Source organism: Podarcis muralis, chromosome 7 (genome assembly GCF_964188315.1).
Source record: "Podarcis muralis chromosome 7, rPodMur119.hap1.1, whole genome shotgun sequence".
NCBI lineage: Eukaryota > Metazoa > Chordata > Lepidosauria > Squamata > Lacertidae > Podarcis > Podarcis muralis.
In genome coordinates this window covers 65,733,011-65,877,189 of record NC_135661.1, presented here as the reverse complement: position 1 = coordinate 65,877,189, position 144,179 = coordinate 65,733,011, and the positions used below count along the sequence as shown (strand labels likewise).

At 44.5% G+C, this 144,179-nt stretch overlaps 1 protein-coding gene and 1 long non-coding RNA gene across 6 annotated transcripts; both read right to left on the bottom strand.

Annotated features, from left to right (window-relative positions):
* Nucleotides 1–38,847: 38,847 nt before the first annotated feature.
* Nucleotides 38,848–124,685, bottom strand: RPS6KA1 (ribosomal protein S6 kinase A1). 5 transcript variants are annotated; one of them, XM_077931993.1, is made up of 24 exons: nt 124,165–124,685; nt 105,802–105,846; nt 86,263–86,356; nt 71,799–71,852; nt 65,835–65,951; nt 63,457–63,538; nt 63,143–63,223; nt 62,414–62,493; nt 58,590–58,696; nt 57,677–57,714; nt 57,373–57,515; nt 55,371–55,441; nt 54,440–54,528; nt 53,396–53,460; nt 52,448–52,550; nt 51,532–51,659; nt 50,791–50,916; nt 50,218–50,307; nt 49,433–49,591; nt 48,984–49,145; nt 47,632–47,708; nt 43,619–43,736; nt 41,282–41,419; nt 38,848–39,959 (listed from the first exon to the last, which is right to left on the bottom strand). In XM_077931993.1, exons 2-24 carry the CDS (start codon nt 105,843–105,845, stop codon nt 39,837–39,839), a joined length of 2,289 nt encoding a protein of 762 aa, XP_077788119.1. In that variant the 5' UTR covers nt 105,846; nt 124,165–124,685; the 3' UTR covers nt 38,848–39,836. The 5 variants fall into 5 exon arrangements, with proteins under 5 accessions (XP_077788119.1, XP_028594584.2, XP_028594586.1 ...); XM_028738751.2 differs by lacking the exon at nt 86,263–86,356 and having other exon boundaries at nt 124,165–124,678; XM_028738753.2 differs by lacking the exons at nt 86,263–86,356; nt 105,802–105,846 and having other exon boundaries at nt 124,165–124,680.
* Nucleotides 124,686–126,740: 2,055 nt separating this feature from the next.
* LOC114601525 (uncharacterized) lies at nt 126,741–130,568 on the bottom strand. The gene is made up of 3 exons (XR_013393717.1): nt 130,104–130,568; nt 127,479–127,629; nt 126,741–127,173 (listed from the first exon to the last, which is right to left on the bottom strand). It is a non-coding gene; the product is annotated as an uncharacterized LOC114601525 (long non-coding RNA).
* Nucleotides 130,569–144,179: the final 13,611 nt, after the last annotated feature.

Below are 144,179 nucleotides of genomic sequence, written 5' to 3'. Positions count from 1 at the left end.
TGAAGCAAAGTTCTTAACCCGAGGTACTATTTCTGGGTTAGCAGAGTCTGTAACCTGAAGCATCTGTAACCTGAAGCGTCTGTAACCCAAGATACCACTGTACTGAATTTTTGCTTCTCAGAATTCCCGAGCAATGCTGAATATGAAGCACTCTCTCTCTCTCTCTCTCTCTCTCTCTCTCTCTCTCTGTGTGTGTGTGTGTGTGTGTGTTAACACACATGGCAAAATCACATGCAAAAATGTGTACATAAAGAGAAATGCACATGGAAATGCTGGTGAATTTCATTAAGACACACAAACACACATATATATATGAATGAGAGAAACTGATGAGGAAATGTGGAGAACCAAACTAAAGATTGGAAAAACAAGAAGGAAAAACAAGAAACAGAGAAAACCTGAAATTGACATTTTCACCCATTCCTAAAACTCCACCAAAAACTCCACTGCCTTCAAATTTGCTGTTCCCATGTTTCAGTGGCTCTTCATAGAAATAAAGGTTACTGACCCCTGACCTAGGCAGATACTGGAACACATGTGGCAGCTGCACACAAGCCCAAAGGCTCACAATTTAAACTGCAACATCTCCCCAGCTCCTTTTACCACCTTTGTTTTGTAAGCCTTAGTGGCCTATACTGGTGAATGGTGACTTGGCTACCATTATACACTCCTTGTTAACCTCTAAGTTAAACTAATATAACACACTGTATGTACAACTGTAGAATCATAGAGTTGGAATAGACCACAAGGGCCATCAAGTCCAACCCCCTGCCAAGCAGGAAACACCATCAGAGCACTCCTGACATATGGTTGTCAAGCCTCTGCTTAAAGACCTCCAAAGAAGGAGACTCCACCACACTCCTTGGCAGCAAATTCCACTGTCGAACAGCTCTTACTGTCAGGAAGTTCTTCCTAATGTTTGGGTGGAATCATCTTTCTTGTAGTTTGGATCCATTGCTCCGTGTCCGCTTCTCTGGAGCAGCAGAAAACAACCTTTCTCCCTCCTCTATATGACATCCTTTTATATATTTGAACATGGCTATCATATCATCCCTTAACCTCCTCTTCTCCAGGCTAAACATGCCCAGCTCCCTTAGCCGTTCCTCATAAGGCATCGTTTCCAGACCTTTGACCATTTTGGTTGCCCTCCTCCTGTCTTTGAAAGCTGTCCAAAAACATCAGTTGGTTAGTAAGTCAGTCAGTCAAAGGAAGTCGATAACATTTGTGGTGAAAGAACTCCACTGGATTCTGGGGTCAACTCACACTACTAGTTTTTATTTTGAGGCCCTAAAATGGATTGGGTTCAGAATATATGAGAAAATGCCCCCTATATGTTAATGTCACTTTATAGGACTCAGATTCCCCCTCTTTAACTGTAATGGGTATAATGAATCAGTTCTTCCGGGTGACGGCACCCTGATTATGGAACTCCCTCTCCCAGGAGGCCAAACAATTTTGCTCCCTGTACTACTTTAAAAAGATGACTGAATATGGTATAGCTTAAAGGCACTGTATTGGACTTATACCACCTGAAGGGCTTTAGGATTTGGTGGAAGCCCCCCTACACTAGCCAGATACACCACCACCATGACAGATGCACCAGCAGAACCAATGGCAGACCTTGGGGTCTCAAATTTCAGTGATGCCCTATGTGATGCCAAAATTCGGCACCAACCCCACCTCTCACCTTCCATTATACATCGTAGTTGTGGCACCCCCAGCAGCGCCCCCGAGGCTCTGTGAATTTCAAAATTAACACTTCTCTAAATTCTGCAATACAGTTTTGTAGCCAAGTACTGGTAACTGAACTTAAGATCAGGAAACCGAGAAACTGAAACAAAACTAACAGATTCACCCATCTCTAGTCAGAACAGAGCACCCCACATAAATAAGCAAGGGAAAGCGGAACACACACTGTAATATACAACTGCTGCAACTGTCTCCTATCTCTCTCTCTCTCTCTCCCCCCCCCCCGACATACCCACCAACCCTTTTTTTCTCATATGTGACTACTGGGTTTTGTTTGCACTCTCTCACTCCCCCCCCCCCCCAGAGTAGAAAGTAGTGTCCCACACAGGAGATGCACTCATCCACACATACAGTTAAGGTCTCTGCAGCAAAGACCAGGTGCTCCACTTCAACCACTGTCACTGCTGGCACTTTTTGCCTTAGAATCAGAGAATTGTAGAGTTGGAAGGCATCCCAAGGGCCATCTAGTCCAACTCCCTGCAATGCAGGAATCCCAGCTAAAGCATCCATTATAGATGGCCATTCAATCTCTGCTTAAAAACCTGCAAGGAAGGAGAGTCCTATGATCCTTGTTGGATCATAGACCAGCATGTAGCAGAACAAATAGTTACTGGACACACAGTGTTTCATTACAAACCCACAAAGGGGGAGAGGGAAAACTCATAGTCACTGCAATGGGGACGCTGAGGCATGAGCACTGGCAGAGTACCCAAGTATCACCATTCAGTTTAAGCTCACTCTCTCAGAATCACCTACTGTGTGTCCAGGTTCAGGACAGCTGCTGATTGCTACTCATTGTTGCCTCTCCCTCTCCCCATAGGTCCCGCTCACTGCTATTTTTCTGGAAAAAGATGTGCCGGAACTCACCATGAACACCTCCCTTGTTTTCTTAGAATGGCAATGGCGCCCACCTAAGAAGTGCCAGAACCGAGTTTCATTGAGTTATGGCTGAAAAAAAGCCCTGGTCCCACTCCTATAGGTAGACAATCCTCCCCAAACCCTGTTCTGTGCAGATATTGAATAAGGATGCTCCTGACTGTTCCTGTGGGGCTAACCTACTTGGTCCAGGAAAAGTGCTGTGCCGCTGCAAGCTCCAGGACAGTTATGATACATGCAAATTCTAAATGAGCTGGTGCCATAAGGGACACAGCACCAGCTGCCCTGCTGTCTATAAAGTCACTGTCCAAAGCACAGGAGCCATGCTGGGGTGATACTGTTGCAACCCCATTTCAGGATCTACTTCATTTTGGGTGCTGATCAGTAAACGCTTTGATTTGGTTTTTTAGGAGCAGTAGATAGGGATCACTTTCCCATATCCTAGTGTGATATTACTTCAGATGAACTCAGGATGGGACTGAGAAGAAGGGGATGTAGGGTGCTTGATGGGTTCAGGACAGGAATAGTGCCCTCTCCTCTCTCTGCTTGCTAAAATTTCTTGGAATATAATAGGTCAGGCCTCTCAAAATACACAAGTAGGGTGGGTACTCCTGCCAGAGCATATTAGGTAGTCAGTTGAGGATGATGGGGAGGGAGAAAGATAAGGAAGGAGAGGCAAGGGAAGCCCCACATGCAGCATAGTGCAGTAATCCTATCATGAAGTAACCAGTACATGAACTACTGTGGCCAAACTTTCCCCAACTGGGAATTGTTGCAGCTGTTGTACCAGTCACAACTGGTACCAGTCACTGAGGCTGCCTGGGTCTCCAGTGACAAAGCTGGACCCAAAAGCACCCCCAGCCTGTGAACCTGCTCCTTCAAGGGCAGTGCAACCCTATCCAGGTTAGGCAATTGACCTATTTATCAGACACAAGAACCACTCTCCCGCATTGCCTCCATCTTGCCAGTATTCAAGCTCAGCTTATTTTTCCCTCATCCATCTCACCATTGTATCCAAGCACTTGTCAAGGGACTTTCCCCAATTCAGATTCTATAGAGCAGGCACTTCCAACTTCCAAGAGACTGTGATCTACTCCCACTGTAAAAAAAACGGGCAGAGATCTACCCATCAAAGTTGTTGAGCTTTTTTGGAGGGAGGGGAGGATGAGCCGAAGTTGTTGAGCTTTTATTGGGGGAGGGGGTCAACCAGTAGATCGCAATCGACCTGTTGGACACCTCTGCTATAGAGAAATAAAGCTGAGGGTTATTGGTTAAAGACAGCACCTTAACCAATCCCAGTGGCTTCATAGATAGCACTGGAGATAAGATAGAATAGCTGCCAAGGGACAAAAAAGCACTCATATAATGCTTTTGTCTGGACATGATCCTGAAGGTACAATTGGAACCAATTTAACACAGTGCCTTCAGTTCCCATTCCCCAGAGCTGATCCAGGTGAATACCACGGCCAATGGTATCAAAAGTCAATGAAAGATCAAGAAGCAGGAGCAAGGTCACACTCTCCCATCCTACTCTCTTCAATGGTAATCAATCAGGGTGACCACGGCTGACTCAGTCTCCCTTTGTTGCCACTCCTGACTCCTCCCTTTGGCTTTTTCTCTAAAGCAGAGGTTTTCAACCTTTTTAAGTCCACGGCTCCCTTAACCAACTACATTCTTTCTGTGGCACTTCTGTGGGGCTCAGGAGTCCAGCTATGTAACCCCTTGCTTGCACAGCTGGCAGCCTCTCACCCTTTTTTGAACACCCTCCCTTGTGGAGTGTTCCCTCAGCCTCCTTTCCTCTCCCCTCTCCTTGGGAGTCCTCCGGACAGCTTCTTCTGCCATCCCTGGTCTCTGAGCTGCCCCAGCTTGGGGAGCTTGTAGCCTGGGCTGCTGCAACAAACAGCCATGTAAGCCTTTGGGAGGCAGAGACACAAGAGAGCATCAGAGGAGGGAGGGAAGGAAAGAGGGACAGAGGCCAGTGTTGCACATGGCACCCCTGACCATTATTCAAGGCACGGTGGCACGGCACACTGGTTGAAAACCAGTGCTCTAAAGAATCTCCCTCCCCCCTTTCTAGATGCACTTTAAACCCTCATTCCAAGAAGACATTGTGTGCTCTGTGCAGATGTCCTGCCCAATGAGCTAGGTGAAAGCTGTGCTGTGTAGGCTCCCTTTCCTCCCCAAAGTATGTGCTGTGTTCCAAAATAAGGACTGTGTGCAACATAAAGGTATTTGAACCTTTACTGAAGGAATGCCTAGGAACCAGCAGAAGAGTTGTTGCTGACTGAGCCACTGGAGCTGATGGAGTGCAAACACTGTGAGTGGTATCCAATGCAGCAAAGTTTGCATGTTGTGTGTGTGGTGGTGCAGGGGCATGTACTGGGAACATCTTCCCTTTGCCATGAGTTCCCTAGATATGGGTGTTGTTAGATATGGGTGTTGTCCTTGATTGAGGGACTCTGGCAGTGGTTCCAAGGATGCTGAGGCATGTCTGTTGTTTTGCTACCACTTTTGTATTTTCTATTTGTGCGTCATCCCATCCCAGGCTGAGCATGTATTGGATATGGCAGCTGATCTGCTAGCATAACAGTAGTATCCCTCCAGTCCAAGCTTAATATGAATATAGGATTGCTATGTCCAGAATTTATCCAGGTTATCAGCTAGAAAGTCAATATTTATTATAGATAGATGTCCGCCTAGTTATTTTGAAGAGTTTTATATTGAGCCTTTCTGACAACCATTTAGATTGGCTTGGATGCAGCTTTGCTGACAGATGGGAGGATGTAAGTTGGACACAATCTAAAGGCCCATTGCTAAACCTTGCCTTCAATTAAGTGTATTTAGTGCCTATACTAGTTCCTTAATCTCAAGCTGAGCATACCACTTTTAGGATCCCAACATGAGAAATTGTCTCTGTTGGTACATGCATTATAGTGCCCATCTTGCATAACCACTTTCTAGGCAACAGTTCAAATCACAATAACTGGACTAGATAGAAAAATAACTGCATCTTCACAGTAATACAACAAAATGACTTCCTTGAGAACAATGCCTGGATATTGTGCCATATTTGTGCTTATAAAGCCAATAGTCTGGAAGTAATAAGAAAAATAATTTATAAAGTACTTTAAAGTGTTCAAAGTTCTTCAACATTCACTACCTTGTTGTAAGCCTCAAACAACCTCAAACAGTCATCATACAGATTGTGGAGCTTACTGAGGCTTACTGATTTATTTCATTTATATTCCACCTTTCTTCCAAAGAGCTCAAGGCACTGTGCATGGCCCTCTCCTATATTTTATCATCACACAAAACTCTGTGATGCACTAGGTTAGGCTGAGATTTTGTGACTGGCCCACAGTGATATGGTTGGGATTTGAACTTGGGTTCTCCAGTTCTACTCCAACATTCAAACCACTGCATCACAGAGTGGGCTTGTGAAAGTGTACACAATGAAAGTGGGTAAAATTTGAAAACCAAGGACTTCCTGGTTCTTAGGGCAGTCACAGTGTTGTGCCAGGAAAGACCTTAGGGTCCCAAAAAGCTATTATCAACATCTTATTCTGTGTTATTTACTGAAACTATGGGTCTTTGCACATTTGATAGGAAAAGCTTGTGAAGGCTGAAGTAAAACTATAACAGAGGAGTGAAATTTGTTATCAGTACCTTATATGTGAAAATTCTCAATTAAGTGCCCCTGAATGATCAATGTTTTCTTTTTCTTTTCTTTTTTTTAAACCCTCTATTCTTCTTTATCGTTTTCTCTTGTATTCGATCAGTTGAATATTATATATTTACTGTCAATAATAAAACCCACTGACTAATGGAGCTTATTCCTAAATATGCGGGAGTAGTACTGGAGTATGAGGTTGCTTTTGCCCACAAGGCTTAATCTGATTTATAACACAAATGCAAACCATAGATTGGCCATGATGTACATTTCAAATTTAAACATGTGGCCTCCTCATACAGTTTCTGTTCTGAATTAATAAGATTAAAACACAGCACAAACAGCAAAAAAGAACAAAGTTATTTACAGTGCAGTTTTCTGCATGTCTACTTGCCCCACTATGTTCAATACAGTATTTACTCCCAGCAAAGTGTGCATGGGATTGCAATGGGTATCATGTTTGAGAATGCCACTCTTGATAACATCTGATGTACAAGAGAATTCATATTCATCTGTATACCACAGTTACGTTTCATTTACATTAAAATAATAAAAAAATAAAATCTGGATATAGCCTTTGTTTCCAGACAAAAGAAAATATCACATATTTTGTTCTGGATCTTAAAATATTCGTTCTATACTTAAAGCATGCAAATGTATACAGAAGCCTCTGTTCGAAGCTGCTTTATTTTTTTTTAAACAGAGCCCAGATGCTGGTCAGGATTAAGGTTACACCAAACACATTCTACCCTGCCATTTTCCAAACAAAATGAAACAGACAGAAAATATGGACAAGGAGCTAATAGGAATGGAGTATTACTAAGAAGAGAAATCCTGCTTTCTTTCACCAATGATACAATCCTAAGAATACTTACTATGATATGAAAGCCAGTAAATTTGGTAGGACTTACTTCTAAGTAAACATGTTTAGACTGTGCAGTAGGAGAGGGCACTTGGATTCAGGAGAAACAATAATAAATGTTATGCAAATTTATCAGCTTTGAGGAATTATGACTGTATTCCCTACCCTTCTTGATCTTTCAAGATATGGCAGTGTATGTTAGCTAAACATCTGCCATTGTTTCAATTTTAAAGCCCATTATTAGGAAGTACCGGTATAAAAATGTTATAAAACTCACTACCTATGCACAAACTGAAGGACAAAATGTTTGAAATTACACATACACAATATACAGAACAATATGGGGAAGGGTTGATAAAAAATTCTAAGCACAAAATAGGTTGCCAGATCTACACCCTGAAAGAGTTCTTGTAGGAAGGTGGAACTACACGCCACCTTGCCAAACGTGTGTTCCCAAAACCACATTTGCTAAGGTGACACAAAGGTGGGGGCATGAGCGTAGGCAAGGTTTTTGTTAGGAGGCGCAGGCGTTTTGTTAGGGGGGCAGAACCTCAGTTAGCTATGTATTTTTATTTATTTAGGGGGGAGCCTGCCCCTTCCTGCTATGCCCATGGATGTGGGGTTTGGTTGGTGAATCAACAGATGGGAGGAGGAGGTGTTTTTACTCATGTACTTCAATCCTGCTGCCAAATAGCCTGAGAGACTGCTTTTACCCTAGTGGGGCTTTATTCTGGGTTATAACAAGAGAACAACAGGCTAAACATTGCTTGTAGGGGGTTTGCAAGGTAAAATCAGCAAGCAAGAGAAAAAGGTTAAGCACTCCTTCCTGCCCATCAATCCTTCCTTTCAAAAATCTCTGCAGCTCTTGCATCATTAGCATTATGGAACAAGACGAGGTCTCTCCTCAACAGCTGTGATATTAGGAGAAATTGTAAAATGCTCCCTTCTATTTATTTTGATTTTAAAATTGCTATATTCAAGGCAGCTTACAATTGAATATAAACAATGCAACTCTGAAAGGAAGTGTGAGCATTCTTAGTGACTTGACATCAGGGCCAGCTCTACCATATGGTATTAAGGCAACTACCACTCAATTGTGGATACAGTTAAATAATTACATACTATGTTTATAACTCTCATCAACCCCAGCCAGCATGGCTTAGGGTCAGGGGTGAAAGGCATTGTAGTCTAGCAACATCTGGAGTGCTACAGGTTAGCTACCTCTCATTTATAAACAAAGTGATGTAAGACTGTATTATTTTGGTATTATAAGCTATCTTTTTGTATTTAAGGTATTAAAATTGATGTGTAAACAAATTTCAATTTGTCACACCAACATTTGGGGTTGTGTGCACCTTCAGTATTAGTTGAGAAATCAGCATAGTACAGAATGCCACATTCTGTATTTTTCACCCAAGAACCGAATGCTATGGTGTATATGGCAGCCCAATGGAAAATTATGAATAATCAAGGTTTATGTTTTGGCTAATTGTATAGCTACTGAAACCAGTAAGGTTCTGCCCTTGATATGTTGCTTATTCCCTGGAGTTCACTAGATTTTTCATAGTTACATTGCCATCAGACAGGTAAATAGAACAAACTTTTCATAGCCTTTGATGGTGGTAAACACTAGCTTTTGCTAAATATATGGTAATAATATTTTGCTTTTTAGAGATAGCTTGTTTTGAGCATTTGTAGTTTTGTGGTAGCAGAAGCATGTAGCTGTGTCAGAATTTTCCTTAGAGAGAAAGTATTTATAACACTGGGGGAAATATTGGGAGTGTACAATAACGTGCAAGAAAAAAATCTTATGTTCTGTATACATCATTAGCTCCTAGCCATATGGGAAAACATTAATCTGAAGTTTACTATTTCTGTGGTACATTAATGCTCTGATATTGTTCTTATACTCCAGGATTGTCCACTCTAAGTCAACAGCTGACATGTAGTATCCATACTGTAAGCTCCATTAGATAATATCTTTGCATAGTGCAAGTGGTTCCAGTTTAAAGTGGGGAAAAGCTTCCTAGAAATCTAGCAAATACAACAATATGCTGCACTGGAAATATTGCTGGCCTCACACTTGCTCAGCCACCATAGCAGAGAAATTATTTTACATTTTGGCCAGGAGTGCTTGTGGCTCTTGAGGTTAGTGTAGGATATTAGATGAGAATTGGTAGCCATGTTTGGCAGAGCCTCTAAGTATGAGGGAGTAGACATAACAATTTACCCATGATTTTACTTAAACCACTTTGTAAGGTTCACTTGAAAAGTGGCATAAATTGTCAACGTAGATGAATAAACTAACAAATATGTCAGCAGGACCTGGGTGGGTAACATTCATCTAACTAAATGTATAGAACTAGTGTGCAGGTCGGAGCAGAAATACTTTATAAACATGGTGACAAGTACACATAAGTGTATTTGACATGTATCAAAATTAATACGTACGGGCCAAACTGATTGCCTTTGAGTCTTTTCCAATTTGTTCCTTCTGTTACATGATGTGGAAGATGACAGTGCATCAATTGGTCTATTTCCACCTGATTTGCTCTTTTAATGCTGTTTTGTTCCTTGTGCAGTTATAAATTTGTGCCACAGTGCTGCTTTAGGACGGTGACGATACCCAAATTGAGCATTTATCCTAAGGCTAAAATATAATATGCCAACCTTCAAGCTTTAGGATTCCTTTAACTTTACTTATTATGTGTGATATCCAACTAAGTCAAACTTAACTAATTGTTAAGTCCAATGATTTCACTGAGCCTACTCTATGACTAAAATCTAGGGTCATTTAAAAGCTAAAATCAAATCAAAATAAAACAATTAACACAAACACAGATAAAAACAGAAAAATCTAAAATCATCAGAAAAAAATCAGCTGAGATAAAACAAACTGAATTTAAAAGTCTAAGAAAATCTTCACCTGGTGCCAGAACAAAAGCAAGGTAGGCATCAAATGATCCCACCATTGAAAAGCCTTTCTCCCCAGTAGTCATTACTGTATTTCAGGTTGTAGCAACAAATGGAATAGGGCCTCTATTGAAGATCTTATGTTACTTCCAGACAACCTGTTTACTAAGCACTCATCCTAATTTGTTTGCAGGGTGATAGACAACTTCAGCTATTTATTGAGCATTTATTTTGATCTGTTTTTGGGGGTGTTAGAGGACTCTGCATTAAGCAAGTATTATCATACACTTTCCAGTGCATTTTTCTGTCATTTTCCTTATATCAAAAAGTTTGATCTTTTAGAGGAGCAGATTTGTTGTGCAAGAGCTCTGAATCAATTTTTCATTGAGCAACCTGAATTTGCCAATACTGTATGTGATTGAATCCCACCCAAAATAGTCACAGTCTGGAAGTGCCCTTAGTGTAAGGGTAGGCTCATATGGAAACTGGTAGTCTATCAGGTACTCTGACTCCAAGCCTTGAAGAGCCATATTTATAAAAATGTCACTTTGAATTGGGCCTGGAAGTAGACTGGAAACCCATGCAATTGACAGCGCACCTGCATTATATGGTCAACAGGCCTTGTCCCTTTAACAGTAGATGAGGGAAGTTTGGCACACACAGTTTTTCAAATTCCTGTAGTACTGAGACATGACAAACTACACCTACTGGAATACCTACATAGTTGTTAAAGATACAGAAGCCCTGATGCTGAAAGGCTGGCCATCCCTGATTTCTGAGAATACTAGACAAGAACCATCCTGGCAAAAACAACCTTCTGATACAGGATAATCCAGGGTTGGTCTGTGTTTATACAGGATAATCTGTTTAAACACTGGTATAATTTCTCATTCAGTAATTATTAAAGAAGTTAATGGTCAGAAACAATGTGGTACAAGCCCTATGAATCAATGGAGTGCACGCTGGAGCTTCAGTAAGCTTCAGTGTGAACAAACAATTTCTCTGCCATGTTCCTTATTTGTATACATCATCTATATTAGGTATTGGCATATCTATCAATTTTGGTCTCTCTCAGGTTCCCATTTTTCCAACCTTAAGTTCAGTACTCCAAATTTGGACATCAGTTTGTGAATAAAAAGTCCTCATGAAAATTCATCAGTGAATTTCTACTAATATACACATTTTTACAAACCAAGTTTCCATACTATAATGCACTTTTGCATCACTAATATATGCATTTAATGCACACTACCCTAGCATATGGATTTTTGTACACATTACATGGCTGGAGAACTGCATTGCAAAATTTAGAGAAGTGTGAATTTTGAAGGATGGCTGTGTTTTGGTTTGCATATTATTTTGGAAAGTGTGAATTAGATAGGTTTGCCTTTAAATGCAAACTGAATCAAATTTCTATCCCATCCCTATTCTACAGACATTCCAAGATGACAGAAATAAAACTGCATATTTATAGTGGAATATATTTCAGTTATTAAATGGTTGAGAAAGACCAGGATTCAGAAGAATGTATAGAATCAGTTTGGCTATTTTCTGGCTGAAGTTAAACACAACCAAGAAACATAGGGTTAAAATGCAGCTGGAAAGGTTTGAACTGGATATTGGGAAGAACAATGGAGCACTGGTATAGCATCATCATTTTTGGATTAAATAAAAATTTTAAAATTTAAATGATATTACTTTTACTTTTAACAAATAAATTTGGTTTAAAAGTACATGCAGTGATTGACAGTCTTCCATTTCAGACATTATGGAAAACAGAGATTTAACAAGTCAGGAAAGAAGCTCCAAAGCTTGGTAAGGGAAGAAGTAATAAGAAAGTCTAGGACCAGGGTATTTGAAGGACTGCCTACTCCCATATGAACTTGCTTGGTTGCTTAGATGAAAATCAGCAGCCACTCACTAGGTACTACCTATACATGTCTACAAAGAAGTAACTTTCACTGAATGCAGTGGTACTTGCTATAAGATAAGCAGGTATAGCAGGGGTGGGGAACCTCAAGCTTTGTGGACAGATATGGCCTTCCAAGCCTCTCTATTCAGTCCTCAAAACTCTTCCAAGGCCACATCCCTCATCAACACTGCTCTGTACTCTCCTTCGTGCTTTTTCCCAGATGGAATGTGTCCTTGTGCTATGATACTACTTCTTGTTTGCATACACAGAGGATGAAGATATGCGAGTTGTGTAGTTTGGCTGGAATATACCCATTGTACAAAAGTTAACATTCACATCTGTTGCTCTGCCCAGCTCTGCTTATGGCCTAACCCACCTCTGGCATGTGGCCCCTAGAAGGCAGCCCAAGAGGGAATAGGTCCTTCTGTCTGAAAAAAGGTTCCCCAACCTCAAGTATTTCAGTGTTAATTATTTTAAATTATGTTGTAAGCTGCCTTGGAAATGTTATTGTGAACAGCAGAGAAAATGTGTTTTTTCAAAACAGAAACCTAACAAACCCTGTTTCAGATGTTTCATTAATAATATTTGATTTTATATCCATCATGGAATTTCAATTATTTGTTCATTAATATCAGTACTAATTTCTGTATATTTAAAGTAAATATATAATTTGCCTTTATTTAGCAGTTACTAAAATGTTCAGTTAATAAGGATATGAAACTGTTTAATTGTGAAACAAATTAATATAGTTAAGGTCTATTGTTTTAAGTCACAACATCATTCCAAGTGCAATGCAGAGGGTCTATTTCTTCATAAATCAACATATTTCAATAGTTATATCTTCTAGAAAGAATGCCTTCCTTCAGAAAGTAAAGAATGTATAAATGGTGAATCTCATTTAAATCAATTATTTAATTTGGTTTGATTTAAATTAATCTACCTTGTAACAAACCAACAATATGAAGTAACATAACAAAAATGAAGGGACCCTGCAAAGGAAAACCAAAATATAAATGATTCTCTCCCTTCCAAAAGCCAATCAGGTCACAAGAGTGCAAAGAAGCATGAAATACACAGTGAGTAGAAGCTAGGCTGACCTATCCCTAGAATACAAGCATGCTCAGCAAATTCTCTGTGTCAGACTGTACTTGGAGAACTACAGTGATCCTTCCTCTAGACAGGTCTGAGGCTGGACAGCTTAAGAAACCTAAGACTTCTTCAGGCTCAGGCAAATGACGCCCAAATTCAGTGTAATGTTATACAGTATTCACTGTTATTTTTTTATTTCCCTTCATACAGAATCAGCTTGCCTGAATAGCCATATGCTGTTCTTCCTATAACATGGAAAAAACGGGCTCGTGCTTATTATGTATATTCATTTGGGTATTTGTTGTGATTGAATGAGAGATTTCTTTTCTTTCTTTCATGCAATATCAGGCATTCTCAAGGCTTCAGCCGTCAGATCTGTGCAACAGGGCTCACTGGAATACTGCAGGGAAAGGGCTCAAGAATTAAGATAATTATGAAGTCAGCCACCCCATCCAGTTCACACGCAATGTTAAACTGTTAGTTTGGTAGTTTGGTGTAATGCACACTGGCATTTTGCTCCCCCCTACCACTTCTGACTGTGCCATATGTGGGAAGAAACAAGCCAATCTGGTTTATTGTGACGTGAACCCAGGTTCATTGTTTGTTTCTCTTCAAACAAACCATGAGTATAAGCCAAGTTTTGTTTTAAACTTACTGCTTGTGGTTTGATTGGAGGAAACAAATCATGAGCCTGTGTTTGCATGTCATGACATGCCAGGCTCTTTCTGACTTGTTTCCTTCCCCACACAGTACAATCAAGAGCAGGAGAAGAGCAAGTAGCTTGCGCATGTTAAACCATACTTTATTTTAAACTATGGTTTAATACTTGTCAACAAGGCCCCTGGCAGGCAATCCATACTTTAGCAGTTACTTCAGATGATCAGGTATCCTCTGACATGAGGTTGCATGCTCTTTAAGCTTGCACACCTATACCTACTTATTTAGGAGTAAGACCCATTGAACTCAATATAACTTACTTCTGAGTAGACGTGTATATTAAAATTTGCCATACCTTTGCTTAATTACATTATTTTTGGCTATTAGTTTTAAAAACATAAATACAAAAATGACTATAATTATAAGCAGAGTTCAAAACACCAACAAAGTATGATAAACACAACTCGAGCAAGAAATAAGGTGTTAAATGTGATTATGTGACAGTACAGGAGCTGTAGTTTCTGTGAGAGAGGCAAGTGATTCTCAACAGATAAATTTTAGTATTGTACTCTCCCCAAATTGCACTCCCAAAATTCTTTGAGGAGGGGGAGCCAACAAACACAGACAAGCAGCTCTACACCATGGTTTGTTTCCTGTAGTCTGGAAACTCAAACTATGGTTTGGCAAACTATCCAACCTGTGCTCATTTATGTTGAAAATAATTGCTATTAATAAGCCATGCATAACATGGTCCTCATACATGTATACAAGTAATTTATAAAATGTAATGTAGTGTTACTTACATTTATTACAGTGGTACCTCAGGTTACATACACTTCAGGTTACATACGCTTCAGGTTACAGACTCCGCTAACCCAGAAATAGTGCTTCAGGTTAAGAACTTTGCTTCAGGATGAGAACAGAAATTGTTCTCCGGCTGTGCGGCAGCAGCAGGAGGCCCCATTAGCTAAAGTGGTGCTTCAGGTTAAGAACAGTTTCAGGTTAAGAACGGACCTCCGGAACGAATTAAGTACTTAACCCAAAGTACCACAGTATTTACTTTGCTTTGCTTTTACTCTTTATTTTCTTTTCATTCCACATAGATTGGTGGATTCCTCCTTCAAACTTTTTCAGAATTGTATCCATTTATGCATACATTGTATCTTCCATTTCCATTTGATTGCTACACTTTTCTAGTCAGCTGGATATTTTTATTCACTCCTCTTTATCCTTTATTCTGTTATCCTCCTGCTTCTCAACTTTCTCCATGTTCATTTGCTTTTATTCAATTCTCACTTTGCTATCTCCTCAAATGAAGCTTTCTTTGAGGAAACCAGAAGGCTCACCTATTTTCTCATTAGCTTATATTTTGCTTTGACTCCTGAGTTCTTTAATCTACTTTCCCTGACCTCTTTTCTAATATTTGCTTCCTCAAACCCTAGACATTTCAACATATTAGGAAATGAAGAACGGTTGTAGAGGGTCAGATATACAGTGGTACCTCAGTTTTTGAACACCTCCATAGTCGAACGCTTCGGAACTCGAACATCGAAAACACGGAAGTGCCTTGGTTTTTGAACATACCTTGGAAGTTGAACAGGAAACACGGCTTCCGTTTTGAGTTTTCCATATTGAGGCTTCCGTTTTGAGGCTTCCACTTTTGGTTTTCAGTTTTCGAGGTACCACTGTAATGACGTGTATATATAAGAAGTGGCCAATTTTAAAAATGTAAAATATAATCAATCTTGATGAAACCAACAGGTCAGTGATTTTGATTTTAGAAGATTCAAGCTGTAGTCCTAAACACACTACGCTGATTCACACAAAACAATCATGGTATTGCGGACAAACCCAAGCAAAGTATCTCACTCATGCACTCCCCACTCCTCCACCTTCTTTAATGTAGCTAGGAGGAAGGCTTCTGCCAATATTACTTTCCATTTCAAATAATCTCAGCTTAGTTATGAACAAACCAGGAATCCTGGTTTAAAACCAACAATGGTTACTCAAACAAACCAGATTCATAACCTATGGTTTAAAGTTGGCTCATCTGCAATTAATTATTATTTGCTTTAACCAAGATTCTTGGCTTCCATATAACTTTAAGCCAAGATGTGTTGATACTGAAAGTAATCACAGATTAAGCCCTCTTGGCTGCATGGGTGGATGAGGAGTGAAGGGCAAACATGTGAGCCTAATGCTTGACTTGGGCTCCATATAGCACTAAACCATACAAAAACCAGTTCATTATATAGGTCGCATTGAGCCCCTTAGAATTATCTCCAAGTAAATATACATAGGATTGTACTGTCAGAAAGTATCCAAAATGTTGTGCTATAAAGCATGGTATATGCATCCTCCATGTGCTCATCCTTTTATTGTACATAATGAATAAATGTATTGTTTGCTAAACAAGCTTAAAACTGAAAGGTGTATATCAGAAAAGGTGGCCAAGAAGTTGATATGGGCCTTAAAAATGTGTAAGAACCACTCAAGCTAAATACGCCTGTAGAATTTTGCATCTATATTAGAAATGTAATGCAGTTTCTAAATATAATATCAAACTCATATAGCCTCAGCAGAATCAATAAGCAATTGGAAAATACCTGCTTTGCCACAGATCTGACAAAAGAACACTACTCACTGTTACACTAGGGGCAATTAATACCCTTTTGGCATCCTTTTATTTTTAACTATGCTCTTAATTCTCCATGGAACTTTTCTGATGTAATGGGCAGTACAGTGGTACCTCGGGTTAAGAACTGAATTTGTTCTGGAGGTCCGTTCTTAACCTGAAACTGTTCTTAACCTGAGGTACCACTTTAGCTAATGGGGCCTCCCGCTGCCACTGCGCGATTTCTGTTCTCATCCTGAAACAAAGTTCTTAACCCGAGGTACTATTTCTGGGTTAGCGGAGTCTGTAACCTGAAGCGTCTGTAACCTGAGGTACCACTGTATAGGGTGGTTATACTGAAATATATATTATATATATATGGCAGAAATTGCCACATCTGATTAAGGTAGCTATGGTCTTGAGTTCATGGAGATGCTAGCAAGAGTTGATAGCTAATTCAAGAAGGTGTATGTAAACATATTAAATTGTGCTTCTGAAATGATACAGGGTTGTTTCATCCTAGCCTTTTATACTTTGAAACATGGTCCCATCCCACCCATCCCTTTACTTGCATTCGCAGTTGGGGTAGTGGATTGAGAGTTTCTGTTGGGTTTTTGTACGTGGAGTCCTGAAGCAGAGGACCTATGAAGATGCTGAGAAGTGTTAGCATCTGTACTTCCTACTTCATTCTCAGTCTTGCTGTTTTTGTAATATGCCCCCTCATTGTGCAAAGCACCCTTTTACTATAACACCTGTCATCAGAGTTCCCTTTGTGTGTACATCATGAGGTGAGAGTTATAGCCTCATGTGGCATGTACAGTCATATGAGTGATGGGCTTCCTGTCAGCAGTTTATTTACCAATATTGGTATGCTGTGATTGGATTTAGTTAGTCCAAATTCTCTATTCCATAGCGGCAGTGTGGGTGGAGTGAGAAGAAGTAAGGCAGGCAGTGTGTGCTGTGTCTCTATTGAGTTCAATACAAGCATATTGTAGACAAGCATTTTGTAGACATAACAATATGATAGTGTACAGGATAGTGTAGGGGATATGTGAGGGATGTCAGGTTTCAAAGTCACCCCTCTCCTAGCATATGCACAGTGCTGCTCCTTTTTTGTTCCCCTGCTTGTTGACTTGTACTGGCAGTGGGGACACACTGGCATCATATCACGCTGGTGTATTCCTAGTAATCTAACAGTGTAGAATTTCTGAGGGAGGAATATCTCCAAGATTTAAACTAAATCATAAGGTGCTAAATTTACAGTAACTGATGGAAATTTAGCATAGTAATTGTGCCCCACGGCATTATTTATTCTATTGTTTAATTGCATAGCAATTTTCAATTTCACTTCAGACTAAAAAGGCCAAAGTCAGACACTATATCTGTGGTCTCCATAATGGCATCCTGATACTGTCAGGCACCCCCATGTCCATCTACCCCTCCCATGTATTTATTGATTTGATTTTTGGGGGGCTTTTTGTTGTTTGGTTGAGGTGGGTTGTCTGGGTTTGGGAATGCTGACAGTTTTGGGTTTTTTTAAGTGTTTTATTTGGTTTTTTTGCAGCTATTTTGCCAATTGTTTTGGCCACAATAGTTTTGTAGATTTTCAGATGTGCTCCTAGCTCCAAAGATTGTGGACACTGCATTAGATTCTAACAAGCATCACAAACATTACCACCATCATCAAATGATAATTTACAGATGCAAACTAGTAGCCTAGGTCCAAATGACCAAGCAACACTGGTCATGCCCTGACTTATACTCACTGCTTACACCTGCTTCACCCCTTCCCTTACACAAACAGATAAAACTAACCAGGAAGAGCTTGTTTATCATACTCTCCAAACCCAGGATCCTGATTTGTTGTTTCCAAAGGAGCCAGAGTTGTTTGGAAGCAACAACTGGGTTCCCTGTTCGGCATATCACAGTAAGCTAGCCCTTCCTTGTTAGTTTCCATGCTTGCAGGAAGAGAGGTGTAAATGGGCTGCATACACCAGCATGCTGCTTGTTGATAGTAAGAGGCAACAGAAAGATTAAGCTTGTTTAATCATTTGGAAAAGACATATCAACAATTGGAAAATATTGATTCTATTATGAATTACCTGAATATGGATGCATTGTAATTGCAACAGTAGTTCAATAAAGATCTATAAAAGTCTATGTTTCCCATGTTATTGTTTCTGCTTTCCTGTTAAGAGAAGGGAAAGTCATGTTTATCACTGCCCTATTTAAAATTTGTTTTTCCTAATAAATTTACATCCCTGATAAAGACTGTCTATTACCATATTCAACTTTCAGTCTTCCATCGCATGCACAAACACATACATACCTGTCACTGACACACTCACTTTCTCCTTCCTGTTTAACTGTTTCCCCAGTGCTGTTATAAGGTCACTCTTCCTCCTAACTTCTTCCTACCACCTCAACATGCAGCTGATGTGTTTCTCCTTTATGTCTCATCTGCAAATTGGGGAGGGTGTCTCCTAATCTGGAGCCCTACACAATCTTCTTAACCTGCTATAACTGGGAGAGAAGATAGGGCACAAGCAACTTTCTATTAAGCCACCTGTTCATATGTGCATGTCTTTGCACTTCTTTAAATTGCCCTTAAAGGAGCACTTCATCCGCATGTGAGCTGCATATAACTCTCAGTTAAGGGTTTTGTCTCTCCTGTCCTAAAAAAATGAAAAAAAAAAATCTAAAATGTTTATTATAGCACACTACTTGTTTTTACAACACATTTCACCTTGACATCTAAGCACAATACTGTAGTAAAAATGTATCAGAATACATTAAAAGTGTGAGTGCCTGCAATAAGCTGAAGGATATTTTGTTTTGCTTGCTCACTTCTCTCTCTCTCTCTCTCTCTCTCTCTCTCTCTCTCTCTCTCTCTCTCTGCAAAGGAACACATTTTTCAAAATACAAGCCTTTGGCCTCCATCCAGCATTACTCTTGACTGGATCTCTTCCAGCAAGAAATGCCATGAATAAGATGTTGTCATGATGGGACACTATAATATAAGCATCTTGGAGTTTGCAAACAATGTATTAATATCAATTAGTTAAAAAATAAAATTGGTATTTTAAAAATCAATTAAAAAACTCTGTACTGCATCATATTTTTATCTGAGGATAAAGACCCTATATATCTTCTCTGATACGCACATTTACTCAGAAGGAAGACACACTGTGTTCAATAAGCTTCCTCCATCAGTGTGTTTCGGCCTTGCCTTGGATTTCTAGACTGCATTTAATGACTGTCTATATTATAGCGATCTTCTACAGTGCCTATTCCCTTAGGCATTTGATAAATACTGCACATGATTATTAACTCAAAGTGCTTCACAAACATTAACTAGCACTCACAAAAGGGTTTTTTGTGGAAAAATGGTAAGTTAAACAAACTCTAAAAGTGCTTATTCATATATTGAGAACCTGCCTTTTCGGAATTGTTAACACTCACGTATAACACTGGTATATAAAAAATATTTGTAAGGAGTGATTATAAATCAGGCTTCATAACACTTTGTTGGGAGTGAGCCTACATATATATGACTAGAGGGTGTGTTATTATCTATTTATTACAGGTGGCATCAACTACTGTAGAGATATAGGACTTTACTTGCGTCTGATTAAGTAGGCTCTGGTCCACAAAAGCTTATTAAATAATACATTTGTTAGTCATTTTTCCTGCAACAAACACAGCTACAGCTCTGGAATAAATTAATATTATGGGTAATCTTTAGCCTGATCTATGAGACTGGCAAATTCATCCCTCTGTCCATTACATGAAGAAGTGTCAGAGACTTATTAGATGCAAAGGAGTAGTGGGAACCCCCAAGGGAAGAAGACTCAGAGCCCAGGGAGTGTTCATAGGACAAGGCTGAGTGGTCAGAGAGAGAAGACTGGGGGCAGGTGTTGGAAGCTAAAGAGGTAACAGGGCTCAGTGAATAGGGAGAGTCTCTGGCAGAGAACAGTCCAGACTCAGAGGCAGAAATGCAAACAGGAGAAGAGGGAAGCCAAGAAGCAGAGAAGAATCAGGCTGGTGAAGAAGCACAGGTATCTCTCTATCCTGTTGAGGCAAGCTCCTCTCACTCCTGGTCTCCCAGGAGAGGCATAAAGTGGGAGGAGCAAAGTCAGGCATGAAGGCACAGTCTCAGATAGTTTGGGGATAACCCTGGAGAGGAGGGGACTTAGGCAGCTATGGGAGGGGGCAGGGACATTAAGTCTCCACAACTGCTTCATAGGGGAAAGGACCCTGCAAAGAGTTGCTGTGCTCATTAGGGCTGGGCACTCCTGCGCAGATTCCTTTTTTCCTAATAAAGAGTTATTTCCACCTCCTTGGTGTGCTTTACTGCTGGCTCGCTCCTGACAATGAGTTTTGGGATGGTTGGAGATAATATGCATCAGATTCTCCAGTCATTTTTTTAATGTAACAAATACAGGGACTTTGCCACAGGCCATTGCTATAATTATTTCTTGCCTTTCTTCAAGCCCCATCATTTTTTCCAAAAGCAGCTGAAGAATCCAATGTAAGGGCATCTCCACCCCAGCTACATCTCCTCTTGTCACACCCTTTTTGGACATTTATGCTGACATCGGTAGCTGAAGGGACACGGGTGGCGCTGTGGGTTAAAGCCTCAGCGCCTAGGACTTGCCGATTGAAAGGTCGGCGGTTCGAATCCCCGCAGCGGGGTGCGCTCCCGTTGCTCAGTCCCAGCGCCTGCCAACCTAGCAGTTCGAAAGCACCCCCGGGTGCAAGTAGATAAATAGGGACCGCTTACTAGCGGGAAGGTAAATGGCGTTCTGTGTGCTGCGCTGGCTCGCCAGATGCAGCTTGTCACGCTGGCCACGTGACCCGGAAGTGTCTGCGGACAGCGCTGGCCCCCGGCCTATAGAGTGAGATGGGCGCACAACCCTAGAGTCTGTCAAGACTGGCCCGTATGGGCAGGGGTACCTTTACCTTTACCTAGGTAGCTGAACCACAAATTTGCCCATCAAGATGTGAGCATCTCAGAGAATGTGTTATCAGAAGCATTTTACAGAGGAGTCTTATACAAGTTTCTTTATAAGGAAGCCCCATTACAGTGGACGCTCGGGTTGCGAACGTGATCCTTGCAGGATGCACGTTCACAACCCACAGTGTTCACAACCCGCAGCGGTGTGTCTGCACACGCGTTGGTTGCAATTCAGCGCATCTGCGTATACGCGGCTGTCGAAACCCGGAAGTAACCCGTTCCGGTACTTCTGGGTTTCGGCGGTCCGTAACCCAAAAAAACAAAACCTGAAGCGTCTGTAATCCAAGGTATGACTGTATGTCAGTACAATGTATTCCCAAAGTCCCAGGTCAGTATTCTGCAACCTTATTCCCAAGTAAGTGGGTAGCCTCAATGATCAACTAGGGGTATAGGGAAAACACATTGGTAACTGTGTGTGTGTGTGTGTGTGTGTGTGTGTGTGTGTGTGAATAAAAATAAGAAGTGTGCAATTAAAATGCTTGCCGTGTGCAATTCCTGCCTGGGAGCTGAATGCCTGGCACTGCTGTTGCCACTACTGCCTCCCAAGTTGAGTTAGGTTCACCTTTGGCCAGTCTCTGTCAGACCACGAAGGCTGGGGGTAGCCTCTTCCCAGGCCCTTGTAGGGTGGTAAAAGGAGGCACTTCTCTTTAGGATGGGGGCCACTCAGAGACCAGTGGTGGCAGCTGCTGCCCAAAGGACTCCCAAAGAGAGAGGAGAGGAGAGGAGAGGAGAGGAGAGGAGAGGAGGCAAAGAATGTAGCTGGTCAGGGGAGCCCTGGACACAAAAAGGTTGAAAACCTCCGGGTTAAAGAGACACTTTGCAATCCAGAAAAAATGACAAAGATTTACCTTTTTTTAAAGGGCGCTAATCAAGCATCTGAAGGACTATGCAGTAACTGAATATTTGAGGATGATAATAATAAGAAAAATAAAGAATTATCAATGCCTATTAAATGTACAGTGGTACCTCAGGTTAAGTACTTAATTCGTTCCGGAGGTCCGTTCTTAACCTGGAACTGTTCTTAACCTGAAGCACCACTTTAGCTAATGGGGCCTCCTTCTGCTGCCACGCCGCTGGAGCACGATTTCTGAAGCAAAGTTCTTAACCCGAGGTACTATTTCTGGGTTAGCGGAGTCTGTAACATGAAGCGTATGGAACCTGAAGCGTATGGAACCCCAGGTAGCACTGTAAATAGAAGTGAAATGCAGGCAGTTCTGTTTTTGTTTTCTGTTGAGCTGAGTAGTTGGGCTGTGTGTGTCAGTCAGATGTGACAACAAAGCTGGCTGTGGGTTTTGTAATTAGACAGGGCTGTGTATATAGGTTTTGACTAGTAGAGAGAATATATATATAAAAAGCTGGGGGGGAACCATCAGAGCTTCTTGTATTCCCCTCTCTTCAGTGTTAACAGGAGAGATGCAAGTTATGGGAGCCTTGAGGGGGGATGGGGTAATGGAGGGGGCGGGGAAACCAGAGCAAGGCCTGAGAATTCTCATCAGTCCTCTGCTCTATTCAGCAGCACTAACAGGAGGATGCGAAGCCTTTGTAGCTACAAATGGGATAAGAAAAACAGCAAGAATAAGCTTGAGAATACTTAGGATTTTGCCCTCTTTCTCAGGGTTAATAGGTACACTGGGTAACTGAGATGTAGAAATTGAATCAGTAGAAAACAAGTCTACAGAATGATCACTGTTTTTGCCCCTGTCTCCCAGCTAGCTTAATTGGAGGATGCGAAGCTCTGGTAGAAATCCAGAGTGAGGATTTGCAGAGTGTACTGCAAAGTAAAATGTGCAAGAAGCCCGGCCAGATTCTGAATTTTCTTTATCTGGGAAAGAGACTCAGGATTATCATTCCATGTGGGTGGGAATAACATACTCAGTGGAAAGGGGTAATGAGAAAACTATTTCCTTTGGAAAGACAGATAATTTAAAACCCCATTTTTAAAAAATAAGCTGGTTTAAACTAAAGGCCGAAAAAATGTGGTATATGCTGTAGTTCTGCCAGAATGTGATTTCCACAAAGGAAGGAACCCATGTAACTGTATACTTACTGTTTGACAAAGCAAGACTTCTCTGGATTTGATTTTGGTGGGGAAAATGCCATAGAAGTAGAGCTCAGAACTTCTCTTTTGCAGAATCAATGGGAATGAAGGTGTATTAGGAACGATTCTGTCAGTTGCCCCATTAACCGCTCTGCGGCCCTGTTTAAAAACAATACTTTTAGAAATTGTAAGCCATGTGTTAACTGACATATATTTTAGGAGAGGAAAGCCTGGGGGGCACAGTCATCCCCTAAAAGTTTTTCATCTGGTCTCCTGCATATCCTCTGATCCCAAGGACACTCACTGCTACTTCCAAGTTGAGTCACAAGCAAAAGGCTTTCTAACCTACTCTCTGTCAGCATATACAGCAAAGAAGGCTTTGGCATGGCCCTCTCCTACCTTGGTGACTCTCTCCTGCGAGCAAGCCAAGATATTGGGAAATGGTAGAGAGCCTCCGAGATGCCTAAGGAAAGGGCTCTGCCAAAGCTGCTGTTGTAGTTTGTACTGTGGAGACATTTTTAAAAGAGCCCTTTGCCTCCATCTAAGCCAGGCCTGTCCGAAGTCCATTTTGGGGGCTTAATCCAGCCCACGGGTCAGTTTAATATGGCCCCTGTGGCAGTTTCTATTTTGGGGTAAAATCCTAAAAAAACCTCAACATCTTCAAGCCTAAAAGAAGCTCAACAACTCCAATCCTTAGAAAAGCTCAACAACTTTGGTCGGCCCCCATGGCCCTTCACTTCATCAAATCTGGCACTCTTTGAAAAAAGTTTGGACACCCCTGATAAGCCCTCGGCCATGAGTCCATCAGCAGAGCCAATGTCACTGGCTCTCTGTTGAAAGCTGGCCCAAGTTTTACAAATCTTGTTGCCTGCCCAAGTTCTAGTTAGCACTTCCTCCTGAAATATCCACCAACTTTTCAAATCCCGCTTTCCCTTCAGCATTTCCTCTTAAATCCTCCACTCTTGTCAGAATGAGAGCTCAGAACCAGATGCAACACAGCGAGAAATGAATGTCTGAATTGGAAGCAGCACCACTAGCTTCTTCCTATGATTCCTGTGTCTTTCCTGTCCATATTTTCTGCAAATTAATCACCAAAGGCTGCTGATTCCTTTGTTCTTAACCCACCCACCCCTATATCATCTACAAGCAGGGTCTTTCCTGCTTTCCAACTTTGCTCCCCATCTCCCTGCTTCACTCCAGTCCTGCTTTCAATTCTGCGACGTCATCACTATTTCAGAGGACAAATTTGCTGCTCTAGTTATATCTGTACACTTGAGGGAAAGATCCACAGAAATGAAGGAATATTTCCCCTAATCCTGAGGGTGTCTACAACGAAACGTTTTCTCTCTCTAAAAAATGTTGTGACCGCAGGCACAGCTTCAGGGCTGTTGTCAGGGCAGGGCTTTGGAGCCAAAGTTTAGGGCAATGTGCAGGAGATGCCCCCCACAAATGGAGCAGGACTGGCTTATCACAGTTTTGAAGGTCTTATAGTCCAGTGTCTGCAGTTATTTATTTAATTTCTATATCACCCTTCATCTGAGGACCACAGGGTAGTTTACAGTATAAAAACCCAAGTGCACAGCTTCCAGGGAGCTCTGTACTTAATAGGATGGTTGTTTCGTAGGTCAGAGAATGCTTTATAAAACATAAAGGGGCAATTCTTAACTGAGTTGGGCTCTTGATATTGCTGAGGTGTTTTATGAAGTGAATTCCAGGATTCACTGTGGAGTATGTGTGTGGGGGTGGGTGGGTGGGTGTTGCCTTATTTTCAAAAGCCACACTTTAAAACTCTTGTAGTGCGGCAATAATTGGGGAAGGGGTGAAAACGTGTGTGTGTTTTTCCCTCCCAGGTATTTATTTCGCCGCAAACGTCCGTCTTAGGTTGGGCAACAGAAATCTGAGGCGGATGCCCCGTGACTGAAAACTGGGGCGCCCTCAGTGTGTGCGTCGGGTGGGGTGGGGGGGTTGTCTGGCTGAAACTGGCACATACACACGGCTTGCGAGGAGGACTAAATGAAAGGCAGGGAGCAGGCGCCCCCTTTACTCTGTGTAAAGAGGACAGGCTCGAAGCTCCCAGGCTCGGCAGAGCTTGGCGCCTCTGAAACTCAGTGAGAAGCGCCCCCGGCTAGGGAGTGGGGGTGGGGGAGGGAAAGGCTGTTCCCAGCTCCGAACCGCGTTTTCCCGCTCACTCCCCTCCCCTCTCGCAAAACGAGATATTCGGCTCTCTCACTCCGTCGTTTGTCGACTGTATGCCGCCGCCGCGGCCGGGACTCGTTCCCCCCGCCTCACACACAGCATATTTACACGCACAACTTCGTTTTTCACGCCGGCCGAAGCGTCCTTCAAATCCCAGAACGCGCCGGGCTTGTTTTTCGCTCGTCCTAACCCTCGCAAGGGGATGAGAAAGCGAGGGCTCGCGGCAGCGAGACCGGGGGGACTACTTGACGTGGTTGCCACAGTCTCGGCGGAGGGGTTTTAGCGAGAGAGAGCGGCTGAGCGATACTGCGGCTCTGCTCAGCGCTTCCTGGAAACTCCCGCTTAGGAGCGGGTGGGGCGGCCAGGAGGGGGGCGGGGAGCACGTCCTACACTGTGAGGGGAATGGGCGGGTAGTCAGTCAGTCAGGTAAAAAGCGAGCCTAAGCCCAGAGGGCAGCGCAAGAGTACAGAACTGAAAAGTAATCGTCACAGGGGCACCACATACAGCGCTCACTGTCTGAACAACAACAAAAAAGACCACAAACCCCGCACATTTTAAAGGGGGTACAGATGTACACTTGACCTAAAAAGAGAGAGAGCAGAGGCGTTTGGTATCTGTCGTCCAAACAGGAACACAAAAGACACCCCCTGCATAAGGGGGGAAAATTGTCATCCGTTTACAGAACACAGCAGGGGGGGGGAAGGGCAGAATGACCCCAATAACACTTTTTTTAAAAGTCAAGGGGCGCAGAAGCACTTCTCCCAAGCGGAACCCCAAACCCCGAAATTGGGGTGGGGCGAAACGAGGAACCTTTGTTGTCCACGGAAGAAAGCCCACTCCTTCCAATCACAATTTAAACACAACAACCCCATGGGCGCGTGTAATTCTCACAACTCAAAAACACGGGGGCGAGTGAGGGAGGGGTGAACCCCGAATCGTGAGATAGTGGAGCGCCTTCTCTGAAGGCGAGGGGGCGCCCAGACCACTAAAATCGAAGGCAGGTCGGCTTTTGCTTACTTCCAAACAAGGAAAATCTAACTTTTCCATGGGTGTATGTGTGTGTGTTTCAGAGTCTGCTGTAGCTTGCGCCACTATCCCAAACGGAGAGTTAATTAACCCCCCCCCCCAAATCTGGAAAGCGCACAGCAGCAGTCATCCCCACCTCTCCATACTCCTACAGATTTAGAAAGGGCTAGAATAAGGGGCAAACCCGGTTCGGTGTGTGTCCCCCCCCCTCCCCGCTTTATCTCCCTTTATTTTTTTTTGCTACTAGTGTGCCTCCCCCCCCAACCCCCCCCCCACTCCTCTTTCTCAGTCTCCTTTCTGAGACCTTCAATTTATCCCATCACCAAGCTGCATGTCAGCTGGGAGGTGGGGAACAGGCTCCATAGCAAGCTGCTGCTACAGCAGCATCGCAGAGGGTTAATGGCAGAGCAGAGCTGGAGGATGGGGGAGGGGAGGCAGGGTTTGTAAATGGAAACATTGGTACATAAGCATTTAGCACAATCAGGAGGAAAAACGGCCCAACTGCAGGGAAGAGAACAAAAACTCTCCCTGTGCTGCCCCCTGGCGCCGGTTCTTGCAAATTTCCCTTAGCAAAAGGGAGAAATACGTATATGCGTGTGCATTACTCCAATTAAACTGCCTTCTTTCTTTCTTTTTGTTTGTTTGGTTACTTTTATTTGCATGTGGAACAGGCCAAGCAAACAGACGAACTCCTAGATTGCAGGCAGGGTTATCTCAAGTTCAGATTCATGTTAATACTATTTATGTGCACATTCCGTAGTCACAACAGGGGCTTATCTGGTCATAGGATCAAGGGTGTAAGTAGGGAAGGAGGAAGCAAGAGTGTGCGCGCTTTGGGAAGAGAGGATTTTTGGGGTGGGAGAGGGTGGTGCTGTTGTGAAAGCAAGAGAGATAAGAGTAGGAACAACTGGTTAATTTATCAATGAAAAACTATGTGTGGCTGGGGTGGGAAAAGCTTGTCTGCACCTTCTCCGGGCACTCCATTATCCATATGTAGCAGAGCACAATTATGGTATTTAAAATAGAAATAAAAAGAAATTGTTGTAGATGGACCATCCATCAGTTCCCATACCAGACCACTGTTTGCCTAAGCAAAGAGACTATTCCACAGGAAATGCTTGCAGAGCAAATTGCTCTGCTACGCTTAGCAAACGATGCCAGCCATATCCTACACTTAGTGGCAAACAATCAAATCAAGAGCTTCCTTAACTTTGTCAGAGTGGACCTCTCCTAGTACTAAAAACAAACACCAACGAGGAGGACTCTTGTGCCACATTAGACTAACAGATTTATTGAGTAATAACAATAGTTTTTCACATTACATGTGTTAATCGACACCAACATGGTTGGCTCTACCATTCAGCAGACAGAGGCACCTGGTTTTGTGTGTTATAAAAGGGCAGCAAATTGTTAGGTTTTTTAAATTTATGATTGTTCTGTTTTTACTGCCTGGGAAGGGAAAGAGGCACGTGTGATTCTCTGCCTTGGGTGCCAAAATATATGCCTTGACTAGGGGAAGCAGTATTTGCTTTCTGCCTCAAGCAGCAAAATGCCTTGGGCAGCTCTGCTTACCAATGACAAGATGTCTGTGTTATCAGCAGCTATTTTTTGTGTGAATGGCCCCTGTTAATTACATAATTATCACCACCTCTGTACTTTTTGCATTCAATTTCCCTCTGACTTCACTGTTTATAATCCCCTTCCCCAAAACTTCAGTCTATGTATGTGTGTGTAATATGTGTGCGTGTGTAAAACTCAAGCTTTGTGCATCTGATAAAGTGGGCTGTAATCTATTAAAGTTTAAACCATAATAAATTTGTTAGCCTTTAAGATGTCACAATAGGCTCTTACTTTTGCTGGAAAAGATTTTTGCAGTTATTGCTATGCAAACCTCTTCAAATGTACGACAGACAAATCAGCTAACAGTATAAACTCAACCCAGGGCCATACATCCAACCTCAACCCTAAAGGAAAGGAAACAGGGTTATACTTTTAATCCTGGACTTCCCTGGCAACTGCCCATGGCTTCCACATTGAGAAACACGGATTAAAAGCACTTTCAAGGGCTTCTTACTTCTGTTACTGAAGGACAAACATGGTACAAGACACTCCCCACCACACAATTGTTTTGTTTTTTTTTGACTTAAAATAGGATCATTATCAACCCTCTTCCATTTCTGCCAATGCTGACAAAGGGAGGCATTAAGCTAACACCAGTGCCAGCAGGGTTCCATGCATTTGCTTCAACAGATTCCTGTTTAATAGAGCCTAGCACACTTTTGGTGCTAAGTAAATGTTAAAATTGTAGAAGTCATTCGTAGGTATGGTGTTTTCAGAGGCTGTAAATTGCTTGCATGTTCTGAATCTTACTAGAGTATATCTACAAGTGGTACCAATTTGTCTGGACATAATATTGCCTCACAAGAATAAGGATCTGCCTTGTATCATGTCAGTCCAACAGTCCATCTGGCTCCTTATTGTTTACGCTGACTAGAGGCAGCCCTCCAGGGTCTTAAGGGAGGGATCTCTCTCAGCCTCCAGAGTTGAGAAAATGTAACTGAAGATGTTGGAGGTTAAAACAGAGCTTTTACACATAGGAAACACATGTTCTGGTACTAAGTTATCACCTCTCCCCTCTCTACTTAAAACCAGACAACTTTAGTAGTACAAAATTTTCCCTGTGGTCAGCGTTCCTTGCTTCTGCCAGGCTTCTCCATGCCATTCTCCCTGGTTTTCTCCTACCCCCGAAAGTCAATTGGCATTCTGTGCCCACTGAGCATATTCAGCCCACATTTTTCTAGTTGGGGTTTTTTGTTTGGTCTCTCTCTTTTTCTTTTTGTAATTTTCCAAACCTTGAAGTTCTCCCAAGCCTGCGAATATCTCCCTTTTATACATGGATGGTGCTGTTTTGGCTACATAAGGATCCAGGGAGAATGAATTTGCTATTAGCATGGTATAATGGATGCAATTTTAAAATTCTGTACCCTTTTCTCATTTTCAAGCAGTCCCTCTCCATACTCTTAAAATGGTTATGGCAATTCTGTAAGCAATAGAAAATGAATCTTGTACATCTCTAGTCCAGCTACTAGACCTTTTTACCCTGGACTCTCAAAACATGGACATGACAGTGACTTAGTACAGCTGCTGAGAGCAAGTAAAGGCATAAATAGGATGGAAATATGGAGTTTCTCTTTCAGATACTTGAAGCGCCCTTAAATCTGGGGAAAGGGGTTCAGGGTAGGGGGAAGGCATGTGTCTGAAAACAGAACAAATCATATTTAAGTCACTTCTCTCTTCACATGTTAACAATTTCCTCTTCTTCCTTTTTTAACTAGACAAAATGAACCCAGAAATGATCAGCTGATAAGATCTCATAAGATGTAAGAAAGATTCTCTACTTTCTTTGTACTCACCCTTGCATTGTTGTATTTCCTTTGAATGTGGAGGGCACCACATAGCCCATGATAATCCATGCTATAAGGAAAATTACTCATGCATTCTGCAGCATTATTTAATAATTCACTATTACTTAATGTATATTAGAAGTTAATGCCTCATAAATGTAGCTACATTTACTTTTTTTAAAAAAATCAGTCTCAATTTTCCTAGATCTTGGGTATGCATGTAGAGGACAAACATTTTAAGGTTTCGACAAGTTTGGAGACTGATGAAAGGGCGGGTGGGGGGAGATGTGTCCTTGTTGTAATTGCAAGGTAAGTGTCTCTTCCTCTCTGCTTTCCTCTTCATGCTTTAATCATCTTGACACCAGGCTGTACAGAAGTAATTTAAAATTAACGTGATTGACACTCTGTGGATAGCAAGGCCCAATGCAGAGCTCCACCTCCTATACAGGATGGCTCCAGTTGAGCTTTCAATTGGCTGCCAAGCTTAAGGCAGCTGACACAACACCTAGCAAAAATACAGCAAACAATTAATTTGCTAATTTCGTTTTCTCTTTAATTTGAAACCAGAAAATTGTCAGCCATCAGGTCAGAAGCGTAGTAGCTGTCTAGTCTCGGGATTCTGCGTTGAGAGAGCACTTGCCGTGTTACTGGTAGTTGAAGCAGGAGAATGGAAGCCAGAAAAGTAGACAGCTCAGATATCCAGACAGATGAAGGGCAAGCTATAAACAGTTTTAATACAAATAAATAACATTCAAGAAGTCTAAACCAGTTATGTACCCAAGTATTGAAAGAAAGGGAAGAGAGACAATTGAGAAGCTTGAAACTGGAGGGTTAGAGGTGGAAAGATGGGAGAGACAGAGAAGATTTTATACCAAAATCCAGAACAGACAAAAGGAAGGACTTCTTCACACAGCACACAGTTAAATTATGGAATGCTGGTTGGCTACTGTGAAAACAGGATGCTGGACTGATGGGCCACTGGTCTGATCCAGCAGGGCTCTGATTATTGTCCTGTGTTCAAAGGGGCTGGCCTGATCTGGCATTGAGGCAGCCTTTCACGGAACAGGAAGCAAACTGATGGCTGTGTGTTTTATCGCAGGGACAAAAACCTTTTATCCTTTTACTTCACATTCCCTCTAAGCCTGGGAATAGGAGATACTCTGGCAGGTCTACCCTCTTCCATGCTAAACTTGGAGGACCTCAAAGTAAGAATTGTGAACACACTAAAACAATGTAGATCGCCCCAACACTACTAATTAAAAAGATACATTGGTAATTTTAGAAGTGGTGTATGGCATGGCTTGTTTATATACTGCCTTTTAGTCCAAAGCCCCAAGAATACTGCTTTCTCAGTGAGCCATGAATGCTGGCTATGTTCTGTCTCTAACGCAGAGGCAGCGTGTCCCTGAATACCAGTTGCAGGGAATCACAGATGGGGAGAGTTCTGTTGCACTCACATCCTGCTTTGGGCATCTCAGAGAAGGCACCTGGTGAGCCACTGAGAGAATAGGATGCTGGACTCTACTGCTATTTGCTCCTGCTCCCCCCCCCCCCAATACAGAATCCTCTGTGAGGTTGCACAACTAACAGCTTCATCACCAATGTAAACATTAAGTCCACGCTTAAACCTTCCCCATTTTTTTTCTCCAAATTCTGTCCGCACATTATTTGCATTCTGCAATTTGTCATTTACTTTGTTGGTAGACTTTATGACAATCAATGGCTGTTTCATAGCCTAGCAGTGAGGCTTGATAGTTAGAATACCAGGGAATATGTTGCGTTGGTTGATGAGGTAGGGTGGGATGCGAAGGCAGCAGGCTCACAGGTGAATAGATAAAAAAAATTAATACACATGATAATACTCACTGAAAACATTGTCTTGTTGTCCATCTAAGCACCAATTTGGAAAAAGACTGGGCAGGAGGCAAGCAGTATTACTGCAACAGATGAATTAATAGTTGCATTAGATGCTAGTGTGTCTGGGTCTTGAAAACCTCAGTGAAACTTCAAATATATTGGGAGCGGGGGAAACCAGTTCGTTATGTTTCAGCAACACTGTTTTCCATTGGGTCCATGGAAACTAATTTTCTAATCAGCAAACATAAAAAAAGCAGCCTGAGTGATTCCCATCCGCAGTTTGGATTCCAATTCTATCAAGGGAGGAAAAGCCAGCTCAATTCAGTAAGGCAGCACTGAACCTCTAATTGACATAATTGAGACAGACCAGCCACTGGATTGATAGGGCAGAGAAAGGGAGCAGGTGTCCTGATCTGAGAAAGAAATGGAAATCCAGGACTGCAGCATGCTTCTTATTCCATACTCTTATAGCAACTGAAAATCCTAAGATGAGTTGATTCACAATGTAATGAAGTCAAAGGCAAACTGGCAAGAGTCACCTAGGCAAGGGTACTCATGTTGTCCCCAAAGCCTATTTCAACATTTGTGGGTGTTGTTGGAATAAATCCATATGCTGTGTGTGAATAATGCAGAGAACTTCCCCTGGCACATCTAAAGCACCAGGCGAATTTCTCACCATGTTTTATTTGCAACTAAGATAGTATTTTTTCCGTATTAGCTTATATTGCCCTTGGCTTGCAATACTTTTCTCATTTGTCTCCCTAACTACCCTGCTATGTAAGTCCAGTGAGTGAATAGTCTTTAATTTTCCTACCCCAAGAGTCCATCTTTTGTCTCTTGCCTTATTTATAAAAATATTTGTACACCACTTTTAATTAAAAGATCAAAGCAGTTTTCAACAATCACATGTATGTATGGTAAATACCACATAAAATTGGAGATCATATAACTATTACAGAAAAATATTTTCTGAATTTCTTAATAAGCTTGGTGGCACAGAAAAGCTTTCAGCATACGTCTGAAGGTTAAAACAGAAGGTGCCTGCTGAATTTCTATTGGCAGAGTGTTCAACGGGATTGGGCTGATTGTACTAATGGCTGTTTCTTGTTGCTGTCATGTGAGCCTCGCCAACTGGGGAAACTACTAACAACACTCTTGCAGATTATCTCAGTGAATGAGCTGGGATATAAAGGTTTAGGTGGTCCATAATGCACCCTGGACCGAAATTGCGTAAAGTTGTAGATTCATATAAGGACCTTGAACTTGGCTTAGTAATAAATGTGCAGCAAGATATTTTAATAATGGCTCCACTCCCTTCCAACTCTACAATTCTATGATTCTATGTTGAAAGCCGTGTGTCCTATCAGTAGTCTGGCCACAACATTCTGCACCAGCCATGCTCCTAAGTCCATCAAGTTAGGGGAAAAAACATATTGTCCAGCTTGTGTCACTCTTACATCACATTAAAGGAATTAGAAAGATGGTAGCGGTGCATTTTTTTGGTAAAACATCCCTGGTTAGTCAGTTGAAGGTGATTTCTTTTCACCAATGACAATTAGATTCCAAGTAAAAAAAAAAAAATCAAGTCAAATTTTGATCGGTTATGAATCAATTAATTACACCATGCAGCTCCTTCATTCATCTAATTGTCCTGGGCTTTGGGTAGAAGGAAGACTAATTTAAATATTTGCATAACATGGAGTGCTATTTACATAAGAGTTTGGGTATAATTTGCAACAAAAAGCTCGCCATTTTACTCAGAAGTAATCCCCAGTGAGGTGAATTATGTTTTGTCAGACCAATGGATCATCATTTCTCCCTTGTAGAAAGATTGAGAAGCAATCACAGTACAGAGATTGCTAGCTTTCAAGAGTTTTATCCAATGTAGCATTAAAATTTAAAACTCAAGGCTATTTTAAACAATTTAAAGTAAGCAAATGATTTAATACACAGCAAACTGAAGGCAGCAGGTAGCTGGGAAAACAGTTCACTTAAAGGTCTACTAAAACAAGCAATGCTTTGTCCACTAAAATAAAACTGTTTCCAGTATATGCTTATATGTGGCAATGAGGGCACCAGACTCCATTTTCTTTAGGTTTTTAAAAAATGTTTGTTTGCAATGCTCAAAGGATAAGAAGTGTGCAGGGAGGTGAAACCTACAAGCTGCAGCCCAATGTTAGCCAAGCCCTGCTCCTTGCATTGCTTTCTAAAAACAGTTACTTAGGGGAACACCCTGAAAGGTATGGTGGTCAAGCCCCTTCTAGGTAAAGGTACCCCTGCCCGTACGGGCCAGTCGTGGCCGACTCTGGGGTTGCGCGCCCATCTCGCTTAAGAGGCCGGGGGCCAGCGCTGTCCGAAGACACTTCCGGGTCACGTGGCCAGCGTGACGAAGATCTGGCGAGCCTGCACAAGCGCAGCACACGGAAACGCCGTTTACCTTCCCGCTATAAAGTGGTACCTATTTATCTACTTGCACTTAAGGGTGCTTTCGAACTGCTAGGTGGGCAGGAGCTGGGACCGAACGACGGGAGCTCACCCCGCCGCGGGGATTCGAACCGCCGACCATACGATCGGCAAGTCCTAGGCGCTGAGGTTTTACCCACAGTGCCACCCGCGTCCCTTCTAGCCCTCCTCTAATTCAAGCACTAAACATGGGTTGATCTAAAGAGACAACTTGAATAAACAAACAGTACTGATGCATACTGCTAAAGAAACACATGAGAGAAAGATCCAGGTAGAGGGGGCATGGAGGTCTTTCACATAGAAAAAGGGGTCAAATCATGCCCCCTTCCAGCTTTCTAAAACTGCAGCAAAGGGAGCCATCCCCAAACGTAGAGAATGATTCCCTCGCCTGCACTTCAAGCACTTGGGAGATGGGATATTCTCATATCTATCTATCCACACACTGCAGAAGTCCACATAGAAGGACATGGTAAAATAATGGGGGAAATTCCTATTCTGGGTTAGCTTTGTTTCCAATGACCTGCACAGAGTCAGGGCACAATCTGGAACATTGTTCTCATGCACCATGCTGATGCACAACCACTACCTTCGCAGGAATGCAGACAGCCAGATCAGACCTAGAAGATGTCAAAACGTACCTGACAACAAGAGATTAGAACTGCAGACCAACTACTTTCCTGGCTGGAAGTTTGGCATTTGCTCAAGCCAATCACAAGAGCTTCACCCAGAGAACAGAGCCACAGGTTTGCAGTTCCTTTTGAGGAACTATTAAAATAGCTTCTCCCACCTGCACCGAAAGCACCCAGAGCCCAAGGTATAATAAACAAATGCGCCAGAACCATGGGTACCAGCAGAGTTTCCTCTGGTGCTCTGTTTACTCAAATGTTATGGATAAGACAAATACCTGGATTTATGTGGATTATGGTAAATTCAAAATAGCACTGTAATCCAAGTAGCACAGCCTCTTCTACTTTTTCTTCTACTATTCCAACTTGGGGTGCCTGGCCTGGTGCATCTTCCATCCATGTCTGAAAGCCCCACATTCATCAGCACAACTCCTCTTGCTGTAGAACAGTGGTGTGGAAGCCTTTGTAGCCTGAGGGCCACATTCCCTTCTGGACTATCTACTAGGGGCCACATTCTGGCAGGGCCAGAAGCAACAGCTGATAGAGCAATGAAGTTAAACTTTGCCTTTGTCCAGTAGGCTAGTTTCTACACACACTTGCACATTCCTCTTAAAGCTCCATCCAGACAAGCAGGAGGCATTAGAATTCAAGAATACGTTTCAACCAAGCAAAAGCAAGGGTGTGATGTGGAGCAAGTGAAGAAAGAGTTCTGAGGACCCGGCAGAGAGGCCGTAGGCTCTCCACCCTTGCTGTGGAGCCTACTACTGTGTGGCATCTTCAACTGGCAAGCGTTAAATGTGGCTTGGCACCCCAACCCCTCAAAAAGAGCAAGACAAACTAATTTTGGCTATCTATGATATATAAGGTAAAGGTAAAGGTACCCCTGCCCGTACGGGCCAGTCTTGCCAGACTCTGGGGTTGTGCGCCCATCTCACTCAAGAGGCCGAGGGCCAGCGCTGTCCGGAGACACTTCCGGGTCACGTGGCCAGCGTGACATCGCTGCTCTGGCGAGCCAGAGCCGCACACAGAAACGCCGTTTACCTTCCCGCTAGAAAGCGGTCCCTATTTATCTACTTGCACCTGGGGGTGCTTTCGAACTGCTAGGTTGGCAGGCGCTGGGACCGAGCAACGGGAGCGCACCCCGCAGCGGGGATTCGAACCGCTGACCTTTCGATCGGCAAGCCCTAGGCGCTGAGGCTTTTACCCACAGCGCCACCCGCGTCCCTCTCTATGATATATACAGAGGGTAAATATGTAAGTACCAGTAAGACAGGAGGATAAACTAGCCCCTAAATGGTGACATGCATTCTAATGAATGGTGTTATCAGATATTTTAGAAACTCTGATGTGCCAAATATGTTAGTTCTTTGATACTGCTGTGGGAAAATAAATCACACACAAAAATGAGATTTTTTGCCATTTTCTCCTCCTTACCCTGACCTCCATTTAGTCAAATCTAGGCCGGAACCATTCTGAACATGGGGATAATTTCGCTGGACTGGCAACTGCTATTACTTCAGAGCCACTGTACACAAAAAGTAGTCTGACTGCTAGCACTGTCCTAGATAACAATAGGAGGAATTAGGGCTTGGGGCTGGGTATAAAACAAGGCACAGTATTCTGACACTGCACTTTGTACGAGTGGAACTGTGGTAAAAGGTTGCAGTGTATCCTTCTCCAAACAAGAGCGCTGCTGTTCAAGATTCCAACCAGCCATTCACTCGGAGGGGAACTTAATTATACTCTTCCACACACCCCTGCTTATTTTCTACTTTGTTTTTAAAATTAATTATACAAAATTCTAGCACTAGAGATATAATACAGAAATACATGTAATTCATATATCAAATATTTATCTATCATAACGTTTACATCTCTAGATCATATATTAATAATTGAACCTCTATTTGACTTCTTTTCTAAGGCAGGCTGTGTACACACCATACAAAGAATCCTGGGAACTGCAGTTTACCCCTCAGAGAGCTACAGTTCCCAGGATTATTTGGGGCAAGTCATGTGCATAGTGTGTACACTTCCCAATACTCAGCATCTATATTGAAGCAGTGTTAGCAGCCACAGTGGCATATAACAGCATACATACAGTACGTTTTTATTATATGACCTCAGTTAGGACCTCAGGGTTAACTGTAAGTAGAGGTTTCTTTTAGTTACAGGGTGTTCAGAACTAATAATAATAATAAAACCTCTCTACCCCTACCAAAAATCTTTTAAAGTGTTCTGACTAATTAAAGAATCCTCACCCATTTCCTAATACCAGCCCTGCTTGAGTTTGATGTCACTGAAGTCTGCTTCTCCATCCACAGTTGTTCCAGGGTAGACTGGTAATGTGGTTAAAGGATCTATACAATTATCAAATGCAGGTTGAGATACTGAACTCATGGACTGACATGAAAGGTCCTCCCATCTGCTGCTCAGTTGTTGCTGGCAGGGACTCCTAGGCTTTTAAATGACTGACACAGGGAAAATTCGAGCAGGTGTTGTTTCCTTGCTGCATCCCAGTTAAAGCTCCATCTGTTGAATTTCTGCTCTGACAGCTGGTAAAAATACAGGAAACGTGGGGTAGGGTCAGGGGGAAGGATGTTAACACTCTCCAGTACATGAAGCTGATTTAGTAGGGTGATCTCAGATCAAGTTCTGCACAGGCCATCTTCAAAGCACAAACTCGAGTCTGGAAGCTCCTAGACACTGCATTGTTTTATTATTTAGATGAGCTCACCAGTCTGTTCTATGGGGAGTTAATCAGGGACAAGAGTGGGGTCCTTCTAATACTGTTATTTACGAGGAAGAGCTGCCAAGAAAAGATGCAAGGTGCAGCAGCAGCATGTTATATATTAGCCCCAGAGGTGAAGAGAAAGCAACAAATGGAAGCATTCAATTCTTATTTGACCAAAAAGCTCTCCTGGGCACCAGTTTGCTCAAGGTGCCGGTTCTTCCCTTGAAAGCTTCAAGTCAAGATAAGGAACCTTTTCCAGCCCAGGGACCACATGACAGTTGTCAGTGTGGCCAGAGGCAATGGTGGCTGGGGAAAATAGATGAGATTCTTACCAGTGTATAGGCGGCTATATTCCAGCTATGCAGAAGTCAAAGGTTTCTATACACACACACACACACACACACACACACACACACACACACTCCATCTCTGTCCAAGCAGAATTCAAGGACACATTCCAGCCAGGCAAAAGCAACTGAGGAGGGTGAGGAGCAGGCCCAGTGAGGGGCTACAGCTTGGGGGAAGAGTTTAGAGATCTGGAAAGGGAGGGCAGTTTTTGGCCTCTGGGACTGAGGTTCCCCATTCCTGCTCTAAAAGGTTTGCATCCAGGATAATAAAGACTATCTCCTCCCATATGAACCTTCTTCCTCTTAAAGATGTGGGGATAGGGGTTCCACATTTCTATTGGTTTTGGAGGCATGAGTATTTGGAACATGGGAGAGGGTCTTCACCTATATTGTGGAACTGATGTGAGAAGTGAACCAGGCGGGAAAAAGCACAAGCAAGCACAGGCAGGCAAGGTATGGGACGGTTCAAGTTCTCCTGTTCTGTGAAGCCCTTTTAATCAAAGTGAATGGAATAGCCAACCTGCTCCATGTTTAGTTTAGACTAAACTGCAAGAGATCTTTGAAACATTCTCCAAGAAATTCTAGGTAGCAACATCAACATGAACATACTACCCTCTCAGGCGTTCTCTGACACATTATGATTACTGGAGATTGAGAGTATGCAAATCATGCATAGGAACAATAAACTGGGATTACAAGAATATTACCAATAAGGAATAAACTAGGTGCAATGTAGAAGAAACCCTACAGCACAAGAAGGATGGACAGGGGAGTATGAAGTCAACCAGTAAAAAAACTTCAACTGCATGGTATGTTTTATTTGAAAATTCGGACAGAAACCCTGAGTTACCAGCCACAGAATCAGTTAAATAATAAAAAAGAAGCTGATTTTTTTGCACTTTGCATCATGAGTCTCTGGATTGTGCTATTTGATAGAGAATTTTTAAAAACCAAAGACAACCCCCCACCTAAAAAATGATATTTTGACAGTGGGAAAAGTTTTCTTACAAGCCCATTGCACGTTCAAAAGCTAGATATAATCCGGCAGAGGTCTAGGAGTCAACTGGATTCAAGGATATAGAAAAAGGAGTAATCCCAGAACCCTGCAAGTGAGAGAGTGTCCATGACATTGTGATGTCCAAATGGGGAAGGGGGGGGGGGGGGACAGAAGAAGAGAGGAAAGTTTGAAATCTTCTTGGATAGCAGCCACGTGGCCTGGAGGATAGGAAGCATGAAGTTCAAAAAGCTCATGCACACAATAACTCATAGATTACGTAAAAGAGAGAGAGAGAGTCTGCACAAACAGAGGGGATCCTAAGAACAAACAAGCCACCCCATTAGAGTGACCTTGGTGAGAGGGGAGGAGCGAATGCTGTTCCAGCTGTACCAGGTTTGCGTTGCAGGGGCATCAACTTGGCCAAGGCGCCTTTTTTTGCAAGTGGAGGAGATTGCCTGTGTCACTAGCATCACGCCACGGACTGCTGCAAGTTCAAATTCTGTCATTCACCTATATAGATCCCTTTACAAATAGTCTCTCTGTACACTTAAAACAACAACAAAAAAAGAAATCCACAGGGGTAGCAAGAGCTAGTCTTCCTGAAGGCACTTGGCATTTGAGGAAGTGCTTCAAAGTGGACTTCTAGCTGGGGTGATATTTTCCGGCTCCTTTCCAGAGCAGCTTGTGCAGAGTAAGGAAGCAGCACTGGCTATGCGTGTATGTGTGTGTGTGTGTGTGTGTGTGTGTGTGAGAGAGAGAGAGAGAGAGAGAGCGCCCAACATTCCCATGTCACAGTGTGGTAGACGGGAGCTTCTTGACTCGCCTCTGAGCCAAGAAGGAAAACTCGATGGGTTTCAGCTGGGGTCCTGGCTTCGAGTTATTCAGTGCCGAGTACGTGGCAGCCATAGCGCCCTAGGAGAGAAGAGCCACAGATGTTTGCTTAAGTGACACACACAGAGGAACCCTTCCCAATACCTCACCAAGAGTCTGAAACAAAGCCAAGCCAGTGCTACTTCGGTAAAGTATGAATGCCCCCAAAATGCTTACAGACACATGCATTGTACCAGGTAGGCTTCCCCGGCAGCTGGAATTAGCTGCAGTCTCCATGTTGAATGTACATTTGAAACAAGCCCATGTAATGTGTGAAACAGCCTCCCGCAAAGGGGTTGCTGTTGTTGCTTCTGAGAGAGTAGTTCACAGTGCCTGTTCTTGTGAATGAGCTCCTTGGAGTGGTGCAACCTACCGCCCATATGCACAACTCCTTGCTCTGCTTGGCTGGCTGCTTCTGCCAGGAGAGACTGGCTATGCCAATTACAATGTATTCCACACCCAGTTCTAGGTGCTGGGATTTGACTTATAAAGCAGGGACAGTGGACCTGTGGCTCTCCCAATGTCATTGGGGCCTACAACTTTCATCAGTTTTGGCCACTGGCTATCTTGCCCAGGGCTGATGGGAGTTGTGGTCCAACATCATGTGAAGGGCATCACATTGGCTAACCTTCACTTAAATGATCTGGGTCAGGAATGTCTCAGGGAACATCGCCTCCCATGTGATTTTGCATTCCTTCTTCCCCAAATTTTGAAATCTGCCAGGGAGTCCCATCCCTTAGTGAGCAGGACCTGCTCACAGTTACTGTAACAATGTGGACTGACTTCCTCTTTGTCTTATTTCCTGGAGGATTTGGAGAGAATTGAGAGCTGCTCAATAGAGATAATAGTGACTGTTGCCATTCCTATTTATGATGCTGCTTTTAACGTAGCATATTTTCGATGCTTTTTCATGTCTAGCAGCTTTTTGGCTCTATTGGTTCCCTCTATTCCTCAGCTGACATCTAGCAGCCGCCATTCCAACAGCCTGCAGCAGACAAAGACGGAAGAAGCTGAGAGAGCAGCTCCATTTGGCTCATCCTCTTCCTGTTTCCATTCCAGCTGGTCATTAAGAACTAATATGTACCTACAGAAATTGGTGCCTGAGTTTGCGTGGTTTCCTTTTCCCTCCTCACCTTCGTTCCTTTTGTGACATGTCTTTTAGATTGTAGGGACTGCTTTGTTTTTATTGTTATTATATAAGCAGCTGTGGGAACATTTTCAGCTAAAGAGCAGATAAACACCCTTCCAATATTTTAAATGAATAAATAAATATCAATATGACCAATGTGTTATATGTAAGGTGACAATGCAGGAAGCACACAAATCCCTCTCCCTCTGCCACCACCTCCCATCCAGATTTGTACCTTTACAAGCTGTACATCCTGGTGATTTAACTGGCTCTGGGGCAACTTGTCCTTCTGGGTTATCCACAAGTGCTGGAGGACTTGCTTGGCTGTCAGGCGCTGATGAGGATCAACGTGGAGCATCTTCGATACCAGGTCCTGCAACAAGCATTCAGAGAATATAGCTGCTGCATGCCTTTTTCACCTGGGTGACCTATAAATTCACAGATTTTTGACTGGCTGATTAGGCCCGCACTGCTATTTCTCAAGTTCCTGGCTATATTTATTTGACGCCTGTTCCCAGAATCTGACTTTGGTTGTTTTATAGAAGAAAGCGTACCCTTGATAGCCAGGTGTAGACCTCTGTCTTCTACAGAGAGTAAACTTTGTTTCTTGTGCATCTGACGACTTTTAAAAGTACTTAGGGACCCCCCCCATCTCTCTCTTTCCTCCTACCCTTCTAATTGTAATAGCTCTTCTATTTAATCTACACTCCTATACCATTCCAAGTACCCATTGGTGGCAAGAGGACTGCACAGATTACTATCAATCCATAGGGGAAATATCTGCATTCCAAAAAAGGCTGATAACAAGATCCCAGTCCATTGTAGGAATAGGTAAGACAGAACTTCCTGAAGTGTGTGTGCTGCTTTGATTCAAGACCCCAGCAGGCAACAACCCAGCCACATTTTTGAGGGTGGACACCGATGACCTTCCCTAGGACCTCTTAACTTCCTGCCCCCATTGATATTGCCTTTGCTGTATTGATTTCAGTGCCTGCAACAAAAAAGCCCCTTCTCTGTTTAGGCAAGCCTATCTGGACATGTAATCTTATTTTATTATATGTATTTTACAATAATGGCTGATTTTACGTGTATTTTCATAAATTTCAAGTGAACTTGCTTTTAACTTTTGATTTTGTGAGTTTTTCTTAATAAACATTAAGCAGTTATGGGTGATTAAGTGGTTTATAAATCCTGTTGATTGAACAAATAATTTTAAAAGCCAAATAATGTCACCCTTTTCTATACCTTTAGAATCTAGCGCTGACTAGATTCCAGCCACCATCTCGCTTCACCCTCCAGTGCCCTGGATGTTCAATTATTCTGGGGCATCGTGAAGGAAAAAATGTCTGCCACCCCACAATGAAACATGGCAGTCACCAGGCCCAATATTTGGGGAAATACCAGAAGTCTAAATTTCTCTTATATGACACACTGAACGTGTAGAAAATTCTTGCCATTACCATGGATGTTGGTGGGGTTATTCATGCTCCAAGCCAAATTATAATAATTGAGGGATAGTCAACTAAGTTCTACTCAAGACTCATTGAAATGAATGAACATAAGTTAGCCATGTCTATCAACTTCAGTGGGTCTGCTCCAAGTAAGACTAGCATTGAATACCACACCCTAAGGTCTGGGCAATGAGGTCAAGAAATTCTGCAACCAGGATTGAACATCCAGCGCCATTTTGGCAGACGTGCCCATTTTATGTAAAAGCACTCCGTATCAACATCTCACACACATCTCTGCCCATTTAAGATCTGCATGTTTTATTCTGAAGGGCAGGGAGAAAAAGATGGAGCTGAAGATGTAGGAATGAGGTCAGGATGTGTTATAGGATGGGGGCAAGAGAAGCAGAAGCCACAGGCAGCATTCAGGGAACAGGCACCACAGCCTTGCAAATGTTGCCTGAAAACCTTCCTAACCACAGAGTTTGAAACTAGAAAACAAAAGTGAGCAAGGAGATGTTCTCAGGAATCCAAGTGCTGCTCCACACAAAAATTCTGCAGAGAACTGAAAGGGACCAATAGCTCTCCAGATACCATGCTAATGACAAGAGCAAGGTGCAGGGGTCACTTCTCTGCAGGACAGGAATTCCTTCCTTTGGAGTCCAGGGATATAGCAAGCCCCTGCCCCAAGACAGAAGAAGGTAAAGGTACCCCTGCCCGTACGGGCCAGTCTTGCCAGACTCTAGGGTTGTGCGCTCATCTCACTCTATAGGCCGGGAGCCAGCGCTGTCCGCAGACACTTCCGGGTCATGTGGCCAGCGTGACAAGCTGCATCTGGCGAGCCAGCGCAGCACACGGAAATGCCGTTTACCTTCCCGCTGGTAAGCGGTCCCTATTTATCTACTTGCACCCAGGGGTGCTTTCGAACTGCTAGGTTGGCAGGCGCTGGGACCGAACGACGGGAGCGCACCCCGCTGCAGGGATTCGAACTGCCGACCATGCGATCGGCAAGTCCTAGGCGCTGAGGTTTTACCCACAGTGCCACCCATGTCCCCAGAAGAAGGATGGCAGAAGAAGGATGGCAACACCCAAACTCCACTTCGAACATTGGCACTCAGGCTTACCTTGGCTGCGTCCGAAACTGTGTCCCAATTCCCCCCTTTGAGAGAGAACTTTCCCCCACCTATTCGCATGAGGATCTCCTCAGGGGTGTCGCCAGGCCCATTTGCAAATGGGGTGTACCTGCAAGAGAGGAAAATAGTTATTTATTTTAAAAACTGCAACACTATGGTAGCAGATGGAAAGGAGGGGGTGGTAAGCCTGGAACAGTGGGAGGAAGGAGGTAAGGTTGGAGATGGGGGTGGGGTGGGGGGTGGAACTAGCTAGGGACAAAGAAGAGGTGCTAAACTCCTAGCAGAGACTTCAGCGGATATAAAGCTTTTCTGCACAAGTTGCTTTTTTGCAAAGAAAGGGGGTAAAAAAATACCTCCATGAAAGCTGGGATTCTCAGGAGAGACAAATAGACAGACACAGTCTCCACACTAGAAGATGTCATAAATCACTGTAATTATGACCATGCAATAAGTCAAAAGTGCCTTATTATAAGCTGAATTATATGCTCTAGTCTGTCAATGATTGGCTGGGTGTTAGAAGATTTTGCCGCAGGGCAAAGGGTTGGCCAGACCGACCTTCAGGTTCATTATTGCTCTACAATCGTTAATAATATGTTCACATCAGTTTTTAAATGTACAATTCATAGTAGTAGTAGTAGTAGTAACAACAACAACAACAACAACAACACTATACAAACAGCAGTTTTTCTAAAGCTTAGAAGTATTGAAAAAGAATGGGTGGCACCATATAAAACTGCTTTAAGAGGTACCCACCAGCTGGAAATAAAGAATAATCTTTTAATGGGAGTGCCTCAAAAACAGTTCCAGGTAGGCCCAGTTCTGTGTCGGGTGATGGGAGCAGCGAAGCCAAGGCTGAGTGGAAGTGTACATGCTTGGAATGCAGAAGGTCCCAGTTCAGTTCCTGACTCTTTGCCAGAAACCCTGAAGACCTAGACGGCCAGTCAATACTGAGCTAGTTTGGCCAATACTCCCACCTGGTATAAGGCACTTTCCTATGATCTATGCAGTTCAACCGATTTATTATGTTACAAAGCAACCCCTTCCTGCACTGGTGGTGGGGCACTCATGGAAGCTCACGAGATCTCACTGGAACCCAGTAGCTGCTGCTGCTGGAGGCAGGTGATCTGTTGTGGGGTGGGGGGGATCTGCCACCCCCATGCATCTTGCCATAGAAACAGATTGCTTCATATTGCCTCATTAAAAGGATGGCACACTGGGAGTCTCCATTGAGCACTGCCCAATCTCCATAGCTGCATCCAGTTGCAGCTACTGAGCCATTATCTCATTTCCTCCAGTGAACCCTGGGTAAAAAGGGTCTTCATGATTTGGGATTCCTCACCCCCACCGCATGTAGTGTATTGCTCCCCCCAGCCCCATGCTCTTTGCCTCTTCCCAAAGTCATTGGGATTTCCATCAGGCCCTACATTCTTCCTTCAACCACTGGGGCTCCTGAGAAACACCAGAAGAGAAGGACACTTTGTTCATTCAAGGAAAACGCTGACACCTAGTGGTTAAGACCAGTTCTGGGACACCCAAGCTAAGGGTGTGGCGCACCTTCCATTATTTTTACAGACAGAAGAGAATATTATTCCACAGAAATCTTGGGGACCGCTTGGGTATCATCAGAAGGCACCTGATGAAGCAGCCTCACTAGGGCTAAACAGATCAGAGTGGTAAGTGCCTGGAGCCCTATCTACGTCATCAAGTCCCTCTGAAAAGAGGCAGGATACAGTCGTTGACGTGCATCTAGTTGTAAGGTTAGGGCCAGCCAATGACATTTCACTGCCTCAGGTGGAGCAGCAAATGACATTCTCTTCCCCCACCCCAATCAAGGTACGTCATACCCAACACTGATCAAGCTGTTTGGCACCTGAAGCAGAAAATCTCACATGCTCCTTTCCCTCCTAGGTGGTAAAACTGCAACAATAAATTAAATAACTAAACAGTTTGCTGCCATTTCATGACACCTGATGGGGGGAGGGGACACCTCACTCTGCAAAAAGGCAGTTTGTTGCTGGAAGTGAAAAAAAGATGGAGTCCCCACACCCCAGTTCCATGCCCAAAAGCTGACCAGACTGGTAACTGATTCTAACTGCAACACAGGTGACAAAGATAACAATCCAAATATCCACATTTGAAAGCAGCAGGCTGCCAGGTGGACCAGGCTGAATGGTTGGTGTGTGCCACTACCGTCCACACTCCACACCCCATACCCAGCCTCTGTTCCACAAGGCAGCTGCCTCTCTTCACCTAATGTCTTACTCTGTAGGCTGGTCCTACTCTGTCCTGCTACTTGCTGGAGATCCAGGACAGTTAATAGGCATCCATCTAGAACCAATAAGAAACTTGGGGCTGCAATGTTTAATGGATCGATTTGATTAGAAACTCTTTAATCATCTGAAAATGTGCATCTGATTAAAACTAAGTAGCATCTTTTAAAAAAATCATTCATACAAATGCTCATAAAAACTGCAGATGGCAAGCACCACCCTAAAATAGGCATTTTATCTTCTTATAGGGGACAGAACAACTCTTATTAAGATGATGTCAGCTACACATGTGTGTATTCATGTAAAAATGAAGAGTATATGCTTCTTGCTTTGGAAATACTGTTTTTACCTAAATCTTTAATGCTTAGCCTCTGACTCCCCTGCCACTTTCCCCAGGGTAACCCTTTCAACCTTCCTCCTTTCACCCAATGCAACTGCAAATCCTCTTTTTCACTTACCCAGCACTATTATGAAGGTGCTCCTCTCTCTTATTTTACCTCCATTTTTCACCTTCAGCCCCATTCCCATGCCTCCTCCTGTTGTTTCCCCCAGCCCTTCCAAGGAACCCGGTGTAATCCTTGCTCCCCACCACCACTTTCACCAGCCATCTCTGTTATCACATTGATCTCTCTCCCCACTTTCCCTCACATACAAGCACAGACTAATATTTGCCTCCCCCAGTCTCCTTTAACCCCCCCCTGCCCTCTTCCAGCAGCCTTATATCGGCTATCAACCCTCCTCCTGGACCTTCCTTCTTCCCTCCTTGCCATATTCCCCCAAATGCTCCCATAGCTTGAAACGCCCCCTTCAACCCCAGGCACTGCCACCTGCCCTCTCCCCAATTCCTCCTCCTTCTCAGCTTTCTTCCCCCCATCATTAGAGCCCTACAATTCTCTCTCACATACAACTTCACTCCTCCCCCCATATTCCCCCTCAGTCCTCCAAATACCACATTGAGCCCCGTGCCAGTTCCACCTGTCTCAGCCTCTGCCCAGGCCTTATTTTGCCACCACCCCACAGTCATTCACCACCACAGACATGGCTCCCTCCTTTTTTCTTCTCCTTCCTGTGCCTCCCCTTCTCCTCCTCCCTGACCTCCACCACCATGGGTGATGCTGTCCTTGCTCTGCCAGGGAGCTTCTCTCAACAGATGGGATCCCAGCATGGCTGCTTACTCAGGCTGCCTACTCTTCTCGGTCCTCCACCTTCTGTCGTGGTGCCTGGCTGTCTCCCGCCTGCTTCTCCCTGCCCTGATATTAACCTGCCCCCACTTGCTTCTTGCTTCTCTTCCCCTGTCAACAGGCTGTTTTCGTAGAGCAACCTCACCCTGCCTTGCCCCTAGAACCTTGGTAAACAGCCAATGAAAACATTGTGATGATGGGACTAGTGCAAATATTATATAGAAATGTGTGTGCATGTGTGTGGTGTAAAAAAAACCATACGATTAAGCAATTAAAATTTTGCAGTGAGCTAGCATGGTGTAATGCTTAAGAGTGATGGGTTAGAAATAGGAAGGACTCAAATCTCTTGCTCAGCCATTAGGTACACTGGGTGATCATGGGCCACTCATTCTCTTCTAGCTCAGGGTGTTGTGAAGGTAAAAGGCAGAGAGAGGACAACCATGTATGTCCCCACCCCCTTCAGCTCCTTGGTGGAAGGGTGGGATAAAACTGTAATAAATAAATAGGGCTGAAAACCTACTGTTAAGCAAGCACAATGGATGCTGGCACCTACCCTGCCAACATTGTGTAGAGGAGGATCCCTAAGCTCCAGATATCACAGGCTTCATCATAACCTTGTCGCTTCAATACCTAAATGAGATAAGGACCAAGAAAAATGAGAGAGAACATCAGGTCACATCCATACCACACATTTAAAGCACTATTATACTACTTAGAATGCTGGTAGCTGTCGCTTGTTAAGGATGCTGAGAGTTCTTAGGAGACCCCTTACAAAGCCACACTTCCAGCGTCACTAACAAGCTACAGTTCCCAGGATTCTTGGGCGAAAGCCAAGTGGTACAGGAGTGCTTTATCTCCCCAATAAGAATGAGAATGAATGCAATAAGAAGTGGGGACAACTTGAGCTGGTAGTCTCTTCCCTGTTCCTTTGGCTCTAAAAAGAAAGTAGTGAAGAGAAGAACACGAGTGGATTTTATCTGTTTTTAGGCCTGTAGCATCATGAAATAAAAAGACATTGCGTCAAACACACAAAAGCCAAAACTCAGAGATGTTTAGGGACATGTGTGTATGGTGTCTCATAGCTGAGTCTCGGAACACATTTTTGCCATACAGCATAGGTGGATCTGAGAAACCCAATTTTGCCTGCCAAAAGTTTAAAAGAAGCTATGGCAAAGCCAACAATTGGCCACCATAATTGCTGTATAAAGAACAAGAAGGTGTTTTTTTCTGGAATAGTAGAGAGATAATCAATTATTGGCTGATGGGTAAAGATTAATACTCTGCATATTAGCTTTCTGTGTTTGCTTTAGCAGCCCAATGGATTAGGCAAAATTTCACTGAACAACATGGGGTCCAGTGTGCTGGAGACAACTGGTGCTAAATTGTACCTCAGTACTGTTTGCATTTTTTGTGATGGCCAATGTTTTTAGCAGATAAATTTGACTGCCTGCCTGATGCATCTGCCAAGCAGAGCATACAACCACCAGGGGTCTATTAATCTACTGAATATAATTCTGTCTATAATCTGCAGCACAGACACCTTGATATCATCTAGTTTGTTCTAGGCCTAAGATGATTTGGTGAAACTGGATGTTTACTGGAAAGGCAATTCTGGTCTGTGTTGAGCAATCAAGCTGTGTGTGAACCTGTTTAGCAACAGTTAGGCCAAGCAGGGAAGGGACAGCTAGCAGGTCAAAATGGAAGTGTCCACGTCAATCAATGTAAATGTCATATTTGTACAATAGCTAGCAAGAGGCACCATCAGTACAAGGACACATTCCAGCTAGGAACAGTGGAAATCTGCTTGTTTGCACCTATATGCTGAAATGGTTGAGAACAGTAGAATGAGTGTATTTTGCAGACTTATGGCAGCAATAGATGCAGCGAGGCTCATGAGCTACTCACCTCTGGAGCCACAAAATTGGCAGTATAGCAAGGGGTCATGAGGAGCCCATTGTCTGCCCTCAGCTGCTTGGCGAAGCCGAAGTCACAAATGCGAATAGACTCTGGGTTGCCAGATTCATCTACATAGAGGATGTTGCTAGGTTTCAAGTCTCTGTGGACCACCTGTGAAGGCAACAGTGGAAACCACAGGTTATTCCCTCCGGTCATGGCTGCCTTCCAATTTACAAACAATAGCTATGTATTCACTTATACCTTGGTTTTTCTGTTCAAACACACTCTAAGTTTCATCCTTCTGACACTAGACAAATACCTTAATATCTACCCGGCGATTTAAGGCCCTAATTGGTTATGTTGCTTCTCCCCCGTTGACACACTTGCTTCTTTGCAACTGGATGAGAGAAGGAGAGATCTCTGCAGCATTGGCAGGCTTCTCCGTATCTCCAACTTACGCCTTGCGAGTGAAGATATTCCACAGTCTTGCAGATCGTGTGCAGGACAGAGCTGGCCTCCCTTTCAGAGAAGCACTTCTGCTTCAGGATCCGATCCAGCAGCTCCCCTCCTCTCATTAAGTCCGTCACCAGGTAAACATGCTTGCCATCGTCATACACCTATCAGATGGACACGTTTTAAAGAAGTTACTATTTAACTACACTCCTGAAACCTTTTATAAGCATACAGAGTGGGATTTATGACCAAGTTATCCAGCTTCGCATAGAGTCCATTAAAGGGTAGGAAACTGCACAAAATTTAGTAACAGGGACAAAATTTGGCTTTGTGGTGGGCTTGGGGGTTGTGATGCCCAGTCCATGAAACTAGAGAAACAGCTGCATCTGATCCAGCAAAGCACAGCTGGAAAAAAGACAGCCTGTATGAGGGCACAGTGACTAGTCTCTCAGGGAAAGTGTCCGTTTCATGCTTGTTCCCAGGCATCCGGAAACACATTGCCATTGCAAGGGCAAGTTCTGTGCTGCAACAAAGGAGATTCAAAGCTATATTGGAGTGAGACATCAGAATTCACTTGCACATGGCTATGTAGAGACTATGAAACTTGCAAGGCTATCGCTTTACAAAAGGTCAGCTGCGTAGCCAAACTGGATGGCACAGAGGGAGAAAAGGGACACAAATTTACATGTTTTTATGGAAGAACTACACTTTTTGTTCCTGAGACACATGCAACCCACCAGCAAGCAAGGCCCTGAGTTTCCAATCAACCCTATTCTATTATTACACTCACATCCTTCAAGGTGATGATATTTGGGTGCTGTCCATACCGTAGGAGTATCTCAATCTCCTCTGAGGGATCCTGCTTACTCTTGTCAATCACCTGCAAGAAGGTACCTCACTTATTGCAAAGCCACATCAATTTAGCATTTATATCACATGAGTGTTCAAAAACACTTTGCACACATTGGCTCAGTAATTGTTCCAACAGTCCCCTAGCATTATCCCCATACTGCAGACTGAGGCTGAAGACATAAGACAGAGACAGAGAGGGCAGCAGCAGCAGCACAAATGCCCGAAGCCACCTGGCAAATCCATGGTGGTACTGAGATTTGAAATCTGAGTTCACTTAACTACTAGGCTGCACCAACTCAGGTCCAAGGTCTTGCTGTGCAAAGAGAAGGTTGGGACTCTGGAGTCTGATGCCACAAGGCTTAGGATTTAAGTGCTGGTTGCCAGCCTTGGCTCCTCCTCTCCACTAGAAAAAAGCATCTGCAAATACAAATTCCCTTCAACGATGTCATTAGATATATTTTTTAAAAAAGCTACAGCTTTTCATGAGCAGGTTGACGAGAGAGGCTCTGACCTTGACAGCGTACTCTGTTCCCGTTGCCTTGTGAATGCAGCGCTTGCACACCGAGTAGGAACCTACGCCAATGGCCTCCTTCACCACGTAGCCGTCACTAAACTGGTGGTTCTTACCATGCAGTTGCTGGAAGTCAGATTGAGTACAAAGAGAAGAGGAGGGGGAGAATTTAGGCTGCTTCAGTGGGCCAAGCTTCCTATGCTGACTGAGGCACACAAAGGGCTTCGGTCTCTTTAATTTTTGTACTTCAAAAAGAGGCTGTAGGCTGTGGGTGTGTGGAGGACCCAGACTGGGCCCTCCAGGTGAGGTTTTTTGTGGGGGGAGGTTTAACCTTTGCTCTCCAGAATGATTTCCCCCATGAACATCCTTCCCCAAAACTGCTACTTTCCTCTGAAAGTCCCTGCTTCAACAGGGCTAGGAAAAGAGCCTGCCTGAAATCCTGGAAAGCCCCTGCCAGTCAGTGTGGACAGTACTAAGCTAGATGGATGGTGACTCCGTATAAGGCAGTTCTGAAGAGACCATTCGCATCTGATGAAAACGACCTCTAGGCTGTGAAATGTCTACCTTATCTTTTGAAATGCATGCTATTTTGTAATGTTATTTGCTTTGGAAATGGGGGGTGGGAGAGACCCAAGGCTATAATTTTGGGAAGGCAGCTTCAATTAAGCCCAGCTCTACTTCAACACACTGCAGGCCCGCCCCACCAGCTCTCACGATGCTTGTCTGCGACCTCCCCCTTACCTGTACCATAGAATGCAAAGGCACTGGTGGGGATTTGGCCTTCTCATCCTCATTCAACCCAGTGGCCACAAAGCTGAACCCTCGGAAGAGCTGATGGGCCCCTGCGCTAGGCGGAATCCCAGGGGAGTCTGGAAAAGGGGAGGGAGGGAGGAAAGAAGAAAACTAACTGTATTGAAACAGCAGCTTTTTGGCAGGTGGCTGTTTTATGCCCCCTCTGAACAATCAAGGCGGCCCCAAGGTAAGGACCATCAAGCAAGAGCAATCCGGGGACAATAAAGTTTTCCTTGATTCTACCCACCATGCTGGAACAGAAACAAATGAGAAGGGCATTGCACATGGTTCCACTTTTGCTAGGCTGTAGCATTTGGGGAGAGGCAGAGGAGAGAGCTAGATGACAGAATACTCCCTTTTAGATAAGGTCTCTCTGTACATCCCAGGATACTAATTTTATTAGACTTTCATTAGCACACAAGGAAGATTTTCATACTGGAAAAGCAAACGGGGAACTTCTGATCCTGCAGATGGGCATGAAACATCAAGCAAAACCCATCCATCAAGCTTCCAAGGGAGAAAACATGCAAAGTTCACTGCAAACAACATCCCAAACTGAACTTGGGCATTAATGTATTATCTTAAAACCAAATTCAGGGCTTCTTTTGTGTCCTATTAACAAGCAGTTGTATCGCATGGTAATTTTGATGGGTCTACACTGAGTAGAATTTAGTTGGGTATAACCCAACATGTCCAGACATCAGGGTTTAAAAGGCCAGGGATGGGGAATGTGTGGCCCTCCAGATGTTGCTGGACTATAACGCCCAACAGCTCCAGCCAGCATGGCCAGTGGACAGAGAAGATGGGAGCTTAATGCAGCATCATGAGACACCTCTCTTACTGTGCCAAAGTCCAAAATACGAACCTTTTGGCGTTCGTGAGGTAAACTCTTTGTCAAAATAAAAGGTATCATCTGGTTGGCCAACGGCAGGTTTGAAAGGTGGCTTGATTTCTCGGCGAAAGAGTTTCTGCAGAGTGAAAAGGTATACACAAGGGGCAGCTGAATCCATTTCACCAAATAAGTCATTTCAAAAACTGAGACACAGATGCACCAAGAAAGCCAAAAGGAGGAAGAGCAAAGCAAAATTCTGATTAGAGGCCTTGTGCTCCCCCAGGTGCTAACCTGAACCTGGAGCACACCACTTTGGAAAGGTGGGATCACATGATGAAATGCTCCTTCATGCAAAAACATTACCTTTATGTGAAGCAGGGGTGGGGAAACTCTTCGGCTTCATGGGCCAAATCTTTATCCCACACCCCACTGCTGGGTCAACTGCGACAGGCAGGTCGTCCTGCCCATTTGTCAATTACCTGACATCATGATGACAGCAAATGACTGACCTGTCAAAGTTGACCTGTGGGGATGGGTCTTTGCCAGTGTGTTCCCTGCAGGGTATGTGCTGGCAAAGCAGCACCCAGCAGGATTGAACCCTGCCCATCAGCTGATGTCACATGGGCATGGTTTGGGGGAAATGGCATCACGGGACAACATGGACTGAAGCTGGCTGCCATTTTGTATACAGAGAACTGCATAGACCAGAGTTAGGATAGCAATTGGTTGGCTTTTTAAACTGAAAGGAAACCACCACCCACAGCTGCTCTTCAGCCATTTGCATAATTTTGGGGAGCCACAGAAGTTGCTTTCAGGACCCAGAATTCTGGTTCCTTTCTCCGGAACAGCCGGTATGTCCAAACTAGCACCTATCACAGCAAATCAAAAGCCATAGCTGTACTGTTTACCAGTTACAGATGTGAATTTTAAAGAACTTGCAGGACTGAAGAGAAAAACTGAGAGGAAAAGACTGGTACTCACATTCCAGTCAATAGTGGAATAGAAAGGGTGGCGCTTTATTTCCTCAACACCATCTGAACCAGAACCTGAAACAGAAAGACACCATTTTGTTTATTATGCTGCAAACTGTCCTGTGACTTTCTGGCAAAGGGTCGTCTATAAATTTCTAAATAAAAAAAGTAAACAGGGTATCTTGGTGGCTTGACTACATGGGCATTTGATCTGATTCAACAGGGGCCTCCTGACTGTATTGCTAACATTATCACAGCAGGAAGGGATAATCTGTGGCTGTCCAGATGTTGTTGAAGCCCAGCTCCCGCCAGAATAGTCAATGACAATGGAGTTGGTAGTCCAGCACTATCTATCTGGAGGGTCACAGCTGAGCCACCCCTGCACTGTAGCTCTCAGTTTTGAGCTAAAGCATGAAATAGGAATGGGGGAAGCATCCTTTGAGGATTTCACACACACACACACACACACCCCTTTGATTTCCATCATACTGCTGATGCCAGGGTAGCTAAGGTGCTATTTCCCCCAGTATATCCCTGCCTGGCAACTGTGCTCCACAGATGGGGCACTGCTGGGAGTGCTGCATGCCCCAGAGGTGCACTTTGTACTAGAAACCAGGCTTTTAGTGTTGTGGTTCCAGCCCTCTGAAATTGGCCTAGCGTCTTGCTGTTTAGGCAGATACTGAATACATTTTTGTTTAAGAAGGCATTCCCTGGTGTGTGACCCACTCATTTTATGGAACTTTAACTGTACGACAGAAGAAATGGTTTCACTGTTTTAAGAGTCTGTATCATTTGCGTTTCATTTCATTATTGTACACTGCTTGTATAGTTTCTTGCTGCCAAGCAACTTATAAATCTGCAAAACAAACAAACCCCTCTGAACCCTAATAAAGTTTTAATTTCAAAGGAGGGTTTAAACTTTTTGTGTCAGTGAGTTCCAGCAGCATTGTGCCATGTCGCTGAAAAAACTCAATGTGCATCTGACTACCGATCTGTGGCAGACTTTTTTGTGTCAGGGATGTGGTTGGATATAAAGCAAGTCGGGACATCTTACCTAACCTATTGGCTGGGTTCCTCTTGAAAAGGGCTCGCAGGAGACTCTGCGCTTCAGAGCTCAGAAACTGGGGCATGCCCAGCTTTGCTCTAAACAAAAGGCAAAGAATTGTGCAACCAACCATGAGTCACAGAGAGAAAGAGAAGGCAGCAAACAGACTGTAGCATCTCCGTCTCCCCAACACGCCACCGCCCTCTGCTGTCTTTCCTCTCACAGCACAGAGCCAAAGGATACAGTGTGCTCTGTCATTTCCACATCACAAACCTGGGCTCTTGAAATGGCAGAGGGGACACAGAACTATGCTTCTAGTGCAAGGGTGGGGAGCCTCCAGTCCGTGGACTAAATGTGGCCCCCCAAATCTCTATATTTGGCTCTCAAGTCTCTTCAGAAGCTACACACCCCATCATGGCCCTGCCTCAAATCCTCCTCCAGTGTTTTCCTCTTGCCTGGAATGTGCCCTTCAACTGTGACATCACCTCTTCCTTGCCTGAATGGAGAGAGGTCTATAAAGAGCTGTAGAAACTGCAGACTTTTCATGGCTGGAATTTAGCCTGTTGTACGAAAGCTAAAAGCCATGCCTGAGATTTTGCCTGCTTATGCCTCTGACCTTGTCTACCACTGGCATGCAGACCCTGAAAGGTTGGCCATGAAGGAATGCAGCCCTCGGGCTAGAAAAAGGCATGTTCCAATGGCATGGCTTCCAAGCGCGTACAGCAGAGATCAGCAACTGGCAGACCCTGGGTCCAAACCACCCCCTGCACTCCCTTTGGCCCACCCCATGATCCCTTCCAGGGAAGACTAAGGAACAGCCTCTGTGACACTATGCAGTAAATCATTTGGTGGTATTGGGCAAAGGAATGCTTTCCTCGTAAACGAGTTGCTGGCTGGGTCTTTAGCAGAAGGCAAACCCTCTGCAGCTGTGTGGTCTTACTTGAGAATGAGAGTCATTGTCTCCTTCCGGTCCTTCCCCTGGAATGGCAGGGCCCCCGTCAGCATCTCAAACTGCAAAGGAGAGCAAGCAAAAGTATCACACTCATGAAGCAGGGGGCCCTGGGGACAACCTTCAGTGGTGCTTAATGTTACATATCCCATCATCCTTTTTCATGGGCCATGCTGGCTGGAGCTGGTGGAAGTTGTAGCCCAGCAACAGCTGAAAGGTCCCATGTTGGCTACCCCTGGACTGCAGGGTCCAAGTAGGACCAGTGTTGGGGTAGGTTTAAATCTTTGCTCAGTCATGGGCCTCCCTGGGCATAGCTGTCAAATTTTCCCTTTTTTTGCGAGGAATCCTATTTGGAATAAGGGAATTTCCCTTTAAAAAAGGGAAATGTTGCCAGCTATGTCCATGGGTGACCTTGGGCATGTCGCCATCTCTCAGCACAACCAACCTCACAGTGTTGATGCAAGCAGTATGCTCAGTTCAAAAAATAATTCCTCCTTGAGGAGAGGGATTCAGTGTTCAATAAAGAGGCTGATTCTATTGGTGCTGGCCGGTCAGGAAGAGATGTAAGTGGTGGCAGCCACCTCTCACCTTCCTGGACAATGGCAGCAGCACCACCCACGGCTGCTCTTTCACTCTGCCAACTGAAGATGAACAAAGGATGCATTTGATAAAGTGACCTCCATGACAGCTTAGACCAGCCTTTCTCAACCTGTGGGTCCCCAGATGTTGTTGAACTACAACTCCCATCACCCCTAGCTAGCAAGGCCAGAGCTCAGGGATGATGGGAGTTGTAGTCCAACAACATCTGGGGACCCACAGGTTGAGAACCGCTGGCTTAGACCAAAGAAACCTGTTCCACAAGGTCCCTTGTGCTGTTTTCACCCTTTTTAAAAAAAAAACCCAAAAACCTTAGCAAGGCCAGTTTTTACATTTAATTGCCACAAGATGGCAGCACTTCTTCAGCTAACTCCCACCCTCACTAGCAGCTTCCACACAGCCAAACACTGAATTTCAAAATGCTTCCCTACAGCCTCCATTCCTGAGCTGATGGAAGAGGTCTTGGGTGTGGTATTGAGGGTCCTTAGGATGATTGTCCTACTGGACAACAAGGTCGATGCTAAGGCTATCTTCTTGGGGGCATCCACAACGCCTTGTCATGGGCCCAATACATCTGGCTAGTGGATCTGAGGTTCTCATCAAGAAGGCTGGCAATCTGGATGTGGAACATTCCTCTCCTGACTATTTATTTATATATGTGTTTATAAGGCTGCTTTAAAGAGCAAAGCTCTTTCAAGGTAGCTAATATAAAATATAAAATAATATCAAAAAACAACCCCCGAACAGTGGCAAAACTGCAGCATAAAATTAATACATAGGCCAGGGTCATTCTATACAGCAACCTCCCTCAAGTGGGGGCCCTCCAGATGTTTCAGACCAAAGCTATGTGCTGGCTGAGACTGATAGGGGTCATAGTCCTAAACATCTGTAGGTTGATGAAGGTTTCAATAAAGACTAGGGAGGGACTGGTCTATTTAACTTCACATGCCTGTAACATTCCTGCTGTACCTGTCCCAATGGGCATTATAAAGTGGTAGCGACAGCAGTAAATCAGCAACACTTTCCTGCCACCACTGCATCCTTGCAATGCCTGTCATGAGAACTCTTTCCAAGTGGTATGTGGCCTTCTTCAACTTAGCAAGCAAGCAGATGTCAAAAGAACCTTCAGAGGCCCACTATGCCTTGTTCACTAAGCACTTAGGAGCCGCCTTTCCTAGCTTGCGTCCCTTCTGATGTTGTTGGGACTACAACTCCCATCATCCTTGGCCATTGGCCGTACTGGCTGGGTCTCAATGGGAGTTGCAGTCCAAAACATCTCAAAGGCACCAGGTTCGGGAAGGTAGTGTTAGCTGCCATGACAGCTTCTGTGCGGAAGGAAGGAAGGAAGGAAGGAAGGAAGGAAGGAAGGAAGGAAGGAAGGAAGGAAACACTGTACCATTAAAATCCCATACGACCACCAGTCAGCGCTCTGGGTGTGGCCTTGGCGATTCACCACTTCTGGCGCCATGTACTCCACTGTCCCACAGAAAGAGTAGGCTTTCTTCTCATGGTCAATGGCTTCCTTGCTCAGACCAAAGTCTGCAAAAGGGGTAAGAAGTTGGGGGCAGTAGGGGGGTTTGGGGGACAGAGAGATAGAGAGAGCAAAGAGTAAAATAAATGAGCTGCTTGCTTGACAAGACAGAGAAAAGCAGCTTATCATCACATTCAGGAATCAATCAACTTTTTAGGGCAGGCTGTACCTGTGAGTTTGATATGGCCTTCGTCATCCAGGAGGATACTGCGAGGAAAAGAGGGAAAGAACAAAAGGTGAAGAAACAAATAGAATAAAATCAGAACACAAAATACTACATTAGCTACAAGCCTATGTAACCATCCTGTCAGTGCAAGGATTTCTGCTTGTGCAGTGGGACTCCCCCCACCCCTCCTGGGCTCTCCCCAAATCCAGAGCAGATTTAGGGGGGATGCAGGGGGAAGGGGGGTAATACTTGCACTGGCAGGATGGTTACTTAGTGCAACACTGGATACAAGCCTCACTGCAGAACAGTTTGCAAAACAGAATTCAACTGCATTCCATCCCCCACATGACCCATTAGCTGGGTGCTGGCTGGTTAATGCTCTTAAGTTCTTCTACAACTCAGCACCATTTTATGTTCACAAGCCAAGCTAGAAACAAGCTTGGCTCTCTCGCCCTGGAATTAATCCCAGCTGCCTTCTTGGCTCCACAGAAGACAGAGCACTGGGGCAAGTTGTGACAGAGGGGAACGCCAAAAAATGACGCAGTACATGGCATTTCATCCTGTCCTCCCCACCCTCAAAGTGCCCTTGGCAGAATGATGGTCTGCTTAGGAACAGTTGGCAGCCCCTGACGCCTGGTGTGGTGGGCTTCATCTCTGCTCAAACCAAGAATTTGGGGTCTCATTTGAAGAGGAAAAGCAGGATGCAGGTGTCTCCACACCAGTTGCTAAGGTTTCTGAATAGCTCTCAGATTCCACCCATCACCCCCTGGACCAGAGTTGGTGGCAAGTCAGGTCAGAGTTGCAGGGTTTCTGGTGAAGTGCCTGACAAGCTGTACATTCAGGAAACGGGGAAGTGCATGTAAACACTGGCCTGGATCAGGGCCTGCCTGAGAGCCCGGAAGGGGTAGGGGCATACTTCTCTGGTTTAAGGTCCCGGTATACGATTCCCAAACGGTGCAAGTGGCCGAGGCCAAGTGCCAGCTCTGCAAGGTAGAATTTCACGTCTTCCTCTGTGAACATTACCTGGGAGGAACGGAGAAGTCAGCTGAGGTCAGGAAATGCAGAACTAACACAGCAGCAAAGGTCTGAGTATGCCTCATGTGTCTGTTAAGACTGTTAGGCAAGCAAGTACTATTGATATTCCATGTCAAATTCTGTAACTTATAAAGCCTTAATGAGGCTCATGACCCCAATACCTCCACCACTCTCCACATGAAGCAACCTAGACTCCGCAGTCTTCATCTGAGGCCCTTTGCCTTGTGCCCCCTGAGGGAGGGGTGGAGGGGTGACATGAGAACGGGCCTTCTTAGGGGTGGCTCCCCATGTATGGAATGCTTTCCCCAGGGAGGCATGTCTGGCACCATCACTAACTGTAGATGCCAGGTAAAAATAGTGGGGTTGTGTTAGATCAGTTTCTTACATATATTCCTTGTGTGTTTTAGGTTGTTTATCCTTGTTCTTAATGTTCAATGCAGCTTTGAGTTTCCTTTTTCTGAAAAAGTGACTAATAAATATCACTAATAATATTCTTTTTCTTTTTAAAAAAGAAAAAGAATTGCAAGTTTCTAGGCCTCACTACTCATGTAGAGAAACGGCTAAAAAAAATGCATAGATGTCAGTAAATCTCAAGAGAGGGCAGGTCAGGTTTCAAAGAAGTAATTGTGCTAAACTATCCCAACTTATTTTTTGGAGGGATGGGGCTATTAAGCTCTTTGAAGCAGCATCTCTGAATCCGGATAGACAGATATAATTTATTTTTGCAGCAGAATCTGGGTTCCATTCCTGCACAGCTTTTTCTTAAGCCCCAGGAGTCACTCTCAGTGTGACTGTGATGAGCACATACTGCTCTGTCAAAGATCCTTCCCCATTCCTTTCCCACCATATTAAAAATATACCTCATTGCTTCAATTCTACAAGCAATTCTAGTAAATGCATCAATTTTAAAAGCACATTTAGAAGTTGCTAAGCAGCAGTGGGTGGGGAGGGGGGAGGAACAGATTTGGAATCTTTGTTTGAAGATCATCTAGTTGTTGTCCTCCTGGTGTCACATGCTTCCTTGTTCTCAGAGCAGTTTCCTGTTACCCCATCGGGGCCTCTTCTTCCCCACACTTCCTGCCAGCCTTTCCCCCTCCTACTCCAAGGTAACCAATCGCTTTGCTCAAGCAGCTATGGTGTAACAGGAGATAATGTGTTACTGTTTTGCAATCCTTTTCTGCTCTGCTTGACAAAGAAGAAAAAAGGGGTGGGGGGCGAGGCTTCTTGTCTTCTTCCAAAAGCCTGCTTCTTCAAATGCCAAAACTTACAGCATCCTTCCTCTCCCAGAAACTGGCTTTTGGAATTCCAAGCCCCTCCCCCTTTAGTGCAGAGGAAATGGCAAATGGACCCACTGTTGTATAAGCTCTGAAGACAGTTGGAAACCAGGGAACAAATTAAGCTGGAACAATATTGTCAAATCCACTGCTCTCTCCTTCCCCCTACTGCATTGCCTCCCAATGCTGACACACAGTCTCGCAATCTTCCTCCTACAGGTCTTAAAAACGTGACAGTCTGCATATTTTGAGGCAGCCTAAGTCGTCTGGAATTGGGACGCAGGTGGCGCTGTGGGTTAAAGCCTCAGCACCTAGGACTTGCCGATCGAAAGGTCGGCGGTTCGAATCCCTGCGGCGGGGTGCGCTCCTGTCGTTCGGTCCCAGCGCCTGCCAACCTAGCAGTTCGAAAGCACCCCCGGGTGCAAGTAGATAAATAGGGACCGCTTACTAGCGGGAAGGTAAACGGTGTTCCGTGTGCTGCGCTGGCTTGCCAGAGCAGCGATGTCACGCTGGCCACGTGACCCGGAAGTGTCTGCGGACAGCACTGGCTCCCGGCCTATAGAGTGAGATGAGCGCACAACCCTAGAGTCTGGCAAGACTGGCCCGTACGGGCAGGGGTACCTTTACCTTAAGTCGTCTGGAAACAGAATTGCTGTACCTTCTCCTTACTCTTCCCTCTATAGTCTCTCCACTTTGTGAGTTTGGAATCTAAATTGATCACTGCTGATCAGCAGCCATGAAATCAATGCCTATCAGCTGATGGGGAGTGACTTCAGGCCTGCTTTCTGCAGGGATCTGCCATGTGATCAAGTCTCCCACATGGATCATGCGGCCAGTCTGCTGCATCTCTGCCTGCCCACCCCCTACATTTAAAGAACCTCTATGCCACTTTAAACTGTCATTACTTCCTTCCTCCAAAGAATCTTGGGAACTGTAATTTGCTAAGGGTGCTGGGAGTTGTTATGAGACGCCTCACAGAACCAGTAACAAGCTACAGTTCCCAGGATTCATAGGAGGAAGTAATGATTGTCAGAGTGGTATAAGACTGCTTTAAACATAAGGCATTGACGTGGCTTAGGTGAACAACACTTAAGCCCCACACCTGACCCTCTAAGATTTTAGAGTCTGCAACATCCCCTGCAAGGCCTTGGGGAGATTTCACCAGCGCTGCCCACATATTTTCATAGGACTGGCAGGACTGGATAGGCATGGCAAGCATTTGCTTACGGCAAAACTATTTTTAGAGATAGAAATAAAGTAGCAGGCTATCTGAAAAGTTCAACTCAATGCAGTCTGCAAGCAATTCTGGATCGCTGACTGCTGCCTTGAGGCAGCAAAATGTATTTTTCATCTTTTGCCATCTTGAGGGTTAGAAACTTGCAGGTTGTTTTTCGTTCAAAGATGAAAGGCAAAATGAGGGTTGCTGCATAAGAGAGTCTGCATGCTTGTGTGATGAGGTTCTCAAGCTGTGGGATATACAGTGGTACCTCGGGTTACATACGCTTCAGGTTACAGACTCCGCTAACCCAGAAATAGTGCCTTGGGTTAAGAACTTTGCTTCAGGATGAGAACAGAAATTGTGCTCCGGCAGTGTGGCAGCAGCAGGAGGCCCCATTAGCTAAAGTGGTGCTTGAGGTTAAGAACAGTTTCAGGTTAAGAACGGACCTCCAGAACGAATTAAGTACTTAACCTGAGGTACCACTGTACATGGGCTCAATTATATTTCTTCAGCATTTTACAGTTCCAAGAGAAGATCTGGCAGACTTACTGGGATCACCATTATCCCCACTGCATAGATGGGCAGCATACATCAATGACAGCAGTGGAGACTCTCATAACCACTTGCACACTGTCCTATTGAAAGCCCTATTTTGGCATTAATGCTCCTGTACATGGGGGCAGGGAAAGGGCCGCATACTGAGACACCCCACCACTGCCATTGCCCCCTCCCTTGTTGTCCACAAGTACAGTGCAAACATCTGCGGAGATGGGTATCTTTGCGGTCTCCCCTCCTGCAGATGCCAGCATACCTCCCTGCAGCATGTGGCAGAATGTATGTATGTGCCGTTCTAAAGAGGGCTGGTGTTTGCTCATTACTTCAAAAAACAGCCATCTCCATTATATATGCATGTATTACTCCAAGGAGCTCAAAATTGCTTTCATGGTTACCCCTAGTTTAGTCTCACAACTACTCTCTGAGGTAGGTTAAGCTGAGAGACAGTTACTGGCCACCCGCTGTGCTTCATGGCTCAGCAGGACTTAGAGCTAGGATCTCCCCAGTCCCAGTCCAACACTCTAATCTAGAAGGTAAGCAATGGATCCCCACACCACTGCACAATACCTGCATTGCACAGTTTTTTTTTAGTTCCCCAGCATCTAATCAGATACAGCCAAACTGCCCATGAGCCACATGGTGCATGCATGTACTCACCTCTTTGGAAAGGCGCATGAAGAGGTCTCCTCCTCTGAGGAAGTCGAGGATGAGGTACAGCTTCCCTTCCGTTTGGAAAGCTGAGATGTGAGATACAGAACAATCAGCATCCCCAGTGCTTGCCAGCGGCTGGAGGAGAACCTAGCCAGCCAAGCCTGAGCATAGCTGTCAACTTTCAGATTTGAAAATAAGGGATCAGCAGCCTCGAAAATAAGGGATCAGCAGCCTCACCTATCCTGGGGACAGTCTACAGGATATCTATCAATCTGGGATAGCAGCGGGAAGCAGCGGGAAACGGTGCTGGAATAAGGGAATTTCCCACAAAAAAAGGGAAGGTTGACAGCTATGAGCCTGAGCAATGTCTCAAGTGGTTAAAGGGGCCTTAGGCACGCACAAGGACAGTTCCATGTTGACTGGGGCTGATGGGAGTTGTAGTCCAAAACATCTAGAGGGCACTAGGTTGGGAAAGGCAGCTGTTCCTCTGGCCCTCCCCGAGAAACAAAGTGCCCCACACAAACCATTTAACCAGGTTTCAAACAGGGGATTGAAGTGGGCTTCTGGTCCCAAGTTAAGGGGAATTAGATAGAATCAGCGCCAACTAACAAATTGTTTAATAGGTGGGGATAACAGAGATTTGGTCCAGAAAGTGGAAGAATTTCAAGGAGTGGGAAGGGAGGGAGATGGAAAGAGACAGAGAATGCCAGAAGAAAGGTGAAGTTTTGCACTCACCATAGTGGAGTTTCACGATGAATGGGTGGTTGACTTCTACTAAAATGTCTCTTTCCATTTTTGTTCTTACACGATCACGCACTGTCAACACAGAAAGCTCAATTCAGACATATCACAACTGGGAAAAAAACACCCAGCATCAACTCTGAAGACTCAACCCAAAGCTAGTCTAGGTCCACATCAATCTGACATTTAGCAGGGGCAAGTGAGCACGAGGATAATGATGGCCAAGGATGACGTGCGCCTGAAATGTATCCCCTGCACCACAACGTCCTGGTTCATTCAGGTTCCTAGCACAAAGTGGGGCTCATTACCTTTCAGGGTGGCTTTCTTTAGGACCTTCATGGCGTAAAGGTGGCCATTGTCCGGTGGGGTGACTTTTCTTACGAGGAAAACCTGCACAGAGAAAGGCCAGGACAGAAAGAAATAGAGTCACACTCAGTAAAAATTCAGTGAAAGGAGCACCTTGAAGTTTGGAGGTGGGGAGAAGGCAACTTGTAACTGTTCCCTAGTGTTTTCAAGCCAATAAATTAAGTTGACTGCAACTGCCAATTCCAACACTGGATGGGGCTGCTCTCATCTTAAAAACAAAAAAAACAGAACCCAACAGGTCTGTCCTCTGCATTTTGCCATGCTGCACCCTTTCCGCGAAACCCCAAATTGTCTATACCTGTCTATGCCTAGAGACATGATAAGTTGAGTGTGACAAGCCGTTCCTCAGATTCGAAGGCCTTTACGCAGGAGTGGAGAACTGGGCTGGGTCCTTACCTCCTCCATCGCCAATGAGACACATTTGACAGGTGGGGCAGAGTCCCCAACCTGTCAGTCATTTGACATCACAGTGATGTCAGATGACCTGTTTTTACCCACGCTGAACAACAGCTGATTGTTCGGCGCTCGCAAACTCTGCACACAGAGCAATGCAGGTGATAGGGCACTTGCGCATGGAGCTATGTACAAGCCCTGACAATCAGCTGATCAACAGAGTCTGGGTGCTTTATGGAAGCTGCAGCCAGTGCACAATGTGTCAGCTTGCCACTGAATTTGGGTGTGGATGAGCAGCTTGAAGCAATGCCATCTCTGTGTTTGCTCCACGTTTTTGGACTGTGTTGTATGAATGCTCTGGCGTGCTCTGGTCACGAAGAGTCGGACATGACTAAACGACTAAACAACAACAATATGAATGCTGCAATGGAAGGTTAAGTACTCCATTTATAAGAACAAAATGGCCTCAGGCCTGACTGGGAACCCAGCTGCCTGCCCTGAAAGGAAGCACTGCTTCTAAGTTTGTCTGTGTAGCAGCTGAGTGGCAAGGTACTGTGTACATGATCAGAGGTATTACTACTTTAAAAGAAGAGGCGTGAAATGTTGAGTATTTCTGCCACCACTGGCAGCCACCATTGAAATAAATGAAGCTACATGGGCCAAGGGCTATAATCCTATACAACAGCCATTCCCAACCTGGTGCTCTTTAGGTGTGTTGGACTACAACTCCAATCAGCTCCAGCTAGCATGGCCAATGACAAGGGATAATGGGAGCTGGAAGGCACTAGCTCAGAGAAGGTTACTATCATCATCATCAAACCTTTTATTGGCATCACATACAAACATCCAAAACAAATCAATACAGAATTACCACTTTCCCAGTGGCACAAAACATTTGCTAAAAGAAAAAAGGCAGAGCAGTCTATCATCACATCTCTAGGTCTCCAGGGAGATCAGACGTCTGCAGTGTATTTCGATGACAAAAAACCAAATAGAGCTATTTAGCCAATAACTTGGTAAGCTCCTGATCATTCCCCAGTAATAGAAAATGTATGACCTCCAACTCTGGTTTCCATTTGGGGATACAGAGTTGATCTAGAAATTGCTGATGGAGATCAGCATACACTTTACAATTAAGAACCATATGTGTAAGGGTTTCCACCAGGTGGTCTTCACATGGGCAAGTTCTTTCTCCTTCCACCCTGCCTGAGAAACTTCGCCAAAAGAGGTTTGATGGATTTGAATTAAACCTGGCCAGCGAAAATGCCAGAAGGTTACTAGATATATTACCCGGGAATAAGTCCACTGAACCGAATGCAGCTTACTTCCGGAAACACACGTACTGCTGAAGACTTTGTAGAGCAGCCTTTCCCAACCAGATGCCCTCTTACAACACTAACCACCCTTGACAATTGGTCACACTGTATGGGCCTGGTGGGAGTTGGAGTCCAACAGCATCTGGGGTATACCAGGTTAGAGAAGGCCATAATAAAGCATTAAATGATGGGCTCATCACAACAGTCATTTTTGTGTTGGCAAATGTAACATGCAGGTCTAATCTGGGGCCCTGTTACTCCCAGGCATATTGGTTCCACTACTAGACTCAGCACTTACAGGATCTTGTCTCAGATGAAGCCAGAAATCCTAAGCTTCTAGTCCACATTGAGGCAAAAGATCTACAGATGAGTAGGCAGTGCCTACTGACCAACTGGAAAGTAGAAGCCTTGTCTGCCTCCACTCTAGATTCCCTGCAAAAAGGACAAAGGCTGCATCCAGGCTACTTCATCCAGAGTATGAAAAAAAGTTTGCACAATGCTGTAGAGCACACATCCTTTTCATGCACTGGGTAGTAGTTCTCTTGAGAGTACGAGACACACATTTTACTCTTCATCAGCTCAGCTAACAGACGCCAAAAAGGTGAACTCACTTTGCCAAATGAACCCTGTCCCAGAACTTTAAGAAGCTCAAACTGTGATGGATCAGCCTTCTCAGACCCCTCTTTCACAAGGTATGTGATGGTATATTCTTGGACAGAGCCTTCATTCTAAAATTAAAGAGGAAAAAAAAGAAAGGTTAGCTGGTCCCACAGACCAGAAGACCTCTTGCTTTAAAAAGAACAATAAGACAATCAGATATTATACAATGCTCTTAAGCTTGCAGAAAACAGCCTAATTCTCTCACCAGTGTCAGAATCTCTTTACGTTTTGCTGCCACTGAATAGCATGAGAGCCAAGGGTCAGAATCCTTGCCCCTGTGGCCAGTCTGTCTGTTAACTGCTTGCTTGATTCCAAGCAAAGGTACCGTCAAGACAGGACTTTGGGCCAAGAAACCTGGCAGATTTAGCAGAATGCACAGCAGGGCTGGTTGAAGTTAAATCAAGTAATACACATTAACCATCTTTAAAAGCAGCTGCTCTCCCTTCCCAGTAAAACCATTAAGTTCAGAGTCTAAAATTACTTAACTGCCCCATTGATTCCAAGCACAAAAATATGCTTGAGCCCATCAGGCAAGCTCAAGCCAACGAGACGTTGGTGGTTGTGCACAAAACCCATCTTTGTGCATCTGTACTGAATTGCCAGCACTGAGCAAGCAGTGCAAGTGTATGAAGTGCTATGAACTCTTACAGTGTTTGTATAGGGCTTTTCCTATTATAATCAAGGGACATGCCAAGGCCACATTATATTTATAATATGTAGAAGACATTCAGGTGGACAAGGTGCTGGCAGCTGCAACATGCATTCCTTTGGTGAACAGCAACACAATGGAGTGGTGATCTTTGAAAGGAGCTCCTATTTAGCTGCCTCCAAGTGCGGTTGGACTCCAACTCCCATGAGCCCCTGTCAGCATGGCCAATTGTCAGGGCTGATGAGAGTTGGAGTCCAACAACATCTGGAGGGCTGTGGTGCTTAGTATTTATCTCACTTCCTGCAGTTGAGGAGACCAGCTGCACATCCCTTACGCAAATGCAGGTAGCTGCAGAGTGAGATTCGACAGCACACGAGTCTGAGTCACTCACAGCCCTGAGAAATCCAGCGTTCCATAAACAATGTCAAGACACTGCGGGATCTGTCAACTCATACATTACATGGACACTGCCCCACCCCAAGCATGGCCACAGTTTACAGTGAACAGGAGCAGAGGGCCTTGGCTCCAGGAAGCAGATCTGGGCACAAGTTCGGGAGGGGCAATGTTTGGACAGCTTTACTGTTGAGGCCAAGTAAAGCTGTCCAAACATTTGGCATCAGTTAAGCAGATCACTGAGGATGGTGTGGGTGGAGAGAGAAGGGTCAGCAGCAGTTGCATGCACAGCTATCTTGTGAGATACCTAGGGATGGCTCCAGGTTGGGAGGGACCTTGCCAGGGCACTGGACCCTATAAAGGTAAAGGTAAAGGTACCCCTGCCCGTACGGGCCAGTCTTGCCAGACTCTAGGGTTGTGCGCCCATCTCACTCAAGAGGCCAGGGCCAGCGCTGTCTGGAGACACTTCCGGTCACGTGGCCAGCGTGACATCGCTGCTCTGGCGAGCCAGAGCCGCACACGGAAATGCCGTTTACCTTCCTGCTAGTAAGCGGTCCCTATTTATCTACTTGCACCCGGGGGTGCTTTCGAACTGCTAGGTTGGCAGGCGCTGGGATCGAACAACGGGAGCGCACCCCGCCGCGGGGATTCGAACCGCCGACCTTTCGATCGGCAAGCCCTAGGCACTGAGGCTTTTACCCCCAGCGCCACCCGCTAGCAGCTGCCAAAAGACAGCAGCTTTGGAGAAACTGCTGGGAGAAGTCAGATTGAAGGGAAGGGGAAGAAGGAACAGGGATGCATGTGTACAGGTGTGAAAACCTCCATTCAGGCAAGGAAGAGGCATTGTCGGAGTCCAAGGATGCAATCCAGCTGGGCAAAAATACTCAAGGAGGATGCACAACATGGCCTGTCAGGGGCATGGCTATGTAGAGGTTGTGGCCTGGGGAGAGACCAGAGGCCCAGATAGAGGCTTGAAAGGCCATATTTGGTCCCTGGGGCCCGAAGTTCCCCTGTCTCTGATCTAAAGAAGCCACCAGACTCTGACTTTTGCCTCAGTGTCACGCTTCTGTCTGCAGGAAAGCTTTCAAGTCAGCAGCTTGGTGGCTTGCAAACATTTGCTGTTTCCCCACAATTAACATATGCACTCTCCCTCCCTTCCCCTCCCACGATATTAAGCACTGCAGTACATTTTGCCATCTACTCCCGTCGCTTTTTGGCGGGTGGCAACGAGTGTGAATGTTTGCGCCACCAGAATTACCCACCACCCTACAGCAAACACGCATGTTTGTTGCAAAACAGAGTCAGTGTGGCTGGCACATGGAGGAAGCAGACCCCCACCCCCAAAGCCATCTGCTTAGCTACATGAGCAGTTCTGGGGAAGAGAAAAAACCCAAGGAGTCTGTCTGCCTCTTGGCAGCCTTGCCCGCCCCCAACAACTTTCCTCTTCACTTCAGGGGGAGACTAAGGAAATGCCAATGCTTGAAACTGGCACGGTCTTGAGATGGAAATATCGAACCAGAGACAGACTTTGTATCAGAAACAAGAAGACTGAGCAAGCAAACTCAGATGTCACATTTACAGAGGGCTGTAACTATGGCATTTGTTTGGCCCATGCTCAGTGGTAGAGCACATGCATTGCATTTAAAAGACCCCAGGTTAAATCCTCAGCTTCTCAAGGCACAGCTGGGAAACACTCCCGTCTGAAACTCTGGGGAGATTCTGGCAGTGTAGTCTATACTGAGCTAGATGGATCAATGGTCTAACTCGGTAGAGGGCTATGTTTCTATTTAATGCAGTTCTTTATGCAGAAGTATGAGGACTAGAATCTTAACTTTATTTTAAGGGGAAGGGCCATAAGCTCATGGGAAGAGAGCACACGTTCCGCAAGCAGAAGGTCTTAGGTTCAATCTCTGGCTACTCCAGGTAGAGCTGGGAATGTCCCCTGTCCTGAAACCCCTGAAAAGCCACTGCCAGTCAGTGTGGGCAATATTGAGCTAGATGGAACATAGATCTGAGTCACTTTAAGCGGCTTGCTATGTTTCGCTTACAAAAAGGAAAAATTGTGGGTGGTACACAGTATAAAAAAAAGTAAAGGTATTCAGTGTAGTCCTACCCAGAATAGACTCCCACAGCCCCAGCCAGCATAGCCGCAGATGATGGGAACTGTAGTCCAGGGACATCAGGAGGGCCACAAGCTCTCCACCTCGGCTTGTTCATTATTTATATTTGCGCAGCTCAGGGTAGATGGGGAGACATTTGACTCAGTTTGCATTCAAAGGCGAATCTATTGCATCTGCACTTTCCAAAACAATACGAGAACTGAAATGCAGCTATCCTTCGAAATCCACATTTTTCCAAATTTTGCAATGCAGCTCTCCAAACGACCAAAGTCTTAAGAAATGCTGTATATCTGGGGAAATTGCTTGCAAAAATGTGTACATTAGTCAAAACTTCATATAATGTGTGTTTGTTAGGAGAAAGTTGCACAGACACGATGATGAATCTTTAAAGATGAACAAACTTTTAAAAACAACAACAACTAACAAATTGCTGCAGAAATGTAAAGTGCTGAATTTACGACAGGAAAAAATAAGAAACCGAGAGAACCAAATTAGAGAACCGAGATTTCCATTTGTAGCGGTAGATAGCATCTGCTTTGCAATGAGCAAAATCCTAGGTTCAATCCATGGCATCTCTGGATAAGGTTGGGAGGGATCCCTGTCTGAAATGCCGTAGAGCATTTTTGGCCTACAACTCCCATGATCCCTAGCTAGCAGGACCAGTGGCCAGGAATGATGGGAACTGTAGACTCAAAACATCTGGAGGCCCAAGGTTGAGGAAGCCTGCCGTAGAATCACTGCCAGTCAGTGTGGACAATACTGAGCTAGAGGGACCAGTGGTCTGACTCAGTAGAAGGCAGCTTCCTGCATCCCTCCTTTCTTCAACAGGACTCATATGTACAGTTCCCATTCCTGGCACTGACCACACCCAGACCTGCTTTTCCCCAACAAGCTGGCATTTGGACCAGCCAGATGATGAGAGTACAGCCAAAGGAGAAGAAAAAGCCATCATCCATGAAGCTGCCACACTGCTACAGCTTACAAAAGCAAATAAGCACAGCTAGAACAGACTGTCCGCCAGGCCAAGCCAAAGTACTGACCGGGTTGCTGAGGTTGCTTGTGGGAGGCAGCGGGAGGCTGCAAGGCTCGGGGCGGCGCTTCCCGTTGATCCATAGCGTGAGGAAGGCAAGGATGCGAGGGAGCCTGGCTTCCTTAGCCACACTCATCGTCCAACTCTGGCGAGAGTGGCACATCTCTCATGACAAGGTCCCCAAGGTCCCCTAAGGGAGCATGGCTGGTGGCTGCAGGCAGACCATCAGCTGGGGCGCACTCTGGGTCTCACAGGGAACCAGCCGCTGATACATGTACCCAAAGCCAAGCCAAGCGGAAGCAGGGAGGTAGGGCCGCCTTAAGAAGCAAAGCAGGTTAAAAACAGCACTTCCGGCCCTCCCTCAAACCAAAACACTTGTGGTTAGTTCACTTTAAACACCTTCGAGCTTCTTTCATGTTCCAGTTCCACTTTTTCCTGTTCAAATGGAAGCCTCTCCCCTTAATTCTTGTAGCAGGGGGCGTGGGGAGCCTTTTTTTCAGCACGAGGGCCACATTCTTTCATGAACAGACTTCTGGAGGGCCACATGGTGATGGCAGGTGGGGCCAGAGGCAGAAGTAGGTGGGAAAATGGATAGGAATCCTACCTTTATCAGTAGGCTACATTCTAGGCAGGCAAAGGTCAGGTTGTTTTTCTCATTCTCTGTATATGTGTATCTATATATGTGTGTGTTTATCCATATTTCTTCATTTCGCAAAAATTATATGCCACTTGATTCTTAAAAAAACACTCAGGGTAGTTTACAAAAGAGTAAAACAATGAAAATTGTCAATAAAAAGAGTAAAAAAACCCAACTTTTTAAAACATTATAATAATAGTCAAAATCAGCAATCAGCTAAAACCAGTTTTTACACACCTAAACATTCAACTTGCCTGGATAGGCTTTCCTAAATGAAAAATATTTTTAGCAGGCACCTGCCTGGTGTCAGTAGGCAGGAAATTCAAGAGCGTAGGTGCTCCCACAATAAAATATCAATTTCTTACAATGCGGAACAAGTTTTATGTGGCACCTGTAACATATGACATATACACACCTTATCAAGTCATTAGCCGGTAATACTGTAGTGGATATAATTTGGAGATCCACTTTCTCTCTCTTGTTTTTTTCTAAGTGCATGAAAGTGATTGTACAAATAATAAAACCCAAAATAAATTGTTCACTAAAATCTCAGTTTTGGTCCACATCAAAAAAATTTGAGGGCTAAAACCTTATTTGTAATACTGTAATTTCAAGATGCAGAACTGTAGAACAGCCCCCAGTTGCTGGTTTTTGCTACCTGCTTCATTCATGAAAATGGAAATATGAATTGTTCGTAACAGGCAGCTGATGTTCAATGTAACCCTTCAGTCTGGATGTTAGCTGTAGCCCTTCAGTCTGCAAGAGACTGAAAAGTCCACCGTGTTTGATTTTGGGGATTGGGTCATATTGGTGAATTCGTTGTTATGTGACTAACAATGCCGTCCTATCTTCCCTGCTTAGATAACCTATTTCCACCCTTCCAAACTTCGGTTCATGCAGAGTTAAAAGCACAAAGACAGTATGACCTCAAAAGGAAAGAATGAGAAAGACAGCTTACATTAACTCAACTCAAATCTTGTACAGAAATAATCAGCCCATCTCCCAGTATCTGCTTGTGAAGTAAGGTGAGAACACAAATTAAGACATCTCTCCCAAACAGGTGTTCCGCAAGCATGCAGTTTTTACCTTATCTGCTGTGTTCACATTGTCTCTCTCTATCCAAGTGGTGTTCCGTTTTGCCTGCAAAACAAAATGAGAAAATAGTGTCTGAGCAGGAGGTCTATGGAACCTGAAACAACAGCAACACTTTCTAAATATGTTCATCTGAAGCGTGGATATCAAATTGTGGACATAGCCAAATTGCCGCTGTCCCTCTAAAGTGTCAAAAGTATAGCACAAACAAAAGGTTGTGACTTCCATGCTCATCAACACATAGTACAATTATCTATTGAACCTTAGGTTTCAATTTTTCCTGGTAAAATTCCCAGTTCATATTGGTATAGTAGTAGTAGCAACAGCAGCAGCAGAAAAAGAATGGAAGAAAGAAAGTGAATCTTTCTTTGCCATTTTCTTCTTTGTGACAAAATCAGTTTGAATCATAGAAGCAGCAGGCAGTGAGCAATGCTGATATGCCACAAAAAACTTTTACATACATATTTGTATTCGATGGCAGAATTTGGATACTTTTTGGTACAGTGGTACCTCTGGTTAAGAACTTAATTCGTTCCAGAGGTCCATTCTTAACCTGAAACTGTTCTTAACCTGAGGTACCACTTTAGCTAATGGGGCCTCCCACTGCGCCGCTGCACGGTTTCTGTTCTCATCCTGAGGTAAAGTTCTTAACCTGAGGTACTACTTCCGGGTTAGCGGAGTCTGTAACCTGAAGCATCTGTAACCTAAAGCGTTTGTAACCCGAGGTACCACTGTACTGGGTAAGGGCCAACAGGTTTATATACTATTTACAGAATAGTGGCAGACAAGTCATGGAGTAATTTCATAGTGACCAAGGTAAGTTTCTTTACATAATGTTTTGTGTTTTAGCTAATATTATCTGAACTCCATTTAACAATAAATTATTCATCTGTTAGCTGGCATGATTAACTCTACAAAAATAATCAACAAGAATGCCACAGGTAGCTTAAATGCATTCTTTTCATTGTGTTTTTAAAAGATGTGACCAATGTAACAGTTTTGCAACCTCAAGAATTCATTTGGAACTTGGATGGGTAATTTTTTCTGACCAACACAACACGCTCAACCAGCATAAGTTCCACTGTCCTAATCTCACCCAATTTTGTTCCTAACGTACAATTTCTTGTCAGTTCACCAAATGAGAAAGCAAACTATCGATACAATAAAAGGTCATTAATCCATTCTCTGTTTTCTTTGAGAGGTCTTTAACTTGAACTTTAGAAAAACTTTGGAAAAAATTATCAGCCAAGTAAAACAGCTACAATCATGAAACAAGTGTAAAAACAAATCCAAAACAGTTTCATATATGAGACAATCAAAAACAATTCCAGGTATAAAAACAGTAGCAACATTTCAGCACAATTTCACTTTTAAAAAACAGTTAAAATAGTTCCAATGCAAATTCAGACTGGGATAATGACCTCCACTTAAAAGGCTAGTTGGAAGAGGAAGGACTTCAGTAGATGCTGAAAAGATGAGAGAAAGATAGTGCCTGCCTCATATTCAAGGTAAGGGAATTCCAAAGTGTTGGTGCCCACCACATGAAAGTCCTGATTCCTTAGTCTTTATGTCCAACTGTCTGTGTGTAAGAGTTAGGAATTGCTCCTGAGATTTTGTACTAGCACAGGCTGAAACATTCCTGCAGCATGCATCCACAACAGAAGTTGTGCTCTGTAATAAAGCACCTGTTTTGCATGATGACTGTCTTGGGTGCAATCCCGTAAGTTTTTGGGTTTAGAGAAAAGGCAAGAAAGAGGTGATTTGATAGAAGTTCATAAAATTATGCATGGCATGGAGAAAGTGGACATCGAAAAGTTGTGAAGGAGGGAGAACAACATGAGGACCCGTGGGCATCCAATGAAGCTGAATGTTGGAAGATTTAGAACAAATAACCTGACCTTTAAGGCTGGTGGAACAGAAGGCAGCCAGCCCGACAGTAGCTGGAGGAGCCAGAACCAATGACAAGCAGAGCCTCATTATTATTATTAATAATAATAATAATAATAATAATAATAATAATAATAAATTTTATTTATACCCCGCCCTCCTCAGCCAAGACCGGGCTCAGGGCGGCTAACACCCGGTATAAAACAATTGATTAAAATACAACTTAAAAACAAGATTAAAATACAACATTAAAATGCAGCCTCATTTCAGTAGAAACTCAAATAAAAAACTTTTGGGGGGTGAAAACGTCAAATCTTCACGAAGGCCAACTATCCAGACTGGTCCTACCTGGGGCCAGAAAAAAAGCCAAGGAAGTCCCCAAATAGGAGTTCCATCACAGAAGGAGAAAGGAAAAAGGATAGAGGGGAAGGGGATCAAGTTGATTCCAAGCCAAAGGCCAGGCAGAACAACTCTGTCTTACATTCATTCATTCATTCTAGTTTTGCCCCTATGTATTGAGTTCTACAAGGGGAAACACTGAGACCAAGGACGAGGAAGCTGAGCACCCCCCAAACTGGATGCATGTAAGAAGGCAAGCAGGTGAGGACTGACATGGGCAGACTTAGGTTGGCGGGGCACTGCTGCCAATGGAGTAAGGATGTGACTCTTTCATCTTCCTGACTCATTTTAACAAATGGCAGGGCCAGCCCAGACAGCAACAGATCCAGTGCCAGTCAATAAGGTTCATGGCTGAAAAGGGACTTGAACTCCTCGCCTCCCTCGTCTCAACCCAACCACTCCACCAGACTGGCCCTGTGTAACTCCAAAGTACCATGTGCATTGATGGCATAATAAACAAATTTTAAAAAATGATTATGAGTGGAGTAATTATTATAATGTTGCATATAGGTAAAAGGCCTCTCTGCCTGTTGGCATTTAAAGGACACTTGTCTTTCAGCTGCATTGTGCGAGGAAGGGGACAACGACGTGCAACCAATTTCATTTTTATTTTGTAAATTACTTCATCTGCTAGATGCTCTGCCTCCACAACTGCTTAAGTGCAAAGAGGAACACATCTGAAGGGCATGTCTCTTGAAAATGTTTGGGTGTAACGACCCCACCCCCAGCTGATTTAAATGTGCAGAGATGAGGATAAGCTCTTTAACGCACTTTAAAAACAAACACAAAAACACAGCAGAGGAAATGAACCAAATAAATGCTCAAACCGCAAGCCTCCTGCAAGCAGGACTCTCTACATGAACTGTAAAGAGTCCCTTGCAAAAGCTGTTCTTACTTCCACTTATCTCAATCTGCAGCAAAGTCTCTACAGCTGGCAGGAAGAAGAGGGAACCATTTCCGGAACAACTGGGTTTCTCTGAGCCCAGGCCGAAAAGAGAAGCCGCAAACTTGTAACCGGGAAGTATCTGACCATTTAAAATCTGAAGAAGAAAGGGCGAACACTAATCCAGTGCTGATGCTGCTATCCTCACGCAGCGTGGAGCCCATCCAAGAAGGGTGTCAGTGGTGAGGTGCACAAACTGCCTCTTGCAGGTTTAAGGGGGTTCCTTGCTGAAAATTCATTGCTCAACAGCTCCCCGCACCCCGCGCTCCAATTCCTAAGACTAGCATAATAATGTGGTGCTGGCTGAGGAGATCAAGGTCCCAATTCCCACTCAGTCATGAAGGCTCTCTGGTCATCGCACCAGGAGCCACTTGCTATCTTCTTCACAGGGTTGTTGTGATGAGAGAGCCCAAATAACAAGTTCCTCTGTTGTAACCATAAAAGCCCTTGATCTAAAGCTTTGCCTCTGTTAGGAAAACCTGGGTGTAGTTTGAATCCAAAGGGATTCTTGTGAAAAAAAGGGATAAACAACAGCAACCACAAGGCCAAAGACAGGCCTTAGCCAAGTAGTTGCTGAATGGTACCAACCAAGGCTAGATCCACATGCATTGTCCACCAAAGCATGCAAACTGTGCAGCCCTCCAAATCCTGCTAACTTCCCCCTCCCCACAGGCAGAATTCTCCCTCCTTACAACCAACAGGCAAATATTTTGACAAGCACCAGGGCTGAAGCAGAAGGAGCCAGCAACAACCTCACACACCCAGGGAACAGGCTGTTGCAGTCTTTGGCAACCAGGTGTCCCCGTATGATCTGGATAACTCCCATAAGACCCAGCTCGTGTGGCTACTCTAGCTAGGGGTGATGGGAGTTGCATATGGAGGGCACCAGGTTGGACAATGCTGGTTAACTGATTTGCTGTGCTTCCTTTGGTAGGCAAAGCCCTGCTCTCAAGAAGCTTTCAGGAGATATGTATCCTGCACATCCCCCTTCCTTTAAGATAAGAAAAGGTGTGGGTGTGTGCGCATACGGTTGGGGGAAGCACCCTTCTTTTCTTGCCATTTCACCCGCTTCCGTATCTTGCAGGTGGTTTTGGAAACAGGATGTTCATTTGTATTCCAAGATAAAGAGGAACTAGCTTCTTCAAAGCTTCTTTAGATGGTTTAGGCTTGGGGTTTATTTTTTTTTAAGGTGGAAGGAACAGTATGGGCAAAATTCCCTGGCAACTCATTTATGAAATACTTGCTAGGCTTATCGGAAATGGGGGCCAAATTGACACACAGAGGTAAATGCAGTTCAGTGGTGCAGCAGAGGCCTGGAAGGGGGGGGGGAGTCAATCCCTGGATAGTCGCTGCCAATCAGTGCAGACAGTACTGAGCTAGAGGCGACAATGACAGCTTCTGATTGATGTTACTCCTTCCATTGACCCCTCTAAAAGAAAAAAGTGTACCTTGCATAAAGCAAGAAAGATACACGTTATTGTTTCTTGTACAGTATTTTGTGCATCCATACCACTAAACACCTACTAGTGCAATTCACTTTGAGGAAGGAACAGGAATTGGCCTCAGTTTAGTGTACTCCAGTCAGCAGACCCTTCCCCTCCCCCCTTGGGCTGTGACAAGTGCATAGGGTACCTACCTAGCAGTCCCCTGGTGTCAATAGCTGATCTGTGGTGTGCAGATGGGGAGGTAAAAGATCTGGTCTGCCAGGCCAAAATTTTCCCCCACCCTTAACTTATCCCCTCCATCTTCATGGTGGCGCCCGATACATGGCACTTTACCCTGCAGAACGACAGCTCTAAGCAGGCAAAGCCAGGTGCCATTTTAAAGTGCCAGGCCATCAGCTGAAACACATTACCACCTCCTGACCCTTTAACTCTTCTTTTAAATCTGTGCAAATAGTCAAAACTTTGGGGTTTTGTGAGCTTGTTTGTTTGTTTGTTCAGGAAAAAAGAAGACGCTTTAAACAAATCTGGATCTTAGCCTTTACAGCATATGCAAAAGAAGTGCACACACACACACACAAACATAAATATAGTGGAGGAACCATAAGCCAAAAATGGATAAATACACCAAGGGGTCTCTAGCTATTGCTGCCTTGAAGATAACCCCCCAAACTTGTGCTCTCTAGATGCTTAGGACTACAAATCCCATCAGCCCCAGCAAGCACAGCTAAAAGTCAGGGATGAGAGGCATTTCAACTAGACAATATTTGGAGAGCAACAGGTTGGGAAAGGCTAACCTAGAGTTAAATACAACTAAATCAAACTCAGAGTAGATCCACTGGAATAAATGGTCCAGAGCCTATTGATTTCAATAGATCTATTCTTGAGTATGATTTAGGCTCAATGTCTCCCAGTGTAATTACCATTAGGCCAAATACAGCCTACTTAAAATCCTTTTAAGATGATTTTGTTCTGCCATTCAGAACAGTGTCCTCAATCAAGGCAACTAACGAACATTTCATTAGGTTAAAACAATGTTTAAGACAGCACTATTAAAGTAGCAGCAGATACTTAAGGCAGGTAGCAAGACTGATCTAAAAGCCATGAAAAGCCCGCAGCACCAGCAAAAAAGAAATGCTTTGATTCAGTGCTGAGGAGAAATTAAATTTGGTGCCAGGCAAATGGGAAGGGAAGTTTCCAAAAGTCAAGGTGCCACCACAAGAAGCAGCCCAGGCAGCTGACCCTAGAGTCTACTAGAGTCCACTAGAGGCTACTAGACCAGCTGACACCTATAAATACCCACTTCTTCTCTCTCATTCACTCACACAAAGGTATTCCTCAGTGCCTCCATTCTAACCAAAGCGCCAGCAATCAAAGCCAAAAATATATTCAAAAATATTTTCCACTTTCTACAGCAAGAGAAAGTGTAATTTTGATCATGGAAATCAGTCTCCATAATATATTTTTCAGACAACAACAACAACAACAACAACAAATAACAACAACAACAACAACAACAACAACAACAACAACAACAACAACAACAAATGGAATAAACATGGCTGAGTGGCAGAGCACAAACACTGCACTCAGATGGGACACGTTCAATCCTGGCTACAAAAAATATCTCATCATTTTTAAAATTAAAATTGTCCACTGAAAGCAGCTTGCAACCATTAAAATACCCAGTATAAACAAACTTCAGTACAGTGGTACCTCAGGTTAAGTACTTAATTCGTTCCGGAGGTCCATTCTTAATCTGAAACTGTTCTTAACCTGAAGCACCACTTTAGTTAATGGGGCCTCCTGCTGCTGCCGTGCCGCCGGAGCCCGATTTCTGTTCTTATCCTGAAGCAAAGTTCTTAACCTGAAGCACTATTTTTGGGTTAGCAGAGTGTGTAACCTGAAGCGTATGTAACCTGAGGTACCACTGTATTACAAAGCCTGAAACTAAAACAGTTTCACAACTCCAACAACAATATTCCAAACCCCATCCGGTGGCTGGGAAAAAAGCAGCAGCAAAAAGTACTTAGCGATGGCCAGTGGAAACGCATGAATTTGTTTCAAAAGCCTGAAGTGCAGGCAAAGGTGGAAGACTTCTCCCTGCCAGAGACCCTGGACACACACTGCCACTAAGAGGAGACAACATGTAGCTAGATGGACAAAACAATGTCAGCTGGTATAAGGCAATGTTCCCCATCCCTTCAGTTTAGAGGGCCTCCCTAAAACTTAGCAACAAATTCTACAACAATCTAGCAACAATCTACACTTAAAAGTTGCCCACAGGCCCTCAGTTCTCATCACACATCCCTGGTAATCTCTCAGGCCTTCTGCCCCTGCTCCAAGCAGACAAACCAGCAGGGGGCCAGCTGTGTTGTAAACAGCCCAGCCCAGCCAAAACAACCACAAGGGATCATAGCACTTGCCTTGGTGTGGAAGAGAAGCCTCATCATCTCTGTAGCTCTAGGAAGTTGTTTTCCCATCGCCTGCTAGCCACCTTCTCCTGAGCATGGACGCCAGCAGGGTTGCTCTGGGCAGCAGCGCTATGTCATCTGGGCATATTTTGGAACTTTCCGCCTAGAGGAAACTGTGTAATTTCCCCACAGATAAACCACAGAGTGCTTCTAGCATGCAGCCCAGCTGATGAATCAGAAAGGTACTGAAAGGGCAAATGACCTCGGGTGTGATCCCTAATGTGCTTCGTAGATAGGAATAAGGCAGAAATGTGAATCTACCTAATTTGCACGTTTCCAAACAATATATGTGAACCAAAGCACAGCTTTAAAATATTGGCCTATAAAATTAACACTTCTCTGCATTCAAAAAGTGCATATCCTAGGGTAAATTGTGCATACATAATTCATATATTATTGAGAATTGCACAGAAGGATGCACAATATAAGGGGAAATCGCAATGCAAAAAATGTGTATATTTGGCAAACTTGCACACAAAGATGTATCCATTAAGAGATGTTTGAACTGACTTGCTGATGAATCTTCATGAGAACTTTTTTTAAAAATCGCAAATTGATGTGGAAACGTGGAGAGCTGACGACTTCCACACAGTTCCCCTATATCGACCACCAAATCGTAAGGTGTGTGTATGAAAGAATGAATGAATCATTTGCAGAAAGTTACTGCCATTCTGAAGCAGCCTTCTTCGCAATAACATTATGATCAGAGACAGGTACAGATGACATGCTTCACACAGAGGAAGCCAACATATTGCGGTTGTTGCTGCACAACAACTCCTACTTTCTCTGACCATCGCCCAGGCTGGCTGGAGCTGATGGGAGTCAAAGTTTAACAATGTCTGGAGTGTCACAGGTTCCCCATCCTTGCCTTACATAGAGATGGGATGGTTCGTATACATATAGAGATGGGAGCAAACAAGGGGTGCAGAGAACTTTCTAGAGAAAGTTAAGATTTGATCATCATCTGGAGAATCACCCTGAAGCTGGACTTCAAACTATGCAGGGGATCTCAAATGTGTTCCAAGGAACTCTTCTGTTCTGCAAAAGCTTAGCAAGGGCTCCTTAAACGAGAAGTTATCAGCAGATACACTTCTGCAAAAAAGACACATTGCCCACCATGACTGAACTTCCTCCACAATATAAAGGCACTGAGGCGCTGGGTGTATTCTAGAGAACACCGAGTTCATCCATAGTGATTGCAAGGTATCTCATGCATGCATCTGCTTCGTGTGAAGATCTCAGGTTCAATACCTAGTACCTTCTGTTAGAAGGATCAGTAAGCAGGTGGTGGAAAATGCTTTTCTTTGCCCGAGAACTTGGAAAGCCACTGTCAGTCAGAGTTGAACCATAGTGGGCTAGATGAATAAGTAAGTCTGATCTGGTGCAAGGCAGTTATTAGCATCCCTTGAAAAGGCCTGTATGGGGCCACATGGACTTAATATGCACTCTAAGTCCAAGAATGCTTTGTAAGCATGAACAGAAGTTTATCAAGGTGAAGAGGATTCCTTCAAAGTACGGACTTTGAAACCACTACAGTACAGTCGTGGATAGAGCCTTGGAATCTCCACCTCACATTCAGCTGTGATGCTCAACCTTGGCGCAACCACGGGTCGCTCACTTTCTTCCAGCCTAAGCTACCTCACAAGCTTGTTGTGAAGGTTACACTCAGGACAAATGCTTACCTGACTGAGCTTCTAGAAGGAAGGGTGGGATCCAAGTGCAGTATGCCCATCATGAATTTGAAAGCAGTTGGTGTGAACCCGTGGCCCTCCAGATGTGCTTAACTAAAGCTCCCATCATCCCTGACCACTGGCCATGCTGGCTGTGACATGGAGCCCAGCAAATCCCTGCCCTAATGGGGAATCTCATACCCTCCAACATTTCTCCAATGAATATGTTGTTGTTGTTGTTTAGTCGTTTAGTCGTGTCCGACTCTTCGTGACCCCATGGACCAGAGCACGCCAGGCACCTCTGTCCTCCACTACCTCCCGCTGTTTGGTCAAACTCATGCTGGTAACCTCGAAAACACTATCCAACCATCTCGTCCTCTGTCGCCCCCTTCTCCTTGTGCCCTCCATCTTTCCCAGCATCAGTGTCTTCTCCAGGGAGTCTTCTCTTCTCATGAGGTGGCCAAAGTACTGGAGCCTCAGCTGATTTCCTTAAGAATGGATGCGTTTGATCTTCTTGGAGTCCATGGGACTCTCAAGAGTCTTCTCCAGCACCATAATTCAAAAGCATCAATTTTTCGGCGATCAGCCTTCTTTATGGTCCAGCTCTCACTTCCATACATCACTACTGGGAAAACCATGGCTTTAACTATACGGACCTTTGTTGGCAAGGTGACGTCTCTACTTCTCAAGATGCTGTCTAGGCCTGTCATTGCCCTTCTCCCAAGAAGCAGGCGTCTTTTAATGAATATGAATATGAATGAATATGAATGAATATAGGGGCATCCTATTCCATAATAATAATGTTACTATTTATACCCCAACCATCTGACTGGGTTGCCCCAGCCACTCTGGGCGGCTTCCAATATATATAAAAACATAATAAAACATTAAACATTAAGAAAACTTCCCTATTTAGGGCTACCTTCAGATGGCTCAGGGGTTGGATAATTCCATACCCTCCAACATTTCTCTGATAAAAATAGGGACGTCCTAAGGAAAAGGGGGACATTTCAGGATCAAATCAGAAACCAGGACAGCTTCTGTAAAAGCGGGACTGTCCCTGGGGACACTTGGAGGGTCTATAATCTGTTGAGGGCAGGGGCTGTGTGCTGGTGATGGGCAGAGCCAGATAGGATGATGGGTGGAACTAGAGGCAGGGAAAGTGTTGTAGATTAACAAATTGGGAAGAAAGGTCACCCTGACTTTAATTTTCACTGTGGCTACAACAGAGCACAATTCCCAAATCTAGGCAGACCTGCACAGGAGTAGGAATGGAAGATACAGCGGTACCTCGGGTTAAGTACTTAATTCGTCCCGGAGGTCCGTTCTTAACCTGAAACTGTTCTTAACCTGAAGCACCACTTTAGCTAATGGAGCCTCCTGCTGCTGCCGCGCCGCCGGAACACAATTTCTGTTCTCATCCTGAGGCAAAGTTCTTAACCTGAAGCACTATTTCTGGGTTAGTGGAGTCTGTAACCTGAAGCGTACCACTGTATATATTTTTCAGTTTGCTTTAAATGGTAAAACTTATCTAATTTGCACTTCTCAAAACAATATGCAAATCAAAACACAGCCATCCTTTGAAATTTTTCATTTTTTCTTATGTTCTGGACTCCCACTTGAGTGCTTTTTTGTATGTGAATTTTATTTATATGTTTTCTTTTCCAAAAGAAAAGAATTGTTGTATAAGAATGGAAATTGATACGAATGTATAACAGAAAATCCCACTTGAGTGCTTTGACTGCAGTTGCTTTGCTACTGCTTACTGATAAACTCTCTGCAGTAATACAATACCAGCATGGAAAAAGAATTTTGGCTTGAGCCCTAGACAGACCAGATGCCTGACTGCTTCTCTGCAAGCTACAAACTCTGTCCAAATTCACTCTCCTCTCCCACCCGCTACACCTTTGTAGGTTGTGTGAAATAGCTCTTGCGCTACCTTAGCAGCTGCTAGGCTAACACACACAAGCACCAGTTGATTGGGAGATGTTCTGATCTCCCAGCAGAGTTGTGGATCTGCAGAGAGAGAAAAGAGAGAGAGAGGCAAGCCAGCCATTCTCCTGTACAGAAATCAAATGCATCCTGTAGAAGGTGGCTAAATCAGTATTGGTTACAACCAGACCACGGATCAGAATTTCATAAACAGGAAGCTGCCGGTGTGATAAAAGCTGCTCCAAAACAGCAGCTGTCTCTTGCACTATGCACTAGAAGTGGGCTTCTGGCCTCACTCTGAAGGCTATATATAAAAAGCCTGCACGTGCAGATCATAACACACACAAATAATAGAATCAAATAAATGTTGGTCTCATTGTGGTGTTAACCCAATTGGAGAGCCTTCTTCCATACCAACATGCTCACATTTGCCGAGGCCTCTTAGGGCTTCCTTGACATCTAGAAATCACAGAATGACACCACAGGATCCTGGTTATGGAATGCCCTCCCCAAGGAGATTCCCCTGGCACCCATATTCAGGCTAGAATACAATATTGTATTCTCCAGGGTGTTTTAAACAAATGAAGCTGCCTTATGTCAGACTCAGGCCATAACTTCATGTACCTAAAAACTTTAGCATGCAAAGCATGTGTTTTGTCATTGAGCTACAGTCCTTCCCCACAAAATGTCTGCACAGGACATACAAGGTCAGACCTTTAGGTCCATGTAGCTCAGTACTGTCTGCACTAACTGGCAGCAGCAATCAAGAATTTCAGAAGGAAGACTTTGCAGCCCTACCCACAGATGCCAGGGACTGAACCTTTTGCCTGCCCCCTTCACTCACCCTCCAACAACTCGTTTTTTTGCATCATGTCCAGTGGGCTGCTGGGGGAGAAACAGGTAGCTCTGGCCAGGGGCCCAGGCTCCTCCCACCCACATGAAAATTAGACCAAGGGCCACAGGCAGCCTTTGAGCCAGAGACCCCCCCCCCACCGCTGTTTCGTAACATGGATGGCAAAGTATGGCATTCCCAGTATGGAGAATGTTAGCCTTGCTGTGGATAGTCAGAGATGCACTTCCACCTTCTTATGTGTGCACTGAGGCTACTTCCTCCTAGGTTCTGGGAAGAGGTTGGCCACTACAGCCTCAATATGTGGCTATGCCAAACACTGATGTGTAGAGATAGACATGTGTGTGCATGCATGAACATGTAAGGAAGCCACAAGAGCCAAACATGCACAGTTACTCCAGGCACACCCTACTGTTCCCTACGCAGGCATTTTTATGGCTCACAGCCCTGGAAAATGAATAGCATGAAGCTGTACCCAGAGCTGCATTCAGAGTTATAGCCATTAAAACGTGGGGAGCGAGCAAAAATGTGACATTTCATTTGTAAACAATCTGGACAATTATCATTTCATATTTAGGGGATGGGTGGGCAAGGCAAGTCTTCAGACAATATGAAACTGCTCAGCAAGACAGAATTACTGCTGTATTGTGAAAGGTCAATAAAAGATTGAAGGAGAACTTAAGAACTTGTGAGAAAATGCTTACACGGAGCGGACACACACATCTGGCTCCCTTGCGTGCTTTGATACACTTTTACTGTGTACATAAGCAAGTGCTGCACGCACAGACTTGTGCTGACACCATTTTCTTCTGGAAAATGATAAGAGCTGTGTTTAGGCGCAACCAGCACACTTGGCACAGTTCACAGCGGTAGCTTTCAAACTTTCAACCTTCAGGGAACACTGTCAGTTATTGCAACACACTGGGGTTCCTCAGAAGAGGGCTCAGAGGAGTACACTGGAGCAAAACAGTTCTTTGGCCAAAATTTCATTGTCCCCTCAGTGTACTGAGCACATCCCTCAAAACAGGTCTCTGGCATCAGAGCACTGCAGAGGAAGATCAGCAGAGATAAACAAGTTCTCTTTCAGGGAATGTTGCCCACTGTTATTTAAACATTTTGACCGAAGAGGAAACGGTTGATAAGGCACCAAGAAATCTCAAGGTTCCCCGGAACAGAGTTTCTAAATCAGTAGCCTGAAAGAATAATAGAAGAAGAAGAAAAACCACCCAAGGAAATAACCCAGAGTAGTTGGGGTGGCGGCAAAAGCCAGGAGAGATAACCAGTTTGGGAGACGCCTTAGAAAGCTGTGCTGAAGAATCTGAATTTAAAAATTAGCCTCAGATTCTCACACCCTCTGCACATTTAAAGACTTTTATTTCTATTTTTGCAGAAGTGTGTGTTAGTAGAACCTAGATCTTTCTTTCTTTCTTTCTTTCTTTCTTTCTTTCTTTCTTTCTTTCTTTCTTTCTTTCTTTCTCTCTCTCTCTCTCTCTCTCTCTCTCTCTCTCTCTCTCTCTCTCTCTTTTAAACTACAAAAGAAACCAGAGATTGAAGTACCCTACTTACGCCTAATTTATTTTGTATTGCATGTACAAGTAAATATTTAAACACCTGCCATGATCACTTACCTAAATTGCTTATTAATAAGGAAAGGTGTAGAAAATTATTGCAGCTGGGTGGCTTTTTGGCCTGGTGGGCGACATCGTTCTCTCTTCACCACTGTGGCAGGTCAACTTTGACAGGTGGGAGGGACCATCTATTAGGGAAGGGCGATAACAGCTTTTCAACATTGCAGTGTATCGCAAGCCAAACACTGCAGCTGGGTGATATATCGCAATGTTGAAAAAACAAGATACATTGGCCTCTGCCTGCGAGACACTGGGTGAAACTGCCCCAGCTCTCACCTTGAGAGCCAAGGCAGTTTCCCCAGGTGTTTGCAGGCTGGGACAAGGCAGCTTGTTTGCGCAGCTCAGCTGGGGATCGGGAAAGTTCCTCCTCTCCATCTGAGACAGCCCCCAGTGCTCTCCCCATGTGCCCATGAGCAGGCAGAGCATCATGGGCTCCTTTAACTGCTCACTGCGGGGAGCATCAGATATGGGGCAGGTGACATGTTTCATTAAAGAGGTCTGTGGGCCAGACCTCTTCCCCACCTCTTCTTACACTAACACTGGTTGGACAAGAAGAGATACAAAATGGGGAAGACAATCTCTTCATCTCAAGCTCTTTCAGCAGGGATGAGAAGTGGAGTCTCTTTAGATGCAGCTGATGGGAGTTAGGAGTCTAACAACATCTGGAGGGCCGCAGCTTCCCCATCTCTGCCTTAGATGAAGCCAAAACTCTGGCCATGAACAGGTTGGGTGGGTGTAGAGAGGGTTTGAATTGTTCTGCCCAACAGTAAAGCCGTCCTACAGACAACCACACAACACAGGTTCACAAATGAACAAAGGTGGTTATTTATGTCTCAATCTCTCATTACAAGGAAGATAAAGTTGTCACAGGAAGGAAACCCTCTTCCGGAAGGTGTGAAGTCCAGGAGGCTGCAAATAGACACTGCCAGTTGCTAAAGAGGAATTTGGCAGTGTGTGGATGCCTCATAAAAATGAGAAAATCAATTTAGGGGTGGAAGTTGCCGACCCGAGCTAAGGGAAAACAGGGGTACGTTCCATGGAAGTGCACTGGGTCTTTCGCTGTGAACCTCAAGTTAATTGACAAAGGCAGGATTTTTAAAAAGACACATTAAATTTGTCCCTCCCTCCTCCTAAATTTGGCTGTTAACCTCCATGATCCATAGTAACACACAAGCAGAAGCTGGACCATTAGGGCAAATGGGGCACTGTTCTATCAACTGCATGCCTACTTACAACCAGTCCGCGGGTGGCTCTGCCTGTCATTGCCTCTGGCTCCAGCGAGTGCTTGTCTCCCTGCAAGCTAATGTGCTCATGTCCTATGAGAAACCTGCAAGCAGGACATAAGCACATTAGCACACTTCCTGCTGGTGCTCCCCAGCAATTTCTGTTCAGAGGTAGGCTGCCTCTGACGCTGGAGGAAGGACATAGCCATAATGACTAGTCACCATGATAGTCTTACCTTTCATGAAATTATCTAAACCCAACCAATTATCTAAAGCCAACCAAGCTGGTGGCCATCACTACATCTCATGTGAGCAAATCCCGAAGCTTAATTTTCTGCTGCATGGCATAGGAATGGGGTTTGTGAGTCCTCCCCCCCCCAACCCGCAGGAGACTAATCCAGTAAGTTAAGGGATGGTAAAGCCACAAGACCGAGTTTCAGGTTAGCAAATAACTGCAGCAGGAAATAAGAACACCCTCTGCCTCAACCACACTCTTGCTCTTCTGTTTCATTTTAAACATTTGGATTCCAGACTCCTTCACATTCCACACCTCTGGTGTATTTCTAGGGTGTGCAAAAAAAGAAAAGAAAAGAAGAAAGGTCAGAAACCTCAGCCAGCTTCGGTATATATGCAACAGAATAAGGTGGCAGAATAGACTGTACCACTTCACACTGTAGCGGGGTGGTCATATTTGCACATGCTCCCCTTTAAGTGGAAATTCATCCCAGCTCTTTTTCCTCCCTAGTGTGCTGCTTTTCTATTTTCAGTAAAGTTTTGTTTGTTTGTTTGTTTGTTTGTTTGTTTTGTTTTTAAAGAAAGAGCATTCACGGGAACCCACCTTAGAAGCTACAAGCTGAAGTGGTGCAGCCCATTCTATCACCTCAGTCCCACCTCATTCTCCTGTATGTACAGCTCAGGCCAGTGTCTGTACTTGCTGGTAGGATTAAGCAAAGTGCTTTTGTGGTTTAATGCGGAATGAGTTCTCAGAGTTGTAAAATTCCTTGTGCCTCTTGCAACAAGAGACACATAATTTGCATTTGCACTTCCCATTTGCTGGGACTGAGCTGACAGGAAGCAGCAGCATCTTGCCCGTGGGGCTGCCCTACTGAATCATGGGGACCACATATCAGAGGCAAAACACCTGCTGTTCATATCCCCAACCTGAAGTTCAATCCCCAACACAGAAAGATCAGGTAAGCAGGTTCTAGGAAAGACCCTTTGCCTGAGACCCTGAGGAGTCACTGCCAATCAATGTAGACAATATGGACAAATGGTCTGAAGTGGTATATGACAGATTCCTATATTTCCAAGCAATGCTCAAAAACTGTCAAGGACAGATGCTTTCCTATGCCTAGAAACATGACTTTACATTCAGATCAGGTCCGGGGGGGCCTTTGGTCCTCCAGATGTTGTTGGACTACAGCTCCCATCATGCCCAATGACTGGCCATGCCAGCTGGGGTTGATGGGAGCTGGAGCCTAATGAGATCTGGAGGACCACAAGTTCCTCACTTGTGATCAATGGCTTCTCTGTAGGTTAGGATCCCAGCAAACAACAAACAAATTCCCCGTGTGCTTTCCATGCAAGTTGTACTAACTGCACAAGCCTCAAGGGGGCATGATAACTCTGTGGAACAAAGGCAGGTTGTTGGGGGGGGCAGGGGAAATAGGGTCAACTATTTCCAATGCAAGTCCTAACAGTCCTCCATTATTCCCTGTTTTAACAGCCATGGATGCTTGACGTTGAAAGGACAGAAGCCAGAGACAGCAGCAGCAGTGAGAAAAAGAGTAATCTGACACTCACAGGAAGCACAAAAGAGATAGGTTGAGTAAGTCAGCTTCGTGAAGTGTGTGGATTTTAGGAGCGGTTAACACGCTGGTCTACTGCACTCCCCAAAAAGATGGTCTTTCATTTTGGTTACACAATATGCTTGAATTAGTGCCCATTACAGTCCTGCAGAGGCCACCCCAACACCAGAGGGAAAAGTGGGTGGTACCATCAATGCTCCAACAATATCCGCCCCAAAGAAAAGAGTTTGAACATTTACTTGTCTTTTTTCTTTTCTTTCTTTTCTGCACACTTGCACTTCAGTGCAAGAATTAAAAGTTGACAAAAGGTAAGAGATAGCTGTTGAAAAAAGAAGCGGTGGGGGGAAAGGGACTGTACCGCAGAACATATGATAGGAGAGGTGCCAGAGACCAATGCAGGTAAACACTCTGTTCATGGACTGGAAATGGAAGTGGGCTGAACTGAACCTCCCGCTTCCTTTAAGCAGTTGTGGTCAACTGCAGGACTGGGGGCCAAATGCAGCCTCCAGCTCTCTCTGTCCAGCCTTTGGTAGTCTCCCCAGGCAACACCCCTCACTGGTCCACTCCTGAGTGCTTTTGCTTGGCTGGAATGTGTCCTTGAACTCTGATGCTTCTTATTTGCCTGGCTGGAGGAAAGAGAGTGTGTATGTCCATGTGCAAGGGAGAGAGAAAGAGAAAGAGAAAGAGAAAGAGAAAGAGAAAGAGAAGGACCAGAAACAATTCACTTTTGCATGGCTGGGGTGTAGCCGATTCTACAATGGTAGGAGACACACCTCTTGCTCCCCACAGTTCTGCGTCTGGTGCTGCCTATCACAGGCATGTGACCTCCAGAAGGTTTTCCCATGAGGAAATGGAGCCCTCAGGCTGAAAAAAAATGTTCCCTACCTCTGCTTTTTAACAAGAGTCCTATGAATTCTGGACAGGTAGAAAGCAGTGCTGCAACCAGAAAATGCTGGAGTGAATTAGGCTTTGCAAGTCCAGTCAGTTGTGCAAAAGGCTGGCAGTAATTGCCCTTACTGGGACACGGGTGGCACTGTGGGTAAAAGCCTCAGCGCCTAGGGCTTGCCGATCGAAAGGTCGGCGGTTCAAATCTCCGCGGTGGGGTGCGCTCCAGTTGTTCGGTCCCAGCGCCTGCCAACCTAGCAGTTCGAAAGCACCCCCGGGTGCAAGGAGATAAATAGGGACTGCTTTCTAGCGGGAAGGTAAACGGCGTTTCCGTGTGCTGCGCTGGCTCGCCAGAGCAGCGATGTCACGCTGGCCACGTGACCCGGAAGTGTCTCCGGACAGCGCTGGCCCTCGGCCTCTAGAGTGAGATGGGCGCACAACCCTAGAGTCTGTCAAGACTGGCCCGTACGGGCAGGGGTACCTTTACCTTTACCTTAATTGCCCTTAAATATGCCACAAAGCAGGTGGTTTTTTTTTATGATTGCCCTAACACCCATGTATTTAGCTATTCTTGTTTTATCTGTAAGTTGCCTTGAGCCCTGTCAGGGGAAAAGGTGGGGTATAAATCAATTAATATATACTAAGAATAATCTTAAGAGATGGAAGGACAAAACACAGGAAATACCAGAATGCAACAACTGGACAGCAATGTCACCTGGATTTTCCTCTTTTTTCTTCTTCTTTTTTGCTAGTTAGCAGATTGTGTACTGTATATGTTAGAAAATAGCAGATGTAGAAGCACTCAAAGATCTTCAAAGGTGTTTTGATGCCGGAGGGAGGAAGCCCAAGTGGTTAAAACATTTAATAAGCTAAATAATTGACAATTTGCAGCCCTAATGATAACTCCCAAAACTGCTGCCTGAGGAAAGTTATGTATGCCAACGCCAATGAAACAAAAGCTGCAAGGGAAAAATAAAAAGGAGTACCGCTGCCGCAATCTCTCCCAGTGAGGTCACTGAAACAGCCAAGGTACAGTACCTGCTTTAAAACAAAGCCCTGCCTGTTTCTCCATCCAAGACCAGAAGTATTCTCCAAGCCCAACCTAGAGACACAGCAGCATCCTATTTCAGATAGAGGCCTGTCATGCATATACGTACCATGCAAGACTGAAACACATTTTTCTCTCCCCAAGAAACTGAAATATACCATTAGGAATATCCCACAATATAACGATTTAAGCGATGGGCAGCCCTCTTGAATCCTGGAGTAATTCACATGCATAAGTCAGGTTGCTGTAGTTGTTGTTGTTGTTGCTGCTGCTGCTACTACTACTACTAGGTAGTATTCAACATTACTTATATTCAGATTAAACCCACTGAAATGAATGGGTGTGACTACTGTACATCAATTAATTTCAGTCAGTCTACTCTGGGTAGAACTTAGTTGGAAACAACCTATTATTATTATTAATTAGTAGATTTCTACAAGCATTTTAAAATACAATATTAAATCATTAAAGCAAGTGACACTTAAGAGAACAGGGTGGGTCCAAAATACAGTGGTACCTCAGGTTAAGAATTTAATTTGTTCTGGAGGTCCGTTCTTAACTTGAAACTGTTCTTAACCTGAGGTACCACTTTAGCTAATGTGGCCTCCTGCTGCCGCCGCGCAATTTCTGTTCTCATCCTGAAGCAAAGTTCTTAACCTGAGGTACTATTTCTGGGTTAGCAGAGTCTGTAACCTGAAGCGTCTGTAACCTGAAACGTATGTAACCCGAGGTACCACTGTATGTATCTCAAAGGTCAGGGTAAAAGGCGCATTTTCAGAATACAGTACAACAGAAAGTACACAGTGAAGGTGCCAGATGCACTTCTGTGGGCAAGAAATTACATAGCTGAGGGGTTTCCACAGAGAAAGTTCCCTCTCCACAGTAAGAAGCAGGGAGGATAAATATTTCACTAAAAAGTGTTATCCAAGAGTTTTTGTTTGCAGAGGACAACAGGAGGGATATGCTATCTTTAGGCTTATGGATGCCACTTTTCTTTTTAGAACTAGAATTCCCAGTGGTCCACTGATGTGTTTTTAAACGGATATGCAGGATCTCTTAGCAATAAAGCCATATGTCGTCTTGTGCTCTGTGATCCCAAGCAGGACTTTAAAAGCAGAATTTCCAACTGCAAACATTCCCATCAGATGCACAGCTGAATGAACACAAAACATACTTTGCTCCTTGTTTACACCCTGCATCAGGGGTGGTTTCTTCATAGGAGTCAGTAGTTCTTATCACAGAATCATAGAGTTGGAAGCAACTCTCAAGGGTCATCTGGTCGAACCCTCTGCAATATCTACTATACAGCAGCGATTCATTGATGAATCTGCCATAACCCAGTAACTAACAGGCACATGGAAAAGGATTCCTTTAAGGATATAGGCAAGGATGTGATAAAGCATTAACTGCCCAATGGCGCAGCAAGCAGAGATTCTGGCCAAAAAGAAGAAAATGTTTGAATATGGTTGGACAGTTAACTGAGTGCATTCTACCCTTACATATTTGCATACATGCTATTCCTGACATGTTAAGTGCTTCATAAGCACATATGTCTAACATGTTAAATCTACCCGACACAATGCCCATTTTACAAATTGCACACTATCAGCTTTCCAACTGCACACAATTTTTCCCAACTCCTTATTTTGTGTCCAACTGCACATGAAAAACAACAACTCCAAACCCTTTATCCCTTTGCTTAAGGGCAAGTCGTGCTTTGCTGGATTAGAGCAGCATAGTTTGCGCTAGTCCAGAACTCTTTGCAAGGAGCCCTGAGGCCAGCAGATGCTGGGCCACCTCTCAGCCTCCCTTCGACCCACACCTGAGCTACAGAAAGTATCCTCAAACTGGTATGCAGCTGTGGCCGCAGACGGGATTACGGAATCATGTGCATGTATGCAGATATGGAATGTGACAGCAGAGTCATATTCCAGCCCATAAAAGAAATCTGGTGCCTTAATGGCTGCAAGAATAGTGGCTGGCCACCACATATTGAGAAACCATGCACTAAAAGGTTTCTGGTAGTACTTTTTAATTGTGCTCATCACTGAACAGACAAGCTTGAAAACCTGACGGCAGCATGTCTAAGAATTAGAGACCAGGGGGCAAACACAGTCATCATGCAATTTAGATGCTAAAAGCTTAGGAAGTTGCCTTCCATCGGAGCAGACTATTTGTCTCCTCTGATGGGCAGAGGGTCTCAGGGAGAAGTTTTTTTCTGCTCCTTGAAGAAAGAAAAAAAAGACTGGAGATGCTGGGGGCTGAAGCGGGACCTTGTCCATATAATGCAGGTGTATGCTCTCGCTCTCTCTAAGCTATAAAATAAAATAAATTCCTTCCAGTAGCACCTTAGAGACCAACTAAGTCTGTTATTGGTACAGTGGTACCTCAGGTTACATACGATTCAGGTTACATATGCTTCAGGTTACAGACTCCGCTAACCCAGAAACAGTACCTCGGGTTAAGAACTTTGTTTCAGGATGAGAACAGAAATCGCGCGGTGGCAGCAGGAGGCCCCATTAGCTAAAGTGGTGCTTCAGGTTAAGAACAGTTTCAGGTTAAGTATGGACCTCCGGAACAAATTAAGTACTTAACCCGAGGTACCACTGTATGAGCTTTCGTGTGCATGCTCACTTCTTGCTCATACCAATAACAAACTTAGTTGGTCTCTAAGGTGCTACTGGAAGGAATTTTTTTATTCTGTTTCGACTACGGCAGACCAACACAGCTACCTACGTACCATAGGCTAACTCTCTAAGCTATGGTATCTCCCCATAAGCCCCATAAGCTCATCTCACTGATACTCAATATTTAAAATGGGCAGTGCCGGAACAGCAGAGATGTGGCAGGTGCAAAAAGTAAATGAAGATGGTACTGTTTTTTTTCCCCTTTTTGGCAGAAGAGAAGCAGGATGGGTTTGGAGAGTGGCCCAACCATTGGCACATTGTGTTTTCCAGGGCCAAATAACCCTACAGCTTGACCTTAGACATCCAGAAACTTAAGACAGCTTTAAGTGCCGAGGCAGACATATAGGGAGGCCTTGCCGGTGTTAAGCATGAGAGACAAGCCATGCATGACCAACAGCAGCTTCTGCACAAGGACATCCTATGTTGCACCCCCCCCCCAAGCATGGACATTTACAGATGCTAGAATGGAGGCAGCTAGATACTGGGGGGGGGGGGGACGACGACACTGATTTGGTTTGTAGCACTGAAAAGTTAACTCATGCACCTAAAATCTGTTTCTTTCTTTGAAATGTAGTTCTCTTACATTTTCTCCATAAACAGAGGGGTGTCAGGGATTCATCCTCCACCACCATTTCAATGGCCCTTTTGTAAAGATACATCACACTTTTGAAAGTATTTCTATTGTAATCTAACTTTATAAACAGGGACATCGGATATAATTCCCCCGCCCCCCAAAAATAGACCCACATCCCACTCTGTGCTTTGTTTGTCCAAGGAAAAATGGCCATTACATAAATCTATTGGTGACAACTACAAACAAATATTAGGCAGGCTTAACAAAGTCAATGTTTTAGCTTCATTTACTAAATACAAGTAAAATAAACATGCTAAAATGATATCATGCCCTAAGGACAGAAAATTTCCCCGTGCAAACTGAAAATTTTCTGATGCAGGTTGCCACATCACCACTTACTGTATTATTCTTTGGGGCTATGGCTTTAATTGTTTTTGTTCTGTCCTCTTTTATCCACATTTGCTTTTTAAACTCATTTCGTCATATAGCAGTACGTGTACTTGTAATGCAATAAAATGAAACATGTAAACCACAACATCAAAGAGAAACTTTATGCTCCCAGCACGTTTATGAATTTCACATGTAAGGAAATGTAACAGTGAAGGCACTTATGATGTCAGGTTGATTATTTACAGCACACACAGGCCCCATCTACAATATACATTTAAAGCATTATCACACCACTTTAAAAAATTGTCATGGCTTCTCCAAAGAACCCAGGTCCTGGGACCTGTAGTTTGCTAAGGGTGCTGAGAGCTGTTAGGACATCCTATTCCTTGCACAGAGCTACAATTCCAAGAGTTCCATGGGAAGAAGAATTGTTTGTTGAACTACTCTGGAAATTGTAGCTCTGTGAGGGCAATAGGGATCTTCTCTCAGCACCTTTGAAAGAAATACAATTCCCAGGATTCTTTGGGGGAAGCCTTGACTGTTTAAAGTGATATGATGGTGTTTTAAATAGGGTCAAAGTGTAGGAGTCCCAGGCTTCCAGTTCAGTATTCATGAACTTCATTTCAGTAATCCATACAACAATCTTGGGAGGTAGGCCAGTATTATCCCCATGCCAAAGACTGGAGGAGCACTGAGGTTAAGAGACAAAAGTTTGCCCAAAGCCACCTAATGAGTTTTGGTTAGGGCAATAACCGAAAGGAGAGTCTTCCTGACTTCTAGCACTAATGTTATTTCAGCTCTACAATGCCAAACTAGGAAAGCTTCATTGCCCACCACAACCCAGCAAGTGAGGGAGATTAGAAGAGAGGCACAACACAAGGGGGAAAGGAGACACTCAACACTGAAGGGTGAAGGAAGGAGTCACCTTTCCAAGAAGGAAGGGGACACCATTCCAAGCAAGAATATCCTTCCTTGCAGATGTAAAGAACCTTCAACACATAATCCATGCTGCAGCTGCACTTAAAAAAAAAAAAAAAGCAGTGCAAGAAAGCAAACAGATGCAAAGGTCGATATTTTTGTTCAGCCACCGCCCTGTATACACAGCACCAACTAAGGCATATTTTCGAAGACAGAAGACTCCTCAGAGCAACCACATTTGCTTCTGTCAAAATCTATCATCACTATCACCTTCTACTGGTGACTGAACCCAGGAGACAGAATTAGCAGTTTATTGTTGTCTATTTCATAAAAATAATCATCACAGCACAAACCTATACATGTCTACTTGGAAGCAAGTCTTAGGGTGTTCAGTGGGGCTTACCCCCTAGCAAACATGTCTAGGATTGCTGCCTCACTGAGGATGGAGCCAGAAAGATGGTAGTGAGGGTTCGCCAAAAGCAGCCAATTGTTATACTAACCTGCATTATGTTCAACACACAATAAGCGGGCCGCAATCCACTGCTACGTTCATCATATTTTAGACTTCACCGACGCTTGCAAGCTTAAGCGTGCCCAACTATGCCAAGCCATGGCCATAATTTTTCACATAGCACAGATACCATCTGTGGAACTCCTCACGGTTACGAGGTGTAAGCATGCTTAACCTTCCTAAAGCTTTTAAAACAACAGTCACTCTATAACTAAAAACAGGATTACTGAAAACAAAAATCATTAAGGCCGGGTACATTTCCCTCTCATGCTTGAGGCTGTTGCTGAACTTGAAGCGGCTCAAGAAAACACAACAGGAAACAGCATGTTCTAATATTACCCTGTAATTCTGCAAGAATATATTACATCTCATCTCTTGGTTAACACACAAGCGTGATGTAATAACTGTCAAAAACATTTGGGAAGGAACAAGCCAACCTCAGGCAGGAGATACAGCTTGCCTCCAAAGCAACTATGCTCAGGGAAAGTTTATGTAGCAGCAACAGCCAAAAAGAGCCCAGATTTAGAAACTGTGGGAGAACAGGTTCTTCATTAGATGCACCATCAGCCAAAACCAGAACAGGTTTTGCAGTATTAGTTGATTTTATTTAAGACGAGTATATAGAAGGACAGAGCTATAGGACTTACTTGCAAAGCAGTAGCCACTATAAAGAATGTAAGAAGAGCCTGCTGGATCAGGCCAATGGCCCATCTAGTCCAGCATCCTGTTCTCACAGTGGCCAACCAGATGACTGTGGGAAGCCTATGAGCAGGACCTGGTGGATGAGCACTCACCCCTCCTGCAGTTTCCATAACTGGTATTCAGAAGCATTACTGCCTCCAACTGTGGAGGCAGTAGTGGAGCATAGCCATCATGGCTAGCAATAGCCCTCTCCTCCAGCGTACCTTCCAACTCTGAAGATAATGTAAAAAAACCCAAAAATCTTGTGCATCAGGGTCCTTGTGCCCCAAACAGCAAGACTTAAGTGATGTTTAAATGGAATTAAAATCAACTGGACACACATGAAATTGTGATTATCAGCTTGTCCTGTTAGGCCAGGCAACATGCAACAGGTGTGTGTGTGTGCGCAGGGTGGGGCTGGGGGCTGGCAAAAGAAGCAGAATTGTCATGCTAAGTTGCACCCCTGACCTATACATGTTCATATGAAGGTTTGCATACAACTGAACATGCCTGTGGTTCTCTTTGCACAACCGGGAATCCTGAGCTGTACACGTTTATAAATCCATGTGTGTATGTAGGAGGTGGAGACTACGACTGCAGTCCTGCTCCCTCCTCTCAACATGTGTGCATTCATTCCATGCTGCACATCATCTGCAAAATGGTTATTGATTTCACTGGGGCTCAAAGCAGGAGCAATTTCTGCTGGGTTGGGGCCAAAGTGTTTTCACACATAACCTCTCTCAAGTCCAAATTAGACCATAGTATTGCAAATGCTGTCTTGTAACACTGAGATCTTAACTGCAAGAATTCAAACCAACGTGATTTCTTATTGCCTGACTTAAGCTTGATCTTTTCATATAAAGTCTGAAATCTCTGCAATATTTATACGTGCACATTGCAAATTCTCCACAATTTAAATGCATCACTGACTGAAACCCAAGTCATTTATTTCTGCCATAGGAGATATGGACAGACTCACTAACCTCATATTCTTAATTGGTAACTAATTACAAGATAGTTGTGGGGGTTTTATTTTCTTTTGGAATAGACCTTTGATCCAACAGCAGGAATTGGAGGTTGAAGTGCTCTTTTAATCCACCAATAGGAGGCTTTCCCCTCTGATTAATCCAATCATTCTGGTATATAATACATAATACAATTTATGAAATACGTAATCAATTAAGAATTGAAAATGGTATGAGACATTATTACAGTGGTACCTCGGGTTAAGTACTTAATTCGTTCTGGAGGTCTGTTCTTAAGCTGAAACTGTTCTTAACCTGAGGTACCACTTTAGCTAATGGGGCCTCCTGCTGCCACCACGCCGCTGGAGCACAATTTCTGCTCTCATCCTGAAGCAAAGTTCTTAACCCGAGGTACTATTTCTGGGTTAGCGCAGTCTGTAACCTGAAGCGTATGTAACCTGAAGCGTATGTAACCTGAGGTACCACTGTACAGTTAGATTCTACCTTTCCTCTAATGAGCACCAACTGGCAAACAGTGTTGGTGTCCCACCTTTTATCCTCACAACAGCCCTGTGAGGCAGGTTAGTCTGTGAGATCGTGACTGGCCTGACATCACCCTGTGGGCTTCATGTCCAACCTAGGCCCCCATCTGCACAATACATTTAAAGCAGCATTAAACCACTTCAAGCAGCCATGGCTTCCCCCTAAGAATTCTGAAACTTATTTAAGGGCAGTTGAGAGTTGCTAGGGCACCCCTATTCCCCACAGAAAGCTACAATTCCAAGTTTCTTAGAAGGAAGGATTGTTACACCATTATGGGAATTGTAGCTATGCAAGGGGAATAGGTGATGGCGGATGGTGCTATGCTTTGAAGACCCAGCTGTCAAGACTGTACAAAGTGCAGCATGGGACTGTTTGAAAGCCCTTTTGCAAACAGCCCCACCGTGCTCTTTGAACCTCTGGTTCAGAGTGTCAAACTAGGACCCAGGAGGCCCAAATTCAAATGCACACCCAACCATGTAGTTCACTGGGTGACCTTGGAGCAATCATTCTCTCAGCCTCACACCTACCTTAAAGGTTGTTTTAAGGATACCAACAGGCAGGTGGGGGGAGACTATGTATGCTGCTTTAAGGTCCCTGGAGGAAAGACAGGATATATAAATCTGAGAAATCGAGTAGACAAATAAATAAGGAGATGGACTGGCGTTATTTGCAAAAAGGTCATCATTTGCTTGTAAACTGAAAATATCTCTTCCTTCCTTGTATCACCCACTTTTCAAAAAATAAAATAAAAACTTCTCTCTCCAAAAGATCGCTAGACAACAAATTATCAATTGAAGCAATACACCCCTAGACTGCTCCTGAATTTTTAGGAGACTGTTATGGGATTTTCAGGACACCAAGAACCTGTGGCAGCTCAATGCATTGTTACAGACAGCAAGAGAAGAAGTTTGGAGTGCTTTCAAGACCTCCATCCCCCAGCCCACCCCTGGCTGTGCAACTAAGCTATTTCCACAGTGCCAGAAAAAGCTAGCTGGTTATGAGGAATGCAGGGCTCTGAAAGCTGATCCTTATTCAATTATTAATTGAAGCCTACGGCTGAGAGAGAGAGAGAGAGAGAGAAGGATTGATATATTTGTTTAATGGCACCAAAGAGTTTGCCATTAGCTGGGGCCCATTCTTGGCACGGGACAGTCAAGAGTTCTGGGAGGAACAGATGCATGTGTCTGAGAGCACAGCAACATAAAGAAATAGTGGCTGTGCAACACACACACACACAGACACAGAGCAAATCTGCATTCTTTGAAGTTTCATTTTCCTCCTGCCATACTCACCCTGTAATATGGCGTGGAGGTAGGTGACAGTGACCCAAAAGGCTCACCCATGTGCCCTTCTCAACCACAATGTTTCCAAGGGTGTGTTCTGAAGCTATCATGGGTGTGCTGTATTTAGCCTGTTGGGTAGATTGTGTGACCCTGGGGGCTGAGGATAGCTCAGTCGGAAGACATGAGTTCTACATGCAGAAAGATCCAAGGTCCAAGCCCTGGTACCTCTGGTTAACAAGAAGCGCAGATGGCACAGTTTGGAAAGCCCTCTACCTTGGGGAAGTGGCTTCCTATCTAAGCAGGACAGCAAACTTCCAAACTGCACTGCTAAGCCAAGAACCCCTGTTTTAGGGGTCACTCACACAGAACCCTAACAACAACCATTTTATTTATATGTAGACTGGGTGCTCTCCCAAGAATCTTGTGGAAGATGCAAGCGTTCCATGGCAAGATCTTCAGCAGACAAGTCCATGAAGAAATGGTTCCCTGAAGATTGGGCATTTGAAAACACAGTATTGCATATATGTTTTTATCCTACACTTCCTTCAAGGAGCCCAGGACAGCATATGTGGCTCGCCCCTATTTTATACTCACAGCAACCCTGCAAGGTAGATTAGGCTGAAAGATGTGGAGTGGCCCAGATCCACTTGCTTTGCTAGTTGGGGCTTGCAGACAGGGCCATGCTGTCTAGACCAGGAATGAGGAATGTGTGGCCTGCTAATTGTTCTTTGACTTCAACACCCCTCGACCCCACTTTGCCTTGCTAATGGTCAGGGATGATGGGATCCAGCAATATCAAGGAGGGCACACAGATTTTCCATCCCTGATCTAGGTCACACTGATGTCTAGCAATCTAGGCAGTACATCACAATAGCTGTGGAGAGCTAAAAATGCTTATCAAAGAACTCCAGCACTGTTCAAACACCAGTGCTCAGTGGCTTCCTCATCCATACGGGACTGAAACAATTGCAACTGCAAATGGAGGCCCTTCAACCTGGGACAAGGAGTCCCAAAAGGGCTGCGTGCTACTGACTTTTTCTTAGTTCTGTGGGGCAATGCAACACAGCCTGGCACTCCCTTTGTTCTAGGAATGTTTCCCCAAGGGCACTTTGAAGCAGCAATGCAAGACTTAACATAAACTGGGGAACAGGCTTGCCTGAGATCAGATCTTTAGGCTGGTATTTTAAAGAAGTTTGTTACTTACCCTGAGCCTAAGGAATAAGGTGGGCTAGACCTTTTTTCAAAAAACAAAAAAGGGAAAGAGGAAAAGCTGGAGCAACAGAATGCAACAGAGGTCTCAGTAGCAAGCCCTTAATATTTTGCTAATCGACTGCACAGACTCTAGAGGAGTCATGGGATGCAGGCAAGCTAGCAGATTTGCCAGTTCATAAGCACTAGCTAGGAAACCAATTTAGCTAGATTACAAGCCTATAGCTCTACCCATCCTGCTCCCCCGCAGCACGGATAACATTGCACTGGCAAGATCTAGCCAGCTGTTTTCAAGGAAAGCCTTCTGCCCAATTCAGCTGCTTAAAAACAAAAAAGGTTTTTTAAGATTAGAGCATCTGATACTAGCAAATGATTGGATTGCTGGGAACTTCTTGCCCTTTTGCCACCAGAATTTACGCTATGTCTGCAATTAAAGAGAGACAGGCACCCTTTCCCACTGGAAGGTAGGTCTAGCATGAAAATGGGACCTCCCTGACCTGACCAGCCAACATTGGAAGCTGCCAGTTGTACCAGGTCAGAGGATGCAGGCAAGCTAGCAGTACTCTGACTGCCAGCAGCTCTCCAGGGTTGAAAGCAAAGGTCTTTCCCATGTTATCCTGCTTTTAATGGGAGATGTTGGGGATTGATCCCATGACCTCCTGGATGCAAAAACTTTGCTCCACCACTGTAATATGGTTCCTGGACCCTACAACAACCTTTTTTTTTTAATATTAAAGAATTTTTATTGCAAAGTAAATACACCAATAACCAGCCATACATAAAGAATAATATAAAGAAAAAGAAAAATGAAAGAAAAAATGCAAAGAAAAGTACCGTATTTGTCGCCCTATAGGACGCACCGGCCCATAGGACGCACCTAGATTTGGGGGGGGGGGGAATAAATTATTTTTTTCCCCCTCAGGCGCGGGGCTGGGGCGGGGGAAGCTCGGGCTTCCCCCGACGCCAGCCCCCAGAACAGGACCCAGAGCGATGCCGAAGCTGCGTGCAGCTTTGGCATCGCTCTGGGAGCTTGTGGGGCTGGGGGCGGGGAAAGCGGAGCTTCCCCCTCCCCCAGAACGGGACCCAGAGCCATGCCGAAGCTGCATGCAGCTTTGGCATCGCTCTGGGAGCTTGCGGGGCTGGAGGAGGGGAAAGCCCTCTGCCAGCCTTCTAGCCAAGTCGGGGGACAGCGGGAAAGGCGCGCTGCGCCTCCCGCTGTCCCCCGAGTTTGCGGGGCTGGCGACGGGGAGGAGCAGGCTTCTCCCCCCCCCCGCCAGCCTTCTAACCAAGTCGGGGGACAGCGGGAAAGGTGCGCTGCGCCTCCCGCTGTCCCCCGAGTTTGCGGGGCTGGCGACGGGGCTCTCCTGAAGCCTGGAGGGCGAGAGGGGTCGGTGCGCACCGACCCCTCTCGCTCTCCAGGCTTCAGCGAAAGCCTGCATTCGCCCCATAGGACGCACACACATTTCCCCTTCATTTTTGGAGGGGAAACAGTGCATCCTATAGGGCGAAAAATACGGTAAGTAGAAAATAAAAGAATAAAGTACAATATTTCAATACAATTAACACTATTTTACAAAATAATAGTAATAGACTTCCATCACTCTCACAACACTTCCTTTCACATTTCATTTTTTATCTATTTAATTATTATCATCTTAATATATAGATATGTGTATATATGTTTCCTCTTTTCCATTCACAAGGTCATTCTAGACACAGCCAAATTTTTACATTAGAACCTTGTCTTTCTAAATAATCATTCAAGCACTTCCATTCCTTCTTGACTGTATTCATTGGCTTTAATCTTATTACATCCATCAATTTGGCCAGTTCCAAATATTAACATAATTTACATAACCATTCCTCTTTGGTCGGTACTTGGTTACCCTTCCAGTACTTAGCCACTAGGATTCTCGCCGCAGATGTTGTGTACAGAAATAATTTAGTATTTTCTCTAGAAATATCACTATTCAATATTCCCAAAAGGTATGCTTCTGGTCTTTTGCTATGCCTTCAGGGCCACTTTAGGTGCGATGTTGATGTTTGTGTCTGCTACCAGTGCTGACTGGTTATTTTTCAGGAGTTAAGGTTGTGTCGAACCTTGGAGGTTACAACTGTGTGAGTCGATATAAGTAGTTTTACATTCTCCAGACTGAGAGCCTGCTCTGGTATAAAACTGGGCGTCTCCCAGATGAGAGATGGAGGAATGTTAGATGGTCTAGTGGGTGTGAAGAATGAGCTCATCTATGCTTCAGAAATGGGGTGAGCATCTTACAAGACCTTCCTTTGCAGCGTTCCTACGTACATTGCAAACTATTTCAAGGCCTTCAGATAGTCTCTAAATGGAAATCATAAAATTAATAAGCCAGTAAGCTAAGCATCTTTAGAGGCAGTCCTGCAACATGGCAGGGAAATATGGCTACCTTTGGTGGTAGATCCTGGAGGCCATTAAGGGCAACAAACTTTGAAAGCAAACAGATCTGACCCACTGAACTCAATGCAAAATGAGAAGTTTTGCAGCATATGAAGTGAATTGGAGCTTGAGCTACAGGAAGACTTTGATCTGACTCATTTCACTGGACCTTGTGCAGGAAGACAACATGCCAGTATATTGGTCGCCTTGTTAAAATTAGCAGGAAAGGGGGTGTTATTTGGGTTTCAATTAAATAAAAAATAATTTTATTAGGCAGTTGTTTTCCCCACTGAGAAGTCTCCAAAATATGATGAAGACATATTCAATTTTAAAGTTCAAGTCAGCTGTCTCAGAGATTAAAAGACTACAACTTTTTTCTTTAACTCTGCAAGTTCAGAAACGTACAGAAGACATGAAGCCCAAGCACTGTGGACACACAGAACTTCAGAAAAGCTCGGAGAAAGAACAGTCTAACATCACCAAAATGCTAAGAGGAAAGAGGTGCATGAAGACTGTTTTGAGGATTGTCCACCATCTTGCTTGTTTTTTATGGGGGGGAAAAATCAAAGTCAGAAGCTCCTATTTCTAAAAAAGAAAGAAAGGGTGTCAAGCTAAAGAACGCTGCCTGGAAAAACTACTAACCAGATAGAGACATTTGTGCAGAATTTAAAAGAAAAAGTTAAATTCAGGCCAGGAAGCAGGCAAACATTCCTACCAGAACTTTGAAAGTTCATTTTTCAAAAGAACTAGTTTTAGTTTGACCTGTCCCAAAAGGAACTGGTTCCCATTCCCATTCGTCTCTTTACAAAACAAACTAGTTTGGGTTCATGTTCAGTTCACAGATCAATTCAAGTTCATCCAAATGAACCTCAGCAAAAAAAAATAAAATGTTCAGCATTCAGAACATTACAAGCTGCTGTGCTGAAAGGATAAAATATACAGAAGATTAAGAAAACGTCAAAACACAAACACAGTGGAATGTGAATTGTTTAATTTACATTCCCCAACAATAATGACCTTTAAGGTTAAAGACCCAAAGAGAAAAAAACAACAAAAAAACAAACACATGCAAGAGATTGAACTAGAATTTGTTCAAAGCTCTATCCCAAAATGAACTTAATTCACATTCATTTCACCAGGCTGTTATTGGAATTACTTTCAGGTGTAGTTCAAAGATTTTTGAAGTAGGCAGTGCCCTTGTGGGCAACCCACCTACGGCACTGCCTCTGCTGCTGGTGGAGAAGCAGTGCTGGCATCAGCGCTGGTTTCAGGCAAAATTACGCTGATTTATTGCGAGAGCTCACTGAAAATCACCGTTATCTCTCCCAAAACTGGTGCCAATGCTGGCGCCATGTCTCACCAGAAGTGCTGGTGGTAGCAGAGCAAGGCTGCACTTCCCATTTTGCCTCAAGTGGCAAAAAAAGATACACCACCTGTGTCCTAGTCTTAGGGGAAAGAAATTAAAAGACCCTTCTCTCAGATATAGCAAAAGAGGCTGCCTATGCTTCCTCTATTTTCAAGTCACTTACAACTTTGGAAAAGAGGTCAGTTCAGTCACTGGTCTTCAGCTGTTGAGTCTGGACCCACTACTAGGTTGCGGCTTGATCCAAGGTGGGTCACAAAAGGAGCATTACCACCATGCAAATATATGGTAATTGAGAAATGGGTCCCCAAATGCATGTTTGGGTTAAAAGTGGGTGCTGGGTTTGAAAAGGTTGAAGATACCTAGGTTGAGTGATGGTGAAATTTGTAAATTTGCACCTTTTCCAAGTGGGGGAGGCCAGCCTACAACCTTCAGTGTTGTTGGAGTAGAACTTCCCCCATCTCTAATCATTGGTCATGCTGGCTGGAGCTGTTGGGCGTTCTGGAGATTATCACATTGGCTACCATGCTATATAAATCCTCTCTGAGGCTGGTGCTGTAGGACAAAGTGCCCTCTGTACAAATCAGATGGAGTCTTGTGACACCCACTAATCTACGATTTCAGGAATAAAGTTAGAAAACGAAGTTTCAGTGACTCAAAAGAGATAGGACTCTCACCCTTAAAGAAGATACGGTAACCCCTAGTCAACCAAACAATATTTTAAACGAGTGGGGGTGGCGAATACAGTGGTACCTCAGGTTACATACGCATCAGGTTACATACGCTTCAGGTTACAGACTCCACAGAAATAGTGCTTCAGGTTAAGAACTTTGCTTCAGGATGAAACAGAAATCGGGCTCCGGCAGCGCGGCACCAGCAGCAGGAGGCCCCATTAGCTAAAGTGGTGCTTCAGGTTAAGAACAGTTTCAGGTTAAGTACGGACCTCCGGAACAAATTAAGTACTTAACCTGAGGTACCACTGTACTTTTACACAGAAGTCAGGCAGCTGTTATTAATGCGTACAGACAGTGTCGGGACCCACATTCTCAGCAAATCCAAATTGCTAGCCACAATTTCCTCCAGTCTCATCTCCCCTTCTGAAACCCCCTTCTGATTCAAGAAATCATAGAATTGGAAGGGCCCCAATGATCATCCATTCCAAATCCCTGCAATGCAGAAATATGCAGCTGTCCCAAACAGGGATCAAACTTGCAACCTTGCCATTATCAGCATCATGCTCTAACCAACTGAGCTATCCAGGCTGTAAGTAATCTGAACATCTAAATCATGGAAGCCGAATAAGCCAAGGATACAACAAACTGAGTTTGCGTTCATTTTATCCAGACTATCAAGCACAAAAAAACTGACACTAAGCAGCAACAGAACCACTGGCTTCCGAAGGAGAATCAGAACTGTGGCAGTCAATATAAAGGACTAGTACTCAGAGAATGAGTTTATTATTGATATGTAACATACAGGGATGTTTATGTGTTTTAATCTCTTTTTCATTTACTGCTGATTCCAATTGTTTTTAAACATGTTTTAGTTATTTGCTTTTAATGGTTTTGATTGATTTTAATCTCCCTCGTAAACAGCTTGAAGATTTTGTTACAATCAATTGGTATATAAATTTTGTTAAATAAATGAAGGATTGCTTCCCCCCGCAACACAGTCCCCTGAATACTGAATAAATTTGTGAGTGGATTTTTGAACCTTGCTGTGAATCTTGACCACCCGCCCACATCAAAACTGAAAAATCTTTCCTGATTTCTCATCATCACTCAGGACTGCAGTTGTTACTAGCTTTCTGCAACCAATCCTGAACCTTTCCCCAAAGTTGTGCTTCCGTTGCAGGCAGAGTGCATTTTCCAGGTGCTGCATATCTTAGCAAGCCCACCACCCTCCGTGAGTGAAGTCACACACACGTAGTTCAAAACTTCTCCTTGACAAAGGCAAGGCAATTCAGTGGGAATGGTGGAGATCCTTAGTTGGTTAAAAAAGAAAGAGTGAACCAGGTAGTAAAAAATATTTGCGATTTGAAAAGGCAAATACCATCTCTGTCAACACACCTTTTGGGGAGGCAGGGGGAGAAGCAGTAGATTAATTAAAGCCACAGGCTAATCTATCACTAATTTCACTCTCAGTTGTGGAAAAAAACACACCAGACACCAAAGTCACATAGAGGTAGAGTCTGGAAGCGATGCCATAGTGAAACATCCAAACTAGCATTGTGTAATAAAAGCACAAAAAGATTCATGTGTGTGGTTTTACCTTCGGCAGAGCTCCCTTTTTTCCTTCTGGAGCAGCTTGTCCATTCTGCAAAGCAAAAAAGCCAAACTTCCCATTAGTAACGTGTCCAGCAGCACCATCCCTTGCTGAACAAAAACAGCAATGATCTAAACACCACTTGATGATCTTAACAGGATCCAAGCCTACTACAAGCCTTAGCATCTTTCTTCAAAGCAGTTTACAAAATGAATAAAGCAGTTACATTATAAGTAAATGAATAGTTAAAAACAATTATTTAAAATATTCAAAAAATAACTAGGTTTGACAATAAGCTAAAAACTGGATTAAAACACAGGCCGACATTCTACATGCCTGGATAGGCATGCCTAAACAAAAACGTTTTCAGCAGGCACCAAAAGGAGTACAGGGAAAGTGTCTTGCCTGATGTCAATAAGCAAGGAGTTCCAAAGCGTGTGTGCTGCCACGCTAAAATATTGATTTCTTACAAATGTGGATTGAGTATCATGCGGTACTTTTAACAATGCAGCTACTGTATTCCCAAGAGACCAGGACCATGTAACAAAATACACAAATGTGAAGAACAAGTTTTAACCCAAAGTGATATTGTACAACAGTGGTGTGTTATGGAAAGGTAAAGGTAAAGTTACGATTAAGTCCAGTCAAAAGTGACTATGGGGTGCGGCACTCATCTTGCTTTCAGGCCGAGGGAGCCAGTGTTTGTCCACAGACAGCTTCCGGGTCATGTGGCCAGCATGACTAAACCACTTCTGGCGCAGCAGAACACCATGACGAGCGCACAGAAACACCGTTTACCTTCCTGCCACAGTGGTACCTATTTCTCTACTCACACTGGTATGCTTTCGAACTGCTAAGTTGGCAGAAGCTGGGACAGAGCAACAGGAGCTCACCCTGTCATATGGATTCGAACCGCCAACCTTCTGATCAGCAAGCCCAAGAGGCGGAGTGGTTTAGACCACAGTGCCACCCACTCCCATGGGTGTGTTATGATACTCTTTTCAGTGCACTAAGCAAATCCTTTCCTTGCTGCTGAGAAGAAAGAGTTAAGCATAGTTCAACATCTTAAGGATGACTCAGCAGAAAGTAATCTGGGTAGGTGTGCCATAGGTAGCCAAGGCAGCTGCCGGAAGCCCCTTTTATCAACACTTCCTCCCCAGGCAAGAACAAAGTCAACCAAGGAGAACTGATACTGCCAAAGTGGGCAGTGGCTTCTCACATCCTGGGTTTTAACCAGAGTCTCATTGCAAAGCTCTTACCCCATTTTATTTCAACACTTATAAAGCCTTGATTCCAACAGCAACTCATTAAGGGAACAAATATATTTATCAGTTGCATCATTTTCTACTCCAAAACTCCCAAACAACATACACCTGCACTTCTAATTTACATGAAAAACACCTTAACCAAATCTGGAAGTGGAAAGGCAACTCGGGTATCAATTCTTGAAGTTACAATTCAAATATATATTGTATTTTCCCGTGTATTAGACGAGGTTTTTTGACTCAAAAATCATGTAAAAAAACTGGGGTAGTCCTATACATGGATAGTGGCGTGGAGGGGAAGCTGCGCCTGCCAGCCAGATGGTTGGCGGGCGTGCAACTCCCCCCCAAGCCGCTGTGGGAGGGGCACGCTCTAAGGAGTGTTTCCCGCAGTGGCATGGAGGGGAAGCGGCCCACACTATAGGGAGCTTCCTGCCCTCAGTGGCGGGGGGGGGGGGGGAGTGGCTGGCCACTTTCCCACTTTGCCAAACCCCAGCAACGACCCTGCTGGGGTGATGGCGCGCATGCAATTCCCCCTAAAAAAAGCTCAACAACTTTGGGCCATCTCCCCTCATTTTCTTTAAATTTAGACCCCCAAAATAGGGGACGCCTTATACATGGGGGCACCTTATACATGGAAAAATATGGTAGTTCTATCTATGTTGCTTCTTGCTGCGTAGAAGAATTCTCACTGATTTTCAGTGGTGACTCTGGCTGTCTTGTCCTCCCTAGAAGCACCCCCCCCCCCCAATCCAATCCAGGAGCAGAACTGGTAACAATGGCCACGCTCACACCATACAGTTAGAGCACTATTATACCATTTTAACAGTCATGGGCTGTGGTGTGTTAAGGGTGCTGCCTTACTAGACCTACCATTCCCTAACCCTAACCCTTAACAAACTACAGTTTCTAGGATTCTCCAACTTCGTTAAAGTGATATGTATTCAAATGTATGGTTTGGGTGTGACCCAAGTTCACAATATGAGGAGAGATTCAAACTGCAGACTTGCCAAGTCTACAGCTTAGTCTCTTAACCATTGACTATGCTTTATTTCACCTGCAATGTAAGAAAGCACTTTTGCCAAGAAAGATTCACCCCACAAACCATACCAGAGATTACCAACTGTCCCCCCCCCCAAAAAAAAAGGTATCCCTCCCACCAATAAAACAAACTCAGTTACCCAACCAAGCCCAGGTGGGTTACATAACTTCCCACCTGAGGCTGCTGAATTTGGAGAAGATGTTTATCTAGAGACAACTGCTGGTTAAAGCTCTTTAATTCCGCATAATCCTCCATGCAGACAGAAAGCAATCTGCTGAACTGGACCATGGAAGCCAAAGAAAGTTCTAAAGCCAAGCAAAGGGGATCCCTGGGGATTCAACACAGGAAATATGAAACCAGACTGCTGCTGCTGCTGTTGCCATTAAGAATAGCTGTGCCATCAGCCATGGAGCACTGGTCAAGCCTCAGACCACTAGGAAAAGGGAGAAATGGGAGTCTGATAGCTAGAGGAAACCACAACCATGGGATGATCTGCAGGAGGCTAAGCAATAACCTTTTCTCCCAACTTCTTCCAGGAAGTTGGCTTGGAGGGGGTTCTTTTAGGTCATCTAGTCCAACCTGTGCTCCAATGGAGTAAATCCAGAGCTAGAACATCACCAACAGATGGCTTGGCTGGCTGGCCTATGCTTGAACACCCCCAGTGATGGAAAGAGCCCATCCACCCAATTCAGCAACAACAACAACAAAAATCTAATTTACTGTAATTTAGGCCCATTAAAGCTGCGTACACACTATACATTTAAAACACTTTCTCCTCCAACAAAGAACCTTGGGAACTGAAGTTTATCCCTCAAAGCTATAATGCCTAGCACCCTTAACAAACTACAGGTCCCAGGATTCTGACAGGCGGGAACTGCTTTAAATGCATGATGATCAAGGATAGTCCATTGTAGGACAGAGCACAAGGCCCTATGATTTAAAGCACATGGCTTCCCCTAAAGAATCCCAGGAACTGCAATTTGTGTTGAGATATGTATGGTAGCTCTGTGAGAGGTAAAGTACAGGCCCCAGGATTTTTTTAGGGGGGAAAGCTAAGTGCTTTAAAATATATATGGTGTCCATGTGGCCCAAGTCTTTGGCCTTTTCTATGCAAGTCTCACTGTGCACAAGAGATCCTGAACATTCAATTTATGGGGTAGGTGTGTTAGTCTGTTACAGCAATCGCACGCACGCACGCACGCACGCACGCACACACACACACACACACATATATTTGGTGACACCCAAGAAGAAATGCAACACAAATGGGAACTCCAAAGCAGAATTGGTAGTAGGAACAAAAATCAATGGTGTACTGTATGAAAAGAGGCAGCAGATCTTAATGTTTGATTTTCAGAAGTTCCTTGAAGAATTAATTCCTTTTCTTCAAGAAGGACTAGTAGGGTTCAAAAAGCATTGCATCAATAGGTAAAGGTAAAGGACCCCTGGACAGTTAAGTCCAGTCAAAGGCAACTATGGGGTGCGGCGCTCATCTTGCTTTCAGACCGAGGGAGCTGGCGTTTGTCCACAGACAGTTTTCTGGGTCATGTGGCCAGCATGACTAAACTGCTTCTGGTGCAACCAACGGAACACTGTGACGGAAACCAGAGCGCACGGAAACGCCATTTACCTTCTCGCCACAGCGGTACCTATTTATCTACTCACGCTGGTGTGCTTTTGAACTGCTAGGTTGGCAGAAGCTGGGACAGAGCAACAGGAGCTCACTCCATTGCACGGATTTGAACTGCCAGCCTTCTGATCAACAAGCCCAAGAGGCTGAGTGGTTTAGACCACAGCACCACCCGCGTTCCTAAATTTCTGTCAACCCCATTGCTTTCTGTTCCTACTCCCAATACCGTAAAGAGCAGATTTATTGTAGGCCCAAAATTATCTCTCCTTTTCCAGCAGCTGCTATTAAAAGAGGGCCGCAGCTCAGTGGTATAGCATCTGCCTGGCATGCAGAAGGTCCCTGGTTTGATCCTCGGCATCTCCAGATAGGGCTGGAAATGTCCCTGGGCCTGAGTTCCTGGATTGCTGCTAACAGTATATAGACAGTACTGAGCTAGGTGGTCCAACGGTCTGCCTCTGTATAAGGTGGCTTCCTCTGCTAGAGGCAAAGGTGGCTACCCAGTGGAGTTATGCTGCAATAAACCTGTTTGGTCTTTAAAAATTACCAGAAAACTCATTTTATGTTCATTTAAAATGAAGCGCACAAATAAGAATTTCCAGTGGATTGTGTCCTCTGCTAATTAGAGCGTGTTCATGCAGAGGTGGGGAATTTGGATTTCCCACTTTGGGCACCAAAATGTTCGGGGCTGGGCCCTATTTACAGGTGTGCAGCAGGGTGGGTTGTTGCTGTTTTAAACATCACATGTGTTTCTCGGAAGCGGGGGGGGGGGGAGTGAGAAAACAGGCTCCCAATTAACATAGAGAGCTTTGCCTTAAGACCCCCTGAAAGTGGGTCAAAATGCAACACTGCCTATGGGGGCATGAGGGAATCCACTTAGTAGTAATAATGTGTCCAAATAAGCCACTTAATATTGGAGAATTGAGAAGTTTTAATTAATTTTTATTTATTTTTTCAAGTGTGAGGGTTGTGTATTTCATGAAAAGCAAATTCATTCCAGCTTGAAATCACCTGGGGTTGGTTGTGTAATTTTACATCAGCTACACTGCTGTTATATTAGCATAATAAAGCGTCAGCATGGTTTGAAGGCTGTTTAGCAGATTTGGGGACAAACTCATTTGATTCATTTCCCCCCCATTGATTCCCAGTCATTGTTATCAATAGGTTTAAAAACACACACACAAAATGCACCAAGCCTTGGGAAGGTTGAAGCATTCAAATTAACCATACAATGAGACACTAGGAAATAAATAAGGTTCAATAAATCCCTCAACTATGTACTGTTTCCTTACAGAAAATTAGCCCTGTAAAGGTACACCCCTTTGAATGGCTTAGAAAAGCACAGCTGTACTAAAGCTCACCTGGCTTGCCACACTACAGTTTGCCACTGCTGCTGTCACCAATAGCAAGACCCAAACTTCAGTGCAACTTGTAGCATTAATCATAATTTACTAGCACTAGCACAGTCCTTTGAAGAACCCCAGGGGAAGAACTCCCTTCCACTAATGGAGACAATTCTTTTATGTCTCCCAAAACACAGAAGAGCTGCCTTGTCAGGTCAGAAGATGAAGATTCTTCCAGCCCATATGTGGGGAACATTTTACAGCCCAAAGACCACATTCTCTTCTGGGCAACTTTCAGGAGACCACATGCTGGTGGTGAGTGGGCCAAGAAGTAACGGAGGGTGGAGCAACAACTATGAATTTTACCTTTGTAAAGTAGGGTAGCTTTTATACACAGCTTCCTCCATCCTACATCCAGACAAGCAAGAGGCTTTGTCAGAGTTCAAGGACAACATCCAATCCAGGCAAAACACTCAAAGAGGAAAAGAAACAAGGTCAGTGAGGGGTGTGGCCTGGGGAGAGTTCCAGGGGCCGAACAGACAGGTCTGGAGGGCCACATATGGCCCTTGGGCCTGAGGTTCCCTGCCATTGATCCAGTACTTTACTGACTGCACTTGTGCCAAACTCAGATGAAACTCATGAGCATTGCTACAACTTGTGGTAATGAATCAACAGATTGATTATGCATGGTCTGAAATATTAAGCATCTGGACAGCAGGCCAAAACTGATGACCAGAAGAATCACATAGTGCAGCTCAACCTTGAACCTGGCTCAATAGATGGGCAGCCACTGCAGCCAGCTAGATGCCCCCATTAGCAATCTGGCCACCACATTCTCTACTAGCTGGAGCTTCCAAACAAGACCCAAGGGCAGTGTTACAGTAATCCAGCCTCAAGGTGCCTAACACATGGACCACAGTAGTCAGGCACTTAAATGCTAAAGCCACCTTCACTAAGCTGGCACCCTCCAGATGCTTTGGACTACAACTCCCAACAGCCCCACCCTGCAAGTTGAATCAAGAGCTCTAACCCTTGAGATGGACACAAAACACATGCACAAACACGTAACTAGTCTCTAAAACTGAATCATTAATACCTGAATAGCCTGGGAATTGCAAATACAGTATAACACTCCCCCCCCCCCGTGCAACTGTGATAACACCCCTGCCTTGTGACTCACTGACACCCAAAGGTTTAAGAAAACCTTGTTAAGACCTTCATGGCAAGGATCCCAGAGCAATTTACATAACTGACATTCTGGTCCAGGGTTGCTACCTTTGGTGGGGTGGGCAGAGCTCCCCTGCCTCTCTCAGCAGCATATTTAGCAGAAATTCAGCAGGTAATGCCTTATCCAGCATTGATCAGGAATGCTGTACCTATTGGATTTCTCCCTGCCATGCAGAGTTATAAGTGCAGGAACAAAGATTTGTTTAATTAATTAGGGATGGATGGCAAGGGCATCCTCTGTCACTCTGGGGTAAGGCAGTGATCTGCGGTTTCCTGTGCCCCAGCTATGGGAAAACATTTTTCAGCCCAAGGGCTACATTCCTCTCTTGACAACCTTCCAGGGGTGGTGGCTTTCCAGTTTAATAAATCTGCAGTGGAGAAAGGCATATACACGAGAGCAGTCCACTATTTGATCACCCTCAGAAACTGGGTAAGTTCACCAATTCAGCAGGAACCATCTGCTCTCTTTTTTCTGGCATCTCTGCAGCCAACGTTCCTCTTGCACCCCCTTTTTCCACAACAAGCACCCCAGGGGTGGAGAAATCAATTTGAAGTAGTTCAAATTGCCTGCCTGCCTTTCTCCTTTTGCACCTTCTTCTACAGCAGGCAACCCAGGGGGTAGAAAAATCAATCGGCAGCCTCTCGTCTCCTGCCAACATGCCTTCCCCCACACCTTCAGCTACAGACTGCATCTCTTCTCAGTTTAAGCCCTTCCCCTGCCCACCCATGCTCTGGATCTCTCTAGCTACCCCTTCCTTTTGAGTGCCTTGCAGCTGAGCTCCTGGGTCACTCCTGACACCTTGTAGCATCTCACCAAGCAGGGCTCCTGCCTCCCAGGGAGTCACACTTTCCTCTCCACAGAGACTTCTCACATACTCGCTTGAAGCTGTTTCATTTCACTGAACCACTGCTTCCACTGCTTTATCTGTTGCTTGATTTGCTGCTGGATTTGGCCCAGTTGCTCAAGGGGTGTCACTACTCCTCCCTCCATTTTGGCTCAGGCACACCTAGTTCTCAGCTTTCCCTGCAGGAAACACAGATCCCGCTTCTAACACCAGTCTTACATGCCATCCCAATTTCCACAAGCAGTCCAAGAGCTCAGGGGTTGCAGGTGCGCTTACCGGGATCCATGTTCCCTTCAGGGACAGTGAAACACAAGAGAGACTCGTAGTGTCCTTATGTGCTTTTATTTGCACATACAGTGGTACCTTGGTTTGCATACGTTTTGGATTACAAACACGTCAAACCTGAAAGTGCATGTCCCAGTTTGCAACCTTTTTTTGGATTACAACCCCTTTTTTTTTAATTACGAACAAAAAAATTTGGGAGGCCCCATTGGTGAAAGCATGCCTTGGGTTACAACCTGTTTTGGTTTACAAATGAACCTCCGGAACGGATTATGGTTGTAAACCAAGGTACCACTGTATATACAACCTACACCAGGGGTCTGCAACCCGCGGCTCTGGAGCTGCATGTGGCTCTTTTACACCTTTGCCGCGGCTCCGGGGCAGATACTAGCAAGGGGAGGAGGCGCATTGTGCGCCCCGACACTCCCCACTGTGGCAGGCGTTGTACTGGCTGTGACGTCGCATGGGGGCGGTGCGTGCGTTAGTCATGCACCGTCCCGACGTCACCTTCCAGCCTGCTGTCAGATCGCGGCTCCGGAGATATATTTGTTTTAAATGTCACAATGGTTTTGCGGCTCCCAGTTTTTTCCCCCTTCGGAAACGGGTCCAAGTGGCTCTTTTTGTCTTAAAGGTTGCAGACCCCTGACCTACACCTAGATGGAGGGATTGCAAAGCACTCACATCCTATGAGGGTCTGGCTTCCCCCTTAAGGACAGCATTGGATTCAAAGGACAGCAAAAAGCCATCCTCTGGGTTTCTTAGTTCCAGCCTATCATCCCCAAATTGCATGGAGTTCTGCCCCTCCTTCTCTCTAAACGACCCCAAGGAGCTCCCCCACCCCCAGCTGAAACCCTAACCTGGCCTTTGTCTGCTACCATTGGCCTGTGCCTCTGCTACTCAAAGGGGTGGGGGGAGGGCTCCACCTCTCTGCTGGGCAGCAGTGTTTGCATCTTCAGACGGTTCTTAATGGTCCAGTACTCTGCTCTCTTTGTTTCTTGCTAATGGCCCATCTTCTTTCAGGTCACTTTCTGAGCACAGAAAACTGGTTTGGCCTGTCTTTTTGACACTGCTAGATTCAGCACCTGCCAGCTTCCCTTAATACTCCTGGCATTGATTTGTTCATTGTTATAACACATTTAGGGAAATCTGGTCCCCAACCCCCAAAAACATCATAACATCATAAATAGTAACATTTCTGGCCTTGCAGGCATGGCTGCTTCATGCACAACTATTTGCTAGAATGCAACTACCTATGCTGAAAAATAGCATTCCTGTCCAAGCTCTGCTTTTTGGCAGTTTCACATTATGGATTGTGCCTCACCCCCACCCCCACCCCGGATTAGACCAATTCCTATATACAGTATCTTCTTGCATCAACGCAAAGAGTTTGTAGGAAAAAATCATTGCAAGTCCCAGGGCAAGTGAACAGCTCCCCGCCTGGGCCAATCCTAGGATTTTATGGCTGTAAGGGATCAGAAGGTCACTAACACCCACTCTTAAAGCAGATTATCCATCTATCAGCCCTGCCCACACAAACCAAGTTAACTCCGGTAATCCTGATCACACAACATACCGCATACAGAGAGCCAGAGGGAACAACTTATATTCAAATTCCCTCTGTGACTTGGCGATATGGCTCAGTATTTCTGGCACGCACAGGGCACGATCCCTTTTTTCCTTAAATGGTTTGCAGGGGATTTTTTTTTAAAGAGAGTTCAGACAGAAGGTACGGTATATCTGCAGCTGGTGGAGGGAACCATCACCAAAACTTTATTTCTTGTATACTGCCCCAAAACTGTTGTGTTATGGGGTAACATGCAAATATCTTTCATAAATATTATTTAATATTTATTTAAAATTTAAATATTATTTAAATATTGCTTCTGGAGGTGGGTGTGGGAGATGGTTGAGTGTTGATTGTTGCTTCTTGTATAAAAAAATAAAATAAAAACCTAGCGAAAACCATTTGTGAAATGTCACTCCAAACCATGAAATGCACAGTGGGTGGGTGGGGAATGAAATTCATTCCATCTCCCCACGGAATTGTAATTCTAAAAAAAAAGTAGGAGCTACTATGGACCTCTGATGAAAGATTTTTAATATCCACAAACAATGCCCAGAATTCTTCAGGGTGGGGTGCAGTGGGGGAAGCCAAGATTATTAAAACAGTATGAAACAGGACAGAGAATGTAAAATACATATGTACCAAGATCAACAATGCTTCTTAGTGTGCGTGAAAATGGAATTAAGGAAGTGGTGGTGACACAAGGCAAGGGATGATGAAAGCCAAAGTGCTTTGTTTTCTTGAAATACTGAGCGTTTGGCAAAGGGATGTGCATTCAGCTACACAGCAGTTGTGAAGAAATTTCACTTATTATATTTTCTTGAAGGTAGCAATAAAGATGGAGCCAGGAAGGAGAAGTACTCCCATCATTATCCCCCCCCCCTCCATTTTTTACCAAGCTCCTCGACTTTTGTTTGGTGTCAACTTATCAAGAGAAAAGAGAAAACCTATTATCTCCTGCTTGCTTTTGGCACTGATAGAAATTCTGGATCCCTATGACTAAAAAGCAGGAGGATTCAAACAACTTAAATTCCAAGTTGTTTGTAACAAATGAACAAAAAAAACCCCCAACTATCACTCTGCATTAAATTCAAGCCCCATTAAACAGCCCTACTCAGAAGGCAGCCAAGCTGCGGCGCTTGCAGAACTGAGACCTCAGTCAGGAAAAAATGCACGGCTGCCTGTCCAGCAGGATTAATGAATAAATCCCAAGCATGACAAAAGCCTTGCATGTCACAGAGGCTGTCACTAACCTTTCTCCTGGTTACTGGAGTGAGATTCCTGATAACTAGAATTAAAACAAACCCTTTGCACTGGAAGAAGAAAGCAACCACCCCACCCAACTCAATAGCCATCATAGATCGCTACTCTCTGTATCAGGTCAGGCTGTTGGAATTGTATAGCACAGATGGGGCCTAAGTAGACCCACTATCCTGCCACTCTGAACAGTTATGGCTTCCCCCAAAGAATCCTGGGATTGTTATGGATGCTGAGGGTTGATAGGGGACCCCTAGTCCCTTCACTGAGTTACCATTCCCAGAGTGCTTTAACAGTCAGTCCCTCTTTCCCAGGGAACTCTGGGAACTGTAGCTCTCGGGGGGGGGGGGGCTGAGCTATCCAGAAGACCATCCCAAGGAAGGCCCAGAGCAGTTTCCATGTTTCCTGACAGCCCTCTGCCCGATTTGACAGAAACAATAAGAGGATTCTTTCTGTGACCATTCCCCCTCCCCATCCCCCTGCCACAACTTGTTACTTGATGCTCTGGCCTTTTCCAGATAGCATGGATAGCACGCAGGGAACGAGGGAGAAGCTGAACACAAAGCCTGACATAACACTAGGGGAGGCAATTAAACAACTGCGGAGTGATGTTCTGAAACAGAGACAAGAATGAAGAGTTGAAAGGGTCACCAAGCTGGAAAAGCAAATAGCTTCCCAAGAGTTTAGATAGGCAAAGACCTACATTTTCCAGCCTTGCATGGCAAAGGTGGTTCCCCCCCTTGGGCGTTGTTAGCTGTGGGCCTGGGAAATGTGTGCCCCGAATCTTTATCTGAGCACTCCAAGCATTATCAAGCAGGTAATACACTTTAGGGGGAAACTGAACCAGTGTTGATCTTGACTACTGGGTTGGATATTAATTTGGGGAAATAAATCAACTTAGGATGTTATCCAGAGATTGGAGGAATATGAATAGGAGTAACTGAAGGAGGGTTGAACTGATTTGGAGCAGGATCTGCTGGGATACTGGGAGAAAATGAACCGAAGATAAACTGATACGAGGTGGGGCAAAAATTAAAAGCATACCTGGGGTGATTTGCACATGAAATTACTTGGCTTGCCTTCTCTGACATTTAAAGGCTCAGCCTGCATCCATGCATATAAATTAGCACTTGCATGTTTTATGCATTTCCCCCATTATGGGTTCATGCCCTTTTTAAAAAAAATGACCTAATAATGTTCCTGCTCCCCACGCCAAGCTGCCCCCAAGACGCAGTCCTCCTCCCGCTGCACAGAGAAGTCTACATTTTTTGTAAGCTAGTAAATCTGCCACCATGCCCACATGTCAAAAGGAAGAGCTCACTGCTATTATGGACTGCCCTAGAACATTTCCCATAACACTTCACAGCATGAGTTACACTGAACTGTAATTCGTGAAGCTGGAATTGGGGGAATTCTTGGTGGAACCCAATCATGGGAGTTGCTGCTCTCAGCTACACTCCAAACAATGCTTGCACAAAGAGGAACAGATAATGTGAGAGCTGTTCTATGGGCAGTTTATAGGGTCAGCAAAATCAAAGTGAGTTTATACCACCTGGAGCTGAAGGTAGTGGGGATTCCATGTTTGAATGTTGTGTACACAACAGATTCCTCTTTTCACATAGGAAAATACCACATTTTGGATGTTTATGTGAAAAGTAGACTTCACCCATTTGCCTATCACGCTACAACCCTATTTGCAGGAAAGTTCTGTTTTTTTTTAATGCATTGGAATTTAAGAGGAATGGCTGTAGCTCAGTGGTAGAGGATTTGCTTTTCATGAAGAGGCCTCGGGTTCAATTCCTGGTATCTCTGAGTAGGGCTGGCAATGCCCCCTGCCTGAAAACCTGGACAGCCCCTGACAGTCAGTGTGAACAGTACTCAGCTGGATGGACCAATAATCTGACTCTACAAGGCAACTCCCTATGATCCTCCCTAAACATGCAACCCTGTACTTATACTGCTTAAAGTAGCGCTCTCTAGGAAAAACATCAGCACTGAATTCTGTGGATTGTATAAAGCATTCCCTAGATATGCAGAATGATGTGGGAGTGTGTGTTCACAATGTTTTGTGGCTTTGCCACTTGATGCTATGGTGGTGGTGATGGAAGCTTACGAATGCTTTGCACTTTTAAAAAAATCCCTCTGTACAGAAAACTAGCACATCAGAGAGAAAAGGTTTTGCATGCAGCTCCTCACCTGCAGTCTAACGTAGCACAGTCCAGAATGCCCCCATACCTTTCCCTTGAATGGCTCTCACAGGCAGGCACCCTTTTACTGTCAGGCTAATCCCCACACCTGTCATCTGCCACACTTACACAGAGCACAATCATTTCCCCTCCTCGTACTCATCTCACACCAGGCAGGCAGCCAGAGTTTCCAGCTTCTCCCAAACTGAGAATATAGATAACATTCCCCTGTTATGTGGTGAGTAAACAAACAAACAAACAAACTCTCTTTCAGCAGTAAGGACATTAAAGAGGACCCCAAGTCCAGAGTGGCGAAGTCCCAATCTGTATGGAGCAGTGCCCTTTGGATTGTGTAAAGGATCCTACTCCAAAAGCTTAGTTAACCCAAGGGTCAACTCAGCCCTTAGGGCTACTGTTGTTTGTGACAGAAAAGACTGCCAGCCTTTACTTTAAATGTCACAGTATTTGAAGGGACTGAATTATTTATTTAACGAGGCAACATTATTCTTTTGAAGCAAAGAAAAGAATTGGAGGAAACCCACCTACCCCCACAGGGCAGTCTGAGACAAACACAGCAGGGTGCATTTCTTCCTTTTCCCTTTACCTAATGTAAAGTTTAACCACTCCTTTGGTTACTGCATTGAGCCAACTGGTTTAGAATAAATGGTAATAGACAGGGAAAGTAGTGATGCCTTTAAACAAGCACGTGCGGGCAAAGGTTGGCAAAGTCAGGTTTGAACAGATCAATGGCTGTTCCAGTTGTGTGTGCGTCAAGCCAGTCCGCCTCAAAATGAACTGTGTATTTTGCAGAAAAGTCTTACAATAAAACTGCAGTTCTCATAAGACTAGCTGTATCTCAAACAACCAAAAATGTATTAGCATAAACCAGGTAATCAATAGGGTAAACCAGACAGTCAACAAAGGGGATAAAATGGGACATTAACCCTCTTTTGTATCCTTTCCTTCCAATACAAGGAATCAGACAAAACTGAAATCTACAAATAAGGCCGCTCCACATTAGTGCTTCTAGGCTGGGTGGATAGGGAAATGGTGTGCAACATAATTATGAATATTACACACCCTTGTACATTTTGTATGCAACTGAAAAAAATCCAATGTTCTTTAACTTAGTAAGATGTCCTTCCTTCCTTCCCTCTCATGAGCCCTTTCCTCTTTCTCATTCAAGGAGCACCCTGGGTGCCTTAATTAACATAAATTGAAGCACTGTTTAGGACAGGGATGGGGCCCTCCAACCTGGGAGCCAAATGCAGCCCTTTAAACTACTCTATCTGGTCCTTCTCAAGGCCACACCTTCTCCTAAGCCACACCCCTCACCAACCATACTTCGTGTTATTGCTTGGCTGGAATGTCATTTGTTGCTTGCTTCATCCATGTTTTCCTCTGGTCCCACCCACCACTGGTATGTGGCCTCAGCGAGATCTCCCGGATGGAATGTGGCACCTGAGCTGAAAAGGTTGCCCTACTCTCAGTGTAGGCTTCTAATTCTTCTTTGCGGAACATTCAAATTCTTAACATTTATAAAATAGGCAGAATGCTCATGCTATGTCAGGTTCCTGCTAACAGAGGTGGCTGGCAGTAGCCAGTATGGGCCGCATAATCAACCCTGCTAGCTTCTTCTAGTCTTCACAGTAAGGAGACACCCCCACTTTCCAGGCAATAGTCTCAAAGTCCCGAGTGTGTTTTAACACTCCTGAACCAACAGCCTAGGAACTCCTGGGCACGCAGCCTAGGGCACTGGCTTGCAACTGGTGGGTCAGGACCCACTATTGAGTCACAGCCAGTGGCGTAGCGTGGGTTGTCAGCACCCGGGGCAAGGCAAGTAATTTGCGCCCCCTAACCCGTGGATTTGCGCCCCCTAACTTGTGGATTTGCCCTAACCCCAGATGTTGCGCCCGGTGCGGCCGGCCCCCCCTGCACCCCCACGCTACGCCACTGGTCACAGCCTGATCTAAGATGAGCTGTAGCAACAGCACTACCAAACCAAAATTATGTGGTTAAAATAAAAGGATCCCCCAATGCCTGGTGGGTCCAGGTCTGAAAAAGTTAGAGCAGCCTTGTAAATAAGCTCACAAACCTTACTAACCAGGAAAGAACAAAAGTCTTGCTACAACACACCTATTTGGGCTAACCCTCTGGAAATTGTTAACCTGTGAAAAAACTTTATTAGCAGGCCAGCTTTATCATTAGGCAGAGAAAGGCAGCTAGCTACCTCAGGCTAGAGTTTTAAATATAACCTCTTCAAAATAACACTACCTTTCAGTGCCCCACCCTAAGGTTCACCTTAACAGAACAACACACACACACCCAACACACCACCCACATAAAGCACTGATCAAGATTTGCCTTATCTATGTCCTAAATGAGACTGAGACTAGGAGCTTACAGCATCGCCTCCAGATTCTGCATGGCAGCAAGCACACTGCAAAGCATTAAAGGAGAACTGTCAGGGTTCCTTGCAACCAGAGCACCAGTATGCCATTTGCCAGACAGTCAGCCATTAATCAGCCCAATCCTATGCACATTTGATTCAGAAGGAAGTTAGGGCAAGCAGAAGGTCCCAAATTCAATCCCAGACATCTTCATTTAAAAGGTTCAGAGAGCAGGATAAGAGGAAAGCCTCCCTCTGCCCGAGACCCTGGAAAACCACTGGTAGCCAGTGTGGAAAATGCTAAACTTGAAGGATGGATAGTCTGAATTCTTCATATGCTCATGTTCCCTCTTTGGACTAGCTCATTCTTGTGCATTACAAAAGGACTGCAGAGCCACCTTGGTATCCTAGCATGGGTAAAAGATTGAGAGACCCGCGACACAATCTTCACCATACATTTAAAGCACTCTTATACCAATAATGTTGGAAAATTGTAGCTTGTTAAGGGTGCTGAGAGTTGTTCCCTCACAGAGCTGCCATTCTTACAATGCCCTGCCTGGCCACTCTGGGAAAACTCTCAGCACCCTTAACAAACTACAGCTCCTAGAATGTTTGTCGGAAGCCATGACTGTTAATGTGGTATAAGAGAAATATAATATACAGATGTGGCCCTGGTCTGCAGGTACAGTAGAATGAGAGTCCTGAACTGGCAGAGAGGACTGTGCCACTTAAAGCACTACCTACCTTCATATAGGAACAGCACAAAAACTCCTGGCAGGTCAAAGGGAAGCAAGGCTCTGCAGAGCATTACCGTTTTATATTGTTCTACTTGCGAAAAGTTTCCCCCCGCCACATTGCAAGGTGGGAGAATTCAGAAGTGCATTCTGCCTGCAGTTGAAAGTGGTGTAAGTCCAGGACCAGCAGCCCAATACATTTTCCTGCCTGAGGTAAAGGGCAAGATAGCACCCTCTCATTCTTCATAAGAAGCCAACTAGATTTGCTGTCGAATTTTTATTCAACACTGACAATGCCATCCAGTGAACCAGCAGGCAGCAGGCTATGATTATTCTTATAATAATTATTAGTCACCCTTCACTCTAAGATTCCAGGGCAAAACAAAAACACAATATTAAAAACAGTTTATAACAACTTACAATCACAGAAATAATGTGGGTCCTAAAAAATATACCACTCGTGTCAAAAGGCAGCATAAAGAGATGCTTCGCTGAAAGCTGTATAATGAAGATACTAGAAGTACCTCTATGCTGAGGGAGTTCCACAACTTAGAGGCTGCCACAGATAATTCCCTATCCTGGGTCACTGTTACCCCCAAACTTCTGAAGGCAGTGGAGCAACCAAGATGGAGCAAGCCAATCTTAACACCCAAGATGGTTTTGTAGGGGAGGAGGTAGACTTCCCTTGGGCACTCTCTAACATAGCCCATCTTTCCACCTCAGGCCTCTACCACTGCATACGCCCTAGGGAGGTCACTTGGGTGCTGCTTACGCAGCTGTTTGACTTCACCCTCAGAAGTGCACTCCATTGTCTCTAGAGACAGACAGATGCCAACAACAACTACTTGCATGTGCAGACCAGGTGCCTGATGGAGATGCCTGATCATTTGACCAAGGACATATTTAGAACCATTCCACAGACTTTCAGAACAACACCTTTCTATAACAAAGTAAAAAATGCAGGGGCTGGCACCCTACCAATCCTGGTTTGCGGGACTGTCACCCAGACCATTCCTAGGTGACAAGCCAAGCCACACCGTGACAGACAAGAACATAAGTTCACAGTCTCAAGAGCAAATGTGGGTTACTAAGTTTAGAATGTTTGACTAAGGTCCGAAACGGAGGTATAAATCCCCATTCAGCCATGAAATTCACTGGGTGATCTTGGGCAATCTTGGGCAATTCTCACCATCTCACAAATTAACCCACCTAACATGGTTGTTGTGAGGCTAAAATGGGCTATCCTGATCCCCTTAGTTGAAGAGCGGGATAAAAGTGTCGCACATAAATACTCAAGACACAATTTCATTACTTTGGATGAATCACTGAGCCCTACTCAGCCTGGCTCACCCTCCTCACAAAGCTGTAAAAGCTTGCATTTGCATTCCTATGATAGAAAATGAATTCTAAATATATGGATTGAGAGTTATGTGGGTTCCTTGCCTTAGATGTTAAAACATTACCACTTTGGGGTGGGTGGGGAACCCTCCAGTGTGTTTAGACTGCTAACCTGCTGCTTCGGAGATTTGCAATCCAATCCCCCTCCCCACTTTCCACCTGCCTTTCTATTTACACCAGATCTTACCACACAGCTGTTTCAGGCAAGCATTAAATAAACTCTATCCGAGTCAGGCCTGGAAGCCTCAATTATTCATACCTTTGGAGCAAAGCTGGAAGTTGTCCTTAAAAATAGTTTGAGCCAGAAGTTTTGAGATTTCTTCTTTTTAAACACCCTTCTAAGGCCCAGATGCAACTCCACAAGGATGCTATTCCTCAAGGGGGCAAAGTTACAACAACCTTGGTGTGGCAAGCCAAGATCAATGCAGTGCATTAATGCCTCAACCTCAGGGTAGAATGAATAAAATCCCCTCCAGGATTCTTAATGTTCAGACTCTTCCTGCTCTGCTTAAAGAGAATAACTCAATCGTGTCACGACAACTGGAAGTCTGCTTGTGGGCATATTCAACCGAGGATCGGGAAAAGCAATCCTCTCTCTTCCTTCCCGCCCCCCCCCCCCTCAACTCTTTTCCAACCGGGGAAGGAAAGAAGGAAGGAAGTACCTAACCATTAGCTGCAGGTCTCCGACGTAACATATAAAGCTACACATTGATCGGCCCAATGATGCGGGTTGGGTTACTTTTTAATTGCAGGAAAGAGCTTTTTCTGCAATAGTTTCCAGGAGAGGCAAGCAACCGCTTTCATTGGGCCAAAGGACAACGATAACGAAACTTATACATACAATCAAAGAGAATCCGACCCGCTTCTTCACAGATTGTGTGTCAACCTATGCAGTGACTTTTGCATGAAAGGGGCGGGGGGAGGCGCTCGACACACTGCCACCCGCTCCCCAACTCACAGCAGCCCCACGACCCAATCCCAGCCTGCAAATAAGAGAGCTGGAACACGCGTGCTCTCGGTCCTTTGCGCGGAGGCGCAACCAGGAGACGGGCGCAGACGCCACTCCTTTGCAGGCAATCCTGGAAAAAAGTCACCAGGAGACCTTCGCCCTCCGAGGGAAGGCAGGCAGGCGATGCCCCGCCGCCGCCTCCTTCGACTCACCTAGCGCCCCTCTCCCTCCCTCCTCCGGAGCCCCATCGCCGCCACCTCTCACCTCCGCGTCCAGCTCCATGTCCACCAGCTCCATGTCGGGCCAAGGTTCCGCTCCCAGCTGGGCAAGCGGCATTGCGGCTGCTTCCTCGGAGCCCCGAGAAATGCTGCAAGTCCGGCTAATAGGGGATCTCGATCTCTCCTTCCTCCGCCTCCAGCCGCGCTTCAGGCTTTTTACGCGCGCTGCGGCGGAGCTGTGAGTAGGGCGGCCAAGCAGTCAGGCGCTGCGCTCGACCACTGCCGCCCTTCGCCTCTCGGCGCTGCGGGCTACTCGGGCGCCCGAAGACTTTCTGCGCCGCCGCTTGTTTCCCCCGCTCCACCAGCACACTCAGCGTCGGGCTCCGCTCTCCCCGGGAAGGAGGAGCTGAATGCCGGCCCCTGGCGCCTTATTGGCTGCTCGGCCTAGCGGGGAAGGAGAGGGTGGCTCCTCCTCGACTCCGGCTGATTCTCCGGCCCAGCCCGGGGCCCGCTCGCTCCGGGGAAGGGCGGAGAGGAGCAAGAAAGCCCACCTCCTCGCAGCTGCTCCAGGTAGTAGTACCTCGCTTCCCCGCAGTTCCTCCTCCTAATGCTCCCGCCGTCGTAAATTCCCTATTAAGTCATCCATCCGCAATCATCGCCGCCGCTCTGGCGTCTTCATCCTGCTGCGTGCGATCCTAAGCATGCTTGGTAGAAAGTCCTGCCCGCCCATCCACATTAGATATCACGGGACTTACTTCCTTGTAAAAGGGCGAAGGAGTGCGCTGTTAGTGGCAGTTCGATCCTAGCTAAACCGTGTTTGCAGGAAAGCAAGTCCTGTTGAATTCGGGGGTGAGGGAGACACTGGGTGTTACTCTCAAGTAAGGAATCTCAGCTTGAGAATCGCGTAGGTCTGATAACCGCGTTGAACCAATTACCAGCATTCATTCCCTGTTAACTACCACGTTTTTTAATGACTAACATGCATTAGCCTGCAGTCTTGTACAGATTTACCTGGGAAGTCATTCACATTCACATGGGACTTTTAAATAGACATGAATAGGATTGCACTATTCCTGTAGGGCACCCTTTCTAGCACACTACTGCAGCTGGACTTTATGAGCTGTAGCCCAAAGCACCAGGAGGGCACCAGGTTGGGGAAGGCTGATGTAGAGCTAGGAGAGTGGGGAGGGACTTCTTGCAGCTTGAAGGCCACATGACAATGAGTGTGTGTGGCCAGTGGCAAAAGTGGACAAAATGAATGCAAATTTTACCTTTGTGCAGTAGGCTAGTTTCTACAAACACTCCTCTCTTTCCTCTATCCAGGCATGAAATAGGCATTATCAGAAATCAAAGAGACATTCTGGCCAGGTGAAAACACTCAATGAGAATGCAAAGCAGGGCTGGTGAGGGGTGTGGCTTCAGAGCGGGTGCAGCCTGTGAAGAGTCCCAAGAGGCCTGACAGACCACATTGGGGTCCTGGGACCTGAGGTTCCCCATTCTTGGGCTAGGATCAAGTAAAACAGGATCTGAATCAACCATGAAGCTCACTGAGTGATCATGGGCCAATCAGTGTAACTCATCTTAACCTGCCTCAGAGGGTTATTGTAAAAATGAAATGAGAAGGAAAACAGCCATGAATCCCACCATTTCCCTGGCTGAATGTTATTGAACCTTGATAATGCCTCATTGCTTGCTATCCAGCCTCAGGACTGTCCCCAGAATGCCATATTTGCCCTGCTGCATGCCCTCCTTGTGGTTTTGCCTGGCTGAATGTGTTTTTGAATTGTGCAGATGATTCATTGCTTACCCCCCCCCCTCTCTCTCTGCATGTGTACAAATCATTAACTTTTGCATGGCTGCAGTGTAGCCTACTGTACAAAGGTAGGAGTCACATCCTTGTTCTGACCACCACTGGCATGTGGATCCTGAAAGGTGTCATACAAGGATATGTGGGTCTCAGGCTGAAAAAGGTTCCCTAACCCTAAGTACCCCCCCCCCCCCGGTTTTCCTCTGAAATCCTAACACGGGGGTGAGGGGGTGTTAATCCTCTTTGACTTGAGGGCCACACTCACCCTTGGCCAACTATCTGGAGCATGCACACCAGTAGCAAATGAGACCATCCCACTTTCTCACACACATACACCCTCTGTAGCAGATGCATGAAGATCAGTTCAAGAGGGCAGTTTTTGCCCCCCCCCAACCATTCATCACTTTATCAGTCTGATGACCATAGACGAAATTTGCATTCCCATCAGGGTGCTGGGTTGGGCAGAGCTGCTTAAACCTCTTTGTCCATCAAAGCAGTGCATCCAATTTATTTGTGCATTCTTTTTGCTGCTGCCACCAAACCTGGTGGGAACTTTGGGGGTTATTAAGAATATGCTGGGAGGTGGCAGAAGTTAGCCACCCATGCACTAAGGACTAGAAGCATGATAGGTCTTGTGGAAGGGGTTACCCTGTATCTAGCCATATTATTGCAGTCACATGCTTGCTTTCCCAAGTCATCATGAAACTGAATGACTACCACTGCCTTTGAGCACCAAGCAGACCTTATATGAAAAGTATTTCCCACAAGATAGGGCCCTTCAGATTCTTGGAATGTGAAATGCAGACTTATTTTTAAAGAGGCATGCCATGCCAAAGCTTTGCAAGGCCTGGACCTTCATCAATATTTCTAGCCAACAGAAGTGGCCAAAATCTCTTTGGTTTGGTTATTTACGGTAATTGCTAGGAAATCTCTGACCCAGAGGTCAGGACTGCCCACTGTAAATGTGGGAAATGTGTTAAAAATAAAACAGCTTCCTTTTTATTTATTCAAAAGTCACCAGATAGGTAGGTGCACAGTAACCAGAAGGAATTGCACCACTGCGATGTCAAGGTCACAGTGGGAGGTTAATGGCCAACATCCACAGGGATCATGTGTGCAGCATGGCAAAGCATGCCCAATACAATTTAAAAACTGGAGGAAAATCTCTACTGTTCCTTCTTCGCCCCCTCATTAATAGACTTGCCGCAAGTATTTCATCCCAAGGAAATTGGCATATTGACAGCACACCTGACAACGGTAATGGGAAATTAAAATATCAGTAGTTTTAAATATCTTAATTTAAATTGCAAGTGAAGTATGACACCCTTGTTCTGGCACATCAGAACAGCATTGGTGCCAGCAGAGCAAGACTTAGGGGCAGAAGACTAGGGCCCCACTCAGCAGAATGAGCTGGAAACCCCCCCCCCCCAAAAAAAAAATGTTGCAGGGCTGGCTTATCACTTCTGAACAGTGCCAGAAGGACCAAGCAAAAGGGCAATGCATTTACACTATAGTATTATACAAAAATGGAAATAATCCAATTGTCAAGTTACCTGTAGTGACTACTCAGGATCAGTTCCAGGGAATCAGGTAGGAAACCTTGGCAGATCAGAATAGGATTTGTGCCTTTCCTCTTGCAAGCAGTGAGTAGCAAATAGCCACTGCACTTACATACATGCAAGTTTTACGTAGAGGAGTTGAGATCTACAAAAGAAAGGGGGGAGAGAGAAGCAACATTGTGGAGTGTTCCTGTTTAAGATTCCAGCTAGCCATGCCCTTTCCCACAGTACTCCATGCCATTCGCCTAAGGGCTTCCATCTCTCCCCCTCAACAGATGCTTGCTGTTGTCTGCCCACTGAGCATTCAGGCCTCCTTAGGCTGTCTCTGGAACTCTCCCACTGCTGCTTTGGGTTCTTTTTCTCAAGTGTTTTTGTACTTCTGCAAACCTTGAGGTTCTCCTAAGCCTGCCAATCCCTCTCTCTTGTGCATGGATGGTGTTGTGTTGGTTACATAAGGATTAGCTCTTCAGAGAGTGAGTTGTCACAGATTGTGCTGCGTTTCATTTCATTGCCATTTGGCCCCACTTTCTTCTTCATATCAATGTGTATCTGTGTATCTGTCTGCTAACTAAGGATAACACTTCATGCACCTGGCAAAGTTGGCGCTAGTCCACCAAAGCTTCTGTTCATCTTTAAGGTGTCGCAAAATGCTTTGATGTGTTTACTGCAACAGACTATCCCCTCTCTAAGCAACCTGTTACTGTGAGCTTTGCAGGTTGCAAATGTTTTTCTCGTGTTTCCATTGTTGCTTCTGAATGTGTAAAGTACTGATATGAGCAGAACGATGCCAGTTTGGATAGCTACATCATGACATGCAGAGAAAAGAGGAATAATGCTGCCGGGGGGTGCCTTTTCAGTAGCACCTTCCCTGTAATGAAATGATGATATGCAATGAACCTCTTGTAGAGCTTGTGTTTGCTTTTCATGGAGACGAAAATGAACCAGCTACAGCAATAACTAACAAAAAAAAAAAGAAGAAGAAGAAGAAGAAGAAGAAGAAGAAGAAGAAGAAGAAGAAGGAACACAACAGGAACATTGCTGCCATTCACAGGCACGTCTGCTCCTTTGATGTGAACAGAAAGGAAAGAACGGCACTTGGAGACATCAATGAATGCAATTTAAAAAAAATGAAAATAACAAGTGACACCAGCTGCTGCCTCTGGAGCAAAGTAAATGAAATTCCAGGATGGTATGACTTTAAACAAAAATGCAAAGTGTGAAGGGTCATGTAAATCAGTATGCTTGGCAATGCCTTGTAAATTGTTGATGTGAAAATGACAGTTGATAAACTCATGGTGGAGAGTTAACAACAATCATTTCATCTCCTGCTTTTGAGTTCTCTTCCAATTTCCCACTCCTCTAGCATATACAGTCGTTCCTCTACTTACGTATCCCTCTGGATATGGAGTCTTTGGGTTACGCCCAGAGAATGCATGTGCATGCACAGAAGCGCTCAGCTGCACCATGTGCAGAAGCGTGCCTCTATTTACGTAATTTTCGGGGTGCAAACGGACCCCTGGAACGAATTAAATTCGTATCCGGAGGGTCCACTGTAAAGCAGATTGAAAAGAGGACAGGGGTTTGTGCACCTTTATTAGCTGTGTAGAAGAGTAGATTTCAGTGGAGTATCACCCCTGTAAGGCTCATTGAGGATGGATGAGAAATCACCCTCTTATGTAGTCTCCTATTTTTATTTTAAGACATTTCTCTTGCATGATGTAGTGATGATGTGTGTGATTATAAAGGAAGGAAGAAGCAACCTACCTACTTGTGCATATTTCACCATTCAGAAAATCCTGAATGAGACACGTTAGCACTGTACAAAGAGCCCTGCTGGATCATACCAAAAGTCCATTTAAGTACAGCATCATACCACTCGCAGTGGCCAACCAGATTGCTTCCAGGAATACCACCACCTGGGCAGGAATGCAGTAGTCCTCTCCAAATGTTGACTGCCTCAGCAACTGGTATTCAGTGCAGAGGTTCTCTGTTTAGGCATGGTGAATGTGATGGCCTGGTGCAAAAGAGTATAGGACTCATGCACCTTTAATTATAGTGTAGAAAGGGGAATTTCAATAGGTGGTGTTTGTCTGACAAGTAACACCTGCATTATCCTCTCTTCTACATACCGGTAATTATTAAAGGTGCAGGAACCCTGTCTTCTTTTGCATCTGGAGAGCCTAAAACTGGTGACTAATAGCCATCAAAAGACGTAGGAACATAAGAACAGTTTGCTGAATCAGGCCAATCGCCCATCTAGTTCAGCATCCAGTGGCCAAACAGATGCCTAACATATCCCCCATGATTCCCCCTTTAGTACTCAATACATCACATTCTAAAGCAGGCTTCCTCAAACTCGGCCCTCCAGATGTTTTTGGCCTGCAACTCCCATGATCCCTAGCTAGCAGGAATAGTAGTCAGGGATGATGGGAATTGTAGTCTCAAAACCAAGGGCCAAGTTTGTTCTAAAGCAAAGGCAAAGAACCCTTTTCAGTCCAAGGGCCACATTCCCTCATGAGCAACTTTCCAGGTACCACATGCCAGTAGTGGGTGAGGCCAAAGCCAAGAATAGGTAGGAACAAAAGCAAAAGTGGGCAGAACAAAAGATATGACTATTACCTTTGTAGAGCAAGCTTTGTTGTTGGTGTCCATCTGTCTCAGGAGACAATGGAGGAGTATGCCTTTGGAGGTGAAGTCAATCCATTGGAGTTGCATTGCCTGTTGTAGCTGTAGAGGCTGATATGAGAGAGACATGTTTTGTTGCAGGTGGGGCAAATGAAGGCATCCAGTTGTGCTGATGCAGGTGTACCATGGCAATTCTTCTTTCTGTGCTTCTCCCACCAGTCATTCCTCCCCTAGTCGCTGCTGTGGATACACGATCTGACTGATTGTCTCCAGACACAGGAGCAGGCTACATTCCATTTACAAACATCTCTCAATCCAGGCAAGCCAGAGGTATTATCAGAGTTCAAGGACACATTCCAGCCAGGGAAACTGATTCAAGAAAGGAGTGGAGCAGAGCTTGGAGAGAAGGGCCTGACAGAGAGGATGGAAGGGCAGCATTATATATGTGGATCAGATATTTCTGTGCACTAAGAATTCCCAACTCTTATTCCTAAAGAAATGGGAAGATTGATTGGCTCTTACAATAGGGAGGCAGAGTTGGTGAGGCTGGCTTTGAAATGGCAAAACCTGACCAAGTTCTACCTGCCAAACCACAAGTTTCTAAAGCAAGTGCCACATTCACAGTCTCGGTATCAGAGGAGAGAGTCTAAGAAATTAAAGTGGCAATGCTGAAGAAAAGGCCTCTCTTCCTGGGGAGGGCAGAGTCAGTTTCCTAGCTCATTTTCCAGCCGTGATAATAATTACTGAAATCCTCTGAAACATTCAAAAATGCATTCCCACTGCATGTGATAGATGCTATCAGCAAACAATATTTAATGCCGGAAGTCATCCAACAATGGGGTTCTTGTTTACAGGCCCTTGGCATTTCACCACTGAAAATAGGTATGCCACTTTGACGAGCAAATAAGGTGCTCCCACCAGTGGAATAGCACTCCTTTAATGTGTTTCATGTAATATATCACTTTTAAAATATCAGTTTCTCAGCAGAATCAGAAGCAAAAGTGGGCAGAGCAAAAGATGCCAGGAAAAGCACATGTTTACATTTGAATGATCAGGTCTGTAGGTCTTCTGAGGGAAGGAGCAAATACACAAAATTACTATTGCTTAGGATGTAGAATCTGCTCAGTCTACAAAAACTATTATAGGGATAATTATAAGCCCCATTAAAAAATGTTTGAATTTTCAGTGCCATCTGGATAGCCATCAAAAACATCCAGTTGTTCTTCATGCTGTATAAATTGCAGGAGTTGCAACCCTTGGATCCCACGGTATGGAAGGTATGTGGGACCAACACCTGGCTGAAGCTAAGCAGATCTAGGCCCAGTAAGTGTCTGGATGGGAGAACTTCCAGAAACTACATATATGCCATCTTGGTCTCCACGATGGAAGAAAAGTGATATCTAAACATTAAGAAAAACAATAAATAGAATAATAGAATTCAGCTATCAAGGGCAGCATCTGGGGACAGATATTTTATCCTTTGAATTTCCATTTGGAGGGGAAGAAAAGTTGTCCTCCTGATTGCTGACCAAAACCTGGGGGGAGGGGGAATCAGTCCAAGAACTGGGAAAAGAAACCCCTAAATTGAACACACGAAAGTGCCTTTTCCTGAGTCATACCAGGGATTTTCTCTATGTAGACTACATGTTCTTCCACATACAGTCTATTCGTGGTTACTCAAAAGTCAGTCGTAGGTTCAAATGGTATGGACTCCCAGGAAATTCTATAAAAGACTTTAGTGAGTCTCTCATAAGTTGAAGCTTTACTTCCCAGGCCCTTTCCACCAACATCTACTCCTGTACTGGCATATGGTTCTGCCCAAATATTCTGAACTGTGGGAAAACTCAAGAGTTGCTTAATGAGAAAAATTACAAATCTGTGTAATTATTCCTGGTTTTGTGTACATTCCTTGTTGTCTTTCCACAACTTCATTTGTCCAGATGCAGAGTGAACAGTTCTCAGACTCTTAATATACATATACTCTCCTGCTAACAAATAACTGTTTCTTTTTTTCATTTTCCAATTCTATGGCACAGGCACGGCTGTACATGCTTACCAAAAACATTGCCATGGATCACATAATTCATCAGATGTACAAATCCTGTGCAAAGAATAAATTGTACAAAGCCAGCTGCAAAAACCCTTGTGGGAAAATGTTGTGCCTGATTTAAAAAAGAAAGGAAGTACAGTATGACATCCCCAGTGATGTCTCCAGCTTAAGGCAATATTTTCAGCAGCCTGAGGCTGCAGATTTAAACAGCACCAATTTATTTCTTGACCTGTCATAGATTCTGTGGTGCAGCTTCTTGCAGAAATTATTGCACCAGAATCTACTACAACATGGTTATTTCAGAGGTTTGTTCCCTTTTCATAAGTTTTAATCCATTATTGAATCTCTTGCTTAAAATCATAGTCAGAGACAGAATCCTTGAAGTATGTGGTGGTTTCTTCTGTGCTAGAAAATGTTTTCAGCTGTGTTTGATCCATGATTGCGTATCATTGGTAGCTTGTCCAAACAGCAGACCTGAAGGAGCGTCTCTACCCCCATCGCTCAGCCCGAACTCTGAGGTCTTCCTTTGAGGGTCTCCTAGCTGTAACCTCACTGCGAGAAGTGAGGCAGAAAGCCTTCTCAGCAGTGGCGCCCTCCCTGTGGAACACCCTCACATCAGATGTCAAGGAGATAAAGAATTACACAACTTTTAGAAGACATCTGAAGGCAGCCCTGTAACAGAAAATTTTTAATGTCTGACGTTTTACTATGTTTTGATATGCACTGTAAGCTGCCCAGATGGGTGGGTATAAATATTTATTATTATTTTATTAGTAGTAGTAGTAGTAGTATACCACCACCCCCGGACCACTCATGGATCACCCCAAAATATAATGCCAAACAAGCAACTGCATAGATTGTTTTGATTCCCAAAGCATTTTGATATGTTAAATATTTATCAAAGAGGGAATCTTACTCATTCTTAAAACATGATAAGGCATGGCTCAGAAAACTCTTATAGCAGCTATCAACTCAAGAAGGTTATCGGAATCATGAGAATGAAAATGTGAATTTTCCAAGTAAATAGTTATTCTTTTCTGCCAATTAGCGCTAACATTTTTGTAACCCAGAAAGCACTTGTCTTGCACAGCAAATGATTTGCAAGTGGAAGGCGAGGGATGGGAAACCAATGGCACTCCAAGTGTTGTTGGACTCCAACTCCCAGCCAGCATTGTCAAGGTTCAGAGATTATGGTAGTTGTACTCCCAACAGCATCTGGAGGGCACCGCCACATTGGCGACCCGGGGCTAATCATTTACATGAGTCAGCCTCCCCCAACCTCCAGATGTTGTTGGACTGCAACTCCCATCATTCCTGATCATTGCTGACACTTGCTGAGGTTGATGGGAGTTGTAATCCAAAAGATCTGGAGGGCACCAGGTTTTGAAATGTTGGCATAAAACAACTTCCATAAATGATGGCTGCGGGTGGTTACAAAATTAAAAGAGGATCCCAAAGCTGGTCCTCAACCTTTGAAAAGGTTGACCTGTACTACCTTGAGCAGTACAGAGTTATCAGGGCTAAGGTGTTCATGTTTGGCCCTGGATACTTTCTACTGCAGATAATAAATCTCACCACTTGGGCAGGATCACATGAAAAACACACAAGAGGGAGGAGTCAGAGGCACCTCAGCTCTTCATCCCTTAGTTCAGGTTGGCTAGGAGTGAGCATGAAAACCTCACTTTACCATTCCAGGAGCTTCCTGATGATCCCATCCAATCCTTTGCACAACTGAAGGGCACATACATGTTCTGATTGTTTGATATATATATTTTGTAAACCAACCCAGGAATATGAATGAAGGGCAAATGGTTAGCCTAAATAAATTAATAATACGACTCCACTCTTGCTCTCTTGCCTCTCCCTCCTATCTGACCCAGCTCCTGCTCAGTGGTATAGTAGAGGGAGAATGCAGTTCCAGGTCTTTTTTCAGAACAGGAGCAAAGACGTCATCTGCTGGAGCACCAGGGTAATTAACAGACCCCAAGGAGACTTTCAGGTTGCTGCTACTGTTTTAATCATTGTAGTGGGTTACAAAAGAGGCCATCAGAAGATGAGACCAGTTTACTATTCCGTGACTGTCAGCTGTTTAATAAAGTTGGGTATTCGGATACAGTATGTGCTGCTTCTGCTGTTTAATGTCTGCAGCTGCTTGCATCTTTGGACCATTCTTGGGGGGTTGGTTAAGGGGCTGTTATGTCAGAGTTTTCTGTGACACCTCTGCTCTTGAGTAAGAGTTAGCCCGGTACTAATGTACTCTTTAAACTGTTTACAGAGGCATTAATCATACATACAACCTAACATCAAGTTCTTCCATTAGCAGACTTTAGACCGGTTTGGAGAATCACCTTCCGGGTGACTAGTCACAAGGCACATTAAGCTTCAGGCTTGGGTATCTCCTCCTCCTATAAGGTGCTGGTGAAGGCTCCCGAGGGCAGGTTGTTCAAACTGCCAGAGGGGAGTTTATCTAATTTTACTACAAGTTGTTCATTCCCCCTGCACCTAGCCCTGCAAGTGTTTCCCTTGTTCCTTCGCCCTTCTGCTCTCTTTGTGGCTAATTTTTGGAACGTATCCTCTTTCACTAGCCACATTTTTTCTTTTCCCCTGCCCAGTTCAATGACTTGGCCTCCCCACCCCACCAGCAAAACCCCAATTTTGCAAATGTCCAGGACTCCAGTTCCTTCGCTTGAGAGGTCCCAGCAGCCACAACATGTAGTAAGGGACCCCTCCAAGCTGTGCCCTGACCCATCCCTATCAGGTAACCAAGGCGGCTGCAACACTACATAAAGCTTTCAGTAAACTTGTTTCAACAAAGGCTAGAGCTGAAGTAAATCTCAATGAGTCCTTTCCTCCACTCACTCACTCAGTCCATTTCCCCAAGCTCCACCCCTCTGGCCTGAAAACTGGATCTTAAAGGGCTAATCCCCTGGCCTGAGTACTTATTTGCTTTGACGTGGCCTTTTATCCGGAGCACTTGCTGTGGTGCTCTGCAGGTGTGGCTGTGTGGGAAGCACTCAGTTCCTCAGGTGAGTCAGGCCCAGGGGACACTTCTGTGGGTGTCCTGGCTTGGGCGCTAGACCACCAACTCGTTAGAATTACAACTGTAGGAACCCTTCACCTAATGGTTTATTCTGTTGGCTACCAATCAAGAGAAGTTGGTGGAGGTGTTGCCTAGCAACCAGTCAGAATGGCATGATCCTTGCTGAGGTAACTAATGTGCTAATTGGCTGTGCAGTTCTTAGGGAGTTTCCCCTCTGTATGTTTAGCTGAATATCATGCTACTACCAGCAAGACAAAGCCTCTCTATTTCTCCTCATATCATGTACTGTTTTCTTAAGTTTACCCAGTAAGGCATTATCACGTTCTTTTCTCTCTGGATTCTACCTGCATTGTTTTAAGTGACTCTGCTAGCATAGCCTAGGTTCTATGGGCTCAGGACCACCAGCTTTGGGCTCTGTGGGCTCTGAATCAGCTAGCACCAGGAACCTGGTTCCCAGACAGTGGTTTAGCAGCCCCAGATGTGACTTGCTATGAGATCAAGGCCAGCACCACAGCAGGCTGTGGCACCTGACAACATATTTAAAGCAAAGTTATGAGTGAATAGATTGGATCCAAGAGCATTAAAAGAGAAGATAGAAAAAAATCCCCCTTAAACCAGATCTGCCTTGCTCAAGCAATGCATTTGGCAGGCAAGCCTGCAGTCCTAAGGGGCCACGGTGAGGTACCCAGAGTGTTTGGAGTTCCGTGCAGCTGGAATTTCAAATATGCTGGCCATCATCCACCATGCTCAGTTAGTGCAAGGAAGAGACAGGCAGCCTCTTTTCCTGTTTGAAATGTCAAGCACTCCGCAATGTTTGGAAATAAGTCGAGACCCTCATTGCTCATTTCTTTCCATCCAGGAAACGGGAAATTTGTGGTATAGGGAGGTGAGGGAAGGATGGTGGTGAGATTGTAGCCATGGCAACCAGCAGAGATGACCTCTACTGCCTGGGCTCCTCTCATTTGATTGGCTAAGCTCTCAAGTGAGATGGGTCTCTTTCTGCTTTGTGGGTATATATTACCTCTGGCTCAGTTGCCATATTTTTGCAAGTTTCTATGACAAGTGAAAGCTCATTCGAGCAGATTTATGGAGCTGAAGTAGAGAATTCTCAACGTAAGAAGATCAGACAGGATGTGGTTGGAAGGAACATTGTTTCTTGAGCCTGGTTAACCCTTTTAAAAGCTGCTTCGTGATTGTACCACTTGATTGGGCTTTGAGCATGTGGGCATTCCAAGGGACATCTGTTTCTAGTTTTTTCCTACTCCCTGCACTAGTAGAATGTGCAAGCAGACACAAGGAATAAATCAAGTTAGGAATGCACAGCACCTAATTTGATGTTTGATAGGAATTATGATATATCATTGTGATGTTCCTGGGACCCTTTGAAAGGCTCTGTCATCAGATTGTCCCTAAGATTAGTCTCTTCCATCAATCCAATTAAGTCCAAACATTCCTTGGATACCAGCTGCCACCACCTACTGATTTGGAGAGAGCAGTAGGAATCTCCCTTGGAAATCTGACTTGGACCCAGTCCCACTCAAGAACAAAAGAAGAGCACTGTTGGATCAGACCAATGACACATTTAGTCTAGTGTCCTGCTCTCACAGTGGTCCTCCAGATGCCTATAGGAAGCCCACAAGCAGAACATGACTGAAATAGCCCTCTCTTCACTTGCAATTCTCAGCAACTCTTACTCAGAAGCATACTGCCTCTTGCAGTGGAAGGCAAGTATAGGCGCTGAGGCTAGTCACTTCATACATGGGATGAGATATATCTGCTTTTGAAATCCCCCAGACCACAACACAGATCATTACATGTCAAATTCTATTTTGCTAATATAACACTTTCCAGAGTTTAAATGTTTTATCCTAAAAAGACTACCTCTATCCCTAGCTGCTATCCTTACTCTGTTTACATATTTACTGACATCTCTCTCTAATCCCATTCCCCCCTGCCTGTCTCCAGCTGTCAGTTTGCCATTTTCCTAAATGACAATCTCTACCAGTCACTTCCTCTAGCTCTGTCCAACATTCTGCTCAGCCCTGTCAATCATTTGTAACACAATGTTTAAATTATCAAGTGAGGTGGATTACGTTTGGTTGGTTGGGGATACATTGGGCTGGAGGCTGGAGGAGTAATGTTGTTAGATGATATATGACAAATATCTATAAACTAATTATAAATACAATCATCATGGGTGTATGACACAAGCACAGAATTTGATCTCTACTCCTTATTGGCAGAGCAAAGTGAAGCCTATTGGGTGAGACCAGGATTGGTGCATGTGTGTGGATGAAATCCCTTCTTTCGCAGTTTTCCTCTTTAAAATTACTTTCCATCCTCCAAGGCTGCTACTTACCCTTGTAATGTTTTGCAAATAGCTCCTTAGGGGAGATTTCAGTTTGGGAAAAGGTACATTGCACCCTCCAGTGATGTGGTCACCATCCAGACTGGGTCTCCACAACTGCAATGTTCTAGTTGGGGCTAATGGGAGTTGTAATTCAAGACATCTGAAGGGTACCAATTTGGGGGAAGGCTGTTCTACACACTAAAGAATACGTGTTTAAATGAATAGGCCTATGTGCTAGCTCTTTGTGCGAAAGCCACAAATGTCTTTGTATAGAAGAAGCTGACTTGTGTGGATAACATTGTTTTACTTTTGATAACAAGGTATATAGTAACCATAACAGAAGCTCATAAAATACAATGCTATGGTTTTCCTGTGACTTAAACCTTGATTATAAATAAATAAAACTAGGCCTTTTAAACCTTACTTAGATGCTTCACCCTCCCCCAATCTGTAATTATCTTCCACCCTCCTAAGTTTGTTTCAAATGATTCCTGGCCAAGGCAGAGCAGCAAATGACCTTTAGTCAAGGTGAACAGTACCCAAAGCTAGTCAAGTTCTTTAGGTATTTCATTCAGAAAATCACCCAAGAGCCATTTCCTGCTTTTTCGTGACATCTCAAATCTGTTGCCTGAGGCAGCCGCTTCACTCCATCTAATGGTAGGGCCACCTATTACTGAATACATTTTCTCTTATGTAACTGCATTTAACTGAATGGCCTCCTGATCATTAAAGAGAAGTGCAAGACTCATGAGATGCTTGCGGCCACCTCTTTCAGGGGAAGTGGAGATCCACATTCTCCCTGCCTTGCCATCCCCCAGGCATTAATTTTGCAGGCAGTCTGCTGCTGTGAAGCATTTTCCACACTCATGTTGCTGCCCAGACTTGCCTCAGAAGGCTGTGGCATTTTGGGCAGCTGTGATCACATGTACCAGCAAATAAACTGCTTTTTTTTTTTTAAGTTGGAAAGAAACCCATCACAAAAGGAAAAATCTATTAAATGTGATGTTCAAGGGCGCTGGCCAAAATATCTTACATCTGGAGCTTCTGTTCTCTCTCAAAGTGTGACATTCACACCCAGCAAAGGAAAAATAAAATAGTAATGGAGACGTATGCACTGCTCAGACAAAGTGATACATCATCTCATCCGCATACAAAAACACAGAAAAGAAAAACAAGATGGGAGCAGGACAAAACAATGGTATATGAATTAGTTCTCCGATTGTATTTACAGTTCAAGCCCATTTATTTATTACTTTTATATTCAACCTTTCCCACAATGATTTCAAGGCAGCCGATATGATTCTACCTACCTCAATTATTCTCTCAACGACACTGAGAGGCTGAGAGAGAATGTGACTGGTCCAAGGTTGCTGAGGGAGTTTGGTGGCATGGGTTGAGGAGATTTGAATCTGGGTGTGTCCGGTCATAGGCAGTCTAACCACTGCACCACACTGCCTCTGTGACAGATGTTTGTTTTCCCAGGGAAGTCAGTGAGAATTATACCAAAAGAGGGGTTGTTTTTTTTTTTTTAAGGGAGGAGGGGAATATCTGATGGCGAATTCTCAGAACCCTTGCCAAAATAACACTTCTCTGTAATTCACTGCGAGAACCTATGGCTGCATAGAATCAATAAAGCTGCCTAGGGCATGTTCTATTGAAGAATAGGATTTAAACTTAATAAATAAAATAAAATGTAGGGTTTTTTGTGAAGGTACTCCCTGAGAGTGAATTATTATACCCTCCAGTGTTGGTCCATGCTAAGGCAGAGACATTGACCCTGACGCTAGCCTCCGAGTAGCTTTTACTTCAGGGCAAACTTCCAGCACAGCCAAATTCATTCACAACCCCATCTAACCTCAAATCTCTTCCAGTTGAATTTCCAAATGCTTCAGCTGATTATTATTATTTTTTAAACCAAAACACTTGTGTCACCTTATTCCAGTAAGAACTTTACACAGCCTCATAGCACAACACAGCCACTGGCTCCCTTCCTCTTATATTTGCCAGCAAAGTACAGTTATCACACCAGGAAGAAGAGCTTAATTCTGAAGGCTCAGCTACCCACCCTCACCTCAGCCTTTGCCTCACACTTCCATCTTCAGCCAACACTTCCAGCTGCCATCATTTCTCTCAACAGGCAGTTAGCTGCCCTTTCTTCACTGACCAGTCAGTTTGTTAGTCCCCTGACCAATCAAAATGAATTTACCTGACCCAGACCCCTTCTATAAATATTAAAAAGCCATTCTCATTCTCCTTCCCTCCCTATCTTCTTGTGTACACACTATACCCAGTGCTATTTTTTTTTTCTAGAAAAAGGGGTGCCGGAACTCACCATGAACTCTGTTAATGGGCATGGCACCCACCTGAGAGGTGCCAGAACTGAGTTCTGGCTAGTTCCAGCTGGACAAAAGCCCTGATGATTATACCTTTAAAACATATTGGAAGCATATTCTGTCTTTCAAGGAATTCTGGGTACTGTAGTTGGTTAAGGGATTATGGGAATTGTAACTCTGTGAGGGTTACAGGACCCAGAATTTTTTTGAGGGAAACAATGTGCTTTGAAGGTATACAGCATAATGCAGCTTCTGCTACTTCTAAACAGGCCTGCAACATAGGAACAGCACAAGGCCTTGAACACTGACAGCCATCCTCAGAAATCAACAGAGGTCACAGACATACAAAGCGCAAAACATAAACAGATGCTCGAATATGCAGCATTTCACCACCAGGAGAAGTTAATGCTAACTAGCTGGTGCGGGTAAAAAGACCATTTCATCTATGAGCCTTTTTCAAGTCATTGATAGCTTCTGATTTTTTTAGGGAAATGTTCTTTGTCAAATTCCAGCATGAATAGTTAAATCTGAAGCTACCAATAACTCAAGAAAGATTTGTCGTTGAAAGGGACACATTGCCCGTGATCCATAATTGTTGTGGTTTTATAATACTGTTCAGTGGTACCTCGGTTTACAAACTTAATGCGTTCTGAAAGTCCGTTCTTAAACCGAAACTGTTCTTAACCAAGGTGCGCTTTCCCTCATGAGGCCTGCCGCCAGTGGTGCCCTTCCAGTTTGGATTCTGTTCTTAGACTGAGGTAAAGTTCTCAAACCAGGACACTACTTCCGGTTTTGCAGAGTTCGTAAACTGAATAGTTCGTAAACAGGGCTGTTCTTAAACAGAGGTACCACTGTATTCATTGTTATTTGGATTTGTATAGGTTTGCAAATTTATATTAATAGAAACATAGTGTTGGAAGGGACCAATATATTAGATATAGAAACGACAGAGATATATTTAGAACACTTTATTTCTAAATTTTTGTTGTGAAACTCTTTTAGCATATATGTCTTTCATGCATCACCATAAAGCAAAATGAGAACACTGTCTACTTGCTTAAAAAAAACACCCTCATTTTTAATTTCTCTTTGTTTTTATTAAGCCTTCCATTTCTTCTCTCTTCCTCCCCATTACAAATAGGTAGTTGTGGAAGTGGTAGGAGAAAGTTCAAAGCTGATAAAATGCTGCTCTTTCTAACCTCAGGGGTCAAGTCAGGAAGCAATATCTAGGCTGGAATTTATTTTTCATGGGATAAAAATGTGCCTTCAGGCATCTCTCTTAAAAATTCATGCAGTGAAGGCAGTTTCAGGAAAGGGATAAATTAATGCTGAACCAATTGAGCCAAGATTTCTCAGAAGACATTTTTCTGACAAAATTTCTGAGATTTCTTTTTTTTTTGAGGGGAGGCCACTTCGCAGATCCCACCCCCCTATATTCTTCACCATTTTTTGTGGCAGTCACCATTCCCCAACATAGTGTCCTGAACCAACACTATGGCTGCACACACCCCTTACATTTAAAGCACACCCCCAATAATTTGGGGAACTGTAGTTTGTTAAGGGTACTGGGAATTATAGCTGAGGCTGTAAACTAGAATCACTTCCCATTATTCTTGGGGGAGGGAGATGTGCTTTAAATGTATGGTGTGTATGTAGCCTGGGTATGGTGCATTACCTGAAGAGTGGAAAATGTTGTCCAGGATGCCAACACGGTGGCTGCTGCCACCTGCAGCCTTAAAAGAATAAGGTCTGTGCCACTGCCAATGGTGAGCCCTGCCCTTGAGAAGCTGTTGGAGAATTCCCCCTTCCTCAGAATAAATTCAGTGAAATGATCCCCGTCCCCTAATTTCTCAGCCCACAGTTATGGTGGACTAACCGCACACAGCTCAATAATTTGCAGGAAGAGCAGAAGGTACCAGTCCCTGGCTTCTCCAGTTAAGAAGGTACATTGATAAAATGATGACCTGCTTCAGTGTAATGTGGCTTCACACATTCTTATGAATTAGGTCAACCCTCTGTTACTATGGTGACAAAATGGCACTGAGGATAGTGCTGTTGCACTTTTAATCAGGGCTCAGCCAAGTCATTTTGGCCACCTGAGGCCAAGATGGCTAAACACCGCCCCCCCCCCCATCCACAGTCAGAAGCCAACTGAACTGGCTTCCACCCTGGCAACAGGAAAGCGTACTTCAGCTCAAGTTTAGGATGTGTGGCACGGACTGTTTAGCACACAACAGATCTATCCTAAAATGGTGGCCGTTGTGGGGAGATTGTGGGGCAATGGTAGAAAAAGGAGGGGACTGCCACAGCCACACCCAGCAGCTGCTGCGTGCGGCAGTCACCACACTCTGCCTAATGGGAGGACCAGTCCTGATGCTGAAAGTGACAAAGAAATATGGAAGTTTAGCTGACACAGCTTGCCATTGCAAGGTGCAGGGGTGAGAAAAGATGAATGTGCTAAAAATCCCTGGCTTCTACATAACTGTTAAATGGGTGTCTCCACTATCAGCTGCTACACAAAGAGAAGGCACACCACATCACATCAGGGGTGGACTTTGGCAATATGGTGTCATCTGTGCAGCTAAAATTTGATGCCCCCTGCCTAAGCAGACTTTGGGAAGGAGACATGAGGCTCTGGCTCCTACAGTCCTCCTGACTCCTTCCCAAAGCCTAGTTGCTTGCTCAGCTTTGGGAAGGGCTATGGAGAGCTCTAGCAAAGGTGGTTGAACCGGGCACAGAATGTATGGGGTGCTGCAGCAGGCACTGCAACTATGACATCCAGTGGAAGGCGAGAGGCAGGGGGTGCCCAATTTTGGCATCACACAGGGAACCACTAAAATTTGAGACACCAAGGTCCGCCACTGGCTCTAGGACCCTGCCAGAGCCCTCATGCCTCCTTCCCGAAGCAAGAGCATACTATGCAGGAAGACGTCCCTTGACTCTGTGCCCTGCCCCTATATCTGCCTCTGATCTCATGACCTACCACCTATTACTGACACCAGAGGCATAGTGGTGGTGGAGTGTGGGGTATACATGTGTGTGCATATATAAAGTCAACAGTATATAGCATAACACCCAGTTTATTAGGATCAGCATGACTGCAATTCTATGCATTTTTTACTGCATGCGAGTAAGCTCCATTAAACTCATTGAGGTGTGCTTACTTCCAGGAGAAGCTGGCCTATTAGGTTCAATAGGATACTGCCCCAGCAACAGTGCTGGATTAAACCCTGTGGAGGCCCCAGGCAGTAAAAAAAAAATGGGGGGGGGGTCTTGCAAATTATCTCGAAGCTTCTACTTGGCTACTTACAAATATTCTACCAGAATCTAACTCACAGAAAACTTTGTATCTGGAGGTTTCTTGTGCATGTGCTCTAAATGGGATAACATTGAACTAAGAAAGCATGCTTGCAATTTTCTTTCAAGATAAAATCAATATTATTTTGATCCATTGTCATGGAGCCTACTCTGCCTATTTGTAATCCAGCTCTGCCCAGCAACCTCATCGTGTCCTCAGCCAGCCCCCACCTTCTGGCCTTCTTACTTACATCCAGTTCAGAGTGCAAGGTCTGTCAGCTTAGGCTCAGTGTTGCCCTTGTAGAACTCAGCAGGGAGAATGATGGTGACAAAACTAGAATTAATTGGCTTTGCCTCTCATTAGCTGTGGCTCCACCTACTGCTGGCCATCCTGTCTTCCGCCTCACCAGTCCCAATAGGCACCAGTCACCACTTCTTACTTCGGACTGCATAGGATCAACTTGTAAAACATTGTGAGCTTTACCCAAAGTATGTTCAACTAGCTCAACTGCAGCCTTTAACTTTCTGTTAAAATACAAACAAACTTGCAAAGAAATGTTCCTACTTAAAGTGTGAACTCCATCAAAGAAAAGGAATGAAAGATCAGGTTTGAGTATGCAGTGTCTGCTTCTTATCCTCATTCTCTGACTTCCTCTACGCCTCATTTGCTTGGCAAAAGAAGTTGGGTCCCTCCGTTATTGGATGCTCCTGCTCCAGAAAAATAATTAAAATAAAATCCAGAGGTGCACTCCACTGCATTCCGTCTTCACTACACTACAGATTGATACTGACTCTGCTACCAGGTCCTAGACCCCACCTGCTCTATACACTTAAAGTAATATCACACCACTTCAAGTAGTCATAGCTTCTCCATAATAAAGCTGCAAGCTATAGTTTGTTAAGGGAGCTGAGAGTTGTTAGAAGGTCACATATTCCTCTCATAGAGCTCTCATTTCAATCTAGAGTGGTTTAAAAGTCAATCCCTCTTCCCAAGGAACTC

Excerpts from the sequence above, each read along its gene's own strand:
- RPS6KA1 (XM_077931993.1), bottom strand. The coding sequence starts at position 105,845 with ATGGACAAGCTGCTCCAGAAGGAAAAAAGGGAGCTCTGCCGAAG. Across the intron at positions 63,224-63,456 it reads AAAGAAAGCCACCCTGAAAG|TGCGTGATCGTGTAAGAACA; the intron begins GTAATGAGCCCC and ends CTGTGTTGACAG. Across the intron at positions 57,715-58,589 it reads CGGGACCTTAAACCAGAGAA|TATCCTCCTGGATGACGAAG; the intron begins GTATGCCCCTAC and ends TTTTCCTCGCAG.